The sequence below is a fragment of the Salvelinus namaycush genome, chromosome 29, assembly GCF_016432855.1.
Source record: "Salvelinus namaycush isolate Seneca chromosome 29, SaNama_1.0, whole genome shotgun sequence".
Classification (NCBI taxonomy): domain Eukaryota; kingdom Metazoa; phylum Chordata; class Actinopteri; order Salmoniformes; family Salmonidae; genus Salvelinus; species Salvelinus namaycush.
The window spans coordinates 27,258,901-27,403,079 of NC_052335.1; the positions used below are offsets into that span (position 1 = coordinate 27,258,901).

The window sequence follows — 144,179 nt, forward strand, 5'->3', positions numbered from 1 at the left end:
TGGTTGAGTGTAGGTATCTAGGAAAGTCTATGGTTGCCTGAATTGGGTCTCAATTAGAGACAGCTGGTTATTGTTGTCTCTGATTGGGAGCCATATTTAAGGCAACCATAGGCTTTAGCTGTTTGTGGGGAATTGTCTATGTCGAAGTGTTTTGTGTCAGCACTGATGTTTGTATAGCTTCACGGTCGTCTGTTCTGTTTGTTGTTTTGTTGTTTCCTTCTTTAAAATAAAAGAAGATGTACTTTCCACGCGCTGCGCCTTGGTCCTCTCTCAGTCCCTTTGACGATCGTGACACATACGAACATGTTTTGTAATAAATAAAGAGGCATATGAACATGTTTTCTATAAAATAAAGAGGCATACGAACATGTTTTCTATAAAATGTAGAGGCATACAGCACAAACAAGGTCTGCGTCTGAGATGGCCCCCTATTCCCTTTACAGTGTACTAGTTTTGACTAGAGCCCTAGAGTCTCTGGTTAAAAAGTGCACTATATAGGGAATAGGGTGCCATTTTAGACAAAGACCAAGTTGTTGAGAGAGGTCTGGGTTAGGAATGATGGATGGTTATCAGAGTAGTCCTCCCATTTAGGAATAGTCTTCATGAGTCATAGGGGTGAAAGACCAAGGGGTGTATACGTCATCGTTCAGTGTTCTGATGCTGAACTGAAGCCTCATCAACGCATTTCAGCGCTGAAATTAAAACGTGTTAAAAGCCATAGTTAAGTGTTCTAGACAGTGTCTGTACCGTGTCAACGAGACAGGTCCTAAAAATGCAACCTTGGAACTCTTATCATAATTATAGATCTATGGGTATTCATTTGATTGATTAAATGTCCTGAATGGGTTTGTCTCAATAGCCTGTAGTTCAGAAAAAGAGTTGTCACTCCGTGAACTTCACAAGTCATTAATCGGATGAAAGGAGGTAAATCTGAACCGATCGTTCCACCCGCATAATAACATTTATTTTCTGCTACGCAGTGTTCTCTTACTGTAAAATTAAAAGAGAACAAAGAGTGTACTTTGGCTGTTGACCAACTGCCTTTTTATTGTGCTTAAATACTGACAAATTGACAATGTATATTCCCAACAGCATCTCTGTGATGCTTTATACTGGCCTGTAGATGGCAGCACCAGTTTACTCTCAACTCAACCCTACTGCACTAGTGTTATTATTCACCAACTTTCATCCCAATGTTCTAGTATCTAATCATGTTAAAAACTAACACATCCATCTTTTTATTATTGAGGAAATTTCTTATCTAATTTACTTTAATTTATGACAGAAGTATTCAATGTTCAGATATTCAAGAGACATTCTGCAATAGTCTACAACACATTTCTCACTCAAATAGAATACAGTCAAATTCAAAATGTGACTCCACCACAAGGCCTTTGTTTACTCCATGTTTTTACATTTTGAATTTACTTTGGAGGCAATCGTGTAGTCTACTGATGCAAGCGTACATTTATTTCAGGTTATAAGCAGAGGCTGAAGCAATATAGAAACAATATCCTCATAATTTTGTATTTACTTGAAATATAATTTATGTCATTATAATTATTATACAATGATGATAATGGTCCAATAATATCATTATGTGATAATTTCTCAAATAAAAACATTTAACTACTGTTAAAACAACCAAAAAGTCCACTGTATTGTGCTTCAGTGGTACACATATTTTCATCCCTGCAAAAGGTGCAGATTAACCCTGTTTGTCAAATTACATAGGATTTGTTTGCAAGTTGTACTTGTGCAAATTGTATGTAGAAAACAGTATTAGGCCGGTTTTATATTCTACTGAAATTATAAAGTGACACTCGAGATAAACAGAATGTTTACTCTGCCAGTGTGAGCTGAAGCTGATATGTAAATTTAGTCTTACGTTCACCCTGTTAACCAAACACCATGGGGCTCCAATCCAAACAACTTGAATGATGGTCACCTCTTTATGATCGACCGCTATGGCGGTGGAAAGGGGAGGAGCAAATTAGATGGGGATCAAAAGGAAGGAATAACGAAACCTATTGTCGCAGCACTGTTAACAATAATTGCATCAAGTATTAAATTTTTTTCTGTCTGAATGGCCAGTGTTGTGACGCATCAGTGGCTGACGTGCGATTGCACAGCTTTTCCACTATTTATCATTGTCTTTTAATCTGCCGCCGCCAGCCCTTGCCCTGACTGCAGTGCATACGGCTGCTGTTGCAGGTCTTGCTGTCTCAAACAAGTTTAATAACTAGAGGCCAGCATCTTTGTAGCCCTATATGGAATCTCCGGTGTGTGCTGCGCCTGGGTCTGATGGCTAGCTTGAAAGTACATTTCTATTCCTGTCTGAAATTTGACAGATTAAATCTATTAATACACACGTTCATTTTTTTTGTACTATTATAGATATTGTTTATCACAACACTGATGGCTTTCTTCTCATTTCATTTGATAAGGTTTGTTGAAATAAAAACAATGTTGTAATATTAATTAAATGGAGATGAATTCATGATATCTTTAAGTCCTCTTTCATGCCTGTTACCATAGAAGGGCATTGTTCTACCTGTCAGTAATGCTCAGCACTCAGCACAATGCTCTTTCATTGTTGAGACCAACCATACAAGTAGTACAGCACTTCAACTGGCAAAATGTATTTCCTGTCTCCTTGAAATGCATCAACAATATGAGCTTATCATCAAGAGTGTCTGAGTGCTTCGTAAGAGCTCAGCTAATACAATGCGGGCCTTAAGTATACAGGCCTAATAGGTTAACTTATTAACACTGTGTCCATGCCCGTAGTGTTTAGTTTATGAGTGATTTGAGCATTATAAAAACCACCCTGGCGTCTGATACATCATCTGCTAATATTGACATCTCACAAGTGAATGTGAAACTCATTGGAGGCAGACAGGAGCTGTAGTCTGAAAAGCCAGAGGACATGAGAGCAGAGAGAGTGTAGAGAAAGGGGTGAAGGACAGGAGACATTGACTAGACTGGCTATACCAGAGCCTGATGGAGATTTTGGTCCTCGGAGGGTGACAGATGGTTACTGGAATGTAATGTTTCTCACCTCTCCATCCTCTCCTTGGTCTCTCTCTCTAATTCACAGGCCTTGGTTTTTAATGCCGAAGCTCATGTTATATATATTTTCTGCTTTCAAATATTTCTGTATTTTCTGCGAAGTGGCTCCTGAATCGAATGGTTGCAGGGATGCATGGAGGGAGAGGGAATCCGCTTTTCTTTCTCCCCCCTTTCTTTCTTTATTTCTTTCCTTCTTTCTTTCTTTCTTTCTTTCTTCCGTCTTCCCGGCAAAGGTTCCTCCTGCCATTCAGAGAGCTGCCTCCCTGCGCCATGCCGCATATAATGTTTGTTCTCCATGATCAAACAGATTGTAAACTGGCTGATCATTTTTTTGCATTGTCATTTACAGCTGTCAGACCTTCTCGTCTGGCCCTGTTTGCTTTATTCAAATATGAGAGAGAGTGGACCTTCCTCTGAATTAAAATCACATCAGGCCCACTTCCATTCCTGGCCTTATCTCAAACTCATTGGAGGCAATCACTTGGTTGACTGACTGCTTTGCTGTTGCCATGGAAACTAAAAAGTATTGGTGTGGACTTCAGGCAGGTACTAAGGACAACTTGGAAGACCTGAACAGTGGTGTTTATTCATGGATGCCAAGCGAGGCCAGGATTCCCCAAATATTTAACCAATAAGAAAACACAGAGAGACGAAAGAGAAACTATTTTATTATTTTTACATTTTTAAATGTTAATTCCAATTCGCAAGCTGAATCTCAGGAATCATCAGAGCGAGGGAAACAGCGCCCCTCTGTCTCAGTATGTGTAGCCCATGTATCTGATGCTGTCTGGACCAAAAGAGTATGACATGTTGCAGCCGTAGCATTTGATTGATGCCAGCAATCGCTTGGCCTCCCTTGATAAAAAAAATCTAAAACAATTATCCAATCAACGTTAATTATCCAATCAACGTTGAGCTGAGCACAACTGTGGGTTGTCCTAGTGCAGCAAAACGCCCCCAAAGGGATGCCAGTTTGGATTTGGCTTCACACCAATCAAATCACATCCAAAGCAAAACGTCATTGTCAGAAAAACGTGTTTGTTTCTGGTCTGTCTGTGTTGATGTCCTGCAGTAGCTAGCTTGTTAAATCAGCCCTTTCTTAAGCCATAGATGGAGATGGGGATTTGGACTTGTGGTTTTGACTTAATACTCTGTACAGTACAATGATTATGACGGCGATGCTGATCTAACCATAAATTAATATGTTGTGCCAGTGGCCTGAGACGATTGAAGTTCAGTATGTAGCCTATGTAGCCTAGTAGGCTCATGTTAACTAGCTAGCTAACTTAGCTGGTTCATTGTTGCCCATGCTAGGAACTTAGGCTAGTAAGTGTTTTAGCTAGGTAGCCTATGAGAACAAAAACTGAAAGCATACTTTTTGACAGAACCATAGACCGTTTTGCCAACATGAAAGAGAGGAGAATGGCATCTACAAGTAGAGTGATTCAACTTTTTACTTATGCACGCATGCACACACACACACACACACACACACACACACACATACACACACACACACACACACACACACACACACACACACACACACACACATACACACACACACAGAAAGCACTACTATGGACAGACACGTTGTATTTAGCAACATTGGACTAAATTGTTTTTGGTATCTTTAAGCTTGTTTTCACTGTATTAAACGAAGCATATATAACCTTGTTGATTTGATGATGTTTAAGTGCAAATGGTGCTGGAATAGCGGAGGCAGTGCTCCTGTTGTCTTTGTGCTGACTTGCGGTAACTCTGTGGTTGTAAATCAGTAGTTGTTTAGTAAACAGTTGAGACCATGCTGTAGGTCATGTAGGTCTAACTGCTTGTTACAAGCAATATTTGCTTTGTGGACTTCACTGGACAGATGTTGCTCTCCAGTTGTGTGATGAAACAAACGTATGTGTAGTTGAATTTCTTCCACCACTGTGTGACTGTTGTCTTTTTGTTGTCTCTGCTTTATTGTATATTATGAATGAATGGGTTATAGAGCAAACAATGCAATTATCACAACATAGGTTGTAATATGGCTTTTTTACTGGCTTGGCTTGGCTTCCACGTTGATTTTACCCACACACTGCTACTGGTCCTGAAGTGTCCAGGCAGTCTCCTTGTGTCTTCTTTCACTGACTCCCGAGACACTGATAACTTGTCTTATTTGACCAGACATTAATGAATTTCCTCCATTTTCAAAATGTATACCCAACATGGGATGTTTGAAGAAGAATTGTGTTTATTTTCTTACTACTTTATTACACCATATTTAACTATAGGTCTTCCTCGACTGTTAGTTGTACATAGATGGGATAAAGGAAGGGAGTGATGAGCGATTGTATGCCAAATAACACAAATAGTTGTCTATGTAGTTGCTGTTTACAATGAAACAGTCACTGCGGAAGAAATAGCAGGCTGCTACATGCTGATCGAGTGCAGCATTTTGGTTTCCCCAGATGTTGGTATCTAGGAGGCTACTAAATCCTTGATGAATGCAAAGATGTACTTGTTATTTTTAGACACAGGTGGGGAGGCTTTCTGATTCCATGGTAGTAGCCATTGTGTCATCACGCTGTAGAATCCTGCCACCCGAGTTCTGCTTACAATAAATCACTGTCATTGTGCTCCCACTGCTTTCATTGTGTCCTGTGTGTAAGATGGTCCATTTCGATGGGATTAACTGTAGCTAGGATCCCTGTCATAGTAGACTTAGCTCACTAAATGAAGGCTTTATAGTGTTAGTAGGAGGGGGCTTAGATAGTGGCGGCCACCCAGGTTCTTTTGGATTGTGGTGACTGCCTGCCACATGCGCGAGGCTGCAAATGAAACCTCATGGTCTGCTAGAGATGTGGCTTTTTGAAGCCCTGAACTCATGAGCTACCTGGATAGAATGGTAACCATTCATGCCAAATGGCTAAATTAACAGGCATATTTAAATGAATGGCTTGCATGGCAGCCACATGGCAACACTGGAGCAACAGACACTGACATAACTTGGTCATGTTTGGTCAACGGATTCGTGAAATGGTTCAAGTATTAGCATTTGCCAAACAGCTGTCTATGGAGTTTCCTGTCACTCCGTAGGACTGTTATTACGATTCGTTTTTTTCGTTAGCACAGACTCTTTTACATTTGATTCTGCCTCAGATTTTTTCAGAACGGTTCAAAGCAGTCTTTGAAGTTGGGCACCAACCTAACCAGCTGAGCTTATTGATCAGTTCAGTGATTGGCCAACACACCTGGTCTTCCAGGTTGATTAAATCAAAAACAGGAAGTGCCTACGGCCCTCCAGGACCAGGGTTGGATACCCCTGCTCTAAACGCATGCACACACACACACACCCATGCACACACACACAGACACGCACACACACACACACATATCTTTGCCTCCCCCGCAGGGCAACACATGTTAGGTTAAGATAAATGCGCTAACTGTAACCCACTCTGGCTAAGAGCGTCCGCTAAATGACTAAAATCTCAACGTAGAACTGTATATCTCCCATTAGCCATGAAAAGGATGCAGGACATCTATTTATATCCCATGCATTGTTTTTCTCATGACAGCTGAAGTACCGATCATTGTGTCCTCCATCCATTACAATTGTGCCATTTATCAGATGATAAGGTATCGATGAGATACATCACTCCTTCATCTGAATTTTACATAGAATGGCGTGTTATCTTGTGCTGGCTCGTTTAGTGCAGCTTGGCAGGGTTGTGATGGTGTGTCTTTTGGGGGGCTGTGTGTTCTCCCGTCAGGGGCTCTTTATATGCAGAAAGGGGCTTTATCTCCAAGGATTCTACTTAGCCCTGGACCTGAAGTCCCCCCACCGTCCCCCCTCCTTCCTGTGAGGGAGAGAAATGGTGTGTGTGCGTGTGTGTGTGTTGGAAGACACAGTTGGTTTAAGGAACGATCACTTATTTATGAATAATAATGGTCCTCTCTGACCAAGACTAATGGAACTGCTGCATGCTTCTTAGGTGAAGGGGAAGCTTTGTAGGAGAGCCAGCAATGCACTGTTTGGACAAGCAGTGTTTACCTTCATTGTTCAAGGCCTGCACGTACGCATGCATACGCACACTCTCACACGCACGCATGCACTCACAAACACACACTGCAGATATCTGTGTGCAGGGGGGAATGGGGAATTATCATCTGGATGTATCCCTGGTTATGCTAACAGTCATCTCAGTCAAGCTGACGCTACACGTAAAGACACTGGGTCATTGCATGCTGAGTAATATTGTTTCTTATTTAGTTTAGGAACAACAGTGAGAGAGGTCGTTTGGGCTGTCTTTTACATGTATTGACCCCTGTGTAATCCTACATTCAGGTACACATACAGTCAGCCCTTCTAATCAGGGGGTGTCCATACAGCAGTGAAGGCTGCTGAGGGGAGGACGGCTCATAATAATGACTATAACAGAGTGAATGGAATGGCATCAAACACATGGAAACCAATTGTTTGAAGTATTTGATACCATTCCACGAATGCCACTCCAGTCATTACCACGAGCCCATTCTCCCCAATTAAGGTGCCACCAACCTCCTGTGTCATACAGGGATGTAAATTAAGCTAGCCCGCTATCCAGAGGTACTTTTAAGACCGGGTTAGGAGAAAATGTGTCAAACTAGCCCACCGACTACAGCTCATCGACTTCATCGACTACAGCTCAGTGTTCAACACCATAGTGCCCACAAAGCTCATCACTAAGCTAAGGACTCTGGGACTAAACACCTCCCTCTGTAACTGGATCCTGGACTTCCTGACGGGCCGCCCCCAGGTGGTAAGAGTAGGCGTAAACACGTCTGTCACGCATTATCCTTAACACTGGGGCTCCTCAGGGGTGTGTACTTAGTCCCCTCCTGTATTCCCTGTTCATCCACGACTGCGTGGCCAAACACGTCTCCAACACCATCATTAAGTTTGCTGACAACACAACAGTGATAGGCCTGATCACTGACAATGATGAGACAGCCTATAGGGAGGAGGTCAGAGAACTGGCAATGTGGTGCCAGGACAACAGCCTCTCCCTCAATGTGAGCAAGACAAAGGAGCTGATCGTGGAATACAGGAAAAGGCGGGCCGAACAGGCCCCCATTAACATAGACGGGGCTGTAGTGAAGCGGGTCGAGAGTTTCAAGTTCCTTGGTGTCCACATCACCAACGAACTATCATGGTCCAAACATACCAAGACAGTTGTAAAGAGGGCACGACAAAACCTTTTCCCCTTCAGGAGACTGAAAAAATTTGGCATGGGCCCTCAGATTCTCAAAAGGTTCCACAGCTGCACCATCAAGAGCATCCTGATCGGTTGCATCACCGCCTGGTGTGGCAACTGCTCCACATCAAACCGTAAGGCGCTACAGAGGGTAGTGCAAACGGCTCAGTACATCACTGGGGCCAAGCTTCCTGCCATCCAGGACCTGTATACTAGGCAGTGTCAGAGGAAAGCCCATAAAATTGTCAGAGACTCCAGTCACCCAAGTTATAGACTGTTTTCTCTGCTACCGCACAGCAAGCGGTACCGGAGTGCCAAGTCTAGGACCAAAAGGCTCCTCAACAGCTTCTACCACCAAGCCATTAGACTGCTGAACTATTCATAAAAATCGCCACCGGACAATTGACATTGACTCCCCCCTTGTACACTGCTGCTACTCGCTGTTTGTTTGTTACCTATGCATAGTCACTTCGCCCCCACCTACATGTATAGATTACCTCAACTAGCCTATACCCCTGCACACTGACTCGGTACCGGTGCCCCCTGTATATAGCCTCGTTATTCTTATTGTGTTACTTTTTATTATTACTTTTTACTTTAGCCTACTTGGTAAATATTTTCTTCTTGAACTGCACTGTTGGTCAAGGGCTTGTATAAGTAAGCATTTGATGGTAAAGTCTACACTTGTTGTATTCGGCGCATGTGGCAAATAAAGTTTGATTTGATTTGAGATGCAGATTTTGGAAATTGCAGTCAACTAGCCCGGCTGGCCAGTGCCCAAAATCCTTACCCTCCATCACTGTGTCCATATCATCAATGAACATAGTTTTGTACCTAAGAGTCTCTGTGATTGTTTTGATTATCACTCCATCTCTCTAGATCTCTCGCCCAGCTCATCCCCCTCCTCTTCTGCCTTCAGAGCATATACACTCGCTCATACTGAGTAAACCTTGACATGTGGATGGCAATCTTGCTCATATTTGCAGTGGGCTTTTATCAAGCGCTGATTGGTTTCCAGGACAAACTTTAGGAAATGACAACATTGCGGACAGGGTGTAAGCCAACAGACACAGCTTGTCACCAGTACGAGGTATTTACATGGACTGTTTTACTAAGGCTTCTCTTTAAAGTGAGAGGAATGAATTAATCCGTGCCGCCATAGAGGTTAAGATGAATCCAATGGCCGTCCTGATCGAGTCATTACTGCCAGATTAAATCAGAGTTTCTCTTTCACCTTTGATGATTGTTTGTATTTAAAATGTAAGGGGCATTGTGTAATATACATTGTTGCAGTGGTTTGTATTTGTCAATGTATCTCACTGACAGTCGATGGACCCATAGCATTTGTATAAAACAAATACTATGACCAAAAGTGTTTAAGGAACTGTAAATTTGACTGTGGTGAATATGGGACATGCTTGATCATCATCACACTGTCTGATAGAGCCACTGTGTGCTAGTTAATAGCTGATACAAGCCCTTCCAAATAGCCCTCCTGCTGTGAATGGACCAGCAAGGCTCAAGTTCTTCTCGCTCATGAGTTTATTCTCTCATTGTGCTGCTGTCTTGTCAGAGTTATTTTTACAGCCATTCATGTTGTCCATGTTGTTGCTCCGGTGGCAGTCAATCACCTTCACAATGACCCCGGAAAAACTGTTAACCCATTACTTATTTTTTTACTATTGGGGCCTTTCATAGAGACATATTATCTGGGACAGTCTGGACCCAGCAGCCATGCTGTTTGCATATGTCACGGGCCTGTGTTATCTTACCTCCATCGTTATCTCACAGTCTGGATCCTGACCCATGCTCCTGTTGGTTAATCAGTGATGTTGGGTTTCTCTCCCCTCTCCCTAGAGGGAACCAGATACATCTATTATGTCTCCTTATCCCCACACTGAAGCACATTCTCACCTTTAGTTCAATCCTTCCCTGCTAAATCTATCTAGTCTTCTGCTTTCATCTCACCGTATAATTTTTAAACCCAATGAATTGTCTGGAGTTGACTGTCACCTGGCCGCTGTGATACTGCATGTTTTCTGATTCCTGAGGACACGACACGCGATGGATGGTGTGTTTGTCTTACATCATCAGGCCCTATTGTGTCACACACACAGGCGGCTGGATCCCAGACAGGTCACCTGGGAATTAGTGTTTCCCCCTTTGTTCCTGCTTCGCTCCGCTCCAGGCCAAGGACAGCGTCCCAAATGACACCCTATTACCTGTATAGTGCTCTACTTTTGATCAGGTCCCATAGGGCTCTGGTCAAAAGTAGTGCACTATTAAGGTGGTGGGGTGCTATTTGGGATGCATCCCAGAGCTCCCCAGCACTGCAGCTGCCCCTGGAGAAGAAGGGGAAGGACAGGCCATGTTTACCTGGCAGACAGGTGATCCTCAGCAGCTGCTTCAGTGTCCCTCCAAAATTGCACTCTATTCTCTATTTAAGGTCCATTGCTTTTAACCAGGGCCCATAGTGCACTATGTAGGGAATAGGGTGCCATTTGGAATGCAGGCTCAGTCTGCCTACACACAGCACACCCCTTCCATCCCTGGACCAGCTGTTTCCCTGTCACTTCACAGCTCTGCTAACCTATATAGCACTGTGCATCTGTATAATGGGAGAGCACATACTTTATGCTGCCTCCATGTATACTTATTGCTGATAATGAGGCAGGTCATCATAAGTTGAGCTCTAAGTCCCTCTAAATGTGTTTTTGTGTTATGTTCTGCCTGGGGGGCATCTCTGCGCTGAGCACCAGTCAGTTGTTGTTTAGAGTTCGAGCATGACCGTCACATCTGTCACGTCGACCGAAGCCCAGGCTCCTAACGTTCTCTCTTTGTTTCTGTGCAAATGCATTACAAACCAACTCTGTGGCTGGCAGTGGACTGCTAAGATACAGCATGCGTCCCAAATGGCCCCCTATTCGCTATATTGTGCACTGCTTTTGAGTAATGCACTATATAGGGAAAAGTAGTGCCCTATATAGGGAATAGGGTATCATTTGGGAGGCAGACACAGTGGTAATCCCTCTAGTGGGGAACACTTTATCCCTGTGTCCTGGTTGCAGTGACCCTTGGGGACGGACACACTGGCTGACCCTGCACTAATGCACTGAGAACATGGAGAGGTCTTGTTAGAGGTTAATGCAGACTAAGAGGGGAAGACCACACAGGTGAGAGGAATGTGAAGAGGCTCACCAATGCAATGGCAAAGTATCCATCTTCTCTGTCCATATTCAATGTTTCAAATCAAGACACCTTGCTTCTATTTTTGTGAGGAGATAAAGTAGTGAACTAGTTGGAAGTCTTGAAGTCTTGGAAGTATTTGATTAATAGTTGGAAGTCTTGAAGTCTTGGAAGTTATGACAGTTGTCATAAATACACACGTTTCTAACATTTGTACAAATACTATACAATATGTGATAACTACAGTCATTCTTGCCTCCTAGGAGTTGGATGATAATAGTGTAGTAGTGAATGTGGAATATATATTGTGTCCTCATTCTAGCAGAGCCGTGAGATTCCCAGTAGCCATGCTCATTTCCTCTCATCCCTTACTTTACAACTTTACACCTTCTCTTCTGTTGGTTTTATCTGTTTGCTTCAAACACCTTTATCTTTTTACTGATAATTCACAGATTTACAGCAACTGTGATTGCTGTGAATTTTAAATTGGATGGATGAAGCACAAACATATAAATATTTGAACAAAAACAGATAGCTAGCCTGACGTGTGCCGGACGGCCAAAGATTTGAAGTGATTTGAAGTGTGAAACACCAGTGGTGGAGCCACTCTATAAATACATACAGTACCAGTCAAACGTTTTGACACACCTACTCATTCAAGGGTTTATCTTTATCTTTACTAATTTCTTTATTGTAGAATAATAGTGAAGACTTCAGAACTATGAAATAACACATATGGAATCATGTAGTAACCAAAAAAGTGTTAAACAAATCTAAATATATTTTAGATTTTAGATTCTTCAAAGTAGCCACCCTTTGCCTTGATTACAGCTTTGCACACTCTTGGCATTCTCTCAACCAGCTTCATGAGGTAGTCACCTGGAATGCATTTCAATTAACAGGTGTGCCTTGTTAAAAGTTAATTTGTGGAATTTCTTTCCTTCTTAATGTGTTTGTTGCCAATCAGTTGTGTTGTGACAAGGTAGGGGGGTATACAGAAGATAGCCATATTTGGTAAAATACCAAGTCCATATTATGACAAGAACAGCTCAAATAAGTAAAAAGAGAAACAACAGTCCATCATTACTTGAAGACATGAAGGTCAGTCAATCCGTAAAATTTCAAGAACTTTGAAAGTTTCTTCAAGTGCAGTCTTAAAAACCATCAAGCGCTATGATGAAGCTCACTCTCATGAGGAGCGCCACAGGAAGGAAGACCCAGAGTTAACTCTACTGCAGAGGTTCATTAGTTACCAGCCTCAGAAATTGCAGCCCAAATAAATGCTTCACAGAGTAACAGACACATCTCAACATCAACTGTTCAGAGGAGACTGCGTGAATCAGGCCTTCATGGTCGAAATTGCTGCAAAGAAACCACTACTAAAGGACACCAATAAGAAGAAGAGACTTGCTTGGGCCAAGAAACACGAGCAATGGACATTAGACCGGTGGAAATCTATCCTTTGGTCTGATGAGTCCAAATTTGAGATTTTTGGTTCCAACTGCCATGTCTTTGTGACAGGTTAACGGATGAGCTCTGCGTGTGTGGTTCCCACAGTGAAGCATGGAAGAGGAGGTGTGATGGTGTGGGGGTGCTTTGCTGGTGACACTGTCAGTGATTTATTTAGAACTCAAGGCACACTTAACCAGCATGGCTACCACAGCATTCTGCAGCGATACACCATCCCATCTGGTTTGCACTTATTGGGACTATCATTTGTTTTTCAACAGGACAATGACCCAACACACCTCCAGGCTGTGTAAGGGATATTTGACCAAGAGGGAGAGTGTTGGAGTGTTGCATCAGATGACCTGGCCTCCACAATCACCCAACCTCAACCCAATTGAGATGGTTTGGGATGAGTTGGACTGCAGAATGAAGGAAAATACGCCAACAATTGCTCAGCATATGTGAGAACTACTTCAAGACTGTTGGAAAAGCAGTCCAGGTGAAGCTGGTTGAGAGAATGCCAAGAGTGTGCAAAGCTGTCATCAAGGCAAAGGGTGCCTACTTTGAAGAATCTCAAATATAAAGTAGATTTAGATTTAGCATTTTTTGGGCTACTACATGATTCCATATGTGTTATTTCATAGTTTTGATGTCTTCACTATTATTCTACAATGTAGAAAATAGTCAAAATAAAGAAAACCCCTTGAATGAGTAGGTGTGTCCAAACTTTTGACTGGTACTGCATATAGTTACACTTTGAAGTGTCAATAAATCTAATAATAAACATGTGATGTGAATGTGTGGCATGCTAAATGTATTGCATGATGTGTATTGAATATTGTTTATGTATGTGTTTTGACCTGTGAACAATGTTTGTGTTTCCCTATCCAGCCTTCCAAACCATGTGTGTGGCTCTGGTGACTGGAACGCTGGTCTGCTTCATTCATTTACCACAAGGGGTCATGGATATAGACCACTTGAGAAGAATAAATGTGTTTTGTTTTACAAAATGAGGGATTTTGCACAATACATTTGTTTGCTCAACCCCATCATTTGGCCATCCAGCGCTCACGTTTCAAAATACTTAGCATGCCTGTGCCTGCTCCCCTGGTCTTTCCCAATTTTCTCTTTTTTTTCATTACACTTTCGAACGTGCAGTGTTTGAATAGTTACGAATGGGGGGGGGCAGTCGGCAGAAGCAGTTGGACTTGAAATGTTGGATCACCAGGAAGCTGCAGGCAAACACTGTGTCTCATTGGATCAGGCATTACTGCTTGTGTTTGCGGTTGTCCCTGACAGCAAGCGCCACTGACTCCAAAACACCTGTGTTTGCTCACTGGCTTTCCCCAATCTACTAGGAAAAAGTCCCGGCATGTCACATGGTAGCCAGATAACCCAGGCACCAAGGGAATACAAAGAGCCAGGCTTTTAGTACAGTTAATGATTAATGGACACCTTTCCTTTTGCTTTGTCCCATTCAGCCTCTCTGACGAGAGTGCTGATATTTCATATTAGCTTTAGGACTAAGATGTCGTCATATCCAAGCAGCGCAGTTAATATTGCAACCTTCACATGTTTTCCCTTACATGTTCCACATATAGGCAAGAACATTCATGGTACAATAGAAATGTCTGTTTCAGTGTTGGGGTTGATAACACTGTTCAAATGTATCAGTGATGCAGGGTGAATCCAGGGCCGGCGTTGACTTTCTGCTAGTGTGAACAGTTGTCCACTTACAACCTTCTCCACTGTGCAGCCAGATCAGCATACAAACCTGTGAGCCAATAGACAGGTAGAGGTGGTTCTGCCGGCCCACCTATCAAAACACCTTGGCCGCAAGGTATAAGGAGGAATACACTTGAATACAAATATTAAAACACATTAACATTTACTAGTTTCATAAAATTCAGGCAATTTACAATGACAATCTTAGCCAGCATCCCAAATTGTACCCTATTCCTTATATAGTGTTTTTTTACCATGGGCCCTGGTCAAAATTAGTGCATTATATTGGGGAAAGGGTGCTATTTGAGACATAGTCATTGTTGGTCCAGCCCCTCACTTCATGTGTGCCATGATTGAAATGAGTGATAGTTCATTTATTCTACGGTGTGTGTTAATTAAATGGGGCCCTTGTGTTTCTGTCTTAATTCATGCTGTGAGTGAGAACTCTGATGCTCATTTCCTCGTTGTCAAGTGCTTTTATTGGATGGAGGAAATGAAGCTCTCAGAAAAAGACCACATTAATCTTCAGACGAGAGTCCACACCAAGACCCTCATTCTCAGTTTCTGTGCATCTTTGTCGCTGTGGCAGCCAATCATCCTTTCTTATATCCCGGCTCGATCGTAACGTTTGTTTATTTATGTTTTCCCAGCATAGGCTGTTTTAGTGGTATGTTGTTGAACTGGAAGAGATGAGAGAGAGAAGTTAAAAACATGGTGAAACTCCACTGAGTCAATAGAGAGGGCCAAACACTGGAGGACTCTAGTGTGTGGGAGTGGCAGGTCAATCATTTACCACAGTGATCTGAGTGGCCTGCTCTCAAGGGGTTTAGGACAGAGTACCATGGCAGTATGAGCACAGTAGGTTGATACTGAGGAGTATGGAGCGGCTGGAGAAATGAATGATGGAACTGAGAAGTCATTGGTGTTTAGTCAAGTTTATTCTCTTTATGGGAAGCAAGCCTCTCCTGTTTTCCTCTGATCTTAAGGTGAACTATATAACTACTTAATATGGAAATGTAACAGCAACTACTGAAAGTATTCAGACCCCTTGACTTTTTTCACATTTTGTTACATTACAGCCTTGTTCTAAAATGGATTAAATAACTATTGTCCTCTTCAGTCTACACATTTTTGCATATGTATTAAACTTTTATTTTTTTAAATACCTTATTTACATAAGTATTCAGCACCTTTGCTATCAGACTGGAAATTGAGCTCCTGTTTCCATTGATCATCCTTCAGATGTTTCTACAACTTGATTGAAGTCCACCTGTGCTAAATTCAATTGATTGGACATGATTTGGAAAGGCACACACCTGTCTATATTTATTTATTTATTTTATTTTATTTAACCTTTATTGAACCAGGTAGGCTAGTTAAGAACAAGTTCTCATTTGCAACTGCGACCTGGCCAAGATAAAGCAAAGCAGTTCGACACATACAACAACACAGAGTTACACATGGAATAAACAAACATACAATCAATAATACAGTAGAAAAGTCTATATACAGCATGTGCAAATAAGGTAGGATAAGGGAGGTAAGGCAATAAATAGGCCATTGTGGCGAAATAAGTACAATATAGCAATTAAACACTGGAATGGTAGAATGTGCAGAAGATGAATGTGCAAGAAGAGCTACTGGGGTGCAAAGGAACAAGATAAATAAATAAATACAGTATGGGGATGAGGTAGATAGATGGGCTGTTTACAGATGGGCTATGTACAGGTGCAGTGATCTGTGAGCTGCTCTGACAGCTGGTGCTTAAAACTAGTGAGGGAGATAAGAGTCTCCAGCTTTAGTGATTTTTGCAGTTCGTTCCAGTCATTGGTAGCAGAGAACTGGAAGGAGAGGTGGCCAAAAAAGAATTGGCTTTCAGGGTGACCAGTGAGGTATACCTGCTGGAGTGCGCGCTACGTGTGGGTGCTGCTATGGTGACCAGTGAACTGAGATAAGGCGGGGCTTTACCTAGCAGATACTTGTAGATGACCTGGAGCCAGTGGGTTTGGCGACGAGTATGAAGCGAGGGCCAGCCAACGAGAGCGTACAGGTCGCAGTGGTGGGTAGTATATGGGGTTTTGGTGACAAAACAGATGGCACTGTGATAAACTGCATCCAATTTGTTGAGTAGAGTGTTGGAGGCTATTTTGTAAATGACATCGCCGAAGTCGAGGATCAGTAGGATGGTCAGTTTTATGAGGGTATGTTTGGCAGCATGAGTGAAGGATGCTTTGTTATGAAATAGGAAGCCGATTCTAGATTTGATTTTGGATTGGAGATGTTTAATGTGAGTCTGGAAGGAGAGTTTACAGTCTAACCAGACACCTAGGTATTTGTAGTTGTCCACATATTCGAAGTCAGAACCGTCCAGAGTAGTGATGCTGGACGGGCGGGCAGGTGCGGGCAGCCATCGGTTGAAGAGCATGCATTTAAGAGCAGTTGGAGGCCACGGAAGGAGAGTTGTATGGCATTGAAGCTCGTCTGGAGGTTAGTTAACACAGTGATTGATCACATACACATGGTTAGCAGATGTTATTGCGAGTGTAGCGAAATGCTTGTGCTTCGAGTTCCGACAGTGCAGCAATATCTAACAAGTAATCTAACAATTCTACCTAATACACAAAAATATACGTGAAGGGATGGATGGAATAAGAATATATACATATGAATATATGGATGAGCAGTGACCGAGTGGCATAGGCAAGATGCAATAAATGGTGTAAAATACAGTATAGACAAAGGGTGGCGTTATTAAAGTGACTAGTGATCCATTTATTTAAGTCGCCAATGATTTCAAGTCTGTATGTAGGCAGCAGCCTCTCTGTGTTGGTGATGGCTGTTTAACAGTCTGATGGCCTTGAGATAGAAGCTGTTTTTCAGTCTCAGTCCCAGCTTTGATGCACATCTGTTGTGTTGTGTGACAAAACTGCACATTTTATTGGCCTTTTATTGTCCCCAGCACAAGGTATACCTGTGTAATGATCATGCTGTTTAATCAGTTTATTGATATGCCACACCTGTCAGGTGGATGGATTATCTTGGCAAAGGAGAAATGCACAAAATTGGAGCGAAATAAGCTTTTTGTGCGTATGGAAAATTTCTGGTATCTTTTATTTCAGCTCATGAAACATGGGACCAATACTTTACATGTTGTGTTTATATTTTTGTTCAGTATATATTTAAGGTTTATTTCAAGATGAACAGATTTGCAGCTAAATGATGAACTGCAGCATACATAGGCCTACGTAAGTAAATAAAATCAAATAAATATGAGATGTAGTGTACAATATTACAGTTAAGCAGTCCCCATGATTTGAATCCGGTGTGTAGTGCTAAGGCAAAAACTAAAACGTGCTAAAACTTTGGGTCCCCAGGACCAGGATGGAGAACCACTGGTCGATACAATAGGCTTCTTTTATACTCTCTCTCTCTTTTTCTCATTCTCTATTTCGCTCCCCATCTTATCTTCCTCTGGCATTCTGTCAGACTGCACCACCCCTCCTGGGTGTACTGAGATGAAACCTGCTTTGGGGAGAAAGAGAGAGCTTGAGCTTCTTAAGGGCTGGTGTTAAATCTTTCATAAACCCGTCCCGTCTCTCACTATCCTCAGAGAGTACACGTCGCAATAACATTCACACAGACTTGAGGCACAGATAAGTGTAAACAGAGATGCGGTGTTTGCTCTCTTTAAAAGCATTGCATCCTATTGTTTGACATGCGTCTCTAGAGTAAATTTCCTCAGTATCTGCATTAAATACCGAGCTGTGAGACCATTTCTTCCTGGGATCACATTAATTGTGAAGAAAGGCCTCTTGGCCGAAATGTGCTATATCCACCTTTGTTAAAATGTAATAAAATATACAGACCACCAGAATTCTTGCCTCCCTGACTTCATTTTTATTACAATAATTGTGACATTGTAATAATGCACTTGTCATTTCGTCCTAAAGATGACGTGTATTATGGTCCCTGCAGATAACTCCCGATGGTCCTTCGTTAGTCAGTCCTAAGGTGAAAACAGCCAGAGAATAACCCGGAGAGGAATGTTGGAGTCATCTGCTCATCAGGCCCAAGACATTGTGCTCCAAAGTCTGTTTACAGAGACCTCACAACCACAACTTATCAGTGGAAAAAGCCATAACAGTGAATTGTGATTGGAAATGGCCTCTTCAGTCCTATATCTGTAATGTAAGGAAAATATATTACATCCCAGGACTCCATAGATGGGATTCAGTGTCACATAAGGGGTCATAAGCTACTTGTTGGTAATGGTCAAGCTCAGCACGGGGTTTTCAGTGAATGTGGTTAGGTTCTTGAGCACGCCAAGCTCCAAGCACTCACTCCCAAATCATTTCAATTCATGGCACTGAGGACTGTGAACAGGACTGTGAGTGGGTGGTGAGATCCTGGTTATGTCCCAAATGGCACCCTATTTCCTACACAGTGCACTACTTATTCCATATGTAGAGCACCTAATGTAGTGCTCTATATAGGGAATAAGGTGCTATTTGGGACAACAACCCTGTAACAGAGCTGTGTTTCAGCACCAGCGAGTCGTGAAGGAGGGGTCCTGCACCACCCAGTAGCCTAGCCCACTCACTCACACACTGAGAAAATGCATACCTAAGTGTCTCTCCCTATAAGAAGGGTTACACCATCGGCACACACCCATTCCAGAATTATCAATGGGCCTTTCAAAACGTCATCACACAGACGTACTATAGGCCTGCGTGCCATGAGATATTTTCTGCTATACAACAACATATACGGCGATTAAATTGTTAAGTTGTAGGTCTCTAATGACTCCTTATCACAAAGCCATCCAGACAGTTAATTAAAACAGCCAAAAATGCAATGGGACTAACCAATGTGTGCGTCCTAAATGGCACCCTATTCACTATATAATGTGCTACTTTTGCCCTATGGGCTCAGGTCAAAAGTAGCACACTACTGTATATAGGAAATAGGGTGCCATTTGGAATGCAGACAATGCTGTATAACATTCAATGTTACAGCATCACAGAAGATGCGGAATCAGCTACACAGATATCAGGAAAGCATTTAGCTGGTTTCCCACTTAAATATTGCTCGGACCTTGAAGACATCGCACATCAACCTTTGTATAGGCTACTGTCCAGAAACCATAGGCTACTGTCCAGAAACCATAGGCTACTGTCCAGAAACCATAGGCTACTGTCCAGAAACCATAGGCTACTGTCCAGAAACCATAGGCTACTGTCCAGAAACCATAGGCTACTGTCCAGAAACCTATGTGTAGGCAGAAACTATGGAGTGGCTTGTAAAGGGCAAAGGTGTTTTGGACAGAAAAGATGCAGAAACATTAATGGTGCCACCAAAACCTTTTTGTGCCAGACATATCCCAAAACTATTCTAAACCTATCTAGTTGACTCTAGATAAACAGCTGTTTGCCATTCATTGGGACGTACAATGTCACTTTTTTAAGGCAAAAAGAGCTTAAGCGCCTATCTGTTTGCCTTTCAGACCACAGGTCTGGCCACCCAGACTGATCTGGGCTGGGGGGCTTTGGTGAGGATGACAGGGTGGTTAGAGGGGTACTAAACCCACTGTATAAAAGTCAGTTTAGGTCCACAATTATAGTAACCTACCCCTGTAACTGATGACGTAGCTACTATTATGAGAATTCCATTGATGCACCCATGTAGGCTTGTAATGTGTCTGCTACATGAAGGGGCTGGATCATAGGGAATACAATATCATTCACCACACTTGGCACCGCCGAAGCATACTATAGCCCATGCTAAACCATGGCACGTGCAAGGCTGATCTAAGCCAATAAAACAATGAGCACAGTTTGTCATGGAGTCAAATGGAGCATAATCAGGGCAGATAGGACAGATGTGGTCACATGACGCTAGAGTTTTGCAGAGAAAAGGCTTTTAAAAGCATAAGACATCTATAGTCTTATCTAACCGATGGGGATGCAAACCGGCCCCAACAAAAGGAGCCTAGGACACCACGCTTGATTCATGGGAAAGCCATCGGCCTGCCTTTGTGGCTGCCCTTCTGCTGTGCAAATAGTCCAAACTGTTCATTGGCCGTCTCCCATTCTCTCTCCCGGCACATTGTTTGTGTCCTTGCATTTCATTTTGACTGGGGAAGATTGCTCTCAGAGCCACTGAGCAAACAGTGGAGAAAGGAGCCTGCCATCTTCCTCTGTTCCCAGGAGAACTAGCATTTTTATTTCAGCTCCAAGCTGTCAAAGGAGCCAAGAGTTTATGTCAGGATGCTGAATGAATTGCTTTAAGCCGGGGGGGCTGGCCACCGCCACTTTTATCAGCAAATGCTCCGTTAAATGTTTCCTACAGATTATTATATGCCTCCGCTCCTCCACTCTATCGTCTAACCACTGCACGGAATATTGAAACATTTACAAATGTTTGGATTAAAAAATGATGCATTAATTTCACAGTTGCCTCCATTGCCCCATAGAGGTTAATTTCACAGTTGCCTCCATTGCCCCATAGAGGTTAATTTCATAGTTGCCTCCATTGCCCCATAGAGGTTAATTTCATAGTTGCCTCCATTGCCCCATAGAGGTTAATTTCACAGTTGCCTCCATTGCCCCATAGAGGTTAATTTCACAGTTGCCTCCATTGCCCCATAGAGGTTAATTTCATAGTTGCCTCCATTGCCCCATAGAGGTTAATTTCATAGTTGCCTCCATTGCCCCATAGAGGTTAATTTCATAGTTGCCTCCATTGCCCCATAGAGGTTAATTTCGTAGTTGCCTCCATTGCCCCATAGAGGTTAATTTCACAGTTGCCTCCATTGCCCCATAGAGGTTAATTTCATAGTTGCCTCCATAGAGGTTAATTTCATAGTTGCCTCCATTGCCCCATAGAGGTTAATTTCATAGTTGCCTCCATTGCCCCATAGAGGTTAATTTCATAGTTGCCTCCATTGCCCCATAGAGGTTAATTTCACAGTTGCCTCCATTGCCCCATAGAGGTTAATTTCACAGTTGCCTCCATTGCCCCATAGAGGTTAATTTCATAGTTGCCTCCATTGCCCCATAGAGGTTAATTTCATAGTTGCCTCCATTGCCCCATAGAGGTTAATTTCATAGTTGCCTCCATTGCCCCATAGAGGTTAATTTCACAGTTGCCTCCATTGCCCCATAGAGGTTAATTTCATAGTTGCCTCCATTGCCCCATAGAGGTTAATTTCACAGTTGCCTCCATTGCGAGAACAGTCATTTCAGTGTGGCTGATTGTCATGGGTTTCAATGGCAAATAATTGTTTTGATCCTTTGTTGTTTTTCTTATTTTCTGGTGTGAGATTTTTTGTGATCTTCATGGAACTCTAAACTAGCACATTGATTTCATTTTGATAGATCTCAAAGTGTTTGGAATTCTGTCCTGTGCTGAATATGGTATTTCTTGAGTCTGAAGACAGAGTAATTACTAAAGCATCAGACATCTAATAACCTTGCCTTGCCTCGTAGGTAGCGTCCCAAATGGTGCCCTATTTCCTATATTGCCCAATGGGCTCTGGTCAAAAGTAGTGCACTAATTAGGAGAGAGCATTTAGGACGCAACCATGGCCTACGTACATGCATGGGAAAACCCATCGATCCTGTCTGAGGTTCAAAGAAGACCGTGGGTTATTGAGTAACTCACCGTGTCTGTACCCCGACCCACCCTTAACTGACCATTCTCCCAGCCAGGCAGGTCCAATCCTGTCCTCTGCTCTCTCTGCAGTCTTCTAACTGCATCTACAATGGTTGCGTCCCAAATGGCACCCTATTCCCTATATAGTGCACTACTTTTGACCAGGGCCCATAGGGCTCTCTGATAGACAGATACTCGTCGATACAGATATGTGAGAGAGTGTAGCCTATGCTGTAACTTCCTTTTTTCATAAGCGTTCCAGCGGTGATACATTCACATTTTAGACACACTGCATTTACGTTCTTGCTGTGGCTAGAGTCTCACTACTCAAATCGCTAATTTATTTTTTGTTACATAGTACTGCCTCTGAAGATTTAGCAGGCCCCAACATAACATCTCATCTCTGTTGTCCTCAGCATCTCTGTCTACAGTGTAGATCCAGCCAAGGTCATTATTTTGTGTATTGGCACGGTCTCTTTCACGCCACTCAGCAGGCTTCCCAGTGGGAACATCCATACAGTGGGGAACTGAGACTGTCTGCAGTGGGGAACACTATAGCAAGATCTCCATGTTAAATCTCCCACTGATGACAGGTCTTTCTGTTGCTAATGGTAAAACAAGCTCCAATCACATTAGATAAATCAGGTTTTGGGTGCTATGGGGGCATTGGCATTACAATGGACCATTCATTTACTCTGTCAGATAATTAAAATGGATCCCTTTAATTGTCAACCTCTGGAACACTGTGTGGGCATCAGGGGAGTTGCCTGCAGAGAGCCTGTGGCCTTTCTTTCTGCCATAGAGCCCAATACACAACCCACGGCTTAGAAAATTATGTCTTTCTTAAAGCACCCACCTATACTATACTTTCCTGTAGTCAGGGGTATGTGCGATAATGATACATGATAATGTGTGAAATGAGAAGGCTATGAAATGCAGTGGAATTGCTAGTTTTCTTGTAGCTTTTTGAAATGTTAGATTATTTTTCACGACCTTACAGTTAATTATAACACTTTCAATATCAGAAATCTATTTTTTATTACATTGCCATCTCAATATACCTCAATGACCTGCGGCTTCATTTAAAACCAAAGTGTAACACTACCAGCTGACATTTGTTTTCCCACACTCCTTTGCTAAACCATAAGGTTCCCAGGTTGTTATTGCACACAGGCCTCTTGAGTTGACAGGAGCCCTCTGTCATCAGCTTGCAGTGCAGACCATGCAGACTAGAGATCCCCCTCCTCCCATGATGGATAGATGGATGGATTTATTGATGGATTGACTTTTCCCTCAGTGTGAGAGCCTTGAGGAGGACGTAAAGAGGAGCCAGTGAGGAGGTCAGGGCCGGTTCAGACTGCTGGCAGGACTCTCAGCCCAGTCAATGGGACAGTGTTGACACAGAGCTGTGTGTGAGAGAGGGCTCCGTCCCTCCATCCCCGAGCGTCAACGGCACTGTGCCGACCGCCTATGAAAGGCTCCCCCACGGCAGGAATTTCGCACCAGGCTGCCATAAAAGATCAAGCAATCAACTCTGGCAAGCAGAGTCCTCCTCTGTCACACACATTCTCACCCTATGGACCAAGTGCCTTCCCTTATCCAGCTTCTACTGTCGTGGTTTGGCACTTTTCCGTGATGTCCAAAAGGGGGATATGCTATGTGATAAAAGGCACAGTTGCTCCTAAGATTGTTGTCATTGTGGATGGAACACGGTTCACCCCTTGCAGTCTGATAGGAATCAGGTTAGGTATCACAGACCTAATGGAAAGAGGATGTCCCAAACCTGAGCCCTCCATCTAAAACTCCTCTTGTTTATACAGTACACACAAAAAATACAACTACATGTTTCCAATTTGCTTATTTCTCCCCGGGTAATGGGGGCAGGTTTTGGCGGCAGGTAGCCTATAGTGGTTAGAGCGTTGGGCCAGTAACCAAAATAAGATTTAGGCCTAAAACCAGAGTGGAGTTAAAAGCCACACCCTCCAATAGCTTAAAGCAGTATTAGGCTACAGCTTGTAAAACTGGTATCACAAATCACCTTGGAGACCACTCTACTTGGGTGTTCCAGGACTAGGTCCAGCCAAAATGGCTCATGAGGGCATCATAGTTGGGTACTAGTGCCCTCCATGGAATCAATGGGCAATATACTGTGCCAATGGGTACAATGTGAAGCTAACATTTTCGAGCATCTAAATGGGATTAGATTAAATTCAAAATAAAAGTATTATCCTTAATAAAAAATAAAATACTAAAATCATGATTTTTATTCGTTGAGCAAGATGCAAAATAGGCAGGCTATTGTGAACGTTATGGACGTAGTTTATTTAATCTCGAAGACCAGTTATGTCTTGTTCTGACCATTTTCAAACCGTCGAAGGGCTATATTGCAGCTAGTCCGTTATTTGAACCGAGGCTCTGAGATTAAGTTTGTGAGCATACACTAATTTAATGTTTAGAAGGCTAATTGACAAATCCAGGACCTGCATTACCAGTGGAATTGGAGTGAATCAATTATTTAAAGACCGAAGCTGTCTGCCAGTGTCAGGTACTGATCACAGCTCATGCTGAAGATGAACTCTACCAGAGAAACCATGCCGGATAGCAGAGGGGTCACCTCCATCAATACACCTAAAACGTGTCCCTGCATTGGTTATTTCTAGACTGCTTTAAATAAACATTTGCCTATAACGATAATGCAATTTATAACAGAAAATAATAATAATGAAGTATTAATATTATTAATAATATTATCGTTATTAATATTATTATTGTATATATATACTTTTTTATCATTATCAATATTGTATAGGCCTACACATAATGTTCATATTTCACTTACGGTATAAATTTATATTCGAAGAAAAACGAATATTAATTCAACACTAGAAAGAAATTTCAATCTGGCAAGTAATTGCCGATAAAGCACAATGCACTCTCATACCAAAATGCATCAATCGGATGCTCTCCATCCCTTTTCAAGAGATACATTTTCTTCTCCATGCAAAACTATCCCCCGAACGAATCAACATTTAATGAAAATAAAAACAAAAATCTATCCACAGAAAGACCACAGGCATGAACAAGGCTCAAGAGAAATTGTCCATTGACATTTTTGAATGCCTACTTCTAATAAGGGACTGATTCTGACCTGGGACACCAGTTGAGTGCAATTCACTACCAAGGTAGAAACAAAAAACAGAAGTATTTCGAGTTTAGGCCGTCCAGAACCGAAATTGGGTCGCACTGCCCTAATGTGACCGACTCATGGTCATCATTGATCGGTGCAAAATGCGTCGGATAAGAACCTGCAAACAACATACATTTACAGTAAACGCCTCAAAGTCACATTTGCAATCTTTACATTAGGCTATATGCCTATTAGTGTCGATAGCTACATTTACACAAATATTTCAAATGTCTCTCTTATGCAAAGTTTATTAAACAAATCGATATCATCAGTTTAAAACAATATTGTTTTATTCTAAACTAGCAAGCTAGTGACATCTTTCGTTGTGGCTAAATAAACTGACAGAGATAGCTTTCAAATAAATGCTGCGATGACTTCAGTCCTCCGAAGCAGTTTGCTGCCTTCCAAGATCTCGTCGCTTTCAATGTCCAACCGCAACAAACCTATCCAGAAGAAGAGGATGAAAAGAAGTGTTTCGGCCCCGACAGGGGCGGGAATTGGGCAGCCCTGCATTAGGGGATACTGTTGGTAAAATGTGGCAAAATGTGGATGAGATTATAGTCCTTTTCACACATAGGGCTTCACTTTATTTGGGGGGGGGAGTAAATGTTTTTAAATAAAAGGTTAATACGCGTTAGTTCGTTCTTTGTGAACATGGCTTATGTTCACGTTTTCTCGGTGAAAGCAACACGGGCTGCCATTCCATCCGGAAGTTGTTGATGTAATCAGAACGGGCTCTGACATGGGTTCAGTTTATCAGTTAGGATCAGTGGTGAGTCACACGTTAAGTGGTTTAAGAGCAACACAGTGTCAGGGGCTCCATGTGGGACTAACATCACCAGCACTTTCATTGTGTACTGTTCTTTCTCCCTCCCGTGCACTTGTCTATTTTACAGGAGCTATTGTGTGATAATGGCACAAATGTCATGCATCATATGCAAATTATGTTGGTGCTCGGTGGGGTTCAGGGAAGGACTGGTGTGGGACATATAACGGGAAGTCATTCGATAATTGTCATGGTTGTCCGTTCATGTCATATTAATAATAGGCTAAATAATAAATAATGTGGTTAAGTTACGTTTAATAATATGAATAATGCATTATTATACATTATTTTTGGTGTGGTGCTTTTCGTTTCGTTTCTTGGCGAAAATAAAAACATTTTTCCTAAATGTGGGCAATTGGATAGGCTATAGTGGTGCACTATTGAATAGTATTTAATATTATATATCAGGGATGGGCAATTCCAGTCCTCGGGGCCCGGAGTGGTGTCACACCTCTGCCCCATCCATAGCAAACACAGCTGATCAAACTAATTGCATTCTAAAGTGAAGATCATGTAGTTGATTGTTGGAGTCAGGTGTGTTAGCTGGGGCTGGGGAAAAACTGTGACACCAATCAGACCCCCGAGTTTCCCATCCCTGGTATATATAGGGTTATATGTAGTGGTGTGTGTGTGTGTGTGTGTGTGTGTGTGTGTGTGTGTGTGTGTGTGTGTGTGTGTGTGTGTGTGTGTGTGTGTGTGTGTGTGTGTGTGTGTGTGTGTGTGTGTGTACACACGTAGGCCTATAAATACAGAACCCTTACTTTACTCATTGATGGTGCTTATCTTTCATTGTTTTATATTTGCCATAATTGCTAGCCTTTCTTAAATAAAGATGCTCGATGTTTTTAACATTTTAAATCATGCAGTTAGCCTATTGAATAATTAGCCTGTATTCTTATGTTTCCTTATAGTAATGCACACATAAAGGTCATATAAAAAAACATCAAATAATACTTTAATATAGATTTTCAGCAGCTACATGAATACACATGAACAACGTATAAGTTATAAGGGATACACAAACGATATTGGCATAGAGAATGTCTCACAATTTGTAACACAGTTACGCCTTCAAATTCATGGAAAAATGGCTGTATGAAATCATTTCTTCCCATATCAACATAATTTGAACGAATTTGACACTGAGACAGTCCCTTCCATGTCCAATGTCCATAAAATGTAACGCATAAAAACAAAAAAACTACCAATTTACAAATGTACAAATTGTAATTGCTAGAAAAAGTTAATTGAATGGTGATAAAAATCAAGAAGAGTTCATGATTGGCCTCGAATACACACCTTGGTAGTAAGAAGTGTCTGTGGGTGTCGAAGCAACATCTAAGCCCGTTTTAGTCGACATTGAGCCCATGGACAGTGCCCCTGTCATCGGTGAACCATAGCCGTTATACTGCATCATCTGTTCATACGTTTTTAGGTCCATTTTGTGGTGATGCTGCTGCTGCTCCGACGACATTAGATTGTTGATGGAGAAAGGGTGGTTGAATGAATAGTGGTGCTCGGGCTTCAGGTGCGCTTCGTGCACGAGCACCGAGTGATGTTGAGACGGAAGATGGTGTGTCTGTGGGACAGGAGTGGGCGCGTGCTCGGCGGGGCTCATTACCTGCTGCCGGGGTTTCGGGTCAGATACGGGCCGTTTGACGTCTTTAACGGACAGGGTATGATGGGGTGATTCGTTACCGTTACAGCTCTCTGGGCTGCTGTTAGGGCCTCCCTCGGAAGTTTTCCTCCCGGTTTCCCTGCCGAGGTCTTTCTCGCACCTGAACCGCTTTTGCCTTCGGAGATAGCAGCCGTTCTCAAACATATTCCCTGAGTCCGGGTGAAGAGTCCAGAAAGATCCTTTGCCTGGTTTATCCGGGGACCTGGGAACTTTGAGGAAGCAGTCGTTGAAAGATAGAGAGTGGCGGATAGAGTTTTGCCAGCGCTGCTGGTTCTGTCTGTAGAAGGGGAAGAGGTCCTGGATCCACTGGTATAGCTCATTCAACGTCAGCATCTTTGTGGTAGACTGCTGTAAGGCCATGGTGATGAGAGAAATGTAGGAATATGGGGGCTTGGCGTGCGTATAGCTTCTCCTGTATGTTTTGGGGTCCCTTGACCTTATGTTGGACTGTCCATACATGGGGCTCATAACGCTCATATTGCTATAGGAGGTCAGGGCATTCATCGATGGAGACTGGGTGCTTATGGGGCTCATATTCGGATTTAGCGTCGCGCTCATGCCCGCCATCCCTGCTCCCATACCGTGCATGGCCCCGGAGCCCGGTGACATCCCGGCCATGGAGTGGTTCACACCCGTGTTGACGTATGACATGTTCATGGGGCTGCCTGTCATGTTGCTGGTTGAAGTCATTCCAGGCATGCTCATATAGCTGCTCATCGAGTTCATTCCCAGCCCGGTGTGTTGTGTCATGTTTCCAACTGAGGTGTAGCACTGAAAAGAGTGCACGAGGTCAATAATAGCTTTAACAATGTGAAATAAAGACTTCTAGTAAAATGACAACGAAATAATTAGGCCTACGTAAATTAGTTGTCACTTAGATAAACATGTATTTTTTAGTCGGTTAAATATCAAATTTTAGTCTATAAATTGTAACGTCACAATTACGTTCAAACAGGGAAGTGCATATACATCCTAAAGAATATTGTAAATATTTTTTTATATTTTTTATTCCAAGTCTGATTACACGGCAAAACGAAAACGATTGAAAAGGGAAGGAATGGATCAACGAATAGCCCAGTGAGGCGAACTGGTCACGGTGTTCTCCGTAATAATTCGATAGTCAAAATAGAAATGTGCCTATAGGCTTGAATAATTAGAAATACATTTCAGATTCAATTCGATTTTCAAAATATTAAATAGCCTATTCAGGTCATATATTTCGTAAATGTCCTTTCCATTCTCCCTAGAAATTGGTCAGGATATCGAAAAAGACCCACTGGGCACACACTGGTTGAATCAACGTTTTTTTAAATATTTAAATGATATTAGGCTACGTTGAATCAACTTGGAATAGACGTTGCATTGACGTCTGTGCCCAACCGGGGAGAGATCCGGGAGGATTTGTAGGTGCCTCAAGTCAATATTTGATGACAAAGTTAATATTATCTCAAGGCTAGTATTGAGTTGTATAGACAGCAAAATACATATATAAACTCTACCCACCTCGGGCTCTCCGTAGTAAGCACTCCAGTCTGAATGCTCGTGTCCTTCCATTTTAACAGCGCTTAGCATTGTGGACAGTCCAAAACAAATTTCCCTCAAAAGCCTCAGTCTCAGCAGAAAATGAAGGGAAAAACGGCCCTAAAACCGATTTGGGACCACAGGCTACCCAGGTCGTTTAGTCTGCTTGCTGCCTAGTGACTGGTTCATGGGTATCTTTCTGCCCTGAGTGCCTTCAGACACTGTAAAGCGACTGACGATGACAGGAGTTAATGACGTTGGCTCCTCGCCTTGCTGTGGTATAGCAGCACTGCGTTTCGCTGAGCGCTCAACCCTCCAATCCTTACTCCTTCAGTGCCCTATTTGAATAATCTGCTCACACCTAGACACGAGCCTCATCCGTTGACCGTCGATTGAAGCTTACACCTGCGCTGGCTGAAAAGGCCAGACCCATTTAAAAGGATCCAATACATCAAATGTGATTGTTTTCCTCCAGAAAAAAACGATTTAGAATTATTAGAGGGCTTTATATTAAGGGCTTTATATATATTATATTAAGGGCTTTATATTAATGCTATTCCCTTTCTCTGTGTTAGCCTTAATTATGTGATTTGGCATCTTCTGACCAACCGAGTATTATTGTTTCTATCAAGGAGTGTGGACTTCACCTCACTTAATTTATATGCGTTTCACATTTTACAGTTTTAATCAAAAATGTAATGAAATTTTTTTGGTCAAAATAAACAAGGCATTTCTGAACCAGTTATTTTCACAAAACCACAATAATACACCGATGTAAGAAATAGGTCAATTGATACTGGGACATTATGGGTATAAACCACCACTTTAAATACTTATTTAGGCCACACTGAATACCGATTTGGACTATAACATGGTCATGTTTATATTTCAGCCATAAGTACAGGGGTCCATGCATCGATTCAATTCTGCTGTGAGGGAGCCATAAGGTACACAGTCGTGTTGACATCAAAGCAGAAATTCGTAGAACGTTGTGTTCCACCTATTTGAATTTCGAAACATTGCAAACATTTTAGGGTAAACTCGAGGGACTTTATAACATTTTGGATAGTCATCATTCATTTATATGCCGAATATTGTGCATAGTTGCCTCTTGAATTATAATTATTGCTGCAACTAATGTAATTGTATTGTATTTATTTTATTATACGTCCATTGTGTAATAGAAAATACATCAGTCGGTTACAAATGATTGAGCTCTAAACTATATTATATTTCAGGCAATATCGAAAAAATTGTTTTCCTAGGCCTATTTTAATTACCCCTGATTTCTTTAGTGGCTGTTTGGAGAATAGAGAGTATTCAAACATAGCATAGCACTGTCTATACTCTCTGTCTTTGACCATAATTCTATTGACTTTTGTGAGGGCCTTGCTGCACTATGTTTGATATGACGGTTACAAGAGAAGTTTATCTAAAGTGTTTGATCACTAGCGATGGAATGGATGTCCACAGCAATTGCTGATAAAACCAGCATCGGAAAACAAGGATACTATTGAGGTGATATTAACGGAGCAGTTTAACTGGTATTGTATTTGCCGAATACACACGAGTGCACGCGCACAGGCCAGCCTACATCACGATGGAATCTTTAGATCATGGTGTTTGAAGAATGTCTGATATTTAATTGTGATAACTTTCATAACAAACTATTCCTAATGACTATGAGAATAATGCAACGAAGACGTAAAGCCATATGCTATATACATAACACGAGAACCATACACGCAATTACGAACTGCTTCTGTCAACAAATTATTAATGCTGTTATAAATATATATAGCTTATGGATATGTTATGAAGTAATTATGTGCCATTTTATTAAGGTTACTGTGTAGACTATAATCAATGGCAACTTGTGATAATGTGTTGCTGCTGTCACATAGATAGTTAACAGATGAAGGTTCATGTCAGATCGCCTTGTGTGGCCTCACATTCTTATGGGCCACTGTTGATAGCTGCACTATTGGGTCAATCAGGGTCTTCTCACAAGCAGTGAAATACAGTATTAGAGTGGCCTATTGCTCTTGCCAAATGTGCTGAGGTTGATCAATCACAAAGGGTGTCAACAAAGGCAGCACAATGGCCTTAAAATCAAGAATGACATTAGAAGTAGAGTAGAACATAGCATTACCCTCAGAACAAGTTACCTACCATCTCTTTGATTCTGTGAATGATGTGTTCGAAGAGAATGCACTCATGTAGAATAGGGAAAAGGACAGGCATGACTGTGGATGTGTGGCGTTCTCAAAGAAAAGGACAGGCATGACTGTGGATGTGCGGCGTTCTCAAAGAAAAGGACAGGCATGACTGTGGATGTGTGGCGTTCTCAAAGGAAAGGACAGGCATGACTGTGGATGTGTGGCGTTCTCAAAGAAAAGGACAGGCATGACTGTGGATGTGTGGCATTCTCAAAGGAAATGACAGGCATGACTGTGGATGTGTGGCGTTCTCAAAGAAAATGACAGGCATGACTGTGGATGTGTGGCATTCTCAAAGAAAATGACAGGCATGACTGTAGATGTGTGGCGTTCTCAAAGAAAAGGACAGGCATGACTGTGGATGTGTGGCGATCTCAAAGGAAATGACAGGCATGACTGTGGATGTGTGGCGATCTCAAAGGAAATGACAGGCATGACTGTGGATGTATGGCGATCTCAAAGAAAAGGACAGGCATGACTGTGGATGTGTGGCGTTCTCAAAGGAAATGACAGGCATGACTGTGGATGTGTGGAGTTCTCAAAGAAAAGGACAGGCATGACTGTGGATGTGTGGCGATCTCAAAGGAAATGACAGGCATGACTGTGGATGTGTGGCGTTCTCAAAGGAAATGACAGGCATGACTGTGGATGTGTGGCGTTCTCAAAGAAAATGACAGGCATGACTGTGGATGTGTGGCGTTCTCAAAGAAAATGACAGGCATGACTGTGGATGTGTGCCGTTCTCAAAGGAAATGACAGGCATGACTGTGGATGTGTGGCGTTCTCAAAGATAAGGACAGGCATGACTGTGGATGTGTGGCGTTCTCAAAGGAAATGACAGGCATGACTGTGGATGTGTGGCGTTCTCAAAGGAAATGACAGGCATGACTGTGGATGTGTGGCGTTCTCAAAGGAAATGACAGGCATGACTGTGGATGTGTGGCGTTCTCAAAGGAAAGGACAGGCATGATTGTGGATGTGTGGCGTTCTCAAAGAAAAGGACAGGCATGACTGTGGATGTGTGGCATTCTCAAAGGAAATGACAGGCATGACTGTGGATGTCTGGCGTTCTCAAAGAAAATGACAGGCATGACTGTGGATGTGTGGCATTCTCAAAGAAAATGACAGGCATGACTGTGGATGTGTGGCGTTCTCAAAGAAAAGGACAGGCATGACTGTGGATGTGTGGCGATCTCAAAGGAAATGACAGGCATGACTGTGGATGTGTGGCGATCTCAAAGAAAAGGACAGGCATGACTGTGAATGTGTGGCGTTCTCAAAGGAAAGGACAGGCATGACTGTGGATGTGTGGCGTTCTCAAAGGAAATGACAGGCATGACTGTGGATGTGTGGCGTTCTCAAAGAAAATGACAGGCATGACTGTGGATGTGTGGCGTTCTCAAAGAAAAGGACAGGCATGACTGTGGATGTGTGGCGATCTCAAAGGAAATGACAGGCATGACTGTGGATGTGTGGCGATCTCAAGGAAAAGGACAGGCATGACTGTGGGTGTGTGGCGTTCTCAAAGGAAAGGACAGGCATGACTGTGGAAGTGTGGCGTTCTCAAAGGAAATGACAGGCATGACTGTGGATGTGTGGCGTTCTCAAAGAAAATGACAGGCATGACTGTGGATGTGTGGCGATCTCAAAGGAAATGACAGGCATGACTGTGGATGTGTGGCGTTCTCAAAGGAAATGACAGGCATGACTGTGGATGTGTGGCGTTCTCAAAGAAAATGACAGGCATGACTGTGGATGTGTGGCGTTCTCAAAGAAAATGACAGGCATGACTGTGGATGTGTGCCGTTCTCAAAGGAAATGACAGGCATGACTGTGGATGTGTGGCGTTCTCAAAGATAAGGACAGGCATGACTGTGGATGTGTGGCGTTCTCAAAGGAAATGACAGGCATGACTGTGGATGTGTGGCGTTCTCAAAGAAAATGACAGGCATGACTGTGGATGTGTGGCGTTCTCAAAGAAAATGACAGGCATGACTGTGGATGTGTGCCGTTCTCAAAGGAAATGACAGGCATGACTGTGGATGTGTGGCGTTCTCAAAGATAAGGACAGGCATGACTGTGGATGTGTGGCGTTCTCAAAGGAAATGACAGGCATGACTGTGGATGTGTGGCGTTCTCAAAGGAAATGACAGGCATGACTGTGGATGTGTGGCGTTCTCAAAGGAAATGACAGGCATGACTGTGGATGTGTGGCGTTCTCAAAGGAAAGGACAGGCATGATTGTGGATGTGTGGCGTTCTCAAAGAAAAGGACAGGCATGACTGTGGATGTGTGGCATTCTCAAAGGAAATGACAGGCATGACTGTGGATGTCTGGCGTTCTCAAAGAAAATGACAGGCATGACTGTGGATGTGTGGCATTCTCAAAGAAAATGACAGGCATGACTGTGGATGTGTGGCGTTCTCAAAGAAAAGGACAGGCATGACTGTGGATGTGTGGCGATCTCAAAGGAAATGACAGGCATGACTGTGGATGTGTGGCGATCTCAAAGAAAAGGACAGGCATGACTGTGAATGTGTGGCGTTCTCAAAGGAAAGGACAGGCATGACTGTGGATGTGTGGCGTTCTCAAAGGAAATGACAGGCATGACTGTGGATGTGTGGCGTTCTCAAAGAAAATGACAGGCATGACTGTGGATGTGTGGCGTTCTCAAAGAAAAGGACAGGCATGACTGTGGATGTGTGGCGATCTCAAAGGAAATGACAGGCATGACTTTGGATGTGTGGCGATCTCAAGGAAAAGGACAGGCATGACTGTGGGTGTGTGGCGTTCTCAAAGGAAAGGACAGGCATGACTGTGGAAGTGTGGCGTTCTCAAAGGAAATGACAGGCATGACTGTGGATGTGTGGCGTTCTCAAAGAAAATGACAGGTATGACTGTGGATGTGTGGCGATCTCAAAGGAAATGACAGGCATGACTGTGGATGTGTGGCGTTCTCAAAGGAAATGACAGGCATGACTGTGGATGTGTGGCGTTCTCAAAGAAAATGACAGGCATGACTGTGGATGTGTGGCGTTCTCAAAGAAAATGACAGGCATGACTGTGGATGTGTGCCGTTCTCAAAGGAAATGACAGGCATGACTGTGGATGTGTGGCGTTCTCAAAGATAAGGACAGGCATGACTGTGGATGTGTGGCGTTCTCAAAGGAAATGACAGGCATGACTGTGGATGTGTGTCATTCTCAAAGGAAATAACAGGCATGACTGTGGATGTGTGGCGTTCTCAAAGGAAATGACAGGCATGACTGTGGATGTGTGGCGTTCTCAAAGGAAATGACAGGCATGACTGTGGATGTGTGGCGTTCTCAAAGGAAATGACAGGCATGACTGTGGATGTGTGGCGTTCTCAAAGATAAGGACAGGCATGACTGTGGATGTGTGACGTTCTCAAAGGAAATGACAGGCATGACTGTGGATGTGTGGCGATCTCAACGATAAGGACAGGCATGACTGTGGATGTGTGGCGTTCTCAAAGGAAATGACAGGCATGACTGTGGATGTGTGGCGTTCTCAAAGATAAGGACAGGCATGACTGTGGATGTGTGGCGATCTCAAAGGAAATGACAGGCATGACTGTGGATGTGTGGCGTTCTTAAAGGAAATGACAGGCATGACTGTGGATGTGTGGCGTTCTCAAAGAAAATGACAGGCATGACTGTGGATGTGTGGCGTTCTCAAAGAAAATGACAGGCATGACTGTGGATGTGTGCCGTTCTCAAAGGAAATGACAGGCATGACTGTGGGTGTGTGGCGTTCTCAAAGATAAGGACAGGCATGACTGTGGATGTGTGGCGTTCTCAAAGGAAATGACAGGCATGACTGTGGATGTGTGGCGTTCTCAAAGGAAATGACAGGCATGACTGTGGATGTGTGGCGTTCTCAAAGGAAATGACAGGCATGACTGTGGATGTGTGGCGTTCTCAAAGGAAATGACAGGCATGACTGTGGATGTGTGGCGTTCTCAAAGGAAATGACAGGCATGACTGTGGATGTGTGGCGTTCTCAAAGATAAGGACAGGCATGACTGTGGATGTGTGGCGTTCTCAAAGGAAATGACAGGCATGACTGTGGATGTGTGGCGATCTCAAAGATAAGGACAGGCATGTCTGTGGATGTGTGACGTTCTCAAAGGAAATGACAGGCATGACTGTGGATGTGTGGCGTTCTCAAAGATAAGGACAGGCATGACTGTGGATGTGTGGCGTTCTCAAAGGAAATGACAGGCATGACTGTGGATGTGTGGCGATCTCAAAGATAAGGACAGGCATGACTGTGGATGTGTGGCGTTCTCAAAGGAAAGAAGAAGCAAAAACAGCAACACAAAACTCTAACATGCATTTACATTTTCAGAGAGTGGGGACAGGAATGTGCCAGTTTCATTATGTTTTCCACTGTGGCATAGGGAGATAAAATCCCCTTAATTAGTTGTTCTACCAGTTACCCTCGTCCGCCCAAACAACTTTTCAAGAAATACAAAGACAAGAGGTTAAGCTTGTGATTTATCAAAGCAAAATTCATAAAGAGTCTATTCAGTGTGAGATGAAACCACAAAATGCTCGCGGCCAATTGCCTATAGTGACAGCAAATATACCAGAGTGAGTGAGTCTTGAGTCGGGGCCTTTATCCTGTGCAGCTGTGACAACGGCTGTTGGCTGCAGGTTTGCGGCTTGCCACAGTGTGTTTACCTGGAGATGAATCTGAAAGGCAGCGGGACAGAGAGGACACACAACCAAGGTGAAAGGGAACAAGAGACGGCTGTTTCAGATCTGAGGAGAGCAGTTTTGCACAAGCTGGCTGGACCATCATGCACTCTGCGCACACACACAGGGGCCCGAGACCCGGAAGAGCGCAGTATCTCAACCAATACGCTCCTTTTCATATTGAAAGCATATTGTGGGTTGAAATGGAAGACAGTTTAGATTTCACAGGATCCATTAGCATGTAATTCAGCATTCCAGGTCCCTGTCATGCAAAAAGCCTCTTTTAAGGAATAAATGATTAACCTATAGAAATAACTTTTTCTTCTCTTCTTTTGGTGTGGATGAGTTGAATGAACACGGTTTTATTTCAACAGTTGAGATATGCATGTATGTATATTCTACTGTATACTATGATAGTAGTTGATCATTTTTCATTACAGTAAATCTTTCTTCTGAAACCTATTATAGCTGACGGCTTTGTGAGCCTTTTCCCATCAGCCTGATGGCTCTTGGCTTGGATATTACAGCGATTTGTTGTATCCCCTCATGTGAATAAGGGAAATACAAAACATGACATCACAAAGACACTTCCATCCATCCCAGAGACATCAAGCTACCTCCCATTGTCCTCTGATTTTCATGATACAATTGGTGGTGTTAACTGAGAAACAGTGTGGGGCCTTCTTCAGTAGAACCAGCAAGAGCTTCACTGATGTCATTCTCAGCTCCATGACAAAGCTCCCTGCCGGCAAACAACATAAGTGTCCAATCTGTGTTTGTCAACCAGAGAATGCCCCTTCCAGATCCTAATAAACCTTCTCCTTTTCAAGCTCTGACAGCTAACAGGCTAACCACAGTGGAGGCCAATGGCATGGCCACTCCTCAGGGATGCTTCCCAAATGGCTCCCTATTCCTTATATAGTCCACTAATTTGGACTAGGCACCATACGATTCTGGTCAAAAGTAGTGCACAATGTAGGGAGTAGGGTGCCATTTGGGACGCACACTCAGATTAGCACCTCCTCAGCCTCCTGCAGTTCTGGACAAACATGGCCCTTCTCCATATGAAGCACAATGAGGTAGGCAGGGTGAGAAACAGCCACCCGGCGGGGGAGCCACCACTCATTCCCAGAACTTCCTGGGCCGACCCGTCTGGGCCTTCCCCTCAGCAGTAGCAGCCAGCTGCCTTCCTGGCTAGGCAGGCCACCCTAACAGCCAGCCAGATGTGTGTATCTCAGGTGAGCAAATATTGTCACTTAGTTAAGACTTCTGTGTTCCCCTCCTACAGAGGCTGCTGTGTATTCCTAGGGGCTGCAGGAAGTGCAAGTAGCACTGTGAAGTTCCCTGGAATGAGAAGTTATAAGATGCACAGCGGGGGGGGGGGGGGGGGGGGGGGGGGGGGGGGGGTTAGCTAATTAAACTAAGGGATGCCCACCTCAACCCTCTATCACTAACCATGTACGACAGTTAACTGGGTACGATAGTTAACTGGGTGCGATAGTTAACTGGGTGCGATAGTTAACGACAGCATATGTCCCAAATGGCACCCTATTCTCTAAATAGTGCACTAATTAGTTGTGTTGCTGCCTACCCTCACCACCTGGAGGCGGCCTGTAAGGAAGTCCAGGATCCCATGGTTTAATCCCATGGTCCTTAGTTTAGTGATGAGCTTGGACGGCACAATGGTGTTGAACGCTGAGCTGTAGTCAATAAACAGCATCCTCACATAGGTGTTCCTTTTGTCCAGGTGGGAAAGGGCAGCGTGGAGTGCAATAGAGATTGCGTAATTTGTGGAGCTGTTGGGGCGGTATGCGAGTTGGAGTGGGTACAGGGTGTCTGGGATGAGGGTGTTGATGTAAGCCATGACCAGCCTTTCAAAGCTACAGATGTGAGTGCTGCGGGGCGATAGTCATTTTGACAGGTTACCTTGGTGTTCTTGGGCACAGGGACTATGGTGGTCTGCTTGAAACATGTAGGTCAGGGTTCCCCAACTGGCGGTCCGTGGGCCTAATTTGGCCTGCGGGTGTTTTTTTGGGGGAAAATTAAAATTAAAATGTACGTTTTTCATAAAGGACTGTAAAAACACCAAGAAATGATCTCCAAGTGAATTTTAATTTAAGAAATCTGTTCCCAAGTATTCCTATGCATAATAGATAGACATATGATCATGTACAAATGTAAGCAATGTTTGAAATGATTATGTTTTAGTCAAACATTATATCTGATTGGGCTTCTTGAGGTCAATTTGCAGTCTACAAATGATTTGTAATCATGTTCCGGACCTCCGTGTTCCGGAAATCGGCCCGCAGCTGAATCTAGTTGATGATCCCTGATGAAGGTATTACAGACCTGGTCAGGGAAAGGTTGAAAATATCAGTGAAGACACTTGCCAGCTGGTCAGCACATGCTCTGAGTACGCGCCCTGGTAATCCTTGTAAATGTTCTCACATCGGCTACGGAGAAAGTGATCACACAGTCGTCCGGAATAGCTGGTACTCTCATGTATAGGTTCAGTGTTGCTAGCCTTGAAGCGCACTTAGAAGGTATTTAGTTCGTCTGGTAGGCTCACAACACTGGACAGCTCGCGGCTGGGTTTTCCTTTGTAATCAGTGATAGTTTGCATGCCCTGCCACATCGGATGAGCGTCAGAGCCGGTGTAGTAAGATTTGATCTTGGTCCTGTATTGACGCTTCGCTTGTTTGATGGTTCGGTGTAGCGCTATTTCATATAAGCGTCCAGATTAGTGTCCCGCTCCTTGAAAGTGTCTGCTCTAGCCTTTAGTTCAGTGTTGCCTGTAATCCATGGCTTCTGGTTGAGATATGTACGTACGTACGGTCACTGTGGGCACGACGTCGTTGATGCACTTAATAATGAAGCCAGTGACTGATGTGGTACTCCTCAATGCCATCGGATGAATCCTGGAAAATGTTTCAGTCTGTGCTAGCGAAACACTCCTGTAGCTTAGCATCCGCTTCATTGGACCACTTCCGTATTGATACTTTCTGTTTGAGTTTTTGCTTTTAAGCAGGAATCAGGAGGATATAGTTATGTTCAGATTTGCCAAATGGAGGGTGAGGGAGGGCGAGCGAGCGCTTTGTATGCGTCTCTGTGTGGAGTAAAGGTGATCTTGGGGCGGCAGGTGGTGGTTAGAGCTTTGGGCCAGTAACTGAAAGGTTGCTAGATTGAATCCCCGAGCTGACAAGGTAAAAATCTGTCGTTCTGCCCCTGAACAAGGCAGTTAACCCACTGTTCCTAGGCTGTCACTGTAAATAAGAATTTGTTCATAACTGACTTGCCTAGTTAAATAAAGGGTTACATTTTTTCACCTCTAGTTGCACAGGTGCAGCAAAACTGATTTCAGTTTTGCTGCATTAAAATCACCGGCGAGCATTTTCTTTTTTGTTTATGGCCCTATACAGCTTGTTGTGTGTGGTCTTAGTGCTAGCATCGATTTATGGTGGTAAATAGACAGATACTAAAAATATAGATGAAAACGCTCTTGGTAAATAGTGTGGTACTGTATTCTAACTCAGGTGAGCAGAACCTTGAGACTTCCTTAATATTGGAGATCACTCAAAAGTTTTTGTTAACAAAGAGACACACACCCCCTCCTCTGAGCTTCCCGACGCAGCCGTTCTGTCCTGCCGATGGAGAGAAAAAACATCTAGATTTATATTTACTATGTCGTTGCCCAGCCACAACTCATAGGACATTACAGTTATTCAGATCACTTTGATAGGATAGTCTCGAACAGAGCTCATCCAGTTTATTCTCCAGTGATTGAACGGAGTGTAGAGGTGATTTTATCCACTCCGACATAGTTTCGTCAGGTGTCCCGCCCTCCGGCCTCTATAGCGCCGTCCCCTCCTTCTTCGATTGTCAGGATTTGGGACTGGTCCGCGGTAATTAATATGTTGTTCTCCTCTGACTCATTGAAGTAGAAGTCCTTGTCCAAATTTAAGTTAGTGACAGCTGTTCTGATGTCCAGAAGCTCTTTTCAGTCATAGGAAACAATGGCGGAAACATTATGTAAAAAAAAAAGTTATGATCACTGCAACAAAAAAATACACTAAATAGCGTACATTTAGCAAACTATTTAATCACATTTTGGGTGTATATTTTAAATACAATTCCCATGACCACTGGTCTATAAAACAGGTTACATTTTTGTCCTGAGGAGGACTCACCTGCAGACAAAGTCAAGTCAAAGATACTTATAACTAACAACTGCCCTATTCAATGGTGGTCAACCGGTCTATATGTTGATATTGTCTACATGAGCAAGACCAAAGCATTCTTTGACCGTATGATTATAGATTGCCTTCTAAACATTTTGGTCCCACTTTAAACAAAGTACAACTTATAAAGGCTTTATATAGCATACATAAAGGCTTCATAAGCACTACAGAAATGCTTCACAAATAATCTATAAGCGTATGTCATTGTCAAATGTGACATAATGCACTATGTACAGATAACTGACAAAATAAAGGAAACACCAACATAAAGTGTCTTAATAGGGCGTTGGGCACCACCAGCCAGAACAGCTTCAATGCACCTTGGCATAGATTCTACAAGCGTCTGGAACTCTATCGGAGGGATGTGAAACCATTCTTTGATGAAAAATTATTTAATTTGGTGTTTTGTTGATGGTGGAAAACACTGTCTCACGCGTCGCTCCAGAATCGCCCGTAAATGTTCAATTGGGCTTAGATCTAGTGACTGAGACACACACACCCTTTAAACCCCTTATGCTCCTTTGAGACCGCTCTTTCAATAAGTTACAGAAATCTCTTTTTCTAGCCATGCATGGTAGCCAAAATATTGAGTAACTGGGCATTTTTATACATGACTCTAAGCATGATGGAATGTTAATTGCTTAATTAGAAACCACACCTGTGTGGAAGTACCTGCTTTCAATACACTTTGTATACCTAATTTACTGAAGTGTTCCCTTTATTTTGGCAGTTACATGTACATAGTGCATTATGTCACATTTGGCAATTCATCCTACAGTGGAAATGTAATGTCACTCTTTATACACCATTTATAGAGTCTGACATAAGCTACAGATGATTTGTGAAGCATTTATGTAGTGCTAATAAAGGCTTCATGTATGCTATATAAAGCCTTTCTTTATAAGTTGTACTTTGTTTAAAGTGGGACCAACATTTAATTTAATAGTGCATAATACTAAACAGACATAATAAACGCATAAGGCATTCATATTTAGAAGCATATAGATTAATCTATCTGTGAGTGCAGCTGCCTGTAGGTCGTCTCTCACCTTTCTTGTGAAAGAAGATCTGCGGTGAAAATAAGATCCTCTCTCCTCCTGAGAAATGTACATGGAGATGTCTTTTTTCTTCCTACTAGGACAGTGCTTCCTAATTTTTTTCACTCATGCTCCCGTTTCACCCCCCCCCCCCCCCCCCCTTAAATTAGCCTTTTACTTAATAAGATGGTGATATGGGAATAGACAAAATATTACATCAGTATTTTCTGTGTAAATTGAATTGAACCCCCCAATCATTCATGTTCATTTTAAGAATCAAATTAAATAGATATATTATCCCTGCCTGTTATCTTGAGTACAGTGACCCCTTGTGGTGAGTTCTCTCAGTAGCAGGGCGCAGTGCTAGGAGAAATGCTTTTCATACCGCCCTGAATGTCTCACCTGCGTTTCCGTACTGCACTCAGGAAGTAAAATTATACAAGGGCATGTAAGGTAGGTTGGTATCATATACCAATATAACCTAGTTCATTTGTAATACAACGTGCATTTAATGTTTTATGATATTTGTACTAAAAGGTCTGAGTTGACAGTGCGTACTCGCCTTCTCTGCTGAAATGAATAGCTGTCTGCGAATTTAGATTGAATGCATTGCGGACTCTATTGAAAGTGAACCTTACCCAAGCCTCCGTCTTTCCTAGATGGCCCCCAAACCATTAGCACCGTTAGCAAAGAGACTGTTCAAAGGAGTAGTACTACTTGAAGTGGCAGGTGTGCTAGGTGCTTATGGTCTTTTTTACAAGATGAACACAAGTCAAGGTATTATTTACATTTTTATATAGAAAGGAAGTCATGGACTCTACCTTGGGCTATGTACACCTTTGTAACAACATTTTCTTTTTTTGTGTTTAGATTTCAGGAACAGTATGAACAACATGCTTCCCTCTGTCCTGGAAGGTAAGGGCTGTAGACAGTTCAAAACATACACAAACTGGAGGAATTTATCCTCAATTCCAAACTGCACAGCAATGAAATCAGCCCCAATTATTACACCTTTTTTCCCCCAGTTACAATTACTGCAAACCAGACATCTCCTAGTGTACTGTTGGTATTTCTTGTATAAACCTATACAAAATACAATACAGAGTTAAAATAGCTATAAAGAGAATACATCATTTCACAGGCATTTAGTAGTTTCTCCAATGATTGGCAGTACAACCTGGAACTGGCAACAGGGTTAGATTGAGGCAATACACCGGTGTATTCATTAGTGGAAACAGTTGCAAAACATTTTGCTACAGTGGGCATGCTGCCCACTGAACCATCATGTGATTTAATGTGTTGAAGGCTGAGAGACACTATCACTCTCTTTCCAGTTTATTACAAGTCCAACGAATATGCTGGAGTTTATGGGATTCGAGAGAAAGACCTTGAAGATTGGTCCAAGAAGGCATAGAGGTGTGTGAACACAAACATAAGTCTTCTTAGGTCCAGAAAGTATTACTTCTTCTTGAAAGTCTTTTTTTGGGGGGATTGCCAAACTGGGGCTTGCCAAACTGTTTCTTCTTGTTAAACATGGCCTTCTTCTTCCGTAGGGTCTTGACGTCTCTGCCTCGGACCCAGTCGTCTCTCTGGGCTTCCCACTTGAGCTGCCTGACACCTGGAGGAAGAGAAGACGGAAGAGCATTGAGCAAAAACCACAGACTGCATCCTCTACTAAAGTTAGGTCATCCTCTGTATTCAAAAACCTGCTCCATATGAAATGTGCCCGGTGGTTATCATCTTAGGGTTACCTTTAGATCAGTGGTTCTCCATCCTGGTCCTAGGGACCCAAAGAGGTGCACATTTGTTTTTGCCCTAGCACTACACACCGGAATCAAAGCCTGATGAGTTTACGATTTGAATCAGGTGTGTAGCGCTAAGGCAAAAACTAAAATGTGCACCCCTTTGAGTCCCCAGGACCAGGATGGAGAACCACTGCTTTAGAGCCATCATGCTTGAGAGAATAGTCTATTCTGTGCAACTTTAAAAGGACTAGTAGAGTATGACTGGGTGTGCTATAGGGCGTTGACGGTTAATCGGTTAGCCACTGAAAATACATTTGACCGGTCATGCTCATCAATCTATAGGTTAACCTGCATTATTTGGTGGAATTAAATTGGCGTGTGTGTATTTTCATTAGTCGTCATGCATCTTATTTATCACATGCACACACCCTAGTTTGAGGAGTGGAATGACCTGTCAGACAGCGTAAGAGCAGGTCCTCAAAAAGCTGGTACTGGAGTGAAACATGCTTTTGTATGCCCAGTCATTGTGCAACAAATAATTCTAAATGTAATCGTGTGTTAATGGTTTTGATGGCCACGATTAAAAAGAGCTGCCATGTTTATTTATTATTAAAGCGCATAGGCTATCATGTCACTCATTACTTTACATGTGAGCTTGAGGCAGTAATTGTTTGAAACCCACAACTTTTACTTTACTTCAAATAATGAGGAAGGTCTTACCTTCAAAGTAGCCAAAATCTAACCATAGAAATGTGGAGGCAATTATTTTATAAAATTACCCAGAATTTCTGTTCTATTGGTTTCATATCAACTTTCTTTCGTTCTCCAGAAGCCAAAGGCACAATCCGAGTCATATTAGCAGCCCGTCCGAGTTGTTGCTATTAGATTCCCCCTTTAAGTTTCTTAAAGGAGAGTTTCATATGGAACCCCTTGCATTAGAGGTGTGTTGTTTAGAGCGGTATTTTCTGGCAAATTGCATTTTGACAAATGTCTGAAAATCACACACTAATTATCTGCTTCATTACAACAGGTGCATGTTCAATAATAGTCTATAGCCTTTTGACTGTAAGACGATAGACTTGCTATTGTTGTATTAAGCGCTTAATGAAAAATGTCAGTTTCTTGTATGCGTGCATAGTATTTTCTATTGGTCACGTCATTTTACTGTCTAGAAAAAATGTAACACTTTGTTGACCAGTTAATGAGGGTTGGTTTGGTTGGTTAATCAACAAAATTGCCCTAAATGTGCATCCCTGGTGTGCTCTAAACTGCTGTGTAGATACTGGCTCTCTCCATGGGGGATATACTGTGGTTTTCCACTAGTATCTAGCCAACTGAGTAAAGTAATTTATATGAATTGGCCCGTGTCTGTTTTTTTCCTGTTAGGTGGCACACAATAGGACAAGGATATATTCAATAGGTTGATTGCCTGTATTGAAGCCAAGGTTTACCTGCTTTGTCTTTGTTGGCCATAGCATTCATGCCGATGTTGTCAAACTTAGAACCAGCATTTTCATCCAACATATACCCAAACTGTAAAAAAAAATTTTTTTTAAAGAACATTTAGTTTCATACAATAAACAAACTCTTAAACAAACGGATAGACATCAGCACACCAACTTAACATTGTGGGAAATATGACAGGCATGACCATCTCACCTCTTCAGCAGATGCAAACATGGCTGTGTCCCCCTTTCCTTTCCTTCCCTGGTTTGGAACCTACAATGAAAGAATGAACATGTCAGATAAGATTCTACACTCCTGAATGAGATTCGGACCAGTTGAACAGTACAAACAGAGGCCCAGCTACTAACCTAAAGAACCACTGAAGTCAAGATCCTCTGATGCCTTCCTCATTTTAGAACCTGGCCTTATGTGTGGAACCTCCATCTCATCTGAATCTTGAAGGGAAGCCAATATATTTGATAAGAATCAACCTTTTTATACATTAATAACATTCACAATTAAGGATGCCCTTTTGAAATGAATTTTGAAGTTAATTTAAGTCAATCAAGTCAATTTAAGTCAACCAGTGTTACTCAGGAGGAGGACCGTCTATAAAACCAGTGTTACTCAGGAGGAGGACCGTCTATAAAACCAGTGTTACTCAGGAGGAGGACCGTCTATAAAACCGTTGTTACTCAGGAGGAGGGCCGTCTATAAAACCGTTGTTACTCAGGAGGAGGACCGTCTATAAAACCGTTGTTACTCAGGAGGAGGACCGTCTATAAAACCGTTGTTACTCAGGAGGAGGACCGTCTATAAAACCGTTGTTACTCAGGAGGAGGACCGTCTATAAAACCGTTGTTACTCAGGAGGAGGACCGTCTATAAAACCAGTGTTACTCAGGAGGAGGACTTCTATAAAACCAGTGTTACTCAGGAGGAGGACCGTCTATAAAACCAGTGTTACTCAGGAGGAGGACGTCTATAAAACCAGTGTTACTCAGGAGGAGGACGTCTATAAAACCATTGTTACCCAGGAGGAGGACCGTCTATAAAACCAGTGTTACTCAGGAGGAGGACCGTCTATAAAACCAGTGTTACTCAGGAGGAGGACGTCGATAAAACCAGTGTTACTCAGGATGAGGGCTTCTATAAAACCAGTGTTACTCAGGAGGAGGACGTCTATAAAACCAGTGTTACTCACCGATAGAAGACCTCATCCACAGGAATCTGACTCTCTTCATTGGACAGGAACTCCTCACAGTTCACTGAGAGATGGAAAAAAATACTTTCCTTACGTCTGCTCAATAAAGGGACCCCTTTATCATTCTTCAGAATGACTCAAAAGACACACTCACCAGGTAAATTGTGGATGTTGTTCATGGCCAGCTTCTGTTTGGGCTGCATCACTGAAGCGTCTGTGTTCTCTGAAGGATTGAGATAAATAGTTTCAACAAAGATGAAAGACAGGCAGCATGGATAATTGATTAGGGAACTGAGACCAGTCGACTAAAGGGCGGTTTATACTTGGTCCAACAACATGTCTGTAGACAATTAGAATGCAACAAGTGTCGCTGGTCAAAACAACATTTAATTTATACTCCGGTGGAATGTCTGTTTCCTTGCTGCACATACATGATAAAAAAGTGAATCTATGCAGGCTGTGGCAATGTTCGTTGTCTTGGTTACTGGGCTGCTACAGCAGCAAGACCAAATCCATCTGACAAGATGATGCAGGAGTTCTAGAATTCTCTGATAGAATGATCTGCTTTTATTTCCTCACTCACAGCCGTAAGCTGTTTTCTGTAAGCTTGCCATCATTACCTTGTAAAATAATGATGTGGTGGGTTTATTTTCCTGTAATAATCAATAAAAATTATTCTAAAGTTAAGACCTTCAGCAATACTCTAGTCATTATTTGAACTGGCTAGCCAGCTAGCTAACAAGTTAGCAACAAACCAAAATATTGTTTGCTTGACATTTACTAAATTCATTTTTAAACTGGATGGGTTTATTGGTGTTCAAATAGAGCAAGTATGCAATTTGGAACGCCGGGCTGCTGATGTCATGCAGAGGCTGTCGTTTTCTGTTTATACTTCTTCATAGGGAATAGGGTGCCTTTAAGAACGCACATTATGTACTGATAGAAAGGTATATGATCATGGTGGATGTATTACGTTTGCCCTTCAGTTGTTTGGGATTCCTGAAGAAGAAGCGATCCAAGAACTTGCTGAGAGTGAAGTCCTGGAGAGGGTCTCCTGTGTAGTTGATGAACTCTCCCTGAGGACATGATGCAGGGAGAAAAGGATGAATGAACACGGAAAGACTCAAGCGGTAGTATGAGGGCTAGCCTTGACACCCACCCAGGCCCATTGTTATACAGGCAGTCCTGACACCCACCCAGGCCCATTGTTATACAGGCAGCCCTGATACCCACCCGGGGTGTCAGGAGAGGGTGCATTCTCAGCCCTCTCCTGTACTCCCACGACTGCGTGGCCATGCACACCTCCAACTCAATCATCAAGTTTGCAGACGACACTAGTGGTAGGCTTGATTACCAACAATGACAAGACAGCCTACAGGGAGGTAGGAGGTGGTGAGGGCCCTCGGAGTGTGGTGTCAGGAAAATAACCTCTCACTCAATGTCAGCAAAACAAAAGAGATGATTGTGGACTTCAGGAAACAGCTAAGGGCACACCCCCCTATCCACATCCACGGGACAGCAGTGGAGAAGGTGGAAAGTTTTAGGTTCCTCTGTGTACATATCACCGACAAACTGAAATGGTCCACGCACACAGATTGGGGGGGAGAAGAAGGTGCAACAGCACCTCTTCAAACTCAGGAGGTGGAAAAAATGTGGCTTGTCACCAAAAACCTCACTAACTTTTACAGGTGCACAATTGAGAGCATCCTGTCGGGCTGTTTCACCGCCTGGTACAACAACTGCACTACCCACAACCGCAGGGCTCTCCAGAGGGTGGTGTGGTCTGCACAACGCATCACCGGGAGCAAACTACCTGCCCTCCAGGACACCTACAACACCCGATGTGACAGGAAGGCAAAAAAGATCATCAAGGACAATAACCACCCGAGCCACTACCTGTACAGATTTGATATCATTGGCCACTTTAATAAATGGAACACTAGTCACTTTAAGAATGCCACTTTAATCATGTTTACATATCTCACATTACTCATCTCATATGTATATACTGTATCCTTCACTATCTATTATTTACTATCTATTGCATCTTAGCTGCTCTGTCACTGCTCATCCTTATTTTATACTTATATATTCTCATCCCATACCTTTACTAGATTGTGTGTATTACGTTTTGTTGTGGAATTTGTTAGATATTAGGTTTTGTTGTGGAATTGTTAGATATTACCTGTTAGATACTACTGCACTGTCCGATTTAGAAGCATAGGCATTTCGCTACACTCGCAATAACATCTGCTAGCCAGGTATGTGTATGTGATCAATCAAATTTGATTTGATTTAGAAGTCGCAGTTGTGGTTTACTGCTAAGGTTAGCAGGAGGTTCATTTGGTAACGTTAGTTGCCTGCTAGCCTCAGATACTTACTCGGGTTCCACCCAAACGCAAAACCTCGTCCAAATTAAATTCGTCGTCCGGTTGAGGACTATCACCATTATTTTTTTCTTCTTCATCATCATCATCTCCTTCATCGTTGTCATTTTCAAACTCGTCCTTCACATTAACATAATTTGTTTTGCTTTCGGTGCCATGCTGACAGCAGCATGTAGAAATACGACAGGACCTGGAAGAACAATGTACGGTAACTGCCGTCTGTTGAAAGAAAATCCTTGTGATGTCTATACTCAGTAAAACTTCAGAACAATATTGGCTATTTTAATCTAAAACGGCATGCTTATATTCGTAAGAAATGTCCGATTTCTATTTGGATTTGTATGTATCAAACAGGACAGTTTGACCTAAAGTTCAAAGTTCACAAGTCAATATGATCCAATCAAAAGCTTTGTTACAACTACACGACTAGTTAATTGTCCAATCATAATTGTTGTTGCCGTAAGAAGGCGGATGTACTTGCACACAAACGTAGGTACCTAGCTTGTTGTAGATGTCCAATGAGTTCTTTGAGTAATTAATACATTATCTGCCAAAGTCATTCATATAAAGATGAACTAGAATTTAACATGTTACTGTATTTATGAAACGAGTTTGTGCTTTTCGTTGCCTCTCTCATGCTACATGTGCAGCTATCGATCTACGTTAGATAGCTAGCTAACTTGATAACACGAGCACCTGCTGTGAAAGTCAGACTTGATGACAATTTCTGTGGAAGTACAGTTACAGTAGGGAATTGATTGACTATTGTAGTTAGTTTGCTGTCTCAATGAGGACTGTTCGAGCACTGCAGGGATTAAGCAGAGTCATTGTCTGCCCTTGTTCACCACCATTATTTGGTAAGGGCAATTTTTCTATTTAGTCTATGTCTGGCCGTCAAATAGTTAAGCGAATGATATTTAATATGCTCTATTGTTTACGTCTTCTACTCTATAGTTAGATCATGGAGCGTGGCACAGAGCCAACGTTTCTCAAGCAGTTCAGCAGAGAAACCAATGCCAGGAAACTCGATGTTCAGACACCTAACCTCCAAGATCAAAGCCACAGGTCCTATCTCAGTGGCAGAGTACATGAGAGAGGTTCTTACCAACCCAGTCATGGTAACTACTAGTTACACACACACATACAGTTGAAGTCAGAAGTTTAGATACACTTAGGTTGGAGTCATTAAAACTCGTTTTTCAACCACTCCACACATTTGTTGTTAACAAATTATAGTTTTGGCAAGTCGGTTAGGACATCTACTATGTGCGTGACACAAGTAATTTTTCCAACAATTGTTTACAGACAGAGTGAATAATAAGTGAAATAATCTATCACAATTCCAGTGGGTCAGAAGTTTACATACACTAAGTTGACTGTGCCTTTAAACAGCTTGGAAAATTCCAGAAAATTATGTCATGGCTTTAGAAGCTTCTGATAGACTAATTGACATAATCTGAGTCAATTGGATGTGTACCTGTGGATGTATTTCAAGGCCTACCTTCAAACTCAGTGCCTCTTTGCTTGACATCATGGGAAAATCAAAAGAAATCAGCCAAGACCTCAGAAAAAAATGAGCAGAACTCCACAAGTCTGCTTCATCCTTGGGAGCAATTTCCAAACACCTGAAGGTTCCACGTTCATCTGTACAAACAATAGTACGCAAGTATAAACACCATGGGACCACGCAGCCGTCATATCGCTCAGGAAGGAGACGCGTTCTGCCTCCTAGATATGAATGTACTTTGGTGCAAAAAGTGCAAATCAATCCCAGAACAACAGCAAATGACCTTGTGAAGATGCTGGAGGAAACGGGTACAAAAGTATCTTTATCCACAGTAAAACAAGTCCTATATCGACATAACCTGAAAGGCCGCTCAGCAAGGAAGAAGCCACTGCTCCAAAACTGCCATAAAAAAGCCAGACTACGATTTGCAACTGCACATGGGGACATAGATCGTACTTTTTGGAGAAATATCCTCTGGTTTGATGAAACAAAAATAGAACTGTTTGGCCATAATGACCATCGTTATGTTTGGAGGGAAAAGAGGGAAGCTTGCAAGCCGAAGAACACCATCCCAACCGTGAAGCGTGGGGGTGCTTTGCTGCTGGAGGGACTGGTGCACTTCACAAAATAGATGGCATCATGAGGATGGAAAATTATGTGGATATATTGAAGCAACATCTCAAGACATCAGTCAGGAAGTTAAAGCTTGGTCGCAAATGGGTCTTCCAAATGGACAATGACCCCAAGCATACTTACAAAGTTGTGGCAAAATGGCTTAAGGACAACAAAGTCAAGGTATTGGGAGTGGCCATCACAAAGCCCTGATCTCAATCCTATAGAAAATGTCGGCAGAACTGAAAAAGCATGTGTGAGCAAGGAGGTCTACAAACCTGACTCAGTTTCACCAGCTCTGTCAAGAGGAATGGGCCAAAATTCACCCAACTTATTGTGGGAACCTTGTGGAAGGCTACCCGAAACGTTTGACCCAAGTTAAACAATTTAAAGGCAATGCTTCCAAATACTAATTGAGTGTATGTAAACTTCTGACCCAGTGGGAATGTGATGAAAGAAATTAAAGCTAAAATAAATAATTCTCTCTACTATTACTCTGACATTTCACATCCTTAAAATAATGTGGTGATCCTAAGTGACCTAAGACAGGGAATTTTTACTCTGATTAAATGTCAGGAATTGTGAAAAACTTAGTTTTAATGTATTTGGCTAAGGTTTATGTAAACTTCCGACTTCAACTGTAGTGAAGAAACCCGTCAGACTATGCTATTACTCTATAGAAATGTTTGCTTCAGAGATGAAGTGGTCTATTTCATGTTCCAGGGATATTATGTGCAGAATGATATGCTTGGGCCAGATGGAGATTTCATCACATCACCAGAAATTAGTCAAATCTTTGGGGAGGTAAGCATTTATCCAGAACAACATTTTAATACATGTATGTATTGTTGTGTAGTAGATAAGTATGCATATACACAATCAACAGTCTCTTAATGTTCTAGTCTCTTGATGTTGTTCCAATCCCAATGCCCTGAGTGATGATAATGGTTTGAGCTCCTCCCTTCTCTGCCTGTAGTTGCTGGGGATCTGGTGTTTGAGTGAGTGGATGGGAGCAGGGAAGCCCAGTCGCTTCCAGTTAGTGGAGTTTGGACCAGGAAGAGGCTCCTTAGCCAATGACATTCTCAGGGTATGTATGTCCAGTCCAGTGCTGCTAAATCTTACTAAATGGCAAAAATGTTGCATGTGTACACACTATACATGTCAGTTCAATCTAAGATCAGTGGAGGGAGCCATTTCCACATTTTGCCTGCTATATTTTGAAATGTTTTTTTTTTTTCTTCATCAAAACATTTCTCGTGATTTTGGACAGTCACAACCTGTCCTGAACCTCATCATGGATGGATTTTATCAGGACATTTAAACTCAGACCAGTGACACAGAATCCAGGATCCAAGGAACTAAACTACACCCTGTCTGTTTGTCTCTCTCTGTTTGTCTGTATGTCTGTCTCTCTGTGTCTGTGTTGTTCAGGTGTTCAGTCAGCTGCGTGGGGCCCTGGGTGGGGCTGCAGTCTCAGTGCACCTGGTGGAGGTGAGTCCTAAGCTGAGCCAGGTCCAGGCCCAGTGTCTAACAGGAGACCAGAGCCAGGTGTCGGCCAGTGAGGATGAGCCTGTGTACCGCCAGGGGACCACCACCACAGGCCTCCCCATCTCCTGGTACCGCAACCTGGATGATGTCCCCAGAGGTAATAATCTAGAATTCGTTTTTTGGGGGGGGGGGGGGGGGTATTATTATTAATAATCTTTAAGGGGGTAGATCAGCTTTAATAGTGCAGATAGATTGTAGATTCCATCAATGTAATTGTATCATTTCCAATCCCCCATATATATTTTTGTAAATCTATATATATAGTACTAGTCAAAAGTTTGCAGACACCTACTCATTCCAGGTTTTTTTTTTTTTTTACTCTTTTCTACATTGTAGAATAATAGTAAAAACATCAAAACTATGAAATAACACATAGAATCATGTAGTAACCAAAAAAGTGTTAAACAAATCAATATAATTTTTTTATTTTAGATTCTTCAAAGTAGCCATCCTTTGCCTTCATGACAGCTTTGCACACTCTTGGCATTCTCTCAACCAGCTTCACCTGGAATGCTTTTCCAACAGTCTTGATGGAGTTCCCACATATGCTAAGCACTTGTTGGCTGCTTTTCCTTCACTCTGCGGTCCAACTCATTCCAAACCATCTCAATTGGGTTGAGGTCAGGTAATTGTGGAGGCCAGGTCATCTGATGCAGCACTCCATAACTCTCCTTGGTCAAATAGCCCTTACACAGTGTGTTGGGTCATTGTCCTGTGATAGTCCCACTAAGCGCGAACCAATTGGGGTAGAGTATTGCTGGAGAATGCTGTGGTAGCAATGCTGGTTAAGTGTGCCTTGAATTCTGAATAAATCACAGACAGTGTTACCAGCTAAGCACCATCTCACCTCCTCTTCCGTGCTTCACAGTGGGAACCACACATGCAGAGATCATCCGTTCACCTACTTTGCTTCTCACAAAGACACAGTGGTTGGAACCAAAAATCTCCAATTTGGATTTATCAGACCAAAGGACAGATTTCCACCGGTCTAATGTCCATTGTTCTTGTTTTTTGGCCCAAGCACGTCTCTTCTTCTAATTATTTTCCTTTAGTAGCGATTTCTTTGCAGCAATTCGACCATGAAGGCCTGATTCACGCTGTCTGTTACTTGAACTCTGTGAAGCATTTATTTGGGCTTCAATCTGAGGCTGGTAACTCTAATGAACTTATCCTCTGCAGCAGAGGTAACTCTGGGTCTTCCTTTTCTGTGGTGGTCCTCATGAGTACCAGCTTCATCATAGCGCTTGATGTTTTTTGCAACTGCACTTGAAGAAACTTTCAAAGTTCTTGAAATTTTCCGCATTGACTGACCTTCATGTCTTAAAGTAATGTTGCACTGTCATTTCTCTTTGCTTATTTGAGCTGTTCTTGCCATAATATGGACTTGGTATTTTACCAAATAGGGCTATCTTCTGTATACCACCCCTATCATGTCACAACACAACTGATTGGCTCAAAGCATTAAGAAGGAAAGAAGTTCCACAAATTAACTTTTAACAAGGCACACTTGTTAATTGAAATGCATTCCAGGTGACTACCTCATGAAGCTGGTTGAGAGAATGCCAAGAGTGTGCAAAGCTGTCATCAAGGCAAAGGGTGGCTACTTTTAAGAATCTCAAATATGAAATATTTTGTTTTGTTTAACACTTGTTTGGTTACTACATGATTCCATATGTGTTATTTCATAGTTTGGATGTCTTCACTATTATTCTACAATGTAGGAAATAGTACAAAATAAAGAAAAACCCTGGAATGAGTAGGTGTGTCCAAACTTTTGACTGGTACTCCGTATATTAAAAAATATATATATATTTTCCTTTATTATTTCCCCTACCACCCCTCTCCTAATTGGAGTAAACTAATGGACAACAACACTGAGGCTTCCACTTCCAGTTTACACATACTATATACATTTTACGGAAACAATGCAACAGTTATCTTTTGTTGGTTTTTAATCCCATCCTTCAGCTACCATCAACCCTTCCCATCCATCTCCGAATCCCATCCAGTATGATTTCTACTTTGCCATATATTTTTAACTGTGCTGTTTCACGAAAGTTCCGAACCCATATACAATTTACGGACACAGCAGATTTGACATTAGTTTTCTTGTTGTTTTTAATCCCACCCATCAGCTCCACTCAACCCCTCCCATCAATCTCTGAACACCATCCATTTTTTTATTTCTATTTGCCATATATTTTTCCGCTGTGATGTTTCACAAATGTTCTGAACCTTTCTATTCTCATAGTTTCTACAGATTGTAAATTATATATTAACTTTTTTTGCTAAAAGTATAATTTTATTATTGATCGATTGACTATGACTTTTCAAATCACCCAGTAGTGCTATCTGCAGAGTTAGCTCCACTTCTTTAACCATTCCTGGACCTGCAACCAATAACAAGCTACATATGGACAGTACCAAAACAAATAATCTAATGATATTGTCTTTTCACAGGAAAACCTGCAGAACTGGGATGGTTGTATCCCCACAATATATAACATTCTATTGGTTGCAATCATTTTTTATAATAATTTAAGTTGAAAAATTATGAGTTTTGAATTCCGCATTGTTTATGAACTGATATGCAAAACAATGTGCCATGGAATCGGTACATCAGAAATCTCTTCCCAACATTTTGCAAACATTTCCATATACAGTTGAAGTCGGAAGTTTACATACACTTATCTTGGAGTCATTAAAACTAGTTTTTCAACACCTCCACAAATTTCTTGTTAAAAAACTATAGTTTTGGCAAGTCGGTTAGGACATCTACTTTGTGCATGACACAAGTAATTTTTCCAACAATTGTTTACAGACAGATTATTTCACTTTTAATTCTCTGTATCACAATTCCAGTGGGTCAGAAGTTTACATACACTAAGTTGACTGTGCCTTTAAACAGCTTGGAAAATTCCAGAAAATAATGCCATGGATTTAGAAGCTTCTGATAAGCTAATTTACATAATTTGAGTCAATTGGAGGTGTACCTGTGGATGTATTTCAATGCCTACCTTCAAACTCAGTGCCTCTTTGCTTGACATCATGGGTATAATCAAAAGAAATCAGCCAAGACCTCAGAAAAAAAATTGTAGACCTTCACAAATCTGGTTCATCCTTGGGAGCAATTTCCAAACGTCTGAAGGTACCACGTTCATCTGCACAAACAGTACGCAAGTATAAACACCATGGGACCACGCAGCCGTCATACCGCTCAGGAAGGAGACGTGTTCTGTCTCCTAGAGATTAATGTACTTTGGTGCAAAACGTGCAAATCAATCCCAGAACAACAGCAAAGGACCTTGTGAAGATGCTGGAGGAAACCGATACAAAAGTATCTATATCCACAGGAAAACGAGTCCTATATCGACATAACCTGAAAGGCCGCTCAGCAAGGAAGAAGCTACTGCTCCAAAACCGCCATAAAAAAAACAGACTACGGATTGCAACTGCACATGGGGACAAAGATCATGCTTTTTGGAGAAATGTCCTCTGGTCTGATGAAACAAAAATAGAACTGTTTGGCCATAATGATCATTATTATGTTTTGAGGGAAAAGGGGGATGCTTGCAAGCCGAAGAACACCATCCCAACTGTGAAGCACGGGGGTGGCAGCATCATGTTGTGGGGGTGCTTTGCTGCAGGAGGGACTGGTGCACTTCACAAAATAGATGGCATCATGAGGAGGAAAATTATGTGGATATATTGAAGCAACATCTCAAGACATCAGTCAGGAAGTTAAAGCTTGGTCGCAAATGGGTCTTCCAAATGGACAATGACCCCAAGCATACTTGCTTGCATGTGCAAGCAAGGAGGCCTACAAACCTCACTCAGTTACACCACCTCTGTCAGTAGGAATGGGCCAAAATTCACCCAATTAATTGCGGAAGCTTGTGGAAGGCTACCCGAAATATTTGACCCAAGTTAAATCATTTAAAGGCAACGCTACCAAATACTAATTGAGTGTATGTAAACTTTTGACCCAGTGGGAATGTGATAAAAAAAATTAAAGCTGAAATAAATCATTCTCTCTGCTATTACTCTGACATTTCACATCCTTAAAATAATGTGGTGATCCTAAGTGACCTAAGACAGGGAATTTTTACTCTGATTAAATGTCAGGAATTGTGAAAAACTTAGTTTTAATGTATTTGGCGAAGGTGTATGTAAACTTCCGACTTCAACTGTATTTTTGTTAGATTTGACATAACTCCACCAGTCCTATTTATATCCTTTAGAAAGATTATACCTGTTTATTTATTTTTGGGGGTAAAATATTGTTTTTTTTAATCAATTAGTGTATTTGAGTTTAACCACAATATTTGTTGTAATATTTGTTCTATCTTTTCTGGTGGATTAAACTGAAATTGCAACCAATTTTCTATGGCTTGTTTTAAAAATAGCGATATTTGGGAGATTATTTCATTTTCAAATAACCGAAAGTGAGAGGTTGTAATCTGAATAAAGGGAAAAAGCCTGTTCTTGAACCTGCTAGAGAAACAGTTTGGATTGAAATATTACTCTTGTATGACTGATGACTAGTAAAATGTCTAATACTTTAATATTTTATAATTTCTGCCCTCCGAATTCATATTCATTATATAAATAGGCCCATTTTAAATTTGTCTGGCTTGCTGTTACAAATAAAATAGAATATCTTTTGCTCATATAATTTAGAAAACAGGTCGGTAGGTGTAAGCAAAACCATAGGTAAATTAGTAAACTGCGATATGACTTAAGAGTTAATCAGGGGGATTTTTCCACAAATAGACAGGTATTTTCCTTTCCACGGTAGCAAAATATTATATATTTTTGCTAACTTTCTATTAAAATGTATTGTTGTAAGATAATTTCATTTTTTGGGGATATGTATACGATTTTGTCCACATCACTGACAGACCAGTTTATTGGTAAACTACACGGTAATGTAAAAGTATTTTTTTTTTGTGATCCAATACATAATATAGTACACCAGAGAGGTTAGACAAAGTATCTAGATCCTCTGAGGCTATGGAGGGATCCAAATAGTGGATTTAAAAGAAAGCATGAATCAGCGTACAATGACAACTTTGTTTTTAAGGCCTTGATTTCTAACCTCTTGAGATTGTTGGATCTGATTTTAATAGCTAACATTTTGATGGCCATAATAAATAGATATGCCGATAGTGTACAACCTTGTTTTACTCGTCTTGACAGTCTAATACTTTCAGAGAAGTAGCCGTTACTTACTATTTTACACCTAGGGTTACTATACATACCTTTTAACCTTTTTTATAAGAGATATAAGATAAATATTCCAGGCATTTATATATATATTCCAGTCGTACTTTATCAAAAGCCTTTTCAAAGTCAGCTATGAATACCAGGCCTGGTTTCCCAGATTTTTCATAGTGTTCTATTGTTTCCAGTACTTATCTTATATTATCTCCAATGTATCGTCCATGTAAAAAACCTGTCTGATTAGGATGAATAATATCTGACAATACCTTTTTTAATTCTATGCGCTATGCATTTTGCTAAAAATTTTGCATTACAACACTAAAGTGTAAGGTGCCTCCAATTTTTTAAATGGACCGTATATTTTTATTTACCACTTGGATCCTGTTTCAGTAATAATGAAAACACACCTTCTTGTTGAGTATCTGATAATCTACGATTTTTGTAGGAGTGGTTAAAACATGCTAATAACGGTCCTCTGAGTATATCAAAAAATATTTGGTATACCTCCACTCGTATGCCATCCAACCCTGGAGTTTTCTCAGACTTAAAGGCTTTAATTGCATCAAGAAGTTCCTCCTCTGTGATTTGGCCTTCACATGAGTCTTTCTGTACAGCTGTTAATTTTACATCATTAATAGAAACGAAAATCCTTACAGTTAACATCGGTTAGTGAAGATGGAGGAGACTGAAATGAAAACATGTGCTTAAAATACTTTGCTTCCTCTTTCAAAACATCTTTTGAATCATGGGTGACTCCATCATTTGTCACAAGTTTCAGTAAATTATTTTTGGTAGCATTTTTATGTTGAAGATTTAAAAATAAAAACTGGTGCATTTTTCCACATGTTCCATCCAGTTTGCTTTATTTTTTATAATATATTACACTTGATCTTTCTTGAATAAGTTCCTCCATTTCTTTTTGTTTTTCCTAACTTATTCTTTGCCTCTGGTACAGTTTTTATTCTATCTACTATTAGTCCTATTTGTTGTAATTTTTTATTTCAAACAGGCTTCAGCATCTACCTCGCTCATGAGTTCTTTGATGCCTTACCCATCCACATGTTCCAGGTACATTTTCTTCACCAGCTATTTTGATTATACAGATAGATCTTGATAGCAGATCACAAAGAATTGAGAAAAATGTATTGTAATTACCATTTGATCCATTGCATTGTGTTGTGCATTGATTGTGATGTGGGCCCAGGGAACAGAGAAGGGCTGGAGGGAGGTGATGGTGGATATTGACCCAGATGAGCCAGGCAAGCTGAGGCTTGTCATAGTGCCAGCTCCCACTCTGGCCTCTACTCAACTCATACAGGTGAGTGCTGCGTGTTGATGCTTAACTCAGACCATTTTTAAAAACAAAGAAAAAAATCTTATCATGTTTGTATGTATCAGTTGAAAGATTGATTTTAAGCATTTTATCGGATTGATCAAAATGTAGCTATCGCTGATGTTCAATGTGAATGGATGTCTCCTAGATTGAAAACAGTTATATCTTTGCTAAAGCCAACATTGACACAAACACAGTCAAATTGCTCGACAAACTCCTTTTTCCTTAAAAGTCTGAACGTCTGTGCAGCATCTGGTTTTTATTACCAGTGTTTCTGCAGTAAATACAGTACCAACCTATTTGATCTGGCCTCACTGGAAGAGTGCAGGGGCTTTGAACAGCGTGCCAAAGCCTTACATCATGAGTGAACTTGGTTGAAACCCCCTTACTGGTTTTAAATCCTGGCTAATGGCTGCTGCCCCTGCCTGACTGTCTGTGTATCCCGGGTTCCACATACTGTAGTAGAGTTTGTTAATGCTGTTCTCTCTGCGCTCGCCAGTTAAAAGTCCTACATAATCTTATCTGTTGCTCTGTCATCTCTGTGGTCTAATGGGGTTTTCAATTACAAGTAGACAGGCCTATAGGTTTTAATACTCCACTTTAGTCTTTTTTTCCCCCATAGATGTCCCAACATGTGTTCCCTGATAGTCTAAGGGTATTTCCCAAATCGCACCCTATTCCCTTTATAGTGCACTACTTTTGACCAGGCCCAATGGGGCTCTGATCAAAAGTAGTGCACTATATAGGGAATAGGGTGCCATTTGGATCTCTCCTAACCCACCAAAGCTATACCCTCCTGGTTTTGTGATGCCTTGGGGCTTAGAGCCAGTGCTGCTAAGTGGAGATGAATTGGAAGCAAAGTCATGTATGATTGCTGATGTGTGTGCTCAGGCCCCTGCTTCACCCAGACAGGTAAGCAGAGCCGCTCTTGTTTTTGTTCTGAAACCCCTCACCTCCTAGGCAGATGAAAAGAGACGGCACGTGGAGGTCTGCCCGGAGGGAGGGGTCATCGTCCAGCGCCTAGCCAATCGGATCGCAGAGGATGGGGGTGCTGCACTGATTGCTGACTACGGGCACGACGGGACCAAGACGGACACGTTCAGAGTGAGTGTCATCTTGTCTCCAACGTGGCCCGTTTATCAGTAAGGTTTTAATACGGTCTGTGTGTGTGTGTGTGTGTGTGAGTGGCTGTGTGTGTGGTAAAGTGATTAGCCGAGTGAGCCTCAGCTACAAGGAAACAGATGCAGGAAGCCGACATGCCCCTCTTGCCCTTTGCTGGTGGCACACGGAAATCAGGGTCAACTACCCTCCAGTCCTGTTCCTGGGGCTACACCCTAACCCAGCCCCATCTGGCCCCTATTAAGAGGGGTGGGCTCTCCCTGCCTGGCTCCCTGGCTCTGGGACTCACTGATGTGTGTGATGAAAAGAGGGGGAGAGGTTCAAGCAAGTGACCCCCTCCTTCAAAAGACAGGGAATCACAGAATTCCATCTGTTAACAAGGCAGCCATGTTTCAGGCAGGCTCACATTTATGTAACTAGATGAAAATGTTATCAATCGTTGATCATGTGAGGAGAGACCTGATTTGGTATAAAAAAGGGAATTATTTCAGATCAATGTAATTTTTTAACAACTAATGAATTAAATCAAATGAAAATGTAACGATACACAAATAATGAACTGTAGTAGTTAGTAGTAGTCATGTCTACCATTTCTGTCATAACACCAGAACACCACCTGTCCCCCACCCCCAGGGTTTTAAAGGTCATAAGCTCCATGATGTCCTAGCCTCGCCCGGCTCTGCTGACCTGACTGCTGACGTGGACTACAGTTACCTGAGGAGGATGGCTGGAGCTACGGTGGCCTGCATGGGCCCTGTCTCTCAGAAAGACTTCCTGAAAAATATGGGAATCGATACACGCTTACAAGTGAGTAGGAACCCTGTGAGCACACTTTTCTGTTCCACTTCTTTATACATGGGGCAAAGGTGACCACTATATAAACAATCATAACAATCCGCTTGTATCAGTTTCTGTCAAAGCATTAAGTTAAGTGGACGCTCATGGTTTTCAACTGCCAATCGGGGCTTTCAAGATAACTTGGGATTTTACTTTTACTTTGCCCTCCACTCAATTATCTTTGTCTAATTGCAATGTTGTGCAATGTTGTGTCTTCAGGTGCTGCTGAGGAACTGTGCAGACCCGTCCACAAGGGCCCAGTTGATCCAGGGCTATGACATGCTGACCAACCCCTTGAAGATGGGCGAGAGGTTCCAGTTCTTCACCATGCTCAACCACAGTCGCCTCACCAGACCCGAGCCTGAGCAGGCCAAGGGGGGTAAGAAGATGGCCCCAGTTCCCAAGAAGGGCCCAGCGCCCCTGCCTGTGGCTGGCTTCAGTGAGCTTGGCCTTTCGTAAAGAACGAACACAGAGACTCACCATGGGTTCCTCTGCACTGCGGAGGCTGTGTGTCAACTCACTTAAAAGTTGCACTATACCTTGATTATACATTTTATATTTTTGTCATTTAGAAGACGTTCTTATCCAGAGCAACTTAGAATAGTGAGTTCATACATTTTCAAACTCTTTTTCTTACGAGTCCCCTGTGGGAATCAAACCCACAACCCTGGCATTGCAAGCGCCATGCTCTACCAACTGAGCCACACAGGACTATATACACAAGACCCGCGGAAGCAATAGGGTTTGGTCTGACTGGGGTGTGAGTTTGGTTTGAAAAGTAGAACTGAAGTGCTGATAAAATCCTAAGAATTATGCACCTTGCCTCACTGAGGGAAGATGGTGGCTGCCATCTTTCTCTATCATGTTCATTAGGCCAACATATAATTCCAAGTGGTAGACAATGTCACTTTGATCAGTCAGAACGTCACTCAAGGTCACAGTGTTTGAAGCTATAGGAAACCATTAATGGCCCTTGGCCACGTGGTGCCTGGCTGTCTCCACATCTTGAAGCAATCTGGTGAACGTGGAGTTAGTAGATAGCGAATGCATCCCAAATGGCATCCTATTCCCTATATAGTGCACTACTTTTGAACAGAGCCCTATGGGCCTGGGTCAAAAGTTGTGCACTACATAGGCAATAGGGTGTCATTTGGGACACAGTCAGCCACTCACAGCATGCTGTGTTTTGCTCTGACAGGCTCTCCCTCACTGCCCCAGTAGCAATTAAAGGATACTATTACACAGGCCGATTACCGTAGCCATAATAACCAGCCCAAAAAACTGAGCGACCCTAACATGAAGCTATCATATTAAAGACTTAATGAGTCATATCATATTAACGACTGAATGATTAAAAGTCATTACAAAACATTTCCCGGTGTATATTATCGATCTCTTTGTCTTGGAACCACATACTGCGCTAAGTATTTTCATATCATTAAGACTGAAAATATTCTGGTATTAATCCAGTGTATCAGCATATTTACATTTTGAAAGATTTGTTAGAAAGGCAACAGAAATGTTTTCCTGCTCAAACTTGTAGAGCGGTAGGAAGCATTTTCTATAGGCCTCAACATATGGTGCTATCGTTACACAGCAGTAGTTAGCCATTTATTTTCTTCCCCAGCCACAAACGTCTCTGTTCATCTAACATATGGCACAATGTAATGTGGCAGGCTACACTGGCACTGTGACAGTTGGATTTAACTACACAGATTAGAGACATAAAGAGAGCTCTTTACCCCAGTTTTTCTGACTCTGTTGGTTGTCTCCCAAATGGTACCATATTCCCCATATAGGGCCCTGATCAAAAGTCGTGCACTACATAGGGAATAGGGTCCCATAGTTCCCTCAATCCCTCGACCAATTAAATGATCAAGAATACTTGCTCGTTTTTAAAATTTCACTATAATAGGATGCATTTGTGTGTTATGTTGTATGGCCTGTCTTACGCAGATAATGATTCACTGTAGTTTCCATGAGTTCTCTTACATAAAGGTAGAATATGTTCCTTTGTCTGGAACACCGCAATATAATCTGATGAATAAAACCAAGGGGACACGAGCTGCAAATGAAATAAGTAGTAAATTCTCTACGGTACTGTCCGAGGCATTTATTTATTATTAGATATGTGAATATTGAAATATAGAAAACATTGACATCTGCCAATCCAGTGGCAACACAGACTAAATGAATCTCAGGTTTAAGTCATCACCCTTCTACGTGTGCTTTGTACTGAACATACAGTATGGCAAACATCACACCACAACATTGTTTCACAATCCAAAGGGGTGGATTGAGACTGAAAATAGACTAATACCAAAATAGGGAGTGTGAAGACAACATATTGAAATTTCAATTGAGTCATTTGGTGTTTTCATAAAACAACAATCATCATGTTTTTCCCTGCACACAAAATGTCAGTAATTTGAAACTACAAATGAAATGAATGCATTCATTGTATTCTGTATTGTCATGAATATGTAACTGGGTTAGTATCCTGCATATGACTGCACTTGGTTCCATTGGTGTCAGCCAGTAGTGTCAAACGTTCTGTTTTATTTAGAATGTGTTTGTATGTCATCAACCGCTATTAGCATGGACAAGCTGTGAGGTCACCATTCAAACGGACGTACCCATGTTTTGGGATGGAGAAACACCAAACAAAGCCAAAATGTGACACACACACAAATTATGGATTTCTCTCTTCAACCAACATGTTGGCTTGTTTGACATATTACAGAGTAGTCGGTCCATTTATCCGCTGTTGGCTTGTTTGACATATTACATGTTGGCTTGTTTGACATATTACAGAGTACTCAGTCCAATTATTATATTATATATTATATTTAAGTCATTTAGCAGACGCTCTTATCCAGAGCGACTTAATTTGACCTTTATTTAACTAGGCAAGTCAGTTAAGAACAAACTCTTATTTTACAATGACGGCCTAGGAACAGTGGGTTAACTGCCTTGTTCAGGGGCAGAACGACAGATTTGTACCTTGTCAGCTCGGGGATTTGAACTTGCAACCTTTCGGTTACTAGCCCAACGCTCTAACCACTAGGCTACCCTGCCGCCCCATTATCCGCTGTTGGCTTGTTTGACATATTACAGAGTACTCAGTCCATTTATCTGCTGTTGGCTTGTTTGACATATTACATGTTGGCTTGTTTGACATAGTACATGTTGGCTTGTTTGACATAGTACATGTTGGCTTGTTTGACATATTACAGAGTACTCAGTCCATTTATCCGCTGTTGGCTTGTTTGACATAGTACATGTTGGCTTGTTTGACATATTACAGAGTACGCAGTCCATTTATCCGCTGTTGGCTTGTTTGACATATTACAGAGTACTCAGTCCATTTATCCGCTGTTGGCTTGTTTGACATAGTACAGAGTACTCAGTCCAATTATCCGCTGTTGGCTTGTTTGACATATTACATGTTGGCTTGTTTGACATATTACAGAGTACTCAGTCCATTTATCCGCTGTTGGCTTGTTTGACATAGTACAGAGTACTCAGTCCAATTATCCGCTGTTGGCTTGTTTGACATATTACATGTTGGCTTGTTTGACATATTACAGAGTACTCAGTCCATTTATCCGCTGTTGGCTTGTTTGACATAGTACAGAGTACTCAGTCCAATTATCCGCTGTTGGCTTGTTTGACATATTACATGTTGGCTTGTTTGACATATTACAGAGTACTCAGTCCATTTATCCGTTGCGGTCTTTTTATCCTACCATGCTTTGTCACTGATCAGACTTTGTCAGCATCCCAAATGGCACCCTATTCCCTATATTGTGCACAGGTTTTGACCACAGCTTTGGTCAGAAGTAGTGCTCTATATAGGGAGTAGGGTGCCATTTGGGATAAATCCTGTGTGAATCTGCCGAACTGCTTGGCCTTGCAGCTCCCTCACCGGGAGCAGCAGCAGTTCTGGCGTTGAGTGTGAATCCAGTCAATCATCCGTAAAAACACAACACCACACATGTAATGAAAGAGAAGGAAAATAAATAAGGCAGAGCTCCGAGAAGGTCACATCAGTTCTTGAATAAAAAAACATTTCTCAACTATCTTTACTTCATTGAAAAAAAATAACATTTGTAAACTATGGCTGCGAGCAGAGAATTAACATCTAAAATTCCCTAGGCTTGGTCCTATCAATGTTTTTGTGACACTTCGCACTCTACTCCGTTCAATTGACATCCAGAATTCCATACAAAAATAAAGGTAGAATCATAAAAAATGTAATTATTTCTATGGGAAGATTTCTCAGGCTTTGGTTAGACCGGTATCATTTTTGCTGGATTTTTTTTCTCAGGCCAGTTTCTAAAGGGGGGTTAAGACCGTGTGTAGCAGCTGCTGATTGGTTCACAACTTCATTCAAGGCATCCAATAAGGGAGCCAGAGATTACAACGTGTTAACAAATATTGCAAAAACATCCCATCGAATAAGCAAAATATTTTCAATATATATTCAAAACATTAGCATATTTTGTATGTTTTTGAGTTCAACAGCCTTACATGAAACCATTGGAAATAAATGTTTTCAAAAAATAGCACTCATGGTAAATTAACAATTCAATGTAGTCGTGAGATTTCAAATACACATGATAAACTAACAACATTAGAAAAATATGCTATAGAAGCTGAAAAGCTGAAATGTCTCTTGGATTTCTTTTATTGTAGCCATTTTTCTGGGTTGAATGGCAGTGCAAATGTTTATTACTGTTGCTGAGGGATTCCCCAACTAACCAACCACTTAGGGTTCGTCTTTCAGGCTCATGAGACAGACTGTATATCAGAGGTATTCAACTTTTACCCTACGAGGTCCGGAGCCTGCTGGTTCACTGTTCTACCTGATAATTAATTGCACCCACCTGGTGTCCCAGGTCTAAATCAGTCCCTGATTAGAGGGGAAGAATGAAAAAATGCAGTGGAACTGGCATCTAGGTCCAGAGTTGAATGAGGGCTGTATATTATGGCTTGTAGAGAACAGTCAGTGAAGAGAGAATCCACATACGTAGGGTCTCTGGAATGTGATGAAAACCAAACAACCTGAAGATTCTCGATCTCGATCGTCACGCCTTTCCTTCCAACACCACGAATGTGTTCCCATGTCATGCTACTGTACCACCACACATCTTCCTGTCCACTGCAGCAACTCCTGTCTGTTCCATGTGGTAATGCACAATGACACCTTTATGCACATACATATAGGGTACATGCATCTCCCCCTGTTTAAGCTTATAGTCTCAGCCAGCAGTAGCAGGTTCCAGGGACCCAAGCACCAGCCATGGGTCTCCGAGTCCCAGGATGCCCTGTGAACTCCTTCTGAAACGTGCAGCCTGCAGGTAGTCCTCCCAGCCACTAGGGGTCCTCTTCCATGTCGTCCAGGTTGGGCGCCATGATGAAGTGCTTGGGATAATGCAGGCTCCGCTCGTCGGCGTGCTCCTCCCAGCGGGCGTCGTCGCTCTCGTGGGTGATGTAGCGCTCCCCTCTTCGTGTCTCAAACTCCCGCAGGTCCAGCCACGTCTGATAGTCCTGGAGGATGGAAGGGAAGTGTAGGAGGAGTCTATTGTCATTACTAAACTGCAAGGAGAAGTACAGGAGGACTTTCATAGATCCTTAGATGGAGTAAGTTCTATTTCCATAGCAGAGTGAACTGAACATCATAGACATGTGCTGCATTTAATGATGTGATGAACATAGTGTGACAAAGTAGTCACTGTGCAGGTGTGTTACCTGAAGCCAGGGGTGACTGAGAGACTTGTCCACACTGTAACGCTTCCTCATCTTCACCTGGAGGAGGTTGTTGATCAGGTCTGTGGCTGTGGGTATGGATGGACCAACATGAACAACATTGACATCAGAAACAAGTGATATCTACATTTCCATCCATCCCTCTACTCTGGCCACTCCAGACTAGAATGAAATACATGGCTACCTCTAGGTTGAGTCAATTAGGACTACAAAACTATTCTGCTGTTCTCAGTCTCAAAGTTCCAAAGACATTTCAAAGAGATGAGCAGTAGGCCTCTTTTTCTGAGGTGGAAGATTGAAAGAGAACACACCCTGAGAGGTGAAGACCACTGGTAAAACCACAGCAAATGTTATCTTTATTTAACTAAGCAAGTCAGTTAAGAACAAATTCTTATTTACAATGACGCCCTACCCCGGCCAAACCCGGACAACGCTGGGCCAATTGTGCGCCGCCCTATGGGACTCCCAATCACGGCCGGATGTGATACAGCCTGGATTCAAACCAGGGACTGTAGTGACACCTCTTGCACTGAGATGCAGTGCCTTAGACCGCTGCACCACTCGGGAGATAGGTAAATAGATGATCTACAGGTCGACCCACACAGGCTACATCCCAAATGGCACCCTATTCCCTACTATACATATGGGCCCTGATCAAAATATAGGGTGCCATTTGGGGTGCATGCACTTCTCTTACCCTCTCCAGAGATGTCCTTCCAGGGGTTGGAAGGGTACATGAAGGCAGCGTTCTGGATCTGGTCGTTGATGTCCTCGTCCTCATTGAAGGGGAAGGTCCCACTGAGGCTGACGTAAACGATCACACCTACCGACCACATGTCCAGGGAACGGTTGTAACCTTTACTGCGTAGGACCTCGGGTGCCAGGTAGGCGGGTGTGCCGACCACAGAGCGCCTGAACGACTTCTCGCCAATGATGCGAGCGAAGCCAAAGTCACATAGCTTCACCTATAGGAACACACATTGGAACCAAGGCCATCACTGAGCTGTCATTCCTTATGGGTAAGTTCCATTTTCTATTATTTAGTTAGCAAAGTAATTATAAGTGATTGATAACAAGTTCTCTTTTACAATAACAACCTGGTTAAATAAAGCATTAGCATAATGAGTTAGTACTTCAGTTAGCTTGTTGTGGTGGACCACAGACTTACGTAAATGGAACATAGTAACAGAATCAGTGTTTCCATTGCATCATGTTGTGGTGGACAGCTCATGCACTCACCTGAGGGAAGGGCTCCGCGGAGGCCAGCAGCACATTCTCAGGCTTCAGGTCACAGTGGACGATGTTCTTAAAATGGAGGTGCCTCAGAGCCACTAGGATCTGCGGGTCAGGAAGCACATGGGGTGACTTACTTCTGGCTGAGCTATGGTACTTGTCATTACAGTGGCTGTCCACTGGCTGGGCTGTATTGTGTAATTACCTCTAAAAGGCACTAGGCCTAGGTTCCACCAACTGAATTTTGCTCTGCTTAGAGTAACCCTGAAGTACCCCCTCATGTGCATTTTAACAGTAGGTCTATGGTCTCATGAGTCTTCTCAAGTACCCTCTGTTGATTGGCCAAGTACCCCCTGTTGATTGGCCAAGTACCCCCAGGTGTCCTAGTACCACTGGTTGAGAACCACTGGCCTAGGGTAAGGATTTGGGTAACTGTTTTAGGTACAGTGTAATAATGATTCATTACAATAGTTATTACATTGTACTTACAGGAACAATTATAAAGTAATAAAAACACTGTATGCAAGGTGTTACCGTGTTGGTCATTACGAGGTAGATCACAGATATTACTGAGTACTGAGTAGTGACCTGTGTGACCAGGAACTTGGTGAGACGCTCAGGGAGCTTGCTCTTCTCACTGGACAGGATCGTCTCCAGCATGTCTCCATGGAGCTTCTCCATGACAACAAAGACCCTCTCGGGGGTCTCGAACATGCACTCCAGGTTGACGATGCCAGGATGGTGAAGGTTCTGACAGGCAGGGAGACAGGAATTCAATTCAATTAGTTTAAAAGATCATTTATCCCTGATGTGCAATTAGAGGGAGAAGACCTTAAGAGACAAATACACTATGGGCTGGGTGACAGATGACCTCAACTATGATGAGCAAAGTGATGCATGCATACAGTATATATATATATATATATATATATATATATATATATATATACATACACACTGCTCAAAAAAATAAAGGGAACACTTAAACAACACAATATAACTCCAAGTCAATCACACTTCTGTGAAATCAAACTGTCCACTTAGGAAGCAACACTGGTTGACAATAAATTTCACATGCTGTTGTGCAAATGGAATAGACAACAGGTGGAAATTATAGGCAATTAGCAAGACACCCCCAATAAAGGAGTGGTTCTGCAGGTGGTGACCACAGACCACTTCTCAGTTCCTATGCTTCCTGGCTGATGTTTTGGTCACTTTTGAATGCTGGCGGTGCTTTCACTCTAGTGGTAGCATGAGACGGAGTCTACAACCCACACAAGTGGCTCAGGTAGTGCAGCTCATCCAGGATGGCACATCAATGCGAGCTGTGGCAAGAAGGTTTGCTGTGTCTGTCAGCGTAGTGTCCAGAGCATGGAGGCGCTACCAGGAGACAGGCCAGTACTTCAGGAGACGTGGAGGAGGCCGTAGGAGGGCAACAACCCAGCAGCAGGACCGCTACCTCCGCCTTTGTGCAAGGAGGAGCACTGCCAGAGCCCTGCAAAATGACCTCCAGCAGGCCACAAATGTGCATGTGTCTGTTTCTGACCGTTTGAGCAGACTCCATGAGGGTGGTATGAGGGCCCGACGTCCACAGGTGGGGGTTGTGCTTACAGCCCAACACCGTGCAGGACGTTTGGCATTTGCCAGAGAACACCAAGATTGGCAAATTCGCCACTGGCGCCCTGTGCTCTTCACAGATGAAAGCAGGTTCACACTGAGCACATGTGACAGAGTCTGGAGACGCCGTGGAGAACGTTCTGCTGCCTGCAACATCCTCCAGTATGACCGGTTTGGCGGTGGGTCAGTCATGGTGTGGGGTGGCATTTCTTTGGGGGACCGCACAGCCCTCCATGGGCTCGCCAGAGGTAGCCTGACTGCCATTAGGTACCGAGATGAGATCCTCAGACCCCTTGTGAGACCATATGCTGGTGCGGTTGGCCCTGGGTTCCTCCTAATGCAAGACAATGCTAGACCTCATGTGGCTGGAGTGTGTCAGCAGTTCCTGCAAGAGGAAGGCATTGATGCTATGGACTGGCCCGCCCGTTCCCCAGACCTGAATCCAATTGAGCACATCTGGGACATCATGTCTCGCTCCATCCACCAACGCCACGTTGCACCACAGACTGTCCAGGAGTTGGCGGATGCTTTAGTCCAGGTCTGGGAGGAGATCCCTCAGGAGACCATCCGCCACCTCATCAGGAGCATGCCCAGGCGTTGTAGGGAGGTCATACAGGCACGTGGAGGCCACACACACTACTGAGCCTCATTTTGACTTGTTTTCAGGACATTACATCAAAGTTGGATCAGCCTGTAGTGTGGTTTTCCACTGTAATTTTGAGTGTGACTCCAAATCCAGACCTCCATGGGTTGATAAATTTGATTTCCATTGATAATTTTTGTGTGATTTTGTTGTCAGCACATTCAACTATGTAAAGAAAAAAGTCCAGGCCCGTCTGAAGTTTGCCAATGACCATCTGGATGATCCAGAGGAGGAATGGGAGAAGGTCATGTGGTCTGATGAGACAAAAATAGAGCTTTTTGGTCTAAACTCCACTCGCCGTGTTTGGAGGAAGAAGAGGAAGAAGAAGGATGAGTACAACCCCAAGAACACCATCCCAACCGTGAAGCATGGAGGTGGAAACATCATTCTTTGGGGATGCTTTTCTGTAAAGGGGACAGGACGACTGCACCGTATTGAGGGGAGGATGGATGGGGCCATGTATCGCGAGATCTTGGCCAACAACCTCCTTCCCTCAGTAAGAGCATTGAAGATGGGTCGTGGCTGGGTCTTCCAGCATGACAACGACCCGAAACACACAGCCAGGGCAACTAAGGAGTGGCTCCGTAAGAAGCATCTCAAGGTCCTGGAGTGGCCTAGCCAGTCTCCAGACCTGAACCCAATAGAAAATCTTTGGAGGGAGCTGAAAGTCCAGATTGCCCAGCGACAGCCCCGAAACCTGAAGGATCTGGAGGTCTGTATGGAGGACTGGGCCAAAATCCCTGCTGCAGTGTGTGCAAACCTGGTCAAGAACTACAGGAAATGTATGATCTCTGTAATTGCAAACAAAGGTTTCTGTACCAAATATTAAGTTCTGCTTTTCTGATGTATCAAATACTTATGTCATGCAATAAAATGCTAATTAATTACTTAAAAATCATACAATGTGATTTTCGGGATTTTTGTTTTATATTCCGTCTCTCACAGTTGAAGTGTACCTATGATGAAAATTACAGACCTCTACATGCTTTGTAAGTAGGACAACCTGCAAAATCGGCAGTGTATCAAATACTTCTTCTCCCCACTGTATATATACACACACACTGAGTGTAGAAAACATTAGGAACACCTGCTCTTTCCAGGACATAGACTGACCAAATGAATCCAGGTGAAAACTATGATCCCTTATTGATGTCACCACTTCAAACTTCAATCAGTGTAGATAAAGGGGAGGAGACCGGTTAAAGAATGATCTTTAAGCCTGGAGACAATTGAGGCATGGATTGTGTACGTGTGCCATTCAGAGGGTGAATGGGCAAGACAAAAGATTTCAGTGCTTTGAGCGGGGTCTGGTAGTAGGTGTTAAGGAGCACCGGTTTGTGTGAAGAACTGCAATGCTGCTAAGTTTTTCATGTGTATCAAGAATGGTCCACCAACCAAAGGGCATCCATTCAACAGTGAAGAGGCGACTACGGGATGCTGGCCTTCTAGGCAGAGTTGCAAAGAAAAAGACATATCTCAGACTGGCCAATAAAAATAAAATATTAAGATGGGCAAAAGAACACAGACACTATATATATATATATATATATATATATATATATATATATATATATATATATATATATATATATAAAACATGATTTACTACAGGGTTTGTTTTCATCAACTAACACCCCACTCCACATCGTGGATATGATGTATGTACCAGGGTCCACAGGCGTGCTCTGAAATCGGAAAAAGTCAAACATTTCTTCACAACAGTCTCACAAATCTAGCATGAGACCACAAAACCAAATCTTTATGTTTCACTACTGTTGTGAAGTGAAACAATAGTGAAACGTAGCCACTTTAGATTCCCAGGCTATCAGGGTCTACACTGGCTGTAAAAGAGCCAGGCTTCTCTGTCTTTTATCTACCTGGAGAATGGCCACCTCGTTCCTCAGCTGGCTCTCCTGCTTGGTAGGGAACCTCATCTTGTCGATGATTTTGATGGCCACGTCTCTCCCAGTCTTTCTGTGTTTACCTACACATGAGAGTGAATAGGATAAATCACAGGCTACTCGCTGCAGATTGTAGCAAATGAACTGTGTATTTCTTCCTCTGTCTCGAACTATAGAACAGACAGAGAAAGGAATTCTACTAATAAAAGTTGATTTGCATAACATAGAAAGAACAATAAGTAGTCTTCCCCTCCCAGTGATTGAAACTATAAAGAGAGGAAACGTGGATGGATGGATGGATGTACATGAAGTCAAACGGAAGGGAACACTTCCTCTACCTCGCTCTCCAACTAAGGTGCATGAATTGAGGAGCAAACTGAACTCTTGGAGGACAGTGGAAGTTGATAAAAGTGCTTTGTTATTGGTAAAAGTAAAACCAAACCATTTCGGCCCTTTAGCCTTCATCAGGGCTGAATTTCATCTCCACTTCACCATGTACATGAAGCCAACAGAAATACTGTAGAGTCAGTCTGACTTACCTCCATACACAATCCCAAACTGGCCCGACCCAAGGACCTCATCAGCAAAGATCTGGTAGACTGAACTGATATCCTGAAGAAGAGAAAAGACATGGTGTCCTCAGAAAGTATTCAGACCCCTTGACTTTTTCCACATTTAGTTAGTCTTATTCTAAAATTGATTAAATTGTCGTACCCACTCATCAATCTGCACACAATAACCCATAATGACAAAGCAAAAACTAGTTTTTAGAAATGTTTGACAATTTATTAAAAACATTTGTTTATCACATTTACATAAGTATTCAGACCCTTTACTAGTTACTTTGTTAAAGCACCTTTGTCAGCGATTACAGCATTGAGTCTTCTTCGGTAGGGTGCTACAAGCTTGGCACACATGTATTTGGGGAGTTTCTCCCATTCTTCTCTGCAGATCCTCTCAAGCTCTGTCAGGTTGGAAGGGGAGCATCGCTGCATAGTTATTTTCAGGTCTCTCCAGAGATGTTCGATCAGGTTCAAGTCCGGGCTCTGGCTGGACCACTCAAGGACATTCAGAGACTTGTCCCGAAGCCACTCCTGCGTTGTCTTGGCTGTGTGCTTAGGGTCGTTGTCCTGTTGGAAGGTGAACCTTCGCCCCAGTCTGAGGTCCTGAGCGCTCTGGAGCAGGTTTTCATCAAGGATATCTCTGTACTTTGCTCTGTTCATCTTTCCCTCAAATCCTGACTAGTCTCCCAGTACCTGCCGTGGAAAAACCTCCCCACAGCATGATGCTGCCACCACCATGCTTCACCGCAGGGATGATGCCAGGTTTCCTCCAGACGTGACACTTGGCATTCAGGCCAAAGAGTTCAATCTTGGTTTTATCAGACTAGAGAATCTTGTTTCTCATGGTCTGAGAATCCTTTAGGTGCCTTTTGGCCAGTTCCAAGCAGGCTGTCATGTGCCTTTTATTGAGGAGTGGCTTCCGTCTGGCCACTCTACCATAAAGGCCTGATTGGTGGAGTGCTGCAGAGATGGTTGTCTTTCTGGAAGGTTCTCCCATCTCCACAGAGGAACTCTGGAGCTCTGTCAGAGTGACCATTGTGTCCTTGGTCACGTCCCTGACCAAGGCCCTTCTCCCCCGATTGCTCAGTTTGGCCTTGCGGCCAGCTCTAGGAAGAGTCTTGGTGGTTCCAAACTAATTCCATTTAAGAATGATGGAGGCCACTGTGTTCTTGAGGACCTTCAATGCTGCAGACATTTTTTGATACCCTTCCCCAGATCTGTGCCTTGACAATCCTGTCTCGGAGCTCTACGGACAATACCTTCGACCTCATGGTTTGGTTTTTGCTCTGACATGCACTGCCAACTGTGGGACCTTATATAGACAGGTGTGTGCCTTTCCAAATCATATCCAATCAATTGAATTTACCACAGGTGGACGCCAATCAAGTTGTAGAAACATCTCAAGGATGAACAATGGAAACAGGATGCACCTGAGCTCAATTTCAAGTCTCATAGCAAAGGGTCTGAATTCTTATGTAAATAAGGTATTTCTGTTTTAAAATTTGTATAAAATTGCTAACATTTCTAAAAACCTGTTTTCGCTTTGTCATTATGGGGTATTGTATGTAGATTGATGAGGAAGAACATGTATTTAATCCATTTTAGAATAAGGCTGTAAAGTAACAAAATGTGGAAAAAGTCAAGGTATTTGAATACTTTCCGAATGCACTGTATATTTCACTAAACGGACAATCCATCTAACATTTTGCAGATATCTAATATTTTTTATATTCCTAAATTCCTTATCAGGAATGCTTGTGGAGCTGTAGCTATACACAGCTAATATGCTGTATTGGATAGACACTTACCACATTCTCTGTGATCTGTGAGTTAGACACTGATATGCTGATTGAAATGTCCTCTGAAGAGACAAGAAACAGATTATGTGAGGCTTCGAAAATAGTAAATGATCAAGCATTATTTGAAGCAGGACACACCAAGGACACATGGTAATGTTCTTAGTTAAGTATATTTTGATATATATTTTAATAACAACTAAATCCTAACTGGCCTGAGTGGCAGTCTGTTTGTGCTTTAATGCCAACTCGTTGTCATACTATGGCTTGACAGCAATGGCGTTGGCGAGAGCACACGGATCTGGGACCAGGCTAGAGCCACTATTCAGTAGTAGAAACCCGCAAGGCGAAAGCCCAGCCTGTACGTTCAGTACGTTTCCATTGGGGTTTCCATTGATTCTGAACCCAGGCCCAGCCATGGTGGTTAAGGTCGTATCCAGTGTTCTATACCAGCACTCTGTCCCAGTAGTGGGCCACCAAATACCAATCAGCTGGGTCAACCAAAGGCTGGGTTTATGTAACACAATCCATAGAGAAATATATAATACTGTCTGTATTGTATGCACAGGCCAGTGGCACAAAGTCTGTATCCCAAACTATGTCCTATGTAGTTCACTACTTTTGACAAGAATCATTGCATAAGGAATAGGTGCCATTTGGGATGCAGACAATCTCGATGCAAAATTGAACCCAAAGACCTCGACCAATACGGCCTTCTTCTTTTTAATTGGTCTTGCAGTAAATAGGCCACTAGTTTGAGCATGTCTATGGGCAGTTCTTTGTGTGACAGTAGTTAACCATCAAATGACCAAACATCGCTCACTGGCGTTATACTCCTTTGTGTGACTACAGATTGTTTGAGTTTAATGATGTTATATCACTCTCCATTAATTAAATGATGGGAGGAATTTTCCTATCACTAATCACAGCCAGAGAGAAATCAAAAAGAGCTTGAAAATCCCCTAAAATCTCTTAAATCGTCTTAAAATGCCACCATTTAATTTTCCAGTAATACACTTTGAGCAGGCAGTGGGAGGTCACAGCTGTGCGCACACACACACACACGCCCATAAAAACATACAAATTGCGTGACATTACATTTGCCTGATCTCCTCAGCAGATCTCAATCACATTAGCAGCAGGCCAGGGTACTATTCTACTCACTGTGATCCTTGCCCTGTCCGGGGCCAGTGCAGACACTGGGTTGCGGAGTGACGGGCATCAGGGCCTGCCGGATGGCCTTCTCCCAGCCCTGGGCCACCTCCAGCCCCACACCCGTGGCAGCCAGGGTAGGGTTATGGAAGTGACCACTGTTATTCTCCCCCACGTAGTAGACCATAGTGGCAGTGATGATCTCGAAGCAGTGGGGGTTGCTGCCCTGGGCCAGGCTGTGGAAGTCCTGCGCCTGCTCCACCTGCAGGATTTCTGACAGGGGGATCTCCTGAGGACGGAGTCAGAGGAGCAGGGTCAAAGGTCACCAAAGGTCACAACGGATTGTCAGCCAATCAAACGACCCGTGAGGCTGAGGTACTCCAATCAGCTGCTAAAAAGTACACCTATAGCGTCCTAACGTCTAACTGTCCCAGGAATAACTACACTCTCAGCTCTACCAGGTCTCCTCTCCTCTTGTCAGCTATGGTCTCTACTCTCTTCTCCTCACTCTCTGACAGCCTTTGAGGAATGAAGTGTGGGGCTTTTCAAGTCCATTTGAACATTCCGCTGCTGTAGCCGAGCGAACCAACACACCCACAAGGAGAAAAAACATCAGAGAGAGAGAGAGAGAGAGAATTGCTGGCCAGCCAATCGTCTGTCAGCCCAGTCTGCTGCGCCCATCCGGGCCTCTGTCGCCAGTATCAGATTAACTGCTTGTGGTTTGCCGAGCGTGCCACATGACAGGGCGCTCCGCCGGGTCAGGGGGGAAGCAAAGCGCTCCCCTGATTAAAAGGCAGGACGTGCCTCCCCGTTCTGGGCACGAGGCATGCTGGCAGCCTGCCAGGCAGGCAGGGATGGAGGAACGGCCAGAGACACCACAGGGAAGCCCCCCAGTCCAGTCCTGGCACTGACGGTCGGTCTGCCACAGGAGGAGCATGCTCAGAGATTCAGCCACAGGGCTCTCTCTCTCTCTCTCTCTCTCTCTCTCTCTCTCTCTCTCTGTCTCTCTCTGTGTCTCTCTCTCTCTGTCTCTGTCTCTGTCTCTCTCTCTGTCTCTGTCTCTCTCTCTCTCTCTCTCTCTCTCTCTCTCTGTCGCTCTCTCTCTCTGTCTCTCTCTCTCTGTCTCTCTGTGTCTCTCTCTCTCTCTCTCTGTCTCTGTCTCTGTCTCTCTCTCTCTCTCTCTCTCTCTGTCTCTCTCTCTCTCTCTCTCTTTCTCTCTCTGTCTCTCTCTCTCTCTCTCGCTCTCTGTCTCTCTCTCTGTCTCTCTGTCTCTGTCTCTGTCTCTGTCTCTCTCTCTCTGTCTGTCTCTCTGTCTCTCTCTCTCTCTCTCTCTCTCTCTCTGTCTCTCTCTGTCTCTCTGTCTCTGTCTCTCTCTCTCTCTCTCTCTCTCTCTCTCTCTCTCTCTCTCTCTCTGTCTCTCTCTCTCTGTCTCTCTCTTTGTCTCTGTCTCTCTCTCTGTCTCTCTCTCTGTCATGCAAAAAGAACATGAAAGGAGGAGAGAATAGAGAGGGAAAAGACTGCCTTGCCTGTCTGTCTGTGGGAGGATGAGGGCAACACCTTACTTTCTTCAAATAACACCACAAGTGTTACTAAAATGTTCACTACATAAATAGAAAGCAATAACTGGAATGACAGGACCTTTTCTAGCTTGTCTCCAAGCTTCACACTACACTTTAGACCTGTCACTTTTGACCTGTCAATGTCTTTTTGTTGTCTGTGTAACTTCTATAATTGGACAGAGACGTCTAATAAGAGATGTGATGACCGGTCTTGTACCTTGTAATACTTGGTTCCTGTTTCGTTCTGCAGCAGGGTCAGACACTTGCTGTCCAGCCTCCAGTAATGCCTCTTCCTCTGAAAACAAAAACCGATCAAAGCAGTGAGTTATCATCAAAACCTCAAATAGCATCTCTGAAAAATACTATTGACTCGCAATCTCTCTCTCTTTTTTTTTTTAGATGATCCAAGAGGTTTCTTACCAGGTTGTCTCGGCTGGTGTAGTGGACCATCCATCCCTCCCGAACCATGGTTGAGCTCTTCCGCTTGGTTTGTTTTATGGACTGAACCACCCGCATTAGGGGGATGAAACTGCTTGTCATGGGGCTACACAAAATGACAAGAGCACGTATGAACAAATGTATGCCTACCCACTGGGCACAGACATCAGTTTAACGACACGTTTTGATCTACATTTGGTTGAGACATGTCACCATGTCATTGGATTTGGGTTAAATGTTGGGTGAAAAAAATAGGAAATGCCCTTAAGTTGATGACTTTTTGCAACTCCAATGAGTTGTCCACATTGATTCACTTCTTTTAGGGGGGTGGAAATGACGTGGAAACAACATTGGTTCAACCCAATTTTGGGTAATGTCAATTGCCAAATCGTTGACATACATTTATAAAGCTTATGTGATGTAACAACAAACTCACAACTATTTTCATATACGAAACGCAACAGAACACAAGGAACTCCACAATTGAACGCAGCTGTACACATTATACGTATTCATTTCATTAAACATCATATCATCCAGTGCTAGCCTGTGCTGGCTGAGTTGAGTTGGGAGAGATGAGACTCTCACGGGACATGACATAAATCTAGCCAAAGACCAACTCTAGTGCCAGAAGAATGTTACAGCCTTATGTCCCACCCGGGGAGAAGAGGACTAAGGGCTCTATTCAATCTGTGTCGCAGAAGTTCAGCTTTACAGCGCGATTTAAATTTAAAGGCAATGTTACTGCGTTAGCAGAGAATGCATTCATGGTAAATGCTGCATATGTCGGCTCAATCGGAAATTACCTTTAAGTTTCTATTGCACAATCTGTAACACTTCGGTGATACAGATTGAATATGGCCCTAAGTAAGTACCTGATAGCCTTCACTGTGTCCTCGTCCTTGTCCCCATCCAGACAGGGCCCTTCAATGTAGAACTTATCGTCTGGGGTGGAGGGCTCCTCTGGGTCTTCCATGCTCTGGCTGCCCTCACTGTTCACATCACTGTTGTCCACCTCCATGGTGGTCTCAGAGTCGGGGCCAGGACTGGCTGGTTCTGGGGCAGGAGACACAGTAGGAGGGGCGTGATATTGATTCATCAATGGATTGATTGATTTGAAACAATTAAGTACAACCCATCCCAGAGGATGACACATTAAATACACTTATTTCCACTGTGGTCCTCATGTGGTAAAGGTATGTACTGCTTACTAGCCTGGTATCTTACTGTATGAACTGTACATGTGGTAAAGGTATGTACTGCTTACTAGCCTGGGTCCCTACTGTATGAACTGTACATGTGGTAAAGGTATGTACTGCTTACTAGCCTGGTATCCTACTGTAGGAACTGTACATGTGAAGAGTTGGCTACAGTACATAGCGTATGGGACCTGGCTAACTACTTACTACATGGGGGAGGCATTCTTCCACATATCCATCAATACATTCAATACACTACTTTTGACTAAATAGTGGGGACAAGTTATGGAGGCAATTTTAGGTAGCTATACACTTGAGACAAACTTACCTCCATTAAAGGAAACCTCACCAAGGCAGTCTCTGGGTATCTTGGCTGCACATCTCTTATGGCAGTTAAATTTACAATCTGAAAACATGAAGATTCAACATCACGTTCACTCAACCGACTGTACGAAGATGCCATATGGACATATCTATGCACATCATAGTCACATTAATATCTTACATCTACTGTACATCTAATCATTTGAATTAGATTATATATTTTATTGAACCTTTATTTAACTAGGCAAGTCAGTTAAGAACAAATTCTTATTTAAAATGACGGCCTACCCCGGCCAAACCCTCCCGTAACCCAGACGATGCTGTGCCAATTGTGCGCCTCCCTATGGGACTCCCAATCACGGCCGGTTGTGATACAGCCCGGGATCGAACCCGGGTCTGTAGTGACACCTCTAGCACTGCAATGCAGTGCCTTAGACCGCTGTGCCACTCAGGATCCCTCTATCTACACAACATAATTCCAGTGTTTGGAGTGCCTCACCTTTGCACTGCATGCCCTGGCGGAACAGGCCTTTCAGCAGGCGTTTACAGAACTGGCAGATGGTTGGTCTGGTGTAGGTGTGCACTGAGAAGGTGTGAGGCACCTTGACCCTTCCCAGCACCATCTTCTCCATCCAGATAGGCCTGCCGCTCAACAGGCTGTTACCCTTCCCTGCCCCCTGGAGAGGGCGCTGCTGAGGGGATGAGAGAGAGATAGAGACAGAGAAAGAAGAGAAGAGGAGAGACAGACAGAGAGAGGGTAGGGGATGGGGGAGGTAGCAGAACGGGGAAAGGGAAGGAAAAGATAACAGATAGCACAAGAGAAAGAGTACATTCGTTAAAAAAAATATGGAAATCATTCCAGACATTACTATACTGTATTTTATGTTGTATCATCTCTACAGATGGTAATGTTCTGAATAACATCTCACACAGATTTTATTGTACAGTATTTTCAGTCACCACTTCTTTAGAAAGGTACTGGACACACAGGCAGGAGAGAAGTAGTGTAAAACAAAAAGGAAGAGATTTCATTGGGTGACGATGAACAGAGCTTATGAAAAGGCTTTGTTTCATCAGCCTTGACTGGGAGGCAGCAGAGCAGAGTCAAACATGCTGCAGGTCTGTCTTGACTGGGAGGCAGCAGAGCAGAGTCAAACATGCTGCAGGTCTGTCTTGACTGGGAGGCAGCAGAGCAGTCAAACATGCTGCAGGTCTGTCTTGACTGGGAGGCAGCAGAGCAGTCAAACATGCTGCAGGTCTGTCTTGACTGGGAGGCAGCAGAGCAGAGTCAAACATGCTGCAGGTCTGTCTTGACTGGGAGGCAGCAGAGCAGTCAAACATGCTGCAGGTCTGTCTTGACTGGGAGGCAGCAGAGCAGAGTCAAACATGCTGCAGGTCTGTCTTGACTGGGAGGCAGCAGAGCAGAGTCAAACATGCTGCAGGTCTGTCTTGACTGGGAGGCAGCAGAGCAGAGTCAAACATGCTGCAGGTCTGTCTTGACTGGGAGGCAGCAGAGCAGAGTCAAACATGCTGCAGGTCTGTCTTGACTGGGAGGCAGCAGAGCAGTCAAACATGCTGCAGGTCTGTCTTGACTGGGAGGCAGCAGAGCAGAGTCAAATATGCTGCAGGTCTGTCTTGACTGGGAGGCAGCAGAGCAGAGTCAAACATGCTGCAGGTCTGTCTTGACTGGGAGGCAGCAGAGCAGAGTCAAACATGCTGCAGGTCTGTCTTGACTGGGAGGCAGCAGAGCAGAGTCAAACATGCTGCAGGTCTGTCTTGACTGGGAGGCAGCAGAGCAGAGTCAAACATGCTGCAGGTCTGTCTTGACTGGGAGGCAGTAGAGCAGTCAAACATGCTGCAGGTCTGTCTTGACTGGGAGGCAGCAGAGCAGTCAAACATGCTGCAGGTCTGTCTTGACTGGGAGGCAGCAGAGCAGTCAAACATGCTGCAGGTCTGTCTTGACTGGGAGGCAGCAGAGCAATCAAACATGCTGCAGGTCTGTCTTGACTGGGAGGCAGCAGAGCAGTCAAACATGCTGCAGGTCTGTCTTGACTGGGAGGCAGCAGAGCAGAGTCAAACATGCTGCAGGTCTGTCTTGACTGGGAGGCAGCAGAGCAGAGTCAAACATGCTGCAGGTCTGTCTTGACTGGGAGGCAGCAGAGCAGAGTCAAACATGCTGCAGGTCTGTCTTGACTGGGAGGCAGTAGAGCAGAGTCAAACATGCTGCAGGTCTGTCTTGACTGGGAGGCAGCAGAGCAGAGTCAAACATGCTGCAGGTCTGTCTTGACTGGGAGGCAGTAGAGCAGAGTCAAACATGCTGCAGGTCTGTCTTGACTGGGAGGCAGTAGAGCAGAGTCAAACATGCTGCAGGTCTGTCTTGACTGGGAGGCAGCAGAGCAGAGTCAAACATGCTGCAGGTCTGTCTTGACTGGGAGGCAGCAGAGCAGAGTCAAACATGCTGCAGGTCTGTCTTGACTGGGAGGCAGTAGAGCAGTCAAACATGCTGCAGGTCTGTCTTGACTGGGAGGTAGCAGAGCAGAGTCAACCACGCTGTATCACCTTTACTGTATCGTATTGGTAATAATTGTCTAATCACAAGTTCATACATAGCTAGGTACACAGTGTTGGGGAGTAGTGAACTAAATGTAATTTGACTAGTAATTTAGTTAGATTTTGCAGTAGCTTGGTGGTAGTTGAACTAAATTCAAATCCTGGTAGTGTTTTCAGAACTTTTTACTTTTTGTGGTGGTGTAGCTAACTAACTACTGGAACTACACACAACTTTTTTTTGCTAAAATAAAATATGGGTGAAGTAAGCAAGAATTTCCTTTCTTTTTCAGCATCAGACCTGCCTAAATCTCACTGTGGTTAATAGGCTAAGAACACATCCTGTTAACACCTGACTCCAGAGTCATCTGTTCTTGCAATTTGTAGTCTATGACATTTTAGATTTAGATATGATCATTTTTCACAAAGTGGTTTGGGGTGTAATGAACTACTTTTTCATAGTAACTTTAGTGAAGTAAACTATATTTTTCTTAAGGGTAGCTTTGGTGTAGCTTAACTTCTTCCAGTGTGAAGTAATTGGTAGCTTGGTAAACTATATTTTCAGAGTAGCTTCCACAACACTGTAGGCACATTTGTTAAAAAGCTATTTCACATCTTGGAGGTCATTTTAAACATCACAACATCAACTTAACTGACCAGAACAAAAGTGCACATTACATAAATATTTTGAGACGCGAATTGCGTGGGAAGGAAATTAATCAAGAGTATTTGTTTTTAGCATTATATTATTCAATATATAACGTTATATATTGAACGAGTGAGAAGTGGATTAAGTTAATAATATTACAAATAATCCTTTGTTTGTTTAGACGTGACAATACTGCATGAAGAGGGATTGAAATGACTTTATGAAAGTGATTATATATGAAAGTGAATATGAAGAGCCTTGTTTCTTCAGTAAAATGGTTCCTGGGTTTTGGTATGTATACACAGCGTTTTGACATAAACACTCTCTTTAGGCTCCCAACCACTAATTGGCCAGCCTGACTGAGTGTCTGCATACGGAATGCGTGTGTGTATGTGTGTATTCGTTCGCGTGTGTGTGTTTGCGTGCATGGGTGTGTGCGTGTGTCTTTGTCAACGCATGCATGCTTGTGTGTTTGTGTGTTGAAGAAATGGAAGCTGTACACAGTAGTACAACAAGCAGTCATGTTAAGTGGAGCAGCAGTAACAACAGCACAGAGAGCTTTGTCCCAAATGGCACTCTACTCACTACATAGTGCACTGCTTTTGACCAGAGCCCTATGGGCACTAAATAGGGAACAGAGTACTATTTGGGACAAGGACAGAGAATGTCCCCCTACCTCTTCCTGGGAAACAGGGACATGTTCGATGGGGGCTGGGCGGGGGACGGACAGCACAGCTCCAGGCAGGGACACGTTGGAGAGCCGTCTCTTTCTCACCCCGCTACAGTTGTTAGGGATCTTAAAGGCGCAGCGCTTGTGGTAGTTCAGCCCACATCCTATAGAGGAGGCACAGTACTTAGAAACCATACATGCATGTCTCTCTCTCTCTCTCTCTCTCTCTTGCTATCTCTCTCTCTCTCGCTATCTCTCTCTCTCTCTCTCTCGCACTATTTCTCTCGCTATCTCTCGCTATCTCTCTCTCTCTGTCTGTCTCTCTCTCTCTCACTATCTCTCTCTCTCTCTCACTATCTCTCTCTTACTCTCTCTCTCTCTCTCTCTCTCTCTCTCTCTCTCTCTCTCTCTCTCTCTCACTATCTCTCTCTCTCTCTCTCTCTCTCTCTCGCTATCTCTCGCGATCTCTCTCTCTCTCTCGCTATCTCTCTGTCTCTCTCTCTCTCTCTCTCTCTCTCTCTCTCTCTCTCTCTCTCTCTCTCACTATCTCTCTCACTCACTCTCTCTCTCTCTCTCTCGCTATCTCTCGCTATCTCTCGCTATCTCCCTCTCTCTCGCTATCTCGTCCTCTCTCTCTCTCTCTCTCGCTATCTCTCTCTATCTCTCACTCTCTCTCTCTCTCGCTATCTCTCTCCGTCAGAGTTATAGTGTAGGTCATGTGAATGACCTGTATCCAGGTGAATGTTCAGTGCTGTTTTACTCTTCTATCAGGTTACATATGATGAAAACTTCAACTCTCCTCTGACAATCATCCTGCTCCACAAAGCACTATGAGAGCCCATCCACTGCTTGGCATCACTACAATAAGAAGCACTCAAAGGCTGTTCTGATCAGAACTTGAAAGCAGGGAGCTACACTGTCAATCAAGATATCCTTCTGTACAGTTACCCAGGCTTTGATTCCGGCCTATGTGAGCCAGGAGTTTGATTTGAGGTGAAGCCTAGGTCAGGAGTGACGTGACTGGGATCAGTAGCTCTGGGCTGAGGGGGCACTGGGGCAGGGTCCAGACATACCTTCACATTTGAGGCCCTGTCGGACCAGGCCCCACAGCATCTCCCCACAGTCATCACAGAAAGCCGGGGCCTTGTAGGAGTGCACATACAAGGCATGGGGCCGGATCTGGAAGTCCTCGACAGTGGCTAGAGCTGAGACACAAACACACACTGGGTTAATGTACTGCAAGAAAAACAATATTAACAAAGAAGCGAGACAAGCATGGACATGAATACCAGAGGAAATGGATTGTGATGAGTCATGATCAAACCATTAGAATGTTTGAAATTAAGTAGGCCAATCTTTAGCAGAAAGCCAGTAGAAATCGCCCCAATCCTACATGACTGTCATGATGTTAATATTTTTCAACTGTCATTCTGATTCAGAGTGTTGTTAATTCCTTTCAGATGCATGTCAAGTACAAAACAGACCCCGCTGATGAACGGGTGGCCGTCCTATTGCCTCTGACCACAAAACATCTCCCCCGTCATTTTCTGTTACTTTCCTGACGATTCTAGCTACATATTGAATCACCATTTATCGACATCCAGGATGTAACCTACTACTGCCCGACGCTCATTATGGTTGACTTGAACATTGTGCCTTTGTGGTTGTGTTACTATTCAGACACATGAGTGGGTCAAAAGTTTACATACACTAAGTTGACTGTGCCTTTAAACAGCTTGGAAAATTCCAGAAAATGATGTCATGGCTTTAGAAGCTTCTGATAGGCTAAGTGACATCATTTGAGTCAATTGGAGGTGTACCTGTGGATGCAGTTCAAGGCCTACCTTCAAACTCAGTGCCTCTTTGCTTGACATCATGGGAAAATCAAACGAAATCAGCCAAGACCTCAGAAAAAAATTTGTAGACCTCCACAAGTCTGCTTCATCCCTGGGAGCAATTTCCAAACGCCTGAAGGTGCCACGTTCATCTGTACAAACAATAGTACGCAAGTATAAACACCATGGGACCACGCAGGTGTCATATCGCTCAGGAAGGAGGCGCGTTCTGTCTCCTAGAGATGAACGTACTTTGGTGCGAAAAGTGCAAATCAATCCCAGAACAACAGCAAAGGACCTTGTGAAGATGCTGGAGGAAACAGGTACAAAAGTATCTGTATCCACAGTAAAACGAGTCCTATATCGACATAACCTGAAAGGCCGCTCAGCAAGGAAGAAACTACTGCTCCAAAACCGCCATAAAAAAGCCAGACTACAGTTTGCAACTGCATATGGAGACAAAGATCGTACTTTTTGAAGAAATGTCCTCTGGTCTGATGAAACAAAAATAGAACTGTTTGGCCATAATGACCATCGTTATGTTTGGAGGAAAAAGGGGGAACACCATCCCAACCGTGAAGCACAGGGGTGGCAGCATCATGTTGTGGGGGTCCTTTGCTGCAGGAGGGACTGGTGCACTTCACAAAATAGATGGCATCATGAGGATGGAAAATTATGTGGATATATTGAAGCAACATCTCAAGACATCAGTCAGGAAGTTAAAGCTTGGTCGCAAATGGGTCTTTAAATGGACAATGACCCCAAGCATACTTCCAAAGTTGTGGCAAAATGGCTTAAGGACAACAAAGTCAAGGTATTGGAGTGGCCATCACAAAGCCCTGACCTCAATCCTATAGAAATTTTCTGGGCAGAACTGAAAAAGTGTGTGCAAGAAAGGAGGCCTACAAACCTGACTCAGTTTCACCAGCTCTGTCAGAAGGAATAGGCCAAAATTCATCCAACTTATTGTGGGAAGCTTGTGGAAGGCTACCCGAAACGTTTGACCCAAGTTAAACAATTTAAAGGCAATGCTACTAAATACTAATTGAGTGTATGTAAACTTCTGACCCACTGGGAATGTGATGAAAGAAATAAAAGCTGAAATAAATCATTCTCTCTACTATTATTCTGACATTTCACATTCTTAAAATAATGTGGTGATCCTAACTGACCTAAGACAGGGAATTTTACTAGGATTAAATGTCAGGAATTGTGAAAAACTGGCAGTATTTGGCTAAGGTGCATGTAAACTTCCGACTTCAACTGTAGTATGGGCCCTGGTCAAAAGTAATGCACTATATAGAGAATAGGGTGCCATTTGGGACGTAGACATAGTTAATTGGGGTATTCATGAGTCACTTCAATGTAGTTACATTGAGAACTGTTGAGTGACATGCCTGTTCTCTCCTTGTTGGACATTTCTCTGAGGGCACAAATTGGCTTCTTTCTCTCTGAAGTCTAGCCACCTTTGCTCTTTGCTCAGTCCAACCCTTCATTTCACGTCCGTTTTCAAAGAAAATAGATTTACTGTTCATAAACCCCTCTCTGTCTTTTTATCAATAGGCGAACATGAAGGCCAAGTGGTTGAAATGAAAAACAGCGCCATAGCAACCGCATTCTCAGTGAGTACACAACAAACCAGACAGCGTTCTGAAAGGGCAATTATTCACTTTAGAGGAGAGATGAGAGCATTCTGCACTCAGAGAAAAACCCACTGCTCTGCTATTGGTTTTCTAAATGACATACAGGTTAGGTACCTAAAATCTATTCATAATACTATACATGATAATAATAGTCTTATCCTATCCTTAATCTAACAATTACTAGGTGGGGATAGATGTGAAAGTGCATGAGCAACATTAATCAGGTCACAATCAACGTCCTCATCAATCCGTGAGAATCAGCAACTGCAGAAATATAAAATGCATGGCTTTGGAACTGAGAGTCAAGAGTCATCTGCCACGGTCTCTGAGAGACACCAGCTTAGACCTTGCAGAGTAGAACAGGGCAGAACAGAGTAGAACACATTAGAACAGAGCAGAACAGAGCAGAGTAGAACAGAACACATTACAATAGAGTAGAACAGAACAGAGCAGAACAGGGCAGAACAGAGCAGAACAGAGCAGAACAGGGCAGAACAGAACAGAGGCTAACAGGGCAGAACAGAGCAGAGCAGAGTAGAACAGAGCAGAACACATTACAACAGAATAGAACAGAGCAGAACAGGGCAGAACAGGGCAGAACAGAGCAGAACAGAGCAGAACAGGGCAGAACAGAACAGAGGCTAACAGGGCAGAACAGAGCAGAGCAGAACACATTACAACAGAACAGAGTAGAACAGGGCAGAAAAGAACAGGGCAGAACAGGGCAGAACAGGGCAGAACAGGGCAGAACAGAGCAGAACAGGGCAGAACAGAACAGAGGCTAACAGGGCAGAACAGAGCAGAGCAGAACACATTACAACAGAACAGAGTAGAACAGGGCAGAACAGAACAGCGCAGAACAGAGCAGAACAGGGCAGAATAAGGCAAAACAGAATAGAGCAGAATAGAGCAGAACAGAGCAGAACAAAGAAGGTGACAGGGATCTGAACCGAGCTGAACTCAGCAGACCTGTCTGGACAAAACCAGAGAGGGAAAAACATGACATTTTTGTATTTTATCCTGAGCACACAGAGTAGCAGGCGATGGAGAAACGTAGAGAACAGTCAGACTAAAACTGAATCAACACTACATCTGCACTGACTGTGGGGACGTGCTGCACCAAAAACAAGCAGAGAGGATGAGGAAGTGGTCTGGGGTTGAGTCTTGTGTGGTTGGGCTGTGAGTTCATACATTTCGTCTTGTGTTGGAATTCTACATGAATACTACTCTGGGGTGTGTAGCTGTTCAGGTGTTGGTTGAGTTTCACACCTAGGATGATCAACAACAGACCGCAAGGCACTGCCATTGAAAGGGAATATGCCCACCGAAAATGTTGTGGGGTTATCATAGGTTGACATAGAGGATGAATACTGAAGGGGATACATAGGAGAGACATGGGGGGGGGGGGGCATATGGACAACATAATAGCTACACAGGAGAGATCTGGAGAGATCTGAAATACTGGGGTGTTACAGGGTAAACAAAGAGATCCCTGTACCTATAATGTGCCACATCCTAAATGTGACAGTCTGGCTCGATTCAGTCTTATGTAGCAACATTTTAAATAGTGTTTAAAAAAAATTAAAAAGTAGAGACTCAGAGCTAGAAAACGGTATATAATACACTACAGTTGAGGAACAATGGGAAAGTAATTCTGCTTTGAAAGTTAAAAGACTTGTAACATCACTTTTGAGAAGATGTCCCTTGAATGTTTTCTTTGTCTAAACCCATTCAGCATCGTTCACGCCCTCTTTAGCCTTAGCCCCACCCATCTCTTTGAGGATTCACATGTGAGGCCATGTACTGAACAACCAAAAATGTCAAGACTAAAGTCTGGTTTATACTATGCTTGCGTTCATAAATTAAATCTGGAGTGCCAGAGTGCGCTCAGAGCGTTGTCAGATTGACCGGTTCGTAAATTCGGAGCGTTTTGCTCTCAGAGCATTCAGAGTGCACACTGGACACTCTGGCCAAGGAGTACAGTTGATCCGCGCTCTGACCTAACAACAGCAATCAAGCTCCCAAGCTGTCTGGCTAACGTTGGCTAGCTTGCTAGCTACTTCCAGACACAAATGAGAGAACTCTGACCATTTTACTCGCCCTAGCAGAGCTGGTTAGGCTGTTTTCATGTTATCCAGAAAGTAGGTGACTGTAACTGTGCTGCTGGCAACAATTTAATTATGCTTTTTTTGCCAACGTTTACTGACACTGGCCATATTCAACGGGTGTTGAGCATTCGTAAATTGATTCTGTTATTATGGCACAATCAGAAGAGAGTGCTCTGAAAGAGCAGATAGCCAGAGCGAATTCACCATCTCCGTCTATCGACAGTTGTCGCAGTGATATCATGAACATTCTATTGAAATGGTTACTTGCATAGTGGAGTCTTTTGTTGAGACATGTAGCTAGCTAGCTAAACAACGAACCATAATCCCAACTCATAATGTTACTACCCTGCATTAATCTGCTTCATCTCTTGATATCAACCTCATCTCTCGATATCAACCTCATCTCTCGATATCAACCTCATCTCTTGTGACATGGAGTATCTCCAACCCTTTTCCAGGTCTCACCGGAGAGGACCACCTCGATCAGGTCTCCCTCATGGATGTCCTCTGCTGACGTCAGTCTCTGCAGGATGTTCTCTGAGGTCAGGTCATGGCGGAACAGAAGGATCTTGTCGTACATGCCAAAGAATCCACACTCTGGGAACTGGGAGGAGGAGGAGAAGTATTACAGGTATGTTTAGTTTACACAATATGTCACAGTGCAGTGCTTCCAATAACTGATAGTATGTATAACTCAGGCCTGGGATTCTCAATTAAAAGTTATTTTTAGTTCAGGAATCGGTTAAGGCATATAGAGCAACGTTTTTTTCTGAGAAGGGATTGTGGATGGGGCCCTTGTAGACCTACACTACTAGCAGGAAACGAGTGAAGCACAGTTTGCATGGAGTGTGTGTGCAGCAGCCAGCACAGCACAGAGCGAGTGACAGCAGGAAATTGAACCCACAGGCTCCGGACTGGTAGCTGCACAGCTCTCATTAGAAGCTGCAGAGATGAATCTCCTCTAGTCATGAATTATGATGAGGTCCTGTCATTGACACCTTGCTGCCTTTAGCCGTCTGTCCTGCTACAGCTGCAGATACAGTACAGCCCAAACAATATGACATCCAACTGACAAGACCATAACACATCCCCAACCCAAACAATATGACACCCAACTGACAAGACCATAACACATCCCCAACCCAAACAATATGACACCCAACTGACAAGACCATAACACATCCCCAACCCAAACAATATGACACCCAACTGACAAGACCATAACACATCCCCAACCCAAACAATATGACACCCAACTGACAAGACCATAACACATCCCCAACCCAAACAATATGACACCCAACTGACAAGACCATAACACATCCCCAACCCAAACAATATGACACCCAACTGACAAGACCATAACACATCCCCAACCCAAACAATATGACACCCAACTGACAAGACCATAACACATCCCCAACCCAAACAATATGACACCCAACTGACAAGACCATAACACATCCCCAACCCAAACAATATGACACCCAACTGACAAGACCATAACACATCCCCAACCCAAACAATATGACACCCAACTGACAAGACCATAACACATCCCCAACCCAAACAATATGACACCCAACTGACAAGACCATAACACATCCCCAACCCAAACAATATGACACCCAACTGACAAGACCATAACACATCCCCAACCCAAACAATATGACACCCAACTGACAAGACCATAACACATCCCCAACCCAAACAATATGACACCCAACTGACAAGACCATAACACATCCCCAACCCAAACAATATGACACCCAACTGACAAGACCATAACACATCCCCAACCCAAACAATATGACACCCAACTGACAAGACCATAACACACAGGGCATCCCAAACAATGTGCCATATTGACTGATTGACTGACATACTAAAATACACCACACCACAAGCCAACCAGCCCAGTTCAACCCAACAGCATACCGACGCCCCCCAGAAGCAATAACCCATCACTTGACACACTGAACTACTAAAAGACACGGTGACCCCGAATAACACATCACCATAAAATATGCATATGCAGTCATCAGTCAAGCAGTAGCCCATGAAGACAAAAACCACACAGTCCTGTGTATGTCAAGAGACAATACTTTGTGTCTATAGATGTCAACTGCTTGTTGAACTCTGCTAATAGTAAAAAGGCAGTGTCATTTATACTACAGTCCAAACTTTATCGACACATCGGCAACGGACAGCCATCCACCCAGGGGACAGGACATTGTATCTGTAGGAGTTAGAATCAGAACGTTAATCTGACTCCAAAATCCGTAGATAATGTACATGCAAATCAGACTAAACTGAGCAAGACAAACAAGGAAGTGAGATGTCCTCTGTCCATCCTATCAGAATGAAGTATTTACGTCTCCTATTGGATGGAGCCTGCATGGAATAATGTAAATGTGATGTGCCACAGGGTGGATGACTGTTTATGGTTGATCCCTCAACGTGATATGTCCGCATGTATTTTATGTCAGACATAGGGTCATCTCATGTTATACTTTAGGATAAAGTAAATCTCATCTTGATTCAATATCATAAAAATTAAAGATTATGATCTTGGGGCGATAGGGAAATAGAAATCTCAGGATATATCTAATCAGCTGATTAGGTATGGAGGTCTACCACTGGAACAGACGTCAATTGTTAGATTCCCTGTTAGATACTGCTGCACTGTCGGAACTAGAAGCACAAGCATTTCGCTACACTTGCAATAACATCTGCTAGCCATGTGTATGTGACCAATAAAATTGGATTTGATTTAGATTTGATTTGAATTGAATGTCTATTCCACGTTGGTTCAACGTAATTTCATTGAAATGACGTGGAAACAATGTTGATTCAACTAGTGTGTACCCAGTGGGCTGCCTGGTCACATGATGCATCATGACATTATCTTGTTTTATGTTAGAAAAAGCCTACTTGGTAGTACTGCAGTACTGTCTGTAATCCACATACTTGCCACAACGATAAGCAATTGTTTGATTCTTCGACTCACATAAGGAAGGAACACCACAGATATATCATATAAATCAAGTGCTATTTGCATGTGAAAATGTCATGAGATACTTTTGCTACCCCGTAACGTTTACAATTTTGCCGGTGGCCTAGTCTTTGATTGGGTGAGCACATCTTACAGAGTGTGACTTTAATGGGAAAAACTCAGCAGCGATGTGAACTCATGTAAAAACAGCTGATCCCCTCTGTGTTAAACCACTATTAACCAAGCTTAACTCTGGCAGACACACAATCTCCACTCTATTATCACACTCTCATCACACCCTAAAGAGGATTTTCTGATTCTGACGACTCAGTCCGCCACGCTAGTAAGACGTTAAACATGATCAGATCACTGAGGAGACTGGGAGAGAGAGAGGTCTGGGTCATGTCTGAACCCTTATCCTCCACCCCGTCCCTGCTCGGCTCACTACCCAGGAACCACAGCAGAGCAGACTGAGCATCAGCGGTGGCCTGGTTCCGTTACAGGATGCCTTTGGTACATAAGTCCATCTAAACAGCTGAGCCACACCTCCCCGTTCTGTCGTACTACCTCTAACCTCTACAGTACTCATATGCCATTATCTGAGACCATTGACTCAGTAAGTCTCTATCGAGGGTAAATAATCCGACTCTGACGTGAACCACACACCGATGTGTGGTTCACGTCAGACTAGGATGGATGCCTGCCCAGATGTACATACCTCTAGGGGTGAAAGGTAGCCTAGTGGTTAGAGCGTTGGACAAGTAACCGAAAGGTTGCAGGATCAAATCCCCGAGCTGACAAGGTAAAAAAATTATGTGGTTCTGCCCCTGAACAAGGCAGTTAATCCACTGTTCCTAGGCCGTCATTGAAAATAAGAATTTGTTCTTAACTGACTTGCCTAGTTAAATAAAGGTAAAATAAATTAAAAATTAAAAAATACCTCAACTACCTCGTAACCCTGCACTTTGACCTGGTACTGCTACTCCCTGTATATACTCTAGCTTCATTTGTGTGTTTTATTTATCTTGTGTTATTCTTTTCTTATTTGAACTCTGCATCGTTGGGAAGGCTTGTAAGTAAGCATTTCACTGTACAATCTACACTTGTGTATTACACTTGTGTATCACAGGTGTATTTGGCACCTGTGACAAATCAAATTTGATTTCAATGAGATCAGGCCATATCAGTTCATCCGGAACAGAGTCCTCCTCTCTCACAGGCACTGGCTCATGTAGCGTCTTTGTCAGGATGATTACCAGACTGCAAAGTCAAGGCTGTGTGATGATTAACTTTAAGATGAGTGTGTGAGGGGCCAGGGGGATCTATTTTCTGCTATGTGTGCATATCGCACAGAAGATACTGCAAATGCAGAACCAGCTGAAGTTGCAACAGACCAGGAAATAGGTGTGCTGTTGCACTGTATGGACAAATTTGACTGTGTTAAACAAAACCCGAGCCTCAACACGAAATCAAGCTATCAACTGACGCACAACAAGACCTTGAGTTAAATTGGGGTTGCACTCAACGAGACATCTAAAACGCTGAATCAGACACAGCCATTTTACTCCCGTATTAGTCTAAAATGTAAATAGCTGATTTGGTTTTGGTTGCTAAGATTACCCCCGTATATAGCTCTTGACAAGCCATTAAGGGTACATCTATCAGTGTGTTGGATGAGCGGAGAGGCTCTGGACAGGGCAGCCCAATAGGAAACAAAAGGTAAACCGGTATTTGCTTGTTTCCCTGTACCTCACGGATCTGTCACCTAACTAGAACACATAGCATAGATGCCATAGAACAAAAGGAAGTTAAGATAAGTGGGACAAGGTTGCCATGACGTCCACAGCCCGTCAACCAGAGGGCCTCATTAATTTGGATGGTAAAGGCATTCCCCTCTGAATTAGTATCGACTATGAAATAGTTTTTTTTGTTATTCTAAAGGGAGAAAAATCCATTGTTTTTGTCTGGCCACTGTTTTGAACATCTTCAATTGCCATTACAGCAATTTATACTGAACAAAAATATAAACGCAACATGCAACAGTTTCAAAGATTTTACTGAGTTACAGTTGAAATTGAAATGAATACATTAGGCCCTAATCTATGGATTTCACATGACTGGGCATTGGTGCATCCATGGGTGGGCCTTGGATGGCATAGGGCCACCCACTTGGCAGCCAGGCTCACCCACAGTCAATCAGAATGACTTTTTCCCCACAAAGGGCTTTATTACGGACAGAAATACTCCTCAGCACCCCCCAGACGATCCCGCAGGTTAAAATGACGAATGTTGAGGTCAAATGACGAATGTTGAGGTCCTGAGCTGGCGTAGTTACACATGGTCTGCGATTGTGAGGCCGGTTGGACCTACTGCCAAATTCTCCAAAACAAATTTGGAGGCAGCAAAATGAACATTACATTTACACTTCAGTTATTTTGCAGATGCTCTTATTCAGAGCAGCTTACATGAGCAATTAGGGTTAAGTGTGTTGTCTTGGCTGTGTGCTTAGGGTCATTGTCCTGTTTGAAGGTGAACCTTCACCCCAGTCTGATGTTCTGAGCGCTCTGGAGAAGGTTTTCATCAACAATCTCTGTAATTTGCTCTGTTCATCTTTCCCTCGATCCTGACTAGTCTCCCAGTCCCTGCTGCTGAAAAACATCCCCACAGCATAAGGCTGCCACCACCATGCTTCACTGTAGGGATGGTGCCAGGTTTCCTCCAGATGTGACGCTTGGCATTCAGGCCAAAAAGTTCAATCTTGGTTTCATCAGACCAGAGAATCTTGTTTCTCATGGTCTGAGAGTCTTTAGGTGCCTTTTGCAAACTCCAAACGGGCTCTCATGTGCCTTTTACTGAGGAGTGGCTTCCGTCTGGCCACTCTACCATAAAGGCCTGATTGGTGGAGTGCTGCAGAGACGGTTGTCCTTCTGGAAGGTTCTCCCATCTCCACAGAAGAACTCTAGAGCTCTGTCAGAGTGACCATCAGATTCTTGGTCACCTCCCTGACCAAGGCCTTTCTCCCCCGATTGATCAGTTTGGCCGGGCGGCCAGCTATAGGAAGAGTCTTGTTGGTTCCAAACTTCTTCCATTTAAGAATGATGGAGGCCACTGTGTTATTGGGGACCTTCAATGCTGCAGACATTTTTGGCACCCTTCCCCAGATCTGTGCCTCGACACAATCCTGTCTTGGCACTCTACAGACAATTCCTTCGACCTCATGGCTTGGTTTTTTCTCTGACATGCACTGTCACCTGTGGGACCTTATATAGACAGGTGTGTGCCTTTCCAAATCATGTCCAATCAATTGAATTTACAACAGGTGGTCGCCAATCAAGTTGTAGAAACATCTCAAGGATGATCGATGGAAACAGGATGCACCTGAGCTCAATTTCAAGTCTCATAGCAAAGGGTCTGAATTCTTATGTAAATAAGGTATGTCTGTTTTTAATTTTTAATACATTTGTAAAAATTCCTAAAAAATCAGTTTTCACTTTGTCATTATGGGGTATTGTGTGTGGATATATATTTTTTTAATCCATTTTAGAATAAGGCTGTAACGTAACAAAATTTGGAAAAAGTCAATGGGTCTGAATACTTTCCGAATGCACTGTATATAGGACTAACCTACCATGTTGCTTTGAGCCAGGTAATTACATTCTGTTAGATTCGATTTGATCTGCCTCAAAACCTATGTACTCGTACAAAACATGGCCACATTCAAAGGTACCCCCCACCAACACACAGAGACTGCATCCTAGATGGCACCCTATTCTCTACGTATTGCACTACATTTGACCAGAGCACTATGGGCCCTGGTTAAAGGTAGTGCACTACATAGGGAATAGGGTGTCATTTGGCTTTACCTGTGAGCATTAACAGCGTTAGCATTAGGCTAGTATCATCTGTCTAGGGCTCCCAAGTGATGCAGCGGTCTAAGGCACTGCATCTCAGTGCTAGAGGCGTCAGTACAGACCCTGGTTCGATTCTAGGCTGTATCACAACTGGCCGTGATTGGGAGTCCCATAGGGCAGCGCACAATTGGCCCAGCGTCGTCCGGGTTAGGGTTTGGCCAGGGTAGGCCGCCATTGTAAATAAGAATTTGTTCTTAACTGACTTGCCTAGTTAAATAAAGGTTAAATATAAATAAATATTGCCAACCCTTAAGCCTCCACATAGATACTGTTCAAATGTACAGAACTTTCCCTTACAAAATATTTATCAACCCCTACAAAAATGTTCATTAATTATAATCCACATAGAAATTCCCATCTCCTGTTGCTGCAGGAATATTTTCTGGTGTAGCAAACTGTCTTAAATTAAGATAATGCATTATCATCACGAAAACATATAGTGTCTTTAGCTAGCTTTTTACCAGGGGACCAACATGACCTTAACGCTTAAGAGTGCATTCCTGGCTGTGATGTCATGTGATAATCTGCTGCTGAGCTGTGTGTGTGTGTGTGTGTGTGTGTGTGTGTGTGTGTGTGTGTGTGTGTGTGTGTGTGTGTGTGTGTGTGTGTGTGTGTGTGTGTGTGTGTGTGTGTGTGTGTGTGAGCCAGTGCACGTGTGCATGTACTGGATGTTGTTCACACAGAGCTTTCAGGCATTTGGAGCCTTACATAAAACAATCTACAGTGAGTGTACAAAATCTTTTTCCATGATATAGGCTGACCAGGTAAAAGCTATGATCCCTTATTGATGTCACTTGTTAAATCTACTTCAGTCAGTGTAGATGAAGGGGAGGAGACAGGTTAAATAAGGATTTTTAAGCCTTGAGACAATTGAGACATGGATTGCGTATGTGTGCAATTCAGAGGGTGAATGGGCAAGACAAAAGATTTAAGTGCCTATGAACAGGGTATGGTAGTAGGTGCCAAGCACACCGATTTGAGTGTGTCAAGAACTGAAACACGGCTGGGGTTTTCAGCCTCAACAGTTTCCTGTGTGTATCAAGAATGGTCCACCACCCAAAGGACATCTAGCCAACGGCAGGCCAGTGGTTGAAAACAGGTCATTGATGAAAGAGGACAAAGGAGGCTGACAGTCCAGTACAACGTTGGTGCCCAAAGACCCATAAAAGAATGCACAACTCGTCACACGACTGGGGTGTGGCAGCCGACGTCCTTACAGAGTAACACTTATTTAATCAAAAACCAAGAAACTACGGTTGCAGTGGGCTAAGGACGAAAAACACTGGAGAATTGGAAAAACATTGACTGGTCTGATGCGTTCCGGTTCCTGCTCTTTCACGCTGATGGGAAGACTAGGGCATGGAGAACCACATGAGTACATGCATCCATCATGCCGCGTGTCAACATTACAGGCTGGTGGTGTGATGGAGTGGGGTGTGTTTTCATGACACACATTGGGCCCCTTGATAAAAGTGGAGCAACGTTTGAATGCCACAGGATATCTGAACATCATTGTCAATCAGGTGTATCTCTTCATGGCAGCAGCGTATCCATCTGTGAATAGATTTTTTCAGCAGGATAATGCCCCATGCCACAAGGCTAGGATTGTCCAGGAATGGTTCCACGAACATGACAGTGAATTCAGCTTACTGCAGTGGCCTGCCCAGTCACCAGATCTCAATCCAATTGAGCATCTGTGGGAGGAGATGGAACGACCTATTCCGAGTGGATATCCACTACCAGCCCACTTGACACGGCTTTGGGAAGCATTGGAGTCAATATGGGCCAGCATCCCAGTGGAACGCTTTCTAACAGCATCCTACGCCCTGACGAATTGAGGCTGTTCTGAGGGCAAAAGTGGGTGCAACTCAATATTAGGAAGTTGTTCCTAACGTTTTTTTGCACACAGTATATATAACCCATGCTGTTAGCATCAGGAATCAGCAGAATACCATTACAGCTGGAGTTTAACAGCCAGCTATGCATTCCCATCTGTATCACCATCAGTTACCCTCATCTAGTCTATATACCATACATACAGCCCACAGCACATTGTTGCAGTCATTCCCCTTTTAATGACATGTCTCAATCAGATATCATTAACTTTGCAATAGAGGCCTGATCCTGGTGGATAGAATAAAGAACTCTTGAATTCTCTCAATCACGCAACTCTGACTTAAGCATAAATCATGTCAATAGTATATTTGAGAGAAATCGAGTCACGCATGCAGACTTCAATATCTCATGGATTCAGCCCTATATGACAGAACAAGCTAATAATATATATATTTAAAAAACTCCCAATTGTCTAGGTAGAGAAAATGGTGTTTTTGCCATGCATACCATAGCCTGAGTATATGGTTGCCAAGTTACAAACCGCTTGTTCCTGTGCAGAGGAAGTGCTGTAGTCTGTAGAAGGTACATAGCTCTGAGTCTTCACAGCCCAACAACTGAGAGATAAAAGTGTATTTTGTGGCTCTTTGTGGAACAGAGGTAGAGTGTTTGTGCATTCCATTCTTCTGCTCTGAAATGGGGCCATGAACAAGGCTCATTTAAGAGTACAAATTGAAGAAAATAGTCGTATACTTTTAAGATCTGTGATGTGAAAAGATAGAAACAATCAACACACACACACACAACATCACAATCATACAAAGAACAGCTATCTGAGAACACCATCACCCAGCCCTCAGAGACACATTGTTCTCCAGACAGACAGAGAGAGAGAGAGTTTACCTAATCATTTAGAGACAGTTGGACATGTGGAGAATATGTAAACACACTCTGACTGCTGCAGAGTCTGACTGTATCTCTGTCCTAAATGGCATCCTATTCCCTGTTTAGTGCGCTACTTTTGATCAGGGCCCATAAGGCTCAGGTCAAATATAGTGCACTATGTATGGAATAGGGTGCCATTTGGGACGCGTCCTGTGTGTATGTAGGAGTCTGAGAGGTAGCATTGAGAAAATGCAGTGCTTGACAAAAATACCAGACACATATCATGTTTTAATAAGATGCTGTTGATAAATTCAGACTGCATGGTGGACTAAATGTGTACAAAGAGACCAGTGATTTGACTATGTGTTTTAGTTCTAATACATTTTCTGTTTATGACCCTCGCAGGCATTCTTTTCAAATGACAGAGCTCTTCCTGTGCCCCACTTGCCCCCTTATTAAGGGATGGGTGTCACGTTTCTGACCTTATTTCCTTTGTTTTGTCTTTATTTAGTTGGTCAGGGCGTGAGTTGGGGTGGGCAGTCTATGTTTGTATTTCTATGTTTTCTATTTCTCTGTTTGGCCTGATATGGTTCTCAATCAGAGGCAGGTGTTTTGTGTTGTCTCTGATTGGGAACCATATTTAGGTAGCCTGTTTTGTGTTGGGTTTTGTGGGTGGTTGTCTTCAGTCTTCGTGTGTCTGCACCAGACAGAACTGTTTCGGTTTTTCACATTTGTTGTTTTTTGTATTTTGAGTGTTCACTTTTATTAAACAAGATGAACAATTACCACGCTGCATATTGGTCCTCCGATCCTTCTAACTTCTCCTCCTCAGACGAGGAGGAAGACGACAGCCGTTACAATTGGATTGTGTTTGTGTGTGTGTGTGTGTGTGTGTGTGTGTTTACACGCGCATTTGTGTGAGAATGTGTGTGTGCAAGTGTGTGCTCTAATGTGTGTGACTGCAGAACTTTTGCTATCCCTATATCATTTATTTACAATGGGTTAAATTCATGTTCAAAAGAGGAAAGAGTGATTTGAGGCTCAAAAGACACCAACAGTCAGCCATCTTCCATCTTCTTCTTCTTCTCAGATTCTGAGACATGCAGTTCTTAGCAACTACTCCAAATAGCAGTTCCCTTCTGTCACTCTTCTTCCTGAGCCATCAGTCGTCATGTTTGTTTGTGACTCAGGAAGTCACTGCTATGTCAGAGCAAGGCAAGGCAGGCAGCTGACCCCAACGAGCCATACACACACCATACACCAAGCCATACACACACCATACACCAAGCCATACACACACCATACACCAAGCCATACACACACCATACACCAAGCCATACACACACCATACACCAAGCCCTACACACACCATACACCAAGCCATACACACACCATAAACCAAGCCATACACACACCATACACCGAGCCATACACACACCATAAACCAAGCCATACACACACCATACACCAAGCCATACACACATAATACACCGAGCCATAACACCATACACCGAGCCATACACACACCATACACCGAGCCATACACACACTATACACTGAGCCATAACACCATACACCAAGCAATAAACCCACCATACACCGAGCCATACACACTTCAGACTAGGGGAGAAGAAGGGGTACACACAGCCTCGTCACATCAGACCAGAGGAGAAGGGGTACACACAGCCTCGTCACATCAGACCAGAGGAGAAGGGGTACACACAGCCTCGTGACATCAGACCAGAGGAGAAGGGGTACACACAGCCTCGTCACATCAGACCAGAGGAGAAGAGGTAGACACAGACTCGTCACATCAGACCAGAGGAGAAGGGGTACACACAGCCTCGTTACTTCAGAGGAGCGGTACACATAGCCTCGTCACATCAGACCAGAGGAGAAGAGGTACACATAGCCTCGTCACATTAGACCAGAGGAGAAGGGGTACACACAGCCTCGTCACTTCAGACCAGAGCAGAAGGGGTACACACAGCCTCATAACATCAGACCAGGGGAGGAGAAGGGGTACACACAGCCTCGTCACTTTAGACCAGAGGAGAAGGGGTACACACAGCCTCGTCACTTCAGACCAGAGGAGAAGGGGTACACACAGCCTCGTCACATCCATAGAAACCCTTCACCCTCCTTCAACGGATGTTAGTTCTCATCCCCCCCTTTTCCACAGACCAGAGGAGGAAGAGAAACAAGTCCTTCATGACATCACCAGGGAGTGTTTTTTACAACATAACTACAGGACTGCCTCCCAAATGGCACCCTATCCCTACATAGTGTACTACTTTTGAGTAGGACACATATAGGACAATAGTCGAAAGTAGTGCACTATGTAGGGAATAGGGTACCATTTGGGCCGTAGCCCAGGAGAGGGATGGTGTCATATCAATGCTTAGAAGAAGAAAACACACTGGCGTGCTAGTTGATTTGATTTGTTTAGTATGAGTCACAGCCAGTGATCAAGTTTCTTTAAAATGGTCTAAAAGTCTGTTACTAAAACATCAAACTGAAAAATGCACTTTGATTTAATTTGATGCTTAGTTTACACAATCCCTTATGCTTCCTTGCTAGCTGGTTGTAAGGATAGATTAGTGAACAGTGCTAAGAAAACACATGCACACACGCACACACACACACAAGCAAAGACAAGCAGTGTCCCAGGAAATGACTCCAGCAGGTCAGTACGTGAGGAAAAGTCATCTCAGATTTCAACACACCACCAGCTTATTGCAATACATTCTTTGCAAATTATGCTACATTTTTACAGCAACTGAGGGAGGAGGACTGTACTCTTGTTTCTGTGATATCAGTGACATCACTGCCACTAACGGTTGCTGTGGATGTACTGCATTGTTGAGTAGATGAGGGGGCAATGAGTTTATAGACACACTCACTGTTTCAGGGAAACAAACACCTCTCAATATCTACGGTGCCCATATTAGGACAGCCTCAACACCGTAAATACCAGTGTAGTACAAGGAGCTGTCGATGTCTCATCTAGTGACAGAGAGGTTCTTTATGCATCCAGTCCTACACCAAAGAGTATGTCATCAGGAGTTAAGCAGGTTAAACCTATAGGTAGAGATGCAAATTTGCCTTGAAAGCTTCAGATATCCCTATCAGTTTCAGCACGTTCAGCAGCATGGAATAAACAATGAAGTAAGGTATATGGTCGTGACTTATTTCCTTCTTGTCCTGTTATAGGATAACATACTGAGAGACAGAGCTCTATCCACTTCCTTCTCTTCACCTAGAGGACAAGACAGACCAACAGTGGCACCGCAGCAGGTAGCCGTCCGGTTGCCTCTGACCACAGAACATTGGCCGTCATTTTCTATTCATTTCCAGATGATTCTACATGTTGAACCGCTACCGTTTGTCGACAGACAGCAGGCGTCTACTGCGCATGACCAACATTCATTATGGTGTGTTTTATGAGCACAGCAGATACACACAGGTGAGGAACAATGTGTGAGGTGACTAGAGATCATCAACCCCCCATTTACAAAATTACAATTACACTCTCCAATATTACCAGACTGCCTGCCTATGGACTGAAGGGCACTTTAATATAATAATCACTTAAAGCCTAGTGGATGAAACTCGGCTACTCTTAATGGGGATTGTATAATCGTGCCCTTGCCTGGCCACAGGGATAATCCCATCTCAGTGCAGAAGCCCATGTCTGCATCCCAAATGGAACCCCACAGGGCTCTGGTTAAAAGTAGTAGTGCACTATATAGGGAATAGGGTGTTATTTGAGTCGCATGCCATGTTTCCGTAGCACAAAGCCAGCTTTGAAACAGGTCTGTGGGGCTGCAGGGTTACGGCACATGGCCTTGCCTGGCCCACTTGGAACTCATCCCTGGTCCTCCAGGGAATAAAAACACCTGTGTGTGTGTGTCTGTGTGTGTGTAAATAAACCTGCCCCACTGCCACACACACTGCCACACACACACACACATACACACACACACACACACATACAGTACATATAACCACATTAATGCACATACACATATAGTACCGGTCAAAAGTTTGGACACACTTACTCATTCAAGGGTTTTTGTTTATTTTTTACAATTTTCTACATTGTAGAATAATAGTGAAGACATCACAACTATGAAATAACACATATGGAATCATGTGGTAACCAAAAAAGTGTTAAACAAATCAACATATATTTTATATTTGAGATTCTTCAAAGTAGCCACCCTTTGATTGATGACAGCTTTGCACACTCTTGGCATTCTCTCAACCAGCTTCATGAGGTAGTCACCTGGAATGCATTTCAATGAACAGTTGTGCCTTGTTAAAAGTTAATTTGTGAAAATTCTTTCCTTCTTAATGCTTTTTAGCCAATCAGTTGTGTTGGGACAAGGTAGGAGTGGCATACAGAAGATAGCCCTATTTATTTTGTAAAAGACCAAGTCCATATTATGGCAAGAACAACTTAAATAAGCAAAGAGAAACGACAGTCCTTCATTACTTGAAGACATGAAGGTCAGTCAATCCGGAACATTTCAAGAACTTTGAAAGTTTCTTCAAGTGCAGCCACAAAAACCATCAAGCGCTATGATGAAACTGGCTCTCATGAGGAGCGCCACAGGAAAGGAAGACCCAGAGTTACCTCTGCTGCAGAGGATACGTTCATTAGAATGAACTGCACCTCAGATTGCAGCCCAAATAAATGCTTCATTTAACAGACACATCTCAACATCAACTGTTCAGAGGAGACTGCGAGAATCAGGCCTTTGTGGTCAAATTGCTGCAAAGAAGCCACTACTAAAGGACACCAATAAGAAGAGACTTGCTTGGGCCAAGAAACGCGAGCAATGGACATTAGACCGGTGGAAATCTGTCCTTTGGTCTGATGAGTACGATTTTGCGATTTTTGGTTCCAACCGCCGTATCTTTGTGAGACGCATAATAGATCTCCACATGTGTGGTTCCCACCGTGAAGCATGGAGGAGGAGGTGTGATGATGTGGGGGTGCATTGCTGGTGACACTGTTGGTGGTTTATTTAGAATTCAAGGCACACTTAACCAGCATGGCTACCACAGCATTCTGCAGTGGTACACCATCCCATCTGGTTTGCGCTTAGTGGGACAATCATTTATTTTTCAACAGGACAATGATCCAAAACACACCTCCAGGCTGTGTACGGGCTATTTGACCAAGGAGAGTGATGGAGTGCTGTATCATATGACCTGGCCTCCACAATCACCCAACCTCAACCCAATTGAGATGGTTTGGGATGAGTTGGACCGCGGAGTGAATGAAAATATTTTTTGGTTACTATATGACTCCAGATGTGTTATTTCATAGTTTTGATGTCTTCAGTACTATTCTACAATGTAGAAAATAGTAAAAATAAAGAAAAACCCTTGAATGAGTAGGAATGTCCAAACCTTTGACTGGTACTGTACACACACACACACACACACACACACACACACACACACACACACACACACACACACACACACACTGGTTATTTCATGCAGTGTTAGATTAGATTGTGAGAGATACTTGTAAATAGCAAATCTCCTCGACTCTCAATTGAATCTCCAAATATATAGTTGTATGATTACAGTATCAATTCATTCACTATAAAACCTTTAACACAATTTAATTACAAAGTGTAGTTCATGACATCCATTATGAGAAATATTTACTTCTTCTGGTTTTCCAAGAACTTGGTTTTCCAAGAACTTGGTCTTCCAAGAACTTGTTTACAGTACGAAAAGCAGCCCTGAATGAGATCGCTTGTCAAGGTCACCATGACAACTTCCATTTAGCAGAGAAAACTATGTGAAAAACCAAAAAGAGCTTGCATCCTAAATGGCACCCTATTCCCTACGGATCCTGGTCAAAAGTAGTGCACTATATAGGGAATAGGGGGCCATTTGGGATGCATACTATGTGAAGAAAGTGTTTTGAAGCAAAGTGAATGTTTCCTGGTAGGTATGAAGAGAGGTCAGTACCTGTCTGTGTCCCAAATGGCACCATATTCACTATGTAGTGCACTACTTCTGACCAGGGCCCGTAAGGAATCCCATAGGGCTCTGGTCAGTGTTCTATATAAGGGAAAGGATGCCATTTGGTACACACACCCCTGTCCACATGGCAGCGGTGTGCTTTCTCCTTGGATACCTCCCTGGATACCTCCCTGGATACCACCACTACACTGCCCTATCTGTTCCCTGGCCTAGTCTCTGTTACCGGGGCAATGCTCAACACACTTAAAAATTATACCTGACCGACAAGGACCTTTTGGTTAAAGAGTGGGAGACTGATAGAGAACTGGGTGGGGTGGTTGAGGTTCTCTCTCTCTCTGGTGATGTTTTATAGTCTTTGATAGAGGTAAACAAGCTATTCAGCATAATAACAAATGGATAAACACCTTATAACATTTTTCATGACTTTTCATTCAAAGACACACATTTTCCCTGCTGAACCACACCACATACTGATGGAATTGGAAACAATGAACTACCTGTTTGCTCCCAATATGCTTAAAAGCCGTTACGGGGAGTCAAACATAAACGCTGAGAGGAATTGGAACAACAGAATGTAAAAAAGTCACAAGGGCCAATTGATTGAATTAGGGCTACAGTTGTGTAACCATCACTCACTATGCAGTGCACCAACCAGGAGAGGAGAGGAAGCCACACACTCAAACTGTTGCCTGCTATAAGATATCAACAAATACTGGCATTCCAACCACAGAGGTAACACATATACATCCCAGGGAGTTGAAGCGAGGTAAAGCTATTCATTAAACTGCCTTTAGGGGCAATTTGGGACCGTTTTTCCAATTCGTAAGCCAAAAACCCCATATATCCCTCCCTGTGCAAATTTGGTAGGTTAAACAACGTACAGTATAATCAAATATCAATTAGTTTGCTCACTGAAAAGATTATCTTTTGTATTATGGTTTAGGAGACAAGTATGTCATACCAGTACATGTTTGCCTCCCAAATGGCATCCTATTCCCTATATAGTGGACTTATTTTTTACCAGGGGGCTCTTGTAGGGAATAGGGTGCTAATCAACATTTAGGGGAGATTCTCATTGACAGAAGCTTATTTTAAGCATGATCACATGCACAGGGATAACTCTCCCTTAACAGGCTGACCATACACGAGAGACTGATCACACATCGACTACTCTATTGACCAGATAAGAGTGCTGGTCTCTGAGGGTGGTAAACTGGAGCCACATACACCCCTATTAGACTCAGATAAGCAATGAAGAGCGCTCTCTCTCTTTCTCTCTCGCGTGTGTTCTCTCTCTCTCTCACTCGCTCCCTCTATTTATCTTGCTTGCTCTCGCGCTCTCACTCTCTCTGTCCTGCTCTCTCTCTCTCTTGCTTTCTCTCTCTTTCTCTCTCTCTCGCGTTCTCTCTCTCACTCTCTCCCTCTCTCTATATCTATATATTTTGTTTACTCTCACGCTCTCTCTCTCACTCCCTCTCACGCTCTCTCTCTCACTCTTGATTTCTCTCTCTCTCACTGTATCTCTCTCTCTCTTTTCTGGGAGAGATAAGGACAGCACAAGGTCTGGCTCATCTTGTATAAAGCAATTAATTTAAAATAATATTATTTCAGACCGGGAGGGGTTGATGCCACAATAGGCCCGTCAAACTATGGGTCTGAAATAATGAGGCTATTCTACATTGGAAGATACAGTTCTGATACAGTTCTGATGCAGTACTGATACAGTTCTGATACCGTACTGATACAGTTCTGATACCGTACTGATACAGTTCTGATACAGTACTGATACAGTTCTGATACCGTACTGATACAGTACTGATACAGCTCTGATACAGTTCTGATACCGTACTGATACAGTACTGATACAGTACTGATACAGTTCTGATACCGTACTGATACCGTACTGATACAGTTCTGATACAGTTCTGATACCGTACTGATACAGTTCTGATACCGTACTGATACAGTTCTGATACCGTACTGATACAGTTCTGATACCGTACTGATACCGTACTGATACAGTTCTGATACAGTTCTGATACAGTTCTGATACAGTACTGATACCGTACTGATACAGTTCTGATACAGTTCTGATACCGTACTGATACAGTTCTGATTCAGTTCTGATACAGTGTACTGACACTCCAATAAGTGTAGGTCAAATCACGCCAAGCATTCAGGCATGCCGTAGCCTATTGGAATTAAATACGCAAACTTAAGCAAAACAGGTCATATAAGAAGCGATGCACTGTTATCAATGAACAGAATCTGCATGATAGAAACACACCACATCACTTTTCTGTTCCTCATCAGCTGGGTCAATGCTTGTCCTCCAGCCCTCACAACAAGTTAATGGGCTTGACATTAAAGCCAGTCAAATCCTATGTTCTCATTCCTTGTGTGGGAAGTTATCAGTAAGTCAGGCTGATATTTCCTCATATGGGAAGTTATCAGTAAGTCAGGCTGATATTTCCTCATATGGGAAGTTATCAGTAAGTCAGGCTGATATTTCCTCATGAGATGGTGAGACCAGCAGGGTCATTACATTTAAACCTAAAGGACTAAACAGACCCCACTGTATCAGTCCTAACCCCACTGTATCAGCCCTACACCTAACCCCACAGTATCAGACCTAACCCTAACCCCACTGTATCAGCCCTAAACCTAACCCCACAGTATCAGCACTAAACCTAACCCCACAGTATCAGACCTAACCCTAACCCCACTGTATCAGCCCTAAACCTAACCCCACAGTATCAGCACTAAACCTAACCCCACAGTATCAGACCTAACCCTAACCCCACTGTATCAGCCCTAAACCTAACCCCACAGTATCAGCCCTAACCCAACTGTATCAGCCCTAACCCCACTGTATCAGCCCTAACCCCACTGTATCAGCCCTAACCCCACTGTATCAGTCCTAACCCCACTGTATCAGCCCTAACCCCACTGTATCAGTCCTAACCCCACTGTATCAGTCCTAACCCTAACCCCACTGTATCAGTCCTAACCCTAACCCCGCTGTATCAGTCCTAACCCCACTGTATCAGCCCTAACCCCACTGTATCAGTCCTAACCCCACTGTATCAGTCCTAACCCCACTGTATCAGTCCTAACCCCACTGTATCAGTCCTAACCCTAACCCCACTGTATCAGTCCTAACCCTAACCCCGCTGTATCAGTCCTAACCCCACTGTATCAGTCCTAAACCTAACCCCACTGTTTCAGCCCTAACCCCACCCCTCAGTTCTAACCCCACTGTATCAGTCCTAACCCTAACCCCACTGTATCAGTCATAACCCCACTAACCCCGCTGTATCAGTTCTAACCCCACTGTATCAGTCCTAACCCTAACCCCACTGTATCAGTCCAAACCCCACTAACACTAACCCTAACCCACTGTAACCCTAACCCCGCTGTATCAGTTCTAACCCCACTGTATCAGTCCTAACCCTAACCCCGCTGTCTCAGTCCTAACCCCACTGTATCAGTCATAACCTCACTAACCCTAACCCTAACCCCACGCTATCAGTCCTAACCCTAACCCCACTGTATCAGTCCTAACCCTAACCCCACTGTATCAGTCCTAACCCCACTGTATCAGTCCTAACCCCGCTGTATCAGTCCTAACCCTAACCCCACTGTCTCAGTCCTAACCCTAACCCCACTGTATCAGTCATAACCCCACTAACCCTAACCCTAACCCCGCTGTATCAGTTCTAACCCCACTGTATCAGTCCTAACCCTAACACCACTGTATCAGTCCTAACCCTAACCCCACTGTATCAGTCCTAACCCTAACCCCGCTGTCTCAGTCCTAACCCTAACCCCACTGTATCAGTCCTAACCCCACTAACCCTAACCCACTGTAACCCTAACCCCACTGTATCAGTCCTAACCCCACTGTATCAGTCCAAACCCCACTAACACTAACCCTAACCCACTGTAACCCTAACCCCGCTGTATAAGTCCTAACCCCACTGTATCAGTCCTAACCCTAAACCTGCTGTATCAGTCCTAACCCTAACCCCACTGTATCAGTCCTAACCCCACTAACACTAACCCTAACCCACTGTAACCCTAACCCTAACCCCACTGTATCAGTCCTAACCCTAACCCCACTGTATCAGTCCTAACCCCACTAACACTAACCCTAACCCACTGTAACACTAACCCCGCTGTATCAGTCCTAACCCCACTGTATCAGTCCTAAGCCTAACCCCGCTCTATCAGTCCTAACCCCACTGTATCAGTCCTAACCCCACTATCAGTCCAAATCCCACTGTATCAGTCCTAACCCCACTGTATCGGTCCTAACCCCACTGTATCGGTCCTAACCCCACTGTATCGGTCCTAACCCCACTGTATCGGTCCTAACCCCACTGTATCGGTCCTAACCCCACTGTATCAGTCCTAACCCCACTGTATCGGTCCTAACCCCACTGTATCAGTCCTAAACCCCCTGTATCAGTCCTAACCTCCCTGTATCAGTTCTAACCCCACTGTATCAGTCCTAACCTCCCTGTATCAGTCCTAACCCCCTGTATCAGTCCTAACCTCCCTGTATCAGTCCTAACCCCACTGTATCAGTCCTAACCCCACTGTATCAGTCCTAACTTCCCTGTATCAGTTCTAACCCCACTGTATCAGTCCTAACCTCCCTGTATCAGTCCTAACCTCCCTGTATCAGTTCTAACCCCCCTGTATCAGTTCTAACCCCACTGTATCAGTCCTAAACCTAACCCCACTGTATCAGTCCTAAACCCACTAACCCTAACCATAACCCCGCTGTATCAGTTCTAACCCCACTGTATCAGTCATAACCCTAACCCTGCTGTATCAGTCCTAACCCTAACCCCACTCTATCAGTCCTAACCCCACTGTATCAGTCATAACCCCACTAACCCTAACCATAACCCCGCTGTATCAGTTCTAACCCCGCTGTATCAGTCCTAACCCTAACCCCACTCTATCAGTCCTAACCCTAACCCCACTGTATCAGTCCTAACCCTAACCCCACTGTATCAGTCATAACCCCACTAACCCTAACCCCGCTGTATCAGTTCTAACCCCACTGTATCAGTCCTAACCCTAACCCCACTGTATCAGTCCTAACCCTAACCCCACTGTATCAGTCCTAACCCTAACCCCCCTGTATCAGTCATAAACCCACTAACCCTAACCCTAACCCCGCTGTATCAGTTCTAACCCCACTCTATCAGTCCTAACCCTAACCCCGCTGTATCAGTTCTAACCCCACTCTATCAGTCCTAACCCTAACCCCGCTGTATCAGTCCTAACCCTAACCCCACTGTATCAGTCCAAACCCCACTAACACTAACCCTAACCCACTGTAACCCTAACCCCGCTGTATCAGTTCTAACCCCACTGTATCAGTCCTAACCCTAACCCCACTGTATCAGTCCAAACCCCACTAACACTAACCCTAACCCACTGTAACCCTAACCCCGCTGTATCAGTTCTAACCCCACTGTATCAGTCCTAACCCTAACCCCGCTGTCTCAGTCCTAACCCTAACCCCACTGTATCAGTCATAACCTCACTAACCCTAACCCTAACCCCACTCTATCAGTCCTAACCCTAACCCCACTGTATCAGTCCTAACCCTAACCCCACTGTATCAGTCCTAACCCCACTGTATCAGTCCTAACCCCGCTGTATCAGTCCTAACCCTAACCCCACTGTCTCAGTCCTAACCCTAACCCCACTGTATCAGTCATAACCCCACTAACCCTAACCCTAACCCCGCTGTATCAGTTCTAACCCCACTGTATCAGTCCTAACCCTAACACCACTGTATCAGTCCTAACCCTAACCCCACTGTATCAGTCCTAACCCTAACCCCGCTGTCTCAGTCCTAACCCTAACCCCACTGTATCAGTCCTAACCCCACTAACACTAACCCTAACCCACTGTAACCCTAACCCCACTGTATCAGTCCTAACCCCACTGTATCAGTCCAAACCCCACTAACACTAACCCTAACCCACTGTAACCCTAACCCCGCTGTATAAGTCCTAACCCCACTGTATCAGTCCTAACCCTAAACCTGCTGTATCAGTCCTAACCCTAACCCCACTGTATCAGTCCTAACCCCACTAACACTAACCCTAACCCACTGTAACCCTAACCCTAACCCCACTGTATCAGTCCTAACCCTAACCCCACTGTATCAGTCCTAACCCCACTAACACTAACCCTAACCCACTGTAACACTAACCCCGCTGTATCAGTCCTAACCCCACTGTATCAGTCCTAAGCCTAACCCCGCTCTATCAGTCCTAACCCCACTGTATCAGTCCTAACCCCACTATCAGTCCAAATCCCACTGTATCAGTCCTAACCCCACTGTATCGGTCCTAACCCCACTGTATCGGTCCTAACCCCACTGTATCGGTCCTAACCCCACTGTATCGGTCCTAACCCCACTGTATCAGTCCTAACCCCACTGTATCGGTCCTAACCCCACTGTATCAGTCCTAAACCCCCTGTATCAGTCCTAACCTCCCTGTATCAGTTCTAACCCCACTGTATCAGTCCTAACCTCCCTGTATCAGTCCTAACCCCCTGTATCAGTCCTAACCTCCCTGTATCAGTCCTAACCAAACTGTATCAGTCCTAACCCCACTGTATCAGTCCTAACTTCCCTGTATCAGTTCTAACCCCACTGTATCAGTCCTAACCTCCCTGTATCAGTCCTAACCTCCCTGTATCAGTTCTAACCCCCCTGTATCAGTTCTAACCCCACTGTATCAGTCCTAAACCTAACCCCACTGTATCAGTCATAACCCCACTAACCCTAACCATAACCCCGCTGTATCAGTTCTAACCCCGCTGTATCAGTCCTAACCCTAACCCCACTCTATCAGTCCTAACCCTAACCCCACTGTATCAGTCATAACCCCACTAACCCTAACCCCGCTGTATCAGTTCTAACCCCACTGTATCAGTCCTAACCCTAACCCCACTGTATCAGTCCTAACCCTAACCCCACTGTATCAGTCCTAACCCTAACCCCCCTGTATCAGTCATAAACCCACTAACCCTAACCCTAACCCCGCTGTATCAGTTCTAACCCCACTCTATCAGTCCTAACCCTAACCCCGCTGTATCAGTTCTAACCCCACTCTATCAGTCCTAACCCTAACCCCGCTGTATCAGTCCTAACCCTAACCCCACTGTATCAGTCCAAACCCCACTAACACTAACCCTAACCCACTGTAACCCTAACCCCGCTGTATCAGTCCTAACCCCACTGTATCAGTCCTAACCCTAACCCCACTGTATCAGTCATAACCCTAACCCTACTGTATCAGTCCTAACCCTAACCCCACTCTATCAGTCCTAACCCTAACCCCACTGTATCAGTCATAACCCCACTAACCCTAACCCTAACCCCGCTGTATCAGTTCTAACCCCACTGTATCAGTCCTAACCCTAACCCCACTGTATCAGTCCTAACCCTAACCCCACTGTATCAGTCATAACCTCACTAACCATAACCCTAACCCCGCTGTATCAGTTCTAACCCCACTCTATCAGTCCTAACCCTAACCCCACTGTATCAGTCCTAACCCTAACCCCACTGTATCAGTCCTAACCCTAACCCCGCTGTCTCAGTCCTAACCCTAACCCCACTGTATCAGTCATAACCCCACTAACCCTAACCCTAACCCCGCTGTATCAGTTCTAACCCCACTGTATCAGTCCTAACCCTAACACCACTGTATCAGTCATAACCCTAACCCCACTCTATCAGTCCTAACCCTAACCCCACTGTATCAGTCATAACCCCACTAACCCTAACCCTAACCCCACTGTATCAGTCATAACCCCACTAACCCTAACCCTAACCCCGCTGTATCAGTTCTAACCCCACTGTATCAGTCCTAACCCTAACACCACTGTATCAGTCCTAACCCTAACCCCACTGTATCAGTCCTAACCCTAACCCCGCTGTCTCAGTCCTAACCCTAACCCCACTGTATCAGTCCTAACCCCACTAACACTAACCCTAACCCACTGTAACCCTAACCCCGCTGTATCAGTCCTAACCCCACTATATCAGTCCTAACCCTAAACCTGCTGTATCAGTCCTAACCCTAACCCCACTGTATCAGTCCTAACCCCACTAACACTAACCCTAACCCACTGTAACCCTAACCCTAACCCCACTGTATCAGTCCTAACCCTAACCCCACTGTATCAGTCCTAACCCCACTAACACTAACCCTAACCCACTGTAACCCTAACCCCGCTGTATCAGTCCTAACCCCACTGTATCAATCCTAACCCTAACCCCGCTCTATCAGTCCTAACCCCACTGTATCAGTCCTAACCCCACTGTATCAGTCCTAACCCCACTGTATCAGTCCAAATCCCACTGTATCAGTCATAACCCCACTAACCCTAACCCTAACCCCGCTGTATCAGTCCTAACCCTAACCCCACTGTATCAGTCCTAACCCTAACCCCACTGTATCAGTCATAACCTCACTAACCCTAACCCTAACCCCGCTGTATCAGTTCTAACCCCACTCTATCAGTCCTAACCCTAACCCCACTGTACCAGTCCTAACCCTAACCCCACTGTATCAGTCCTAACCCTAACCCCACTGTATTAGTCATAACCCCACTAACCCTAACCCTAACCCCGCTGTATCAGTTCTAACCCCACTGTATCAGTCCTAACCCTAACCCCACTGTATCAGTCATAACCCCACTAACCCTAACCCTAACCCTAACCCCACTGTATCAGTCATAACCCCACTAACCCTAACCCTAACCCCGCTGTATCAGTTCTAACCCCACTGTATCAGTCCTAACCCTAACACCACTGTATCAGTCCTAACCCTAACCCCACTGTATCAGTCCAAACCCCACTAACACTAACCCTAACCCACTGTAACCCTAACCCCGCTGTATAAGTCCTAACCCCACTGTATCAGTCCTAACCCTAAACCTGCTGTATCAGTCCTAACCCTAACCCCACTGTATCAGTCCTAACCCCACTAACACTAACCCTAACCCACTGTAACCCTAACCCTAACCCCACTGTATCAGTCCTAACCCTAACCCCACTGTATCAGTCCTAACCCCACTAACACTAACCCTAACCCCACTGTAACCCTAACCCCGCTGTATCAGTCCTAACCCCACTGTATCAGTCCTAACCCTAACCCCGCTCTATCAGTCCTAACCCCACTGTATCAGTCCTAACCCCACTGTATCAGTCCAAATCCCACTGTATCAGTCCTAAACCCACTGTATCAGTCCTAACCTCCCTGTATCAGTTCTAACCCCACTGTATCAGTCCCACTAACCCTAACCCTAACCCCGCTGTATCAGTTCTAACCCCACTCTATCAGTCCTAACCCTAACCCCGCTGTATCAGTTCTAACCCCACTCTATCAGTCCTAACCCTAACCCCGCTGTATCAGTCCTAACCCTAACCCCACTGTATCAGTCCAAACCCCACTAACACTAACCCTAACCCACTGTAACCCTAACCCCGCTGTATCAGTTCTAACCCCACTGTATCAGTCCTAACCCTAACCCCGCTGTCTCAGTCCTAACCCTAACCCCACTGTATCAGTCATAACCTCACTAACCCTAACCCTAACCCCACTCTATCAGTCCTAACCCTAACCCCACTGTATCAGTCCTAACCCTAACCCCACTGTATCAGTCCTAACCCCACTGTATCAGTCCTAACCCCGCTGTATCAGTCCTAACCCTAACCCCACTGTCTCAGTCCTAACCCTAACCCCACTGTATCAGTCATAACCCCACTAACCCTAACCCTAACCCCGCTGTATCAGTTCTAACCCCACTGTATCAGTCCTAACCCTAACACCACTGTATCAGTCCTAACCCTAACCCCACTGTATCAGTCCTAACCCTAACCCCGCTGTCTCAGTCCTAACCCTAACCCCACTGTATCAGTCCTAACCCCACTAACACTAACCCTAACCCACTGTAACCCTAACCCCACTGTATCAGTCCTAACCCCACTGTATCAGTCCAAACCCCACTAACACTAACCCTAACCCACTGTAACCCTAACCCCGCTGTATAAGTCCTAACCCCACTGTATCAGTCCTAACCCTAAACCTGCTGTATCAGTCCTAACCCTAAACCCACTGTATCAGTCCTAACCCCACTAACACTAACCCTAACCCACTGTAACCCTAACCCTAACCCCACTGTATCAGTCCTAACCCTAACCCCACTGTATCAGTCCTAACCCCACTAACACTAACCCTAACCCACTGTAACCCTAACCCCGCTGTATCAGTCCTAACCCCACTGTATCAATCCTAACCCTAACCCCGCTCTATCAGTCCTAACCCCACTGATCAGTCCTAAACTGTATCAGTCCTAACCCTAACCCCCACTGTATCAGTCCTAACCCTAACCCTAACCCTAACCCCGCTGTCTAGTTCTAACCCCACTGTATCAGTTCCTAACCCTTAACCCCACTGTATCAGTCCATAACCCAACCCCACTGTATCAGTCATAACCTCACTAACCCTAACCCTAACCCCGCCTGTATCAGTTCTAACACCACTCATCAGTCCTAACCCTAACCCCACTGTATCAGTCCTAACCCTAACCCCACTGTATCAGTCTCACCCTAACCCGCTGTCTCAGTCCTAACCCTAACCCCACTGTATCATTCATAACCCCACTAACCCTAACCCTAACCCCGCTGTATCAGTTCTAACCCCACTGTATCAGTCCTAACCCTAACACCACTGTATCAGTCATAACCCTTAACCCCACTCTATCAGTCCTAACCCTAACCCCACTGTATCAGTCAAACCCCACTAACCCTAACCCTAACCCCCACTGTATCAGTCATAACCCCACTAACCCTAACCCTAACCCGCTGTATCAGTTCTAACCCCACTGTATCAGTCCTAACCCTAACACCACTGTATCAGTCCTAACCCTAACCCCCACTGTATCAGTCCCTAACCCTAACCCCGCTGTCTCAGTCCTAACCCTAACCCCACTGTATCAGTCCTAACCCCACTAACACTAACCCTAACCCACTGTAACCCTAACCCCGCTGTATCAGTCCTAACCCCACTATATCAGTCCTAACCCTAAACCCACTGTATCAGTCCTAACCCCACTAACACTAACCCTAACCCACTGTAACCCTAACCCTAACCCCACTGTATCAGTCCTAACCCTAACCCCACTGTATCAGTCCTAACCCCACTAACACTAACCCTAACCCACTGTAACCCTAACCCCGCTGTATCAGTCCTAACCCCACTGTATCAGTCCTAACCCTAACCCCGCTCTATCAGTCCTAACCCCACTGTATCAGTCCTAACCCCACTGTATCAGTCCTAACCCCACTGTATCAGTCCAAATCCCACTGTATCAGTCATAACCCCGCTAACCCTAACCCTAACCCCGCTGTATCAGTCCTAACCCTAACCCCACTGTATCAGTCCTAACCCTAACCCCACTGTATCAGTCATAACCTCACTAACCCTAACCCTAACCCCGCTGTATCAGTTCTAACCCCACTCTATCAGTCCTAACCCTAACCCCACTGTACCAGTCCTAACCCTAACCCCACTGTATCAGTCCTAACCCTAACCCCACTGTATTAGTCATAACCCCACTAACCCTAACCCTAACCCCGCTGTATCAGTTCTAACCCCACTGTATCAGTCCTAACCCTAACCCCACTGTATCAGTCATAACCCCACTAACCCTAACCCTAACCCTAACCCCACTGTATCAGTCATAACCCCACTAACCCTAACCCTAACCCCGCTGTATCAGTTCTAACCCCACTGTATCAGTCCTAACCCTAACACCACTGTATCAGTCCTAACCCTAACCCCACTGTATCAGTCCAAACCCCACTAACACTAACCCTAACCCACTGTAACCCTAACCCCGCTGTATAAGTCCTAACCCCACTGTATCAGTCCTAACCCTAACCCCACTGTATCAGTCCTAACCCCACTAACACTAACCCTAACCCACTGTAACCCTAACCCTAACCCCACTGTATCAGTCCTAACCCTAACCCCACTGTATCAGTCCTAACCCCACTAACACTAACCCTAACCCCACTGTAACCCTAACCCCGCTGTATCAGTCCTAACCCCACTGTATCAGTCCTAACCCTAACCCCGCTCTATCAGTCCTAACCCCACTGTATCAGTCCTAACCCCACTGTATCAGTCCAAATCCCACTGTATCAGTCCTAAACCCACTGTATCAGTCCTAACCTCCCTGTATCAGTTCTAACCCCACTGTATCAGTCCTAACCTCCCTGTATCAGTCCTAACCCCCTGTATCAGTCCTAACCTCCCTGTATCAGTCCTAACCCCACTGTATCAGTCCTAACTTCCCTGTATCAGTTCTAACCCCACTGTATCAGGCCTAACCTCCCTGTATCAGTTCTAACCCCCCTGTATCAGTTCTAACCCCCCTGTATCAGTCCTAAACCTAACCCCACTGTATCAATCCTAAACCCACTAACCCTAACCCTAAACCCGCTGTATCAGTTCTAACCCCGCTGTATCAGTCCTAACCCTAACCCCACTGTATCAGTCCTAACCCTAACCCCACTCTATCAGTCCTAACCCTAACCCCACTGCATCAGTCATAACCCCACTAACCCTAACCCCGCTGTATCAGTTCTAACCCCACTGTATCAGTCCTAACCCTAACCCCACTGTATCAGTCCTAACCCTAACCCCCCTGTATCAGTCATAAACCCACTAACCCTAACCCTAACCCCGCTGTATCAGTTCTAACCCCACTCTATCAGTCCTAACCCTAACCCTGCTGTATCAGTCCTAACCCTAACCTCACTGTATCAGTCCAAACCCCACTAACACTAACCCTAACCCACTGTAACCCTAACCCCGCTGTATCAGTCCTAACCCCACTGTATCAGTCCTAACCCTAACCCCACTGTATCAGTCATAACCCTAACCCTGCTGTATCAGTCCTAACCCTAACCCCACTGTATCAGTCCTAACCCCACTAACACTAACCCTAACCCACTGTAACCCTAACCCTAACCCCGCTGTATCAGTCCTAACCCCACTGTATCAGTCCTAACCCTAACCCCGCTGTATCAGTCCTAACCCCACTAACATTAACCCTAACCCACTGTAACCCTAACCCTAACCCACTGTAACCCTAACCCTAACCCCACTGTATCAGTCCTAACCCCACTAACACTAACCCACTGTAACCCTAACCCCGCTCTATCAGTCCTAACCCCACTGTATCATTCCTAACCCTAACCCCACTGTATCAGTCCTAACCCTAACCCCACTGTATCAGTTCTAACCCCACTATATCAGTCCTAACCCCACTGTATCAGTCATAACCCTAACCCTGCTGTATCAGTCCTAACCCTAACCCCACTGTATCAGTCCTAACCCCACTAACACTAACCCTAACCCACTGTAACCCTAACCCTAACCCCGCTGTATCAGTCATAACCCCACTGTATCAGTCCTAACCCTAACCCCGCTGTATCAGTCCTAACCCCACTAACATTAACCCTAACCCACTGTAACCTTAACCCTAACCCACTGTAACCCTAACCCTAACCCCACTGTATCAGTCCTAACCCTAACCCCACTGTATCAGTCCTAACCCCACTAACACTAACCCACTGTAACCCTAACCCCGCTCTATCAGTCCTAACCCCACTGTATCATTCCTAACCCTAACCCCACTGTATCAGTCCTAACCCTAACCCCACTGTATCAGTTCTAACCCCACTATATCAGTCCTAACCCCACTGTATCAGTCCTAGCCCTCTGTATCAGTCCTAGTCCTCTGTATCAGTCCTAACCCCACTGTATTAGTCCTAACCCCACTGTATCAGTCCTAACCCCACTGTATCAGTCCTAACCCCACTGTATCAGTCCTAACCCCACTGTATCAGTCCTAACCCCGCTGTATCAGTCCTAACCCTAACCCCACTGTATCAGTCCAAACCCCACTAACACTAACCCTAACCCACTGTAACCCTAACCCCGCTGTATCAGTCCTAACCCCACTGTATCAGTCCTAACCCTAACCCCACTGTATCAGTCATAACCCTAACCCTACTGTATCAGTCCTAACCCTAACCCCACTCTATCAGTCCTAACCCTAACCCCACTGTATCAGTCATAACCCCACTAACCCTAACCCTAACCCCGCTGTATCAGTTCTAACCCCACTGTATCAGTCCTAACCCTAACCCCACTGTATCAGTCCTAACCCTAACCCCACTGTATCAGTCCTAACCCTAACCCCGCTGTCTCAGTCCTAACCCTAACCCCACTGTATCAGTCATAACCCCACTAACCCTAACCCTAACCCCGCTGTATCAGTTCTAACCCCACTGTATCAGTCCTAACCCTAAAACCACTGTATCAGTCATAACCCTAACCCCACTCTATCAGTCCTAACCCTAACCCCACTGTATCAGTCATAACCCCACTAACCCTAACCCCACTGTATCAGTCATAACCCCACTAACCCTAACCCTAACCCCGCTGTATCAGTTCTAACCCCACTATATCAGTCCTAACCCTAACACCACTGTATCAGTCCTAACCCTAACCCCACTGTATCAGTCCTAACCCTAACCCCGCTGTATCAGTCCTAACCCCACTGTATCAGTCATAACCCTAACCCTGCTGTATCAGTCCTAACCCTAACCCCACTGTATCAGTCCTAACCCCACTAACACTAACCCTAACCCACTGTAACCCTAACCCCGCTGTATCAGTCCTAACCCTAACCCCACTGTATCAGTCCTAACCCCACTAACACTAACCCTAACCCACTGTAACCCTAACCCCGCTGTATCAGTCCTAACCCCACTGTATCAGTCCTAACCCTAACCCCGCTGTATCAGTCCTAACCCCACTAACATTAACCCTAACCCACTGTAACCCTAACCCTAACCCACTGTAACCCTAACCCTAACCCCACTGTATCAGTCCTAACCCTAACCCCACTGTATCAGTCCTAACCCCACTAACACTAACCCACTGTAACCCTAACCCCGCTCTATCAGTCCTAACCCCACTGTATCATTCCTAACCCTAACCCCACTGTATCAGTCCTAACCCTAACCCCACTGTATCAGTTCTAACCCCACTATATCAGTCCTAACCCCACTGTATCAGTCCTAACCCCACTGTATCAGTCCTAACCCCACTGTATCAGTCCTAGCCCCACTGTATCAGTCCTAACCCCACTGTATTAGTCCTAAACCCCCTGTATCAGTCCTAACCCCACTGTATCAGTCCTAACCCCACTGTATCAGTCCTAACCCCACTGTATCAGTCCTAACCCCACTGTATCAGTCCTAACCCCACTGTATCAGTCCTAACTTCCCTGTATCAGTCCTAACCCCACTGTATCAGTCCTAACCTCCCTGTATCAGTCCTAACCCCACTGTATCATTCTGTATCAGTCCTAACCCTAACCCCATTGTATCAGTCCTAACCCTAACCCCACTGTATCAGTCCTAACCCCACTGTATCAGTCCTAACCCCACTGTATCAGTCATAAACCTAACCCTGTTGTATCAGTCCTAACCCCACTGTATCAGTCCTAACCCTAACCCCACTGTATCAGTCCTAAACCTAACCCCACTGTATCAGTCCTAACCCCACTGTATCAGTCCTAACCCCACTGTATCAGTCCTAAACCTAACCACACTGTATCAGTCCTAACCCCACTGTATCAGTCCTAAACCTAATCCCGCTGTATCAGTCCTAACCCTAACCCCACTGTATCAGTCCTAAACCTAACCACACTGTATCAGTCCTAACCCCACTGTATCAGTCCTAACCCCACTGTATCAGTCCTAACCCTAACCCCACTGTATCAGTCCTAAACCTAACCCCACCGTATCAGTATGATTCACGATAAGCAGCACATGATGTTGACAGCCAGCTATACCTTAGGGAACGTCAGACTGACTACATGGCATTGACTACTGAGACAACTTAGATAACGTCATTCCATTTCCAAGTGTTTGAGTCAAATACTCAAACACACATCTGTACAGCTCCAAAGGTCCTTGGCTATTTTTACTCTGTATTGTACTGAGTCTATTTCTGTTCCTTTTCGCAGTGAAGGTCAAAGTGCTTTCAACGTAGAAACAAATAGCACTGTCTGACAGGGACAGCCTGAAATTCAGATCAAATCAAATGTTATTCATCACATACACAGTTTACAGCAGGTATAAAATGTGCAGAGAAATGCGTGTGTGCTAACTCCCTCAACAATAGTCCCTCAACAATAGTCCCTCAACAATGCTCCCTCAACAATACTCCCTGTCACGGATCCCCCTGGTACTGCTGCTCATTACGTTCACCAGCTCCGGAGGTCTACGTCACCGGCATTCTAGGCGTCACTGAACTGGATTCATTACCACCAACCCAGGACTGTCTTGTCTCATTACGCACATCTGGTTCCCATTCTCCCTGATTAGTATGTTATATATGTGCCCTCTGTTCCCCATTGTCCTTGTCTGTTATTGTTACCATGTCCGTTGGTTTTGTGAGCACCTGTGCTGTTGTATCGGCTTCCATGCTGCGTGTTATTGTGCACTTGTTTTATGGGTCTTGTTTCCGTGTATTATTTAGAGGTTTACACCTCGCTCTTTTGTTTGGGTGGAGAAAATAAATCCCCCTATTACGTATTCCTGCACTTGTCTCCTATCATTATACAGCGTGACAGAATAACCGACCCACTAAATGGAGACAGCAGGAAAGACCGAGCTGTCGACCATCGTAGAGACAGACCAGCACCATCCTGCGTTTGGAGGGGAATGTGCAGTCCCTCCAGTCTCCAGCACCGGTTCCGGCGCTAGCCCCCACACCACTACCTGCCTCCGTCCCATCTGAGCTGGTTCGCGGAATAGCCCTGTCCCTCCCGGAGCGCTTTGACGGTGCACCAGCGAAATGCATGGGATTCCTTCTGCAATGCGACCTGTACCTCGCTCGCTATGCCGAGGCTGTCTCCGGGAGAGACAGAGTTGCTACTGTAACAGTATACCTTTAAACCGTCCCCTCGCCCCGACCCGGGCGCGAACCAGGGACCCTCTGCACACATCAACAACTGACACCCACGAAGCGTCGTTACCCATCGCTCCACAAAAGCCGCGGCCCTTGCAGAGCAAGGGGCAACACTACTTAAGTCTCAGAGCAAGTGACGTAACTGATTGAAATGCTACTAGCGCGTACCCGCTAACTAGCTAGCCATTTCACATCCGTTACACTACCGTCATCTCAGCACTGACCGGACGGGCCCTGGACTGGGGTGCTGCGGTCTGGTAAACGGGCGCACCCGAGGTCAAGTCCCACGAGCGCTTCACCCTCATCTTCCGCTCGGTGTTTGATCATCCTGTGGAGGGCCGAGAGGGGGGTGAGCGCCACCTCCAACTACGCTAGGGATCTAGGACCACCTCGGTGTTCGCTCTGGAGTTCCGCACCATCGCAGCCTCCACCAGATGCACGAGTCGGCTCAGGTCACCGTGTTCCGCAGACTGCGGGAGGAGGTACAGATGGAGTTCGCCTGCCGTGATGACAACCTGTCACTCGACCAGCTCATCAGCGTGGCGATTCATTTGGACAACCTCCTGCTGTCCCGACGAAGACCTGAGCGGAATCCGGAGCCCATGGCTACACCTGCTCCGTGGCCAGAGCCGATGGAGGTGGGCTCTGCACGTTTGCCCAAGGCAGAGCATAGGAGAAGGAGGAATCTGCTCCTATTGTGGAGAAACGGGTCATTTCTCCCCAACCTGCCCTCTATACACTAATAGGCGAGGAGGTGACAAGCCAGGTAATTCTCCTGCTCCAACACAGGTAGGATGCAAAATCTCCCCTTCTTTTCTGTCAACAAACAGTGTGTTTTCCCATTAAATTCCCTGGATACCCTAGCCCCTCACTCCCGTTAGCTCTGATTAATTCCAGAGCTGCCAGGAATCTTTTAGACTGGCCACTGCATTACACATTCCTTTGGTTCCCCTACAGTCACCCATTTCGGTTCAAGCCCTGGATAATCATACAATAGGGACAGGGCTCATACATCACATCACTGTTCCTGTTTCTCTGCTGACCCATGACACTCATTTAGAACTGATCACCTTTTTGATTATAGACACCCCTACGCACCACGTTGTGTTAGGTCTCCCCTGGTTGAGTTGGCATAACCCTGTTATTTCCTGGTCTAAGAGGAGACTGCTGGGTTGGTTGAAGGAGTGTCAGGGGACTTGTCTATCGGTGTCTGTCAACACCACTACAGTGGAATGTCCAGACCACGCCCCTCAAGTGGAGTTACCGGAGGAATACCAGGATCTGCATCAGTTTTTATCTAAGTTCCAGGCTACACGCCTGCCTCCTCATCGCCACTGGGACTGTGCCATTGACCTGCTGTCTGACACAGCCCACCCGATAGGACACGTCTATCCTCTCTCCTATGCGGAGACCGTTGCCATGGATACCTACGTAAAGGAGAGCCTCCAGCAGGGTTTTATCCGCCCCTCTACGTCACCAGCCTCCTAGAGCTTATTTTTTGTTAAAAATAAAGATGGGGGACTGCGCCCCTGCATTGATTATCGAACTCTGAATAAAGCCACCATTAAGTTCAGCTATCCTTTACCCCTCATCCCAACCATCATCGAACAAATGCACAGGGCGCAGTACTTCACGAAGCTGGACTTGAGGAGCGCCTACAATCTGGTGCACATTCGTGCAGGCGACGAATGGAAAACAGCCCTTTCCACGACCACGGGCCATTACGAGTATCTCGTAATGTCTGTCTAACGCTCCTTCAGTCTTCCAGGCCTTTATTAACTAAGTGTTTCCGGACATGCTGGGACGGGGCACAGTGGTTTATATGGACAACATTTTGGTCTATTCTGCTGACCGCACCCAGCATGTCTCGTTAGTCAGGTCTGTGCTGGGAAGACTGTTGGAGCATGATCTATATACAGTATATATATATTTTTTACATTGTTTATTGAATTTTCAACACCTGCATTTACAAAATAATTGCACTATAAAGTTATTTGGTAGTAATACAAAACAACACATCAAAGACAACAATACAGCAAAACAAAGAGAGGGACAAACATAAACAATTTAAAATAAAATAAAAAGACAAGAAAAAACATATTTTGATACAGTTGTTACAGGTCAACTAGCACAGATAGTACAGTCCTTAACATCCGAGATGTCATGTATACACATAACAGGCCTCTTACGTCACCAATATTTAAATATACATCACTCTGGAACTGTAGGGACATGTAGTCGTTTAACATAAGAAAAGAAGGGAGCCCACATTGCATAGAATTTGTCTATAGACCTATTGAGTATGTGTTTAATTTTTTCCAACTTTATGCAATTCAAAACGTATCTAATCCAAAGAGCATGAGAAGGGGGTGCAGAGGATTTCCATCTAAGTCAAATGTATTGTCTCGCTAACAAAGTGACAAAGGCAATTATATCCTTATTCATTTTGGTCAGTTGTATTGTGGGTAAGGAAACCCCAAATAGTGCAATAAAAGGGTCTGACTCGATCTGTGTGCCGCTTAATTCTGAGAGTATGTTAAAGATGTCTTTCCAGAAACCAACAAGAGATGGGCAACACCAAAACATGTGTGCATGATTAGCAAGAGATGGGTTACATCATATACAATTAGGGTTCACATCCTTGTAAATTTTGGATAATCTTGCTTTGGTCCAGTGGGCCCTATGAATGAGTTTGCATTGAATGAGACCGTGTCGAGTACAAATAGAAGATGTATGTACCCTTTTGAGTGCCCCTTCCCATAGTTCATCAGATATTTCCTCACCCAGTTCCTCCTCCCATGAGGATTTAATATTGTTTAATGAGGTGGTTTGTAGTGAGCAAATTTGACTATAGATTATTGACAAGGTGCCTTTCAGAGTAGGAAGTGGGATAAGAAATGTGTCAAACTGTGTTTCACCAGGAAGGGAGGGGAATCGGGGCCCTATGCTGTGGACGTAACTCTGGACTTGTAAGAACCTAAAGAAATTATGTCTGGGAAGACCAAATTTAGCTGATAATTGTTCAAACATACTAAATGTATTGTTAATATAGAGATCTCTGAATCTTACATTTTTTTATTTTTTATTTCACCTTTATTTAACCAAGTAGGCTAGTTGAGAACAAGTTCTCATTTACAACTGTGACCTGGCCAAGATAAAGCAAAGCAGTTCGACATATACAACAACACAGAGTTACACACGAATAAACAAACATACAGTCAATAATACAGTAGAAAAAGTCTATAGTGTGTGCAAATGAGGTAAGATAAGGGAGGTAAGGCAATAAATAGGCCATGGTGGCGAAGTAATTAAAATATACCAATTAAACACTGGAGTGATAGATTTGCAGAAGATGAATGTGCAAGTAGAGATACTGGGGTGCAAAGGAGCAAGATAAATAAATAAATACAGTATGGCGATGAGATAGTTGGATGGGCTATTTACAGATGGGCTATGTACAGGTGCAGTGATCTGTGAGCTGCTCTGACAGCTGGTGCTTAAAGCTAGTGAGGGAGATAAGAGTCTCCAGCTTCAGTGATTTTTGCAGTTCGTTCCAGTCATTGGCAGCAGAGAACTGGAAGGAAAGGCGGCCAAATGAGGAATTGGCTTTGGGGGTGACCAGGGAGATATACCTGCTGGAGCGTGTGCTACGGGTGGGTGCTGCTATGGTGACCAGTGAGCTGAGATAAGGCTGGGCTTTACCTAGCAAAGACTTGTAGATGACCTGGAGCCAGTGGGTTTGACGATAAATATGAAGCGAGGGCCAGCCAACGAGAGCGTACCGGTCGCAGTGGTGGGTAGTATATGGGGCTTTGGTGACAAAACGGATGGCACTGTGATAGACTGCATCCAATTTGTTGAGTAGAGTGTTGGAGGCTTTTTTGTAGATGACATCGCTGAAGTCGAGGATCGGTAGGATGGTCAGTTTTATGAGGGTATGTTTGGCAGCATGAGTGAAGGATGCTTTGTTGTGAATACGAGACTAGACCATGTTGAGAAAGCACCATCAACCATAGATGGGGAAAAGCTGGGTTTGAGGCTCCCGGAGCCAAAGAAGAGGTTGTCTGAAACCCAAAGTGGCACCTAAATTGATTCCAGATCTTCAATGTTGTTTTCACACATATATTTTTGGTGAAGGAGGAGTAAGCGAGGGAAGACAATGATGCCGGTATAGATGAGGCGGCCTCCGTCTCTAGCCAAATTGGAGGTGGGAATATCTCCCTGCTCTGCAACCAGTACTGAATGATCCTAAGGTTAGTGGCCCAATAATAGAATCTGAAATCCGGTAGCGCTAGACCGCCGTCTGGTTTGGGCCTTTGCAAAAGCTGTTTTTGTATCTTTGGGGGCTTTTTGTCCCATGTAGAATTAGGCCATTGATCTTTTTGAAAAATGTATTGGGAAGAAAAATCAGTAGGCACTGATAGAGATATAAGAATTTAGGGAGAGTATTAATTTTAATAGAATTAATTCTTGCGACTAAGGAGAGGTGTAGCAAAGACCAGCGTTCCAAATCGTCCTTAGTACGGGTTAAAAGAGGAGCAAAGTTGGCTTGAAAAAGGTTTTCAAATCTGATTGTGACATGTACCCCGAGATAAATAAAACTACTGTGAGCAATTTTAAATGGCAAGTTATGTAAAGGCGATTTTTGTGCGGCCATATTAAGCAGCATCAATTCGCTTTTATTGAGATTCGGTTTATACCCTGATAAGTGACCGAAGGATGTGAAAGTGGCAAGGGCAGCAGGAACAGAAACATAAAGGTTGGATGTGTATAATAAGCATGATCTATATGTTAAACAAGATAAGTGTTTTTCCAGGCTACCTCATATCCATGGAAGGAATGGAGATGGAGGAGCAACGCGTCAGCACAGTCAGATCATGGCCCATCCCCAACTCTGTGAAAGCAGTCCAGCGATTCCTGGGGTTCGCCAACTATTTACGGAAGTTCATCCGGGGCTTCAGCACGGTGGTGGCGCCTCTTACCTCCCTGCTGAGAGGAGGCCCCCAGCGGCTTCGTTGTATGGCGGAGGTGGAGAGGGCATTCGAGCTTCCGTGCTGGCACATCCCTACCCCTCACTTCCCTTCATTGTCGAGGTGGATGCCTCCAAAGTAGGAGTCGGGGCAGTGCTGTCCCAGCGCACCGGAACCGCTACAAAGCTGCGGCCCTGTGCCTTCTACTCCAAGCAGTTGAGCCCCGTCCAGAGGAATTATGACGTCGGGTACCAGGAAATCTTGGTGGTCAAGAAGGCTCTGAAGGCGTGGAGGCACTGCTTGGAGAGGTCCAAACACCCTTTCCTGGTGTGGGCGGACCACCGCAAACTGGAGTACATCACAGCAGTGAAGAGGTAAAACCCGAGACAGGACAGGTGGGCTCTATTCTTCGCCAGATTCCAATTCCAGGCTCGAAGAACGTGAAGGCAGACGCCCTGTTCCGCATCTATGATGCAGAGGAGAGAGAGGGAGAGGAGACCCCCATCATCCCTCCGTCCCGTATCATTGCGCCAGTGGTGTGGGACATGGACGCAGACATACGGCAGGCCCTGCACACGGAACCCGCACCTGCACAGTGCCCGGAGAACCGCGCCTACGTGCCCACGGGTGTGTGGGACCACCTCCGTAGCTGGGTGCACCCGGCGCCTGTGTCGGGTCATCCTGGGATAAGCCGTACCATCACCAGCCTGACTGAGAAGTACTGGTGGCCCACCTTGGCTAGGGACGCCCGGGTTTACGTCTCTTCCTGCTCCATCTGTGCCCAGCCAAAAACACCAAGACACCTCCCTTATGGAAAGCTCCTTCCCCTGCCGGTTCCACAACGACCCTGGTCTCACCTCTCAGTGGACTTGTCACTGACCTTCCCCTCTCCCAGGGGAACACCACCATTCTCGTTGTTGTGGACTGGTTTTCCAAAGCTTGTCGCCTCCTTCCTCTGCCTGGGCTTCCATGCAAACCGCGGAGGCTCTTTATACGCACGTCTTCAGGCACTACGGGATGAGTGGTTTCAGCGCGCTGAGGAGACCTGGAACGCCGCGCAAACTTGTCTCCAGCGGGCCTTGCGTCGGCACAAGAAACAGGCCGACCATCACCGCAGTGAAGCACCTGTCTTCTCTCTAGGCGACCGGGTCTGGCTCTCCACCCGGAACCTGCCCCTCCGCCTACCCGGCCGGAAGCTTAACGTGTGATTTGTGGGGCTGTTTAAAGTCCTGAGGAAGGTTAATGAGGTAACGTACCACTTGCAACTCCCTACTGATTACATTATTAACCCCAAAAAAAATAAGCAAACACGTTTGGTGTTTGCCAAAAGGCATGTGGGAGACTCCCCAAACATATGGAAGAAGGTACTCTGGTCAGATGAGACTAAAATTTAGCTTTTTGGCCATCAAGGAAAACGCTATGTCTGGCGCAAACCCAACACCTCTCATCACCCCAAAAACACCATCCCACACTGAAGCATAGTGGTGGCAGCATCATGCTGTGGGGATGTTTTTCATCGGCAGGGACTGGGAAACTGGTCAGAATTGAAGGAATGATGGATGCCGCTAAATACAGGAAAATTCTTGAGGGAAACCTGTTTGTCTTCCAGAGATTTGAGACTGGGAGGGAGGTTCACCTTCCAGCAGGACAATGACCCTAAGCATACTGCTAAAGCAACACTCGAGTGGTTTAAGGGGAAACATTTAAATGTCTTGGAATGGCCTAGTCAAAGCCCAGACCTCAATCCAATTGAGAATCTGTGGTATGACTTAAAGATTGCTGTACACCAGCGGAACCCATCCAACTTGAAGGAGCTGGAGCAATTTTGCCTTGAAGAATGGGCAAAAATCCCAGTGGCTAGATGTGCCAAGCTTATAGAGACATACCCCCAAGAGACTTGCAGCTGAAAATGCTGCAAAAGGTGGCTCTACAAAGTATTCACTTTGGGGGGGTGAATAGTTATGCATGCTCATGTTTTCAGTTTTTTTGTCTTATTTCTTGTTTGTTTCGCGATAAAAATATTTTGCATCTTCAAAGTGGTAGGCATGTTGTGTAAATCAAATGATACAAACCCCCCAAAAATCCATTTTAATTCCAGGTTGTAAGGCAACAAAATAGGAAATATGCTAAGGGGGTGAATACGTTCGCAAGCCACTACCTCAACAACGCTCCCTCAACAATGCTCCCTCAACAATACTCCCTCAATAATTCTCCCCTTAATAATTCTCCCCTTAACAATTCTCCCCTCAACAACCCTCCTCTCAACAATCCTCCCCTAAACAATCCTCCCCTCAACAATGCTCCCTCAACAATGCTCCCTCAACAGTGCTCCCTCAACAATGCTCCCTCAATAATGCTACCTCAACAAAGCTCCCATTAACAATGCTCCCTCAATAATGCTACCTCAACAATGCTCCCTACACAATGCTCCCTCAACAGTGCAGTTCAATAGCAATAACGATAATATCAACAAAAAAAGTCAAGTCAAAAATAACAAGTAATAGAATAGGTAGTATGCATAGTAATAATATACTATATTTACTAATATAAAGGGTGTAGTGACTTGGTGTGGATGGCCCAATACATCACTGGGGGCCTATAGCAGGACTTTAGGTCTGTTTTTGCTTATTAAGAGAGATGAATTCCAAATCTATCCAATAATTAACGTCACTGTCAGACAGGCAGGTCAGTGCGCTCTAGGCTGAGGAAGGAGTGCAGAGTTGGCCAGATAATAGAGACTACAGGACATGGTCGTCTGCATGGCTGAACTCACTGGCAATATTTAACCAGGCTGGAATGCAGTGGGAATATCCATTCAAATTATATCCAGTACTAGTCCCTATGTCTCGAAAAACACCATTCCTAGAGCTTGTCTACGTCCCGAATGGCACCGTATTCTCCTATGGGCTCTGGTCAAAAGTAGTGCACTGAAAGGACAATAGGGTGATATTTGGGATGCAGCCGTTGTCTGTCGCTTAACACATTAAGCAAAGAGTGAGCGTGACTAATCCACACCATCCACACCTTGTAAACGTTACACCCTATCCTGGAAGGCAGAGGCCCCCACAATACAGACCCACACATACTGTAGATGTCACTTCTCTACTCTCTAGAAATACTACTGAGAACCAGTCACAGAAGATCAATAAAAAGGAAGAAATCTTTGTAGACAGGAACTGAAAATGTAATGTTCACTTGAAGAAACAATCAATGTGATGTAACTTATCATTCTATTTTGGTTTATCTCTGAAAGATCAATTCACAGCGAATAACAAAACCAGTCAAGAGGAAGAACCTACATTACGTGCAAACTCATTCCACGGGTATCCGAGTGTCTGCAGGTTTTCACTCCACCCCCTACTTGATTGATGAATTAAGGTCGCTAATAAGTAAGGAACTCCCCTCACCTGGTTGTCTAGGTCTTAATAGAAAGGAAAACCCAGCAGACCCTCGGCCCTCCGTGGAAGGAGTTTGACACCGCTGACCTACACAATGTAGACTCTGAGAGTAGAGATGGCTTTATATATTTTTGGTAATAAATTACATTGAATCCGTTCCATTCACTTTGGACATCACCGGTATTTCATCTGAAAATGCCTCTGTTGAAAAACTCAACATTTTCGAAAACGCTTCACGCACATCATTTGTATTTGTATTTATTATGGATCCCAATTAGCTGCTGCCCAGAGTAAAAATATTACATTTCATAACACTTTTCACATCCCATTAAGTGTGTGCCCTCTGGCCACTACTCTACTACCACATATCTACAATACAAAATCCATGTGTATGTGTGTGTATTATCATGTGTATGTTTATGCGTGTGTCTGTGCCTGTGTGTGTGTCTCTTCACAGTCTCGCTGTTCCATAAGGTATATTTTTATCTGTTTTTTAAATATTGCGTCAGCTTGCGTCAGTTACCTGATGTAGGATGGAGTTAATTTTAGCCATGGCTCTATGTATTACTGTGCGCCGCCCATAGTCTCTTCTGGCCTTTGGGATTGTGAAGAGACCTCTGGTGGCATGTCTTGTGGAGTATGCATGGGTGACCGAGCTGTGTGCTTGTAGTTTAAACAGACAGCTTGGTGAATTCAGCATGTCAATACCTCTTACAAAAACAAGTAGTGATATAGTCAATCTCTCCTCTACTTTGAGTCATGAGAGATTGACATGTTAGCTCTCCGTGTAGATTTAAGGGCCAGCCGTGCTGCCCTGTTCTGTCCCTCTTTGTGGCACCTGACCACACGACTTGACAGTAGTCGTTGCGACAAAACTAGGGCCTGTAGGACCTGCCCTGTTAATAGTGTTGTTAAGAAGGCAGAGCAGCACTTTATTATGGACAGACTTCTCCCCATCTTAGCTACTGTTGCATCAACATGTTTTGACCATGACAGTTTACTATCCAGGGTTACTCCAAGCAGTTTACTCACCTCAACTTGCTCAATTTCCACATTATTCATTACAAGAGTTTTAGTTGAGGTTTAGGGTTTAGTGAATGATATGTCCCAAATACAATGCTTTTAGTTTTTGAAATATTTCTTGCCACCCATTCTGAAACTGAATGCAGCTCTTTGTTAAGTGTTGCAGTAATTTCACTCACTGTAGTAGCTGACGTGTAAAGTGTTGAGTCATCCGCATATATAGACACACTGGCTTTACTCAATGCCAGTGACATGTCATTAGTAAAGATTGAAAAAAGTCAGGGGCCTAGACAGCTGCCCTGGGGATTTCCTGATTCTACCTGGATTATGTTGGAGAGGCTTCCATTAAAGAACACCCTATGTGTTCTTTTAGACAGGTAACTCTTTATCCACAATATAGCAGGGGGTGTAAAGCCATAACATATACTTATTTCCAGCAGCAGACTATGACCGGTAATGTCAAAAGCCGCACTGAAGTCTAACAAAACAGCTCCCACAATCTTTTATCAGCAATTTCTCTCAGACAATCATCAGTCATTTGTGTAAGTACCATGCATGTTGAATGCCCTTCCATATAAGTGTGCTGAAAGTCTGTTTTCAATTAGTTTACTGTAAAATAGCATTGTATCTGGTCAAACACCATTTTTTCCAAAAGTTTACTAAGGGTTGGTAATAGACTGATTGGTTGGCTATTTGAGCCAGTAAAGGGGGCTTTATTATTCTTGGATAGCGGACTGACTTTTGCTTCCCTCCAGGCCTGAGGGGACACACTTTCTTGTAGGCTTAGATTGTGGCAAATATATGGCAAATAGGAGTGGCAATATCGTCCGCTATTATCCTCAGTAATTTTCCATCCAAGTTGTCAGACCCAGGTGGCTTATCATTGTTGATAGACAATAATACTTTTTTCACCTCTTTTCGGAATTCAAAATAACAGTTCTTGTCTTTCATCATTTGGTCTGTTATACTTGAACGTGTAGTGTAAACGTTTGTTGCAGGAATGTCATGCCTAAAAAAATAATGTTTTTTTCCCCTAGACATGGCTACTATATTGTGATAACTACATCCTATGGTATTGGATAATGCTTTAAGGCAGATTTCTGCAGCATTAGTAAAGGTGTGATCAATACATGTTGATGATTTCATTCCTGTGCTGTTTGTAAATACCCTGGTAAGTTGACTGATAACCTGAACCAGGTTGCAGGCACTGGTTACAGTTTGAAGCTTTTTCTTGAGTGGGCAGCTTGATGAAAGTCAGTCAATATTAAGGTCATCCAGAAAATATACCTCTCTGTTGAGATCACATACAGTACATTATCAAGCATTTCACACATATTATCCAGATAATGACTGTTAGCACTTGGTGGTCCATAGCAGCTTCCCACAATAATGGGCTTTAGGTGAGGCAGGTGAACCTGTAGCCATATTACTTCAACAGTATTTAACATGAGATCCTATCTAAGCTTTTCAAGAATGTGGCTCTGAATATAGACCAGAACACGGCCCTCATTGGCATTTCTTTCTTTTTTGTAGATGTTATAACCATGTATTGCTACCACTATATCATCAAACGTATTATCTAAGTGAGTTTCAGAGATATGAATGTCATCTGTTACTAGCAAGTTATTGATTTCATGAACCTTGTTTCTTAGACTACATATGTTAATGTGGGCTATTTTTAGCACTTTTCTGGGATGCTTGATTTTTTTGTGTTGCTTTACTGGGAAGCTTATCAGAAGTAGACATGACAATGTTATTTATGTTTGAGCTGATAGTGCAGGGTGAGCTGCACACAGTGGACTTCCTACCTACTTAGGGCACACCGCCTCAGTGCTAACAATATAACTGTGGTTCATAGGCACATGAATACTGTATACAATAGCTGTAGGATTGACAGAGGCATTTCAGGGGAGTTAGAGGGACATCAATAAGGTTACTTACATTGTGAATGCCAATGCCCCTGGGATAATGTACATTTGCTGCAGCATTATGACAATTCAGCAACACAATGGTAGAGATCATCTAGGCTGGGCTTGGATCATTGATAAGCCATTGTCTCAACAAAGCCATGAAATGCGTAGACAGAGTAGAGCATCTTCTGTTTCCAGAAGGTGTCAAAGTTATCTATAAAAGTGATTCCAAAAGAGCTACAGTAATATGTTAGCCAGGTGTGTAATGCCAGTAGCCTGCTGAATCTTTCACACCCGCAGCCTAGCTATGGTACCAGACCTGAAATAATTGTCTGCTTTTTGGAATCATTACTCTTATTGGGCTCTATAGGGAACATCAAAATGTCATTACCCATCACCCTCACAATTAACTTAATGTGCATCCCAAATGGCACCCTCCTATTTTGTTTCATTACAATCCGTAATTTAAATGGATTTTATTTTGGATTACATGTAATGGACATACACAAAATATTCCAAATTGGTGAAGTGAAATTTAAAAAATAACTTGTTTCAAAAAAGTTAAAACAGTAAAGTGGTGCGTGCATATGTATTCACCCCCTTTGCTATGAAGCCCCTAAATAAGATCTGGTGCAACCAATTTCCTTCAAAAGTCACATAATCAGTTAAATAAAGTCCACCTGTGTGCACTTTAAGTGTCTCATGATCTGTCACATGATCTCAGTATATATACACCTGTTCTGAAAGGCCTCAGAGTCCGCAACACCACTAAGCAAGGGGCACCACCAAGCAAGCGGCACCATGAAGACCAAGGAGCTCTCCAAACAGGTCAGGGACAAGGTTGTGGAGAAGTACAGATCAGAGTTGGGTTATAAAAAAATATCAGAAACTTTGAACATCCCACGGAGCACCATGAAAGCCATTATTAAAAAATGTAAATAATATGGCACCACAACAAACCTGCCAAGAGAGGGCTGCCCATCAAAACTCACGGACCAGGCAAGGAGGGCATTAATCAGAGAATCATCAAAGAGACCAAAAATAACCCTGAAAGAGCTGCAAAGCTCCACAGCGGAGATTGGAGTATCTGTCCATAGGACCACTTTAAGCTGTACACTCCACAGAGCTGGGCTTTACGGAAGAGTAGTCTGAAAAAAAGCCATTGTTTAATTAAAGAAAAAAATAAGCAAACACGTTTGGTGTTCACCAAAAGACATGTGGGAGACTTCCCAAACATATGGAAGAAGCTACTCTGGTCAGATGAGACTAAAATTGAGCTTTTTGGCCATCAAGGAAAACATTATGTCTGGCGCAAACCCAACACCTCTCATCACCCCGAGAACACCATCCCCACAGTGAAGTATGGTGGTGACAGCATCATGCTGTGGGGATGTTTTTCATCGGCAGGGACTGGGAAACTGGTCAGAATTGAAGGAATGATGGATGCCGCTAAATACAGGAAAATTCTTGAGGGAAACCTGTTTGTCTTCCAGAGATTTGAGACTGGGAGGGAGGTTCACCTTCCAGCAGGACAATGACCCTAAGCATACTGCTAAAGCAACACTTGAGTGGTTTAAGGGGAAACATTTAAATGTCTTAGAATGGCCTAGTCAAAGCCCAGACCTCAATTCAATTGAGAATCTGTGGTATGACTTAAAGATTGCTGTACACCAGCGGAACCCATCCAACTTGAAGGAGCTGTAGCAATTTTGCCTTGAAGAATGGGCAAAATCCCAGTGGCTAGATGTGCCAAGCTTATAGAGACATACCCCAAGAGACTTGCAGCTGAAAATGCTGCAAAAGGTGGCTCTACAAAGTATTCACTTTGGGGGGGGGGGGTGAATAGTTATGCATGCTCAAGTTTTCTGTTTTTTTGTCTTATTTCTTGTTTGTTTCACAATAAAAAGTGGTAGGCATGTTGTGTAAATCAAAAGATACAAACCCCCCAAAAATCGATTTTAATTCCAGGTTATAAGGCAACATAATAGGAAAAATGCCAAGGGGGGTGAGTACTTTCGCAAGGCACTGTAGTGCACTACTATTGACCAGGACCCGTAGGGGAATAAAGGGAATTGGTTGTCATTTGGGACGCCGCCTTAGACTCCAAAACCAGAGATCCCACTGCCACCCTTACATGGTCCAACATATCACACACGGTTCACATTACATAGTCTGAATAACCATGGGATTTCAGATGAGTTCAAGCCCCTCGGCAGCACAATCTTTTCTACATTAAACATTTCACAGAGGGTGCGTTCCAAATAGCACTCCATTCACTACATAGTATGCTACTTTTGACCAGAGCTCTGGTCAAAAGCAATGCACTATATAGGGAATATGGTGTCGTTTGGGATGCCAACAGGCCAGAGATGTTATACAAGGCCTAGGGCTCCTACAGAGATCGAAGCCCTTAAAGCTGAACACATTCTACAGGAATGTGATAATGACCCTCGCCTGTCCAATAAAGAGGTAACATGCCAACAGTGTCGGATGTAGCTCTGTTCCAGGCCGTTAGTGTGGCTTGCTAATGCAGAGCCTTCCTAAACATTAGCAAGCCGCACTAACGACCTGGACCAGAGCTAGAATAGAGATAGAGTCCCACCATGCACAGTCATCCATTCTGGTGATCCTGAGTTTTAAGAAACAGAACAAGGCAAAGAAAGACTGAACGAAACCTGCTCAAGTGATTTCCCCAAATCCACCAGGGCTTTATATAAGATGATTTGTGGAGATTATGAAATGAGTGTGCCTCCCTCAACTCTAGTAATAGCCCTGGTTTATCAATCAAAAAGAGCAATCATAAAAGTTTATATAAATCCTTAGGAACCGTGCCGTGGTACTAAAAAAATAAAATCAAAGTTTATTGGTAGCGTACACAGATGACAACATGCTGAAAGAACGGCAATTCTATTGTATGTATCTCACAGCGAAACTGAATTATTATTCTCCAACGCACAAGCAGCAGCATCACAAATGCATTAAAGGGGTTCCCCAGTGTACTGACTCAAATAATACAGGCTCAGTTGTACCCAGAGAAATCACAATCAGACACCATATACATTTACCAAATGTTGATAACATGCCCTATAAAACACTTGTTATACCCTATGGGCTATCCCTGAATTCCTCTATTACAGTGCCTTCAGAAGGTATTCACACCCATTGACAGCCTAAATTTAAAATAAATTCAATTTAGATTTTGTATCACTGGCCTGCACACTATACCCCATAATGTCAAAGTGGAATTATGTTTTTCGAAATGTTAATAAATTAATAAAAATGTAATGCTGAAATGTCTTGAGTCAAAATATATTCAACTAGCCTAAATAACATCAGGAGTAAAGATGTGCTAAACAAGTTACATACATACATGGAATCACTTTGTGTGAAATACTTTTTGAATGACTACCTCATCTCTATACCCCACACATACAATTATCTGTAAAGTCCCTCAGTCGAGCAGTGAATTTCAAACACAGATTAAACCACAAAGACCAGGGAGGTTTTCCAATACCTCACAAAGGGCACCTATTGGTTGTTATGTAAACAATTTAAGAGCAGACATTGATTATCCCTTTGAGCATGGTGAAGTTAATAATTACACTTTAGATGGTGTGTCAATACACCAAGTCACTACAAAGATTACAGGCGTCCTTCCTAACTCAGTTGCTGGAGAGGATGGAAACCGCTCAGGGATTTCGCCATGAGGCCAATGGTGACTTTAAAACAGTTACAGAGTTTAAAGGTTGTGATAGCAGAAAAGTGAGGATAGATCAACAACATTTTAGTTACTCCACAATACTAACTCAAATTACAGAGTAAAAAGAAGGAAGCCTGTACAGAATAAAAATATTCCAAAACATGCATCCTGTTTGCAATAAGGCACTAAAGTAAAACTGTAACAAATGTGGCAAAGAAATGTACTTTATATCCATGTTTGGGGCAAATCCACTCTTCATATTTTCAAGCATGGTGGTGGCTGCATCATGTTATGGGTTTGCTTGTCATCGACAAGGACTAGGGAGTTTTTTAGGATAAAAAGAAACGGAATAGAGCTAAGCACAGGCAAAATCATAGAGGAAAACTTGGTTCTGACTGCTTTCCAACAGACACTGGGAGACAAATGTACTTTTCAGCAGGACAATAACCTTAAACATAAGTCCAAATATACACTGGAGTTACTTACCAAGATGACGTTGAATGTTCCTGGGTGGACTAGTTACAGTTTTGACTTAAATCTTCTTGAAAATCTATGGCAAGACTTGAAAATGGCTGTCTAGCAATGATCAACAACCAACTTGACAGAGCTTGAAGAATTAAAAAATAATAATCCAGGTGTGCAAAACTCGTAGCGATTTACCCAGAAAGACTCACAGCTGTAATCACTGCCAAAGGTGATTCTAACATGTATTGACTCAGAGGTGTGAATACTTATGTAAATGAGGTATTTCAGTATTTCATTTTCAATAAATTTGCAACATTTTCTACAAACATGTTTTCACTTTGTCATTATGGGGTATTGGGTGAGAAAAACAATATTTAATCCATTTTGAATTTGGGCTGTAACACAAGAAAATGTGGATTAAGTCAAGGGGTATGAATACTTTCTAAAGGCAATGTATTGTGTGTTTTGCAAGATGGAATGTCTCTCTCTCCCTCCCCCTCTCTCTCTCTCTCTCCCACTCTTTCTCACTCTCTCTCTCTCTCTTCCCCCACTCTCTCGCTCTCTCTCTCTCTTTCTCTCACTCACATTTCCTCTCTTTCTCTCTCTCACATTTTCTCTCTTTCTCTCTCTCACACTTTTTCACTCTTTCTCTCTCACACTTTCTCTCTCTCTCTCTCTCTCTCTCTCTCACACACTTTCTCTCATCTCTACTCTTCCATATACCAGGGGTTCATCCCAAATTGCACCCTATTCCATATATAATGCAGTACTTTTGACCAGGGCTTTTTTAAAGGGTGGTAGTCTTCGCAAGGGAGAGGAGGACCTCAGTCATCTTCATACTATAACACCACACCATCAGATGCCTAATGATAAATTGGATTAGAAAATGTATAATCCAGATTCTAGGCTACATAGTTAACCTTTGTTCTCTCTGCTGTTCCAGTCTTGTCCTGTGCACTGGCTGAAACTAATTGTTAGCCTATGGCACTTTAGAGCAGGAAATACACTCCACCAACATGGCACAGCTCCACATGCAGTACTGTGGGAGGGGTGGGTGGTCAGTCAGTCAAGTCACTCACCATCAGCACAGTTCTATGTCATTCATGTCACACAATGTGTGTAGTCTAATAATGGCCATAAAAACTATGGCAGAATAATGAAGTTGCTTAACCTACTCCCTAGACTTGACGCCCCCATGGAAATAAAATTTGCCCCAATGGAAATAAAATAATACAAAAATCCCCCCCAAAATGTGTACATTTAAGCTAGAGATCTTTTTTTTTCATTGGATGCGTCTCAATCCACCCCATCCGCCGATGTTATTACACTTCCTCATCTGTGTGAAAGGTGACAGATTAAATTTTTTAAGCGTAACTTTTTTTTAAAATGTTCTGAGAACATAAGTGAAAATGTCGCCTGTTAATTTGAAGGGAGGTTAATTTGCAAGGAGGATCTGAGAACGTTTTACTATGGTTCCCTGAAAGTTTTCTTGGGAGATTTAATTAACGTTCTGAGAACGGAAATTATTGGTTATTTGAAGGTTTTTGAATAACTTTTAAAACTTTAACTGAATGTTTCAATAAGACTGCTTGCTTAGGTTAACTGTTTTTAACTGCAAGCACAGATAGGATGCATGGAAATGAATTTGCTTAGGCATTAATCACGCAAACACATACATTTATTTTAGTTAGTATGGCATCAGTGAGATTCAAACCCATGATCTTCTGTTGTCTACCCATTGAATTAGTCCACTGCGCCACCAGGATGGAGATAGCATGCCATCTTTTTTAAACTAATACAAAGCTGTTCATTTTAGTCTATTCAAACAGACCCCATTTCAAAGGAAACAATCACTCATTAAGATCAGGTGTGGCCAATTAGTGGGTGCGGCCAACTCACTTAAAAACTTCTTGACACTAGGGGGGCGCCATTTCGACTTTGTAAAAATTCGTTCCCAAATTAAACTGCCTCGTACTCAAGTCTTGCTCGTACAATATGCATATTATTATTACTATTGGATAGAAAACACTCTCTAGTTTCTAAATCCGTTTGAATTATTTCTCTGAGTGAAACAGAACTCATTCTGCAGCACATTTCCTGTCAGGGAGTGAGATTTCAGAAATCGAGGTCCCTGTTCTGAGGTCAGTTTATAAGTCCCCATGTAAGCCATCGGGCTACATGCACTGCATACGCCTTCCTCTAGATGTCAGTAAGCGGGGAGAATTTGAATGGAGTGGATTGCGCAATCTGGGCCACTATAAATGATCATGGAACGGAAGTACCATTCTTTTCAACGGGACATCTGGCGCAAGAGGACATCACAATGGCGTCCTGCAAACGCTTTCGTTTTAGCAGTTCTATATCTCCGGTCATGTTTTTATTCGTTATAGGTGTTAAAGACATCATAAGGTAGTTAATTTAAACCGACTTATAGCAGTTTATATCAGTTTATTGCGATTTTCCTGGATTTCTTTGTGACGCGCTTTCACTAGTTGGGCACCTCTCCAGTGGGTGGCTATCGTTAGCTGCTTTTTCCACATGAGAAGAGGACATCTTTCAACCAAAAGACGATTGTTCTGGAGAAAGGACACCTTGCCCAAGATTCTGATGGAAGCTCGGCAAATAGTAAGCAATCTTTATGTTGTTAATTCGTATTTATGTTGACAAATGTCAAATAATAATTCCGCCATGAATTTCGGTGCGGTCTCGCTTTAGTGCACGCTGTATGCTGAAGTAACGTTAATTTTAAAAATGTAACACAGCGATTGCATTAAGAACTAATTTTTCTTTCATTTGCTGTCCAACTTGTATTTTTTAGTCAAGTTTATGAATAGTTTTCGATTAGAATAGGTGCCTCTCCAAGATGGCGCCGGACAGATTGCTTGAAGTTTTGGCCACTAATCACATTGTATAACCACGATTTGTGCCGCTAAATATGCACATTTTCGAACAAACTCTATATGCATTGTGTAATATGATGTTATAGGACTGTCATCTGAAGAATTCTGAGAAGGTTAGTGAAAAAATTAATATATTTTGGTGGTTTATACGTTATCGCTATTTTTTGCTTGAATCAATGCTGTTGTGATGTTTGCTATTGTGGTAAGCTAATATAACGCTATATTGTGTTTTCGCTGTAAAACACTTAGAAAATCTGAAATATTGGCTGGATTCACAAGATCTGTGTCTTTCATTTGCTGTACGCTGTGTATTTTTAAGAAATGTTTTATGATGAGTAATTAGGTAATACACGATGGTCTCTGTAGTTATTCTAGTCGCTTTGGTGAGAGTTGTGATGGTGGCTGCAATGGTAAACTATGATTTATACCTGAAATATGCACATTTTTCTAACAAAACATATGCTATACAATAAATATGTTATCAGACTGTCATCTGAGGAAGTTGTTTCTTGGTTAGTGGCTATTTATATCTTTATTTGGTCGAATTTGTGATAGCTACCTATGCAGGAAAAAAATGGTGGACAAAAAAAGTTGTGTCTTTTGCTATCGTGGTTAGCTAATAGATTTACATATTGTGTCTTCCCTGTAAAACATTTTAAAAATCAGAAATGATGGCTGGATTCACAAGATGTGTATCTTTCATTTGGTGTCTTGGACTTGTGATTTCATGAACATTTTATTATATGATATCCCTGTGGCTTTAGGCTAGGCTATGCTAGTCAGCTTTTTTGATGGGGGGGATCCCGGATCCGGGTTTGTGAGGCGTTAGAGGTTTTAACAAGATAGAGAATAGAGAGACTTTTGTTGACACTGAGAACGGAATGTATACGTTTTAAATAACATTCTTAGAACATTCTTTGAGCGTTACTAATGTTTTCTTGTGGTTTTCTTAAGGTTCTGAGAACATGACTTTAAAATGAACCACGAGGAAACCTGCAGAAAACCTTATGCTGAAATTCTCATGGCAGAACGTTATTTCTCCCAATTCTGTTGGATCAATTTGAGAACATTACTTTAAATTGAACCATGAGGAAACCTGTAGGAAACGTTATGCTGAAATACTGAAATTCCCACAGAAGAACATTGTTTCTTAACTTTCTTTGAACTATTTGAGAACATTCCCAATGCCAAACCAGTTGGAGAACGTTCATAGAACATTATCAAAATTTAAATTTAGATCTAACCATGTTTGAACTTTTAGGAAACGTTCTCTTAAAGTAATGAAATTCAAAGAAAATAACGTTTTTTTGTCAAGTTCCTTAAATGTGCTGAGAATGTTCTGAAGCCAAGCAACTATCCTGCACCATTCCCAGAAAGTTGTGGGAAGGTTGTTTGCAAAATAACCATAAGATAACAACGCTCTGACCAAATGTCTAAGAAACGAGATTCTCAGAACGTTATGTGCTAGCTGGGTGGTGACTAATATTATTACAATGGCAAGGAGCCCTACTGTATCTCAGTAGCCCATCGCCTAGTGATTTTCAGAACTGATGATGATGATGATGATGATCTCTGTGAAACTTCACCAGCTGGAGTGTTCCAACCATAGAAAATAGAATGATGTGATATAATACAACCTTCTAGTTCTGTAGTTCCAACACTGGGTTAAGAGTTTGCAATACAGACATATCTGTTTATTAGGGCAAAGTGCAATTGTTTGGACATTAAGGAATAGGTCAGCAATCCGCAATTCAGCTCCTTTGCTTTAATGAGCTTCGTAGTAAGCGAGAAATGCACTAAAATGACCCAAAGACTACATGTGCAATACATTAATGAAAAACATAATCAGTGGTAAACGCTGTAAGCAGATTGTTTTCCCTCGGTCTGAATAGGTTGCTCTATTTCATGCTCTTTTACCTTGCAATTTATTTTGCATCAATTAACTTAACAGTTTTAGCCTCAACTCTGTTTCTTCCAGCTAGAATATACACACATCACTTATCGGTGGTATGTGACAGGACAGGGAGGTTGGGGCTGACTACGGAGCTGAGCCGGGCAGGCTGGTGCAGCCCGGGACAGTATGGCGGCCTGCAAGGGAGGGGAACTTCCCCACTGTCTTTCTGGACACCCCGGGGACTGTTCCTGTTCCCCTCCTACAAGAGAACAAATATTACATGGTCCAACATACCGTAAATATGGGCCCAGAGTTTCAATACTCCCACACCGGGGGGGGGGGGGGGGATTACGTCTCAAATGGCATCTTATTCCCTATATAGTGCACTACTTTTGACCAGGGCCCATAAGGAATAGGGAGCCATTTGGGACAGTTTTTGAAAGTGAGGTGGTGGGAAGACATATCAACATCTCTTTATGGTATGAACCACCATCAGTAATGTGATGTACATGTAGTTTTGTTGTTGACCTATATAGTATGAATAGTGGATACTGGATACACTCATGGCTTCCAGAGAAGGATAATGCTTAGTACAAGATTGAAGGCCAAGCAAGCAGGCTCATAAACATGTGGTTAAATGAGATGGGTCGATTGCAACGAACGCAGGTTAATGCTGGATTTCTTAAAATTCTACAAACGGGAGATGATATGCACCTGCGTGTTAAAACAAACTTGATTGAAACCAAAACCTCACAAGAATAAACCAGCAGTTCAGTTGTTCTCTCGCTGTTACTGTGTCAAGTGATTATGATACTAGACAGCTGCGTACGTTCTCGCCCCAATGAAATATCCACATATCAGGAGCATCAGAAAATGTAAGACTGATGAATTTAAAAATACTTATTAGAGTATAAAAATATAGAAGTAGTAGGCCTATATTTCATTTAAACGTTTTTAATATATTTTAAATAAAAAAATATGACATAGGCCTAACTCATCGCGATTGAATTGATTTAATACACATTTCTAGTTTGGACAGTCCAGCAGTGACGGTCGGTGTCATTTAAGTGAGGTAGGATGATTTTCTTTTTTATGAGCGTGGCCTTATTTCTATTACAGAATATCTATTAGATGACTGTCATTCATATTCCAATCACCCAGCTCAATGTAACATCAATAGGTTAAGGCTACTACATGATACTCAAATTTTCCCTTTAACCACCATGAGGTTGCTACAACCTAGCCTATGAATGAAAGTTTAAAATGTAGGTGCACAGGTCGAGAATTTTTTTTGTAATCAAGGTGACACTGACACATGCAATACTGTCTTGCACACTCTTGCCTGCATCTAGCTGATCTAAGGTGTAATCATTAGTCCAAAAGTTGCAAATGTGAGTTTCTATTAGACAAATTCAGGTATTTTTACCCCCGTTACGTTCCGTTTGCTTCCGTTTAAGAAGCGTTTTTCTACAGAATCGGCAGATTGAATACACCCCTGATCACACACAAACACAGTTCACTTTCATAGCAGCCACATAAAAACAGCATGAGCACTTTGATCATTGTGTATATTATTCCTTCTCACAACTATCTCCTCCTCTCACCTTTTCCCTTTGCTTGTGGACAACACATCAACTTTCTGTGACCAGACAAAAAACCTTTACAAGCCAAACCTTTATATCATGACCTCTAACCGCTACACACAGCCTACATCGTTGTCACTTCATAGTCTACATACACTACCAATCAAAAGTTTTAGAACACCTACTCATTCAAGAGTTTTTCTTTATTTTGACTATTTTCTACATTGTAGAATAATAGTGAAGACATTAAAACTATGAAATAACACATATGGAATCATGTAGTAAACAAAAAAGTGTTAAACAAATACAAATCATTTGAGATTCTTCAAATAGCCACCCTTTGCCTTGATGACAGCTTTGCACACTCTTGGCATTCTCTCAACCAGCTTCATGAGGTAGTCAACTGGAATGCATTTCTATTAACAGGTGTGCCTTCATAAAAGTTAATTTGTGGAATTTCTTTCCTTCTTAATGTGTTTGAGAGAATCAGTTGTGCTGTGACAAGGTAGGGGTGTTATACAGAATATAGCCCTATTTGGTAAAAGACCAAGTCCACATTATGGCAAGAACAGCTCAAATAAGCAAAGATAAACAACATTCCATCATTACTTTAAGACATGAAGGTCAGTCAATCTGGAAAATGTCAAGAACTTTGAAAGTTTCTTCAAGTGCAGTTGCAAAAACCATCAAGCTTTATGATGAAACTGGCTCTCATGAGGACCGCCCCAGGAATGGAAGACCCACAGTTACCTCTTCTGCAGAGGATAAGTTCATTAGAGTTATCAGCTTTAGAAATTGCAGCCAAAATAAATGCTTCACAGAGTTCAAGTAAAAGACACATCTCAACCTTTCAGAGGAGACTGTGTGAATCAGACTTTCATGGTCGAATTGCTACAAAGAAACCACTACTAAAGGACACCAATAAGAAGAAAAGACTTGCTTGGGCCAAGAAACACGAGCAGTGGACATTAGACTGGTGGAAATTTGTCCTTTGGTCTGGAGCCCAAATTGGAGATTTTTGATTCCAACAGCCGTGTCTTGGTGAGACGCGGTGTGGGTGAACGGATGATCTTTGCATGTGTATTTCCCATCATAAAGCATGGAGGAGGAGGTGTTATGGTGTGGGGGTGCTTTGCTAGTGACACGGTTTGTGATTTATTTCAAATTCAGGTCACACTTAACCAGCATGGCTACCACAGCATTCTGCAGCGATACGCAATCATATCTGGTTTTGGCGTAGCGAGACTAT

General features: G+C 43.6%; 4 protein-coding genes and 1 long non-coding RNA gene across 7 annotated transcripts; 2 read left to right on the plus strand and 3 right to left on the minus strand.

Annotated features, from left to right (window-relative positions):
- Positions 1-27,256: 27,256 nt before the first annotated feature.
- On the minus strand, positions 27,257-29,877 carry LOC120024276 (forkhead box protein A2-like). Its single transcript, XM_038968472.1, has 2 exons — positions 29,505-29,877; positions 27,257-28,772 (listed from the first exon to the last, which is right to left on the minus strand). Exons 1-2 carry the CDS (start codon positions 29,571-29,573, stop codon positions 27,588-27,590), a joined length of 1,254 nt encoding a protein of 417 aa, XP_038824400.1. The 5' UTR covers positions 29,574-29,877; the 3' UTR covers positions 27,257-27,587.
- A 12,262-nt stretch (positions 29,878-42,139) lies between these two features.
- On the plus strand, positions 42,140-44,839 carry LOC120024340 (protein CEBPZOS-like). Its single transcript, XM_038968562.1, has 5 exons — positions 42,140-42,190; positions 42,397-42,514; positions 42,608-42,652; positions 43,072-43,153; positions 43,291-44,839. Exons 2-4 carry the CDS (start codon positions 42,397-42,399, stop codon positions 43,149-43,151), a joined length of 243 nt encoding a protein of 80 aa, XP_038824490.1. The 5' UTR covers positions 42,140-42,190; the 3' UTR covers positions 43,152-43,153; positions 43,291-44,839.
- On the minus strand, positions 42,522-48,876 carry LOC120024341. 3 transcript variants are annotated; one of them, XR_005472817.1, is made up of 8 exons: positions 48,513-48,876; positions 47,105-47,207; positions 46,286-46,354; positions 46,132-46,195; positions 45,297-45,383; positions 45,142-45,201; positions 44,934-45,015; positions 42,522-43,355 (listed from the first exon to the last, which is right to left on the minus strand). It is a non-coding gene; the product is annotated as an uncharacterized LOC120024341 (long non-coding RNA). The 3 variants fall into 3 exon arrangements; XR_005472816.1 differs by lacking the exon at positions 47,105-47,207 and having other exon boundaries at positions 48,513-48,874; XR_005472818.1 differs by lacking the exons at positions 45,297-45,383; positions 47,105-47,207 and having other exon boundaries at positions 48,513-48,873.
- Positions 48,877-48,990: 114 nt separating this feature from the next.
- On the plus strand, positions 48,991-62,070 carry ndufaf7 (NADH:ubiquinone oxidoreductase complex assembly factor 7). Its single transcript, XM_038968540.1, has 10 exons — positions 48,991-49,375; positions 49,473-49,636; positions 51,361-51,441; positions 51,614-51,724; positions 52,069-52,282; positions 58,418-58,476; positions 58,613-58,726; positions 59,702-59,845; positions 60,494-60,667; positions 60,917-62,070. Exons 1-10 carry the CDS (start codon positions 49,306-49,308, stop codon positions 61,154-61,156), a joined length of 1,371 nt encoding a protein of 456 aa, XP_038824468.1. The 5' UTR covers positions 48,991-49,305; the 3' UTR covers positions 61,157-62,070.
- Positions 62,071-63,696: 1,626 nt separating this feature from the next.
- On the minus strand, positions 63,697-88,941 carry LOC120024601 (serine/threonine-protein kinase D3-like). Its single transcript, XM_038968892.1, has 17 exons — positions 88,812-88,941; positions 83,834-83,965; positions 82,767-82,924; positions 79,394-79,586; positions 78,899-78,976; positions 78,247-78,427; positions 77,354-77,477; positions 77,151-77,228; positions 75,387-75,663; positions 74,235-74,287; positions 72,403-72,475; positions 71,840-71,946; positions 68,291-68,452; positions 67,709-67,807; positions 67,167-67,434; positions 66,452-66,537; positions 63,697-66,250 (listed from the first exon to the last, which is right to left on the minus strand). Exons 1-17 carry the CDS (start codon positions 88,924-88,926, stop codon positions 66,077-66,079), a joined length of 2,358 nt encoding a protein of 785 aa, XP_038824820.1. The 5' UTR covers positions 88,927-88,941; the 3' UTR covers positions 63,697-66,076.
- Between the last annotated feature and the right edge of the window lie 55,238 nt (positions 88,942-144,179).

What these genes read in the sequence shown, in the direction of transcription:
- ndufaf7 (XM_038968540.1), top strand. Translation starts at nt 49,306, where the DNA reads ATGAGGACTGTTCGAGCACTGCAGGGATTAAGCAGAGTCATTGTCTGC. An exon ending in TAGCCAATGACATTCTCAGG is followed by an intron (nt 51,725 to 52,068) that starts GTATGTATGTCC and finishes TGTGTTGTTCAG; the next exon opens with GTGTTCAGTCAGCTGCGTGG. An exon ending in GAATCGATACACGCTTACAA is followed by an intron (nt 60,668 to 60,916) that starts GTGAGTAGGAAC and finishes TTGTGTCTTCAG; the next exon opens with GTGCTGCTGAGGAACTGTGC.
- LOC120024276 (XM_038968472.1), bottom strand. Translation starts at nt 29,573, where the DNA reads ATGCTAAGCGCTGTTAAAATGGAAGGACACGAGCATTCAGACTGGAGT. An exon ending in CTTACTACGGAGAGCCCGAG is followed by an intron (nt 28,773 to 29,504) that starts GTGGGTAGAGTT and finishes CACTCTTTTCAG; the next exon opens with TGCTACACCTCAGTTGGAAA.
- LOC120024340 (XM_038968562.1), top strand. Translation starts at nt 42,397, where the DNA reads ATGGCCCCCAAACCATTAGCACCGTTAGCAAAGAGACTGTTCAAAGGA. An exon ending in CAAGATGAACACAAGTCAAG is followed by an intron (nt 42,515 to 42,607) that starts GTATTATTTACA and finishes TTTTGTGTTTAG; the next exon opens with ATTTCAGGAACAGTATGAAC. An exon ending in GCTTCCCTCTGTCCTGGAAG is followed by an intron (nt 42,653 to 43,071) that starts GTAAGGGCTGTA and finishes CTCTCTTTCCAG; the next exon opens with TTTATTACAAGTCCAACGAA.
- LOC120024601 (XM_038968892.1), bottom strand. Translation starts at nt 88,926, where the DNA reads ATGTACGACAAGATCCTTCTGTTCCGCCATGACCTGACCTCAGAGAAC. An exon ending in CGGACAGGGCAAGGATCACA is followed by an intron (nt 74,288 to 75,386) that starts GTGAGTAGAATA and finishes TTGTCTCTTCAG; the next exon opens with AGGACATTTCAATCAGCATA. An exon ending in CACAGATCACAGAGAATGTG is followed by an intron (nt 72,476 to 74,234) that starts GTAAGTGTCTAT and finishes TCTCTTCTTCAG; the next exon opens with GATATCAGTTCAGTCTACCA.